The following is a 143,465-nucleotide window of genomic DNA, read 5'->3' as shown; positions in this document are numbered from 1 at the left end:
GGTGTCATGACGAGTAAACTGGTGAAGAAATCGTTCAGCCCCCATAGTTTTCTGTAGGATGCGTACCAGACTGATTGTGAGAGCAGAACTGCGGCATCGCCCACGTGATAGCGTCGGCAGCGGGTGATCCAAATATTATTTGCGAGAAAAGTTAGAAACGCTACTTGTCATCACCATTTCTTCCGGACTGATTTTATTGGTATATGAGATTTTTGTATTTTTGTAAACTGTGTACTTGCATTTCTTGTTTTCTTTTTTTCCCTTAGTTTTCTTTTAGCTGCTTATGGTACTTGCATAGCATGTTCAAATTTTGGTACAAACTGAATCTTCCCATCTGGTTAACCTCCCTGCCTTCCCCCTTTATTCTCTCTCTCTTTCTCTATATCTCAACTTTTGGTAAGGATGAGTTCAGAAACTTTGTATTGCGATGTTTTGAAAAGTATTACTTCTCAAGTGACTAATGATATGCCTTTAAATATTTTCCGCCAATGGAACCTAGGCTTTATTAATTTAAGTTTCTTAATTTTCTTGCACGGGCGAAGGTGTTGCTAAGCAATAGAAAGCATGCAAATGCTTCCCTTGTGGATGCACGGTCGAAATCATGGAATAATTTGAAATTATATGCCAAGTTGCATGGCTATATAACTTGTCAAAACGCCCTTCAATTTTCTTTCTGCACTCGCGCTCCTAATATATGCAAACTTTAAATCTTAGTCTGTGAGCTGTGTACTTGTATTTCTACTTCCCTTTTGTCTTTTTTGTTGTTGTTTTAGTTAATAATGCAATTGTATAGCATGTTTAAATTTTTATGACAATGAGTTCAGAAACCTTCCGTTGAACTGCTTCAAAATGAGTATTATTTTTCATCTGATTAATGAGATGGCGGTATATTTATCGCCAGCGCATATTTATATCCAGTTCAGTGCGATTCAGGAATGATGTTGCGAGGAATGCAATCCGCAAGGCTGAATGGGCTTTTTTTATTTCATAGCACACTACTGAAACATGATCGGAGAGTGTTGTATTGCCGGTGTTATTGCAAACATGAAAGCATGTAAACGTATTTTTCGTGGCTTTTGTAGAAAGGATGCAATGGTCTTTTTTAACAGAGGCTTCCGCAAGTATTACAAAATCTGAGGAAGCTTTATTTTATGAGTCAGCATATCCATGTGACAGCGTCTTGCCTTATACTTAATGTGAATTTCTGCATGTGTATCTTTAATGTTTCTTTTTATATTTTAAAAATTATTGTATGTTGATTGGTTAGCCTAAGTTAGTAGACCTGGTGAAAGCAAACTGCCGAAATAGGACACTGCCACGGTTCAGACGCTTGAAAGGCTTTTACAACGTTATTTCATTGCGTTTTATCGCGAATATATCGGCGCGAATAGGCGATCGGCATTTCATGAAATCAAGAGTTCGACGAAAACTCTTCTGGTCGGGATTGCTCATAGTCGAGGGTAAAACGGGCGCCGACCAAAAACATTAAATGAAAAGAATCCAAGACGTTTCGGCTCCCATACGGGGGCCTTGTTCACAATGAAAGTAAACGAAAGGGGGGATATGATTATGTGGGTGTGAATAGATGGCGCAAACAGCGGGCATAAACGGAAGGGAGGGTGCCGCCATTGCGGTTCAGCGTGGTATCAGTAGTTTGGGTTAGTAATGACTCGAGATGCAAACGTGAGGTTAGATTACTTTCAGCGGCTAACACATGCGCCCTACCTTAGTCAATATTACGTCCATCTGTTCTCTATGACCTCCCCAAGACACACAAGCCTGCTGTACCAATGCGGTCCATCGTGGATTACAGACGGTCTCCTCTTCACGCCCTTTCCAAGTACTTGCACAGCGTCCTATCCGCACTTGTGGGCGGCTGCGGCTCTACACATGTGCGTAGTTCGAGCGACTTCATCCAAAAAGCACGCGATCTTAGTCTTGACGACGACGACACTATGGTGTCGTTCGGCGTGACCTCCCTGTTTGCTTGTGTGCCGATCGACCTCGCTGTTCACGTGCGTTCTGCTGCCCTCCAAGATTTTCGCTGTCCAAGAGGACACCGTTCGTGGTTACGGTCCTGCGCAAGCTTTTGCGGTTCTGTCTTGAAAATACTTATTTCGTTTTCCAAAGCTGCTTCTACAAACAACTTTAAGGAACGCCGATGGGTGCCTCCCTGTCGGTTAATGCTGCGAACCTAACGATGGAAGCAGTAGGACGCCGAGCTCTAGCGACGTTCGTGCCGCGGCCAAGAATATTTCTTAGATATGTGGACGACTGCTTCCGTGTGATAAAGAAGGATGCCCTGGATGCTTTTTCGTTGCACTTAAAGTCGATAAAACGCGCCATAAATTTTACCGTTGAATTGGAGGAGGATCATCGCTTGCCCTTTCTGGATGTCATGGTGCAACGTGAAGGAACAGAACTTCGTTTTAATGTGTTCCGAAAACCTACGTGCACGGGACGCTGCTTGAACTTTATGTCAATTCATCCTGCTTGCCACAAACGTTCTCTCGCCGCATCGCTCATACAACGTTCGCAACAAACCTGCAGTTATCCTAAAGACCTAAAAAAATATTTGGAAACTATTCATCTTGAGCTTTCACGGAACAGCTACCCTAATTAATTTGGATGGATGGATGGATGGATGGATGGATGGATGGATGGATGGATGGATGGATGGATGGATGGATGGATGTTATGAGCGTCCCGTTTGGAACGGGGCGGTGGGTTGCGCCACCAAGCTCTTGCATTTGTGGCTCCAGATCAGCGCCACCTATCCCGCCCGCCTAGTGCAACCGCCGCCACGTTCGCTCCTCGTAAACGTGCTGCGATACCTTATGCTCCCGGTACTAGCGAGGCCTTAGCCCGTATACTTCGGTCTTTTGACGTGCGTAAGATAATTCTGCGGCCTCACGGAGGACTTTGCCTCGATAAGTGGACGCACCCAGAACTCGCCAGTGCTCTATGGAGTGCAGCCGGCTTGACCACCGACGATCGTCAGGACATCATATTCCGACTGCGACCTCAGCAGAACTTGGCAAATCATCAGCACACCCCAGTCACACGTAACCGACGCATTGTACAAGGTGAGCGAGCTGAACCTTGGTCAGCGGGTCTATCCCCTCACAACATATTTTGCGGCCCGAGACAACTCATGCATGGGAATTTTTCCTGGTCTTTTGCCCGGGACACCATCTTCCAAGCTAGTGGATGAGCTTTTGGTTCCTGGAACTCAAATACTTCTAGCACGAATGATGGGACAAACCAACGTTGCGTTGGTAACATTTGAAGGACTTAAAGTGCCTCGCTACGTGCGTTTCTATGGTGCAGAACTCCGCTGCTACCCCATCGACCCCGCCAACTGGTCTGCAAGATATGTCACAAGCTCGGCCATTGGGCTGATTACTGTCCTACGCCGCACGTGGTCATTTGCGCGACGTGCGGGGCTGACAACCCCACCCCGTCACATCCGTGCACCCCACACTGTAGATCCTGTGACGGGACCCACCCTACAGCGGATCCAAACTGCCCGCGGCGTGCTAGGCAGACACTGAACAAAGCTTGGGTGCGGAAAGCTCTCGAGAAAGAGCAGCGTGAACTCCAACCCTCCAGCGACCCGACCACTATCACAGATACGGCGGAGACCCGAACGTCGCGCGCCCCAACGAAGGAGACCAGACAAGTCCGGTCGGAGACCCGTTCGAGATCCCGTCGCAAGTTCCGGAAACGCCCCAAGTCTCGGTCCCGATCCCGCGAGGCATCGGTGCGCCTCCCAGAGAGGCGCCCTCCTTCCCCATCTTCCTAACAACCCTACAAGAAGGCCCTGCAGACCAACGCCCCAGCCAAGGTGACCCTGGTCCCTTCAGGGGTGCAGCGGGCCCCGGAGAAGAAAATAGCAATGGAGGCGCCTCGGGAGGTAGGTCGGGCGGAGGGTCCCCCACAGCTCGCTCTGCCCCATAAATCTCTCCCTACCCCTTCCCCTGTTACCAATTCGTTATAAAATTCCGATCCTCTAATAGAAATAGCCCGCCTACGTCGTGACATGGACGCGCTCTGTGAGCGCCTGCAAAAACAAATGGACGCGCTGGTGGAAGACATGAGCACTAGTATGCAGGCGGCTCTGGACAGGATAGAACGCCAAATGGAAGCCCTTCAAATAGGGATTACGGAGCAAGTGAAATCATGTATAGAGTGCACTTTCGCACGCATGCAAGTTCCTGAGCTTAGCGGTAACAACGAGAGCGCGCATTCCGACCAAGGCTCTCGGCCGCAACCTTCAAATGTGGGCACCCGGCGCCCGCATCCCTATGCACAACCGCCTGCTTCCTCTCGCGATGATGATGGCGCCGCGTAACGCGGAGCAACTAGTGGTGTGGCAGTGGAATTGTAGGGGATTCCGCCGAAAACGAGGTTCCCTACAGCAGTATATCGCCACATCCACGAACCCTCCCGGTGTCATCCTCTTACAAGAAGTCAATTGCACCCCTTCTTTATCCGGCTACAGCACGCTCTCGGATGTCTCTCCTCTTGTGGGAGCCTTAGTTTCGAAACATGTTACATGTTTCATGCATACCACTAACATTGACATTCCTCACCAAATATTGGAAATAATTACGCAAGGTAAACAGCGAGAGTCTGTTTATACTCAATGCATACAGTTCCCCCCGTTCGCGAACGCACTGTTTTCAGCACCTACTAACAGCATTTGGTAGGTTTGGACGGGTTTGTGTGGTGGCCGGCGACCTTAACGCTCCGCATACTGCATGGGGTTACGTTAAATCGCAGGCTAAAGGGACCCGCTTATGGAATGCCATCTGTAACATGAGATACACACTGCTTACCGACCCAGAGCACCCCACTCGGATAGGCAACAGCGTATCTCGCGATACCTGCCCTGACCTTACCTTCGTGCGCAATACTGGCCCAGTCGTTGCGCACGGGCCTTTAGAGGAGCACCTTGGTAGTGACCACTACATTGTGGCGACCACCATGGGGTGCGCGCAGGCCCGAGCGAAATCTGCGTATAACGGATTGGGCGAAATTCAGGGAACGTCGCCAGGACCCACCTGAGCGCCAAGGGTACGAACGTTGGCTTGACTCTCTCGAACAAGATCTAGAGACCACCACAAGCACACTGCGCACCACAACCGAGACACCGGACATAGACCCGCATTTACTTCATCTTTGGAACGCCCGCAGAGGGTTAATAATAATATTTGGGGTTTTACGTGCCAAAACCACTTTCTGATTATGAGGCACGCCGTAGTGGAGGACTCCGGAAATTTTGACCACCTGGGGTTCTTTAACGTGCACCTAAATCTAAGCACACGGGTGTTTTCGCATTTCGCCCCCATCGAAATGCGGCCGCCGTGGCCGGGATTCGATCCCGCGACCTCGTGCTCAGCAGCCCAACACCATAGCCACTGAGCAACCACGGCGGGTCGCAGAGGGTTGACACGACGATGGAAACGACAACGCCTCAACCGCAAACTTAGGAAACGTATGGATCAAATTACACGGGAATCCCAGGAGTATGCAGAGATCCTTACGAGGAATAACAGGCGAGGATTTTGCGATCGCCTCTCAGGCACATTGAGCACAGCAAAAACGTGGTCGATTCTTCGCTCCCTAACAGATCCCACCACAACAAAGGGAAAAACATTTTAACAGCTGCACATCCTAATGCACGAGTACAGGGACGATGTCTCGACACTCCTCAGAGAGCTAGAGAAGCATTTCATACCCACAGGCCCGCCGCCGCAGTACCCTGACTATCCTTATGTAGGCGAGGCGAACGAATTGCTCGATGCAGACATCACATCTAACGAGGTGCGGGTGGTCCTACAAGACCTACACCGCAACACGGCACCGGGAGTCGACCACATCCGATTCGCCACCCTTCTTAACCTCAGTGACGCGGATATTAACCACCTCACCCATATCTTCAATGACTGCTGGCGCAAGGGCATGCTTCCCCAAGCGTGGCGACACGCCGACATCACACTGATCCCCAAACCGGGCAAGCCTGTTTAGGTTGAAAACTTACGACCCATCTCCCTAACATCCTGCATTGGTAAGCTCATGGAGCATGTACTCTTCCGGCGTCTGCAGCCCTTCCTCGAAGAAAAATCATTCTTTTCTAACTCTCAATTCGGATATCATGCTCATCTGTCTGCCAAAGATGTGCTTTTACAATTGCGGGAGGAAGTCATAGGACCTCCGTCGTCCGCTTAAACGAGAGCACTCATCGCCTTAGACCTAAAAGGGGCATTCGATAATGTTGAACATGACCTCATCCTTCGCAATGTTGCTCATTCACACTGTGGAATTCGTATGTACAACTATATCCGCGCATTTCTTCGAGATCGCACAGCCACCGTAGGAATGGGACCGCATCGATCCGGTACGATTCGCCTCGTAGGACGTGGGACACCCCAGGGCTCAGTTATTTCCCCTACTCTATTCAATATCGCGCTCGCAGGGCTCCTCCGGCTACTCGACCAGATCCCTGATGTCGCCCACGCTATTTATGCGGACGACATTACTATCTGGTCGACACGGGGTTCCGACGGAGCCATCCAGGACCGACTGCAGCAAGCAGTCGATACAGTTTCCGAGTACGCGAGAAAATGCGGCTTAAGATGTGCTCCGGAAAAGTCGGAGCTCATAATCATTCGCCCCCGCAGCCGTTCCTCTACTCCTCCTACCACTGTGCACGTGGATGGCACACCGATACCACAGGTTAATCGTGCTCGTATCCTCGGCCTACACATCCAAGCGGATGGCAGGTCAAACTACACTATTTCCCTTCTATCCAGACAGATTGAGCAAATTCTGGCCATGATCCGGAGGGTCTCCAACAGGCGCTCGGGCCTTCGAGAAGAGGACCCGCTGCGCTTGGTGGAGGCATGCGTGATCAGCCGCCTTACATACCATCTCCCATTTCAGCGGTTGGCCCAAGTGCAACAACTTCGCATAGACGCAATGATTCGCAAAGCGACGAAGCTGGCCCATGGCCTCCCGAATTATACTTCCACACGCCGTCTCCTTAACTTAGGGACACATAACACACTAGGCGAGCTGCTAGAGGCACATTGGGTCAGCCATCGCCAGCGCCTCCTACTCACTCCTACTGGCCGCCATCTTCTCACACGGCTAGGATACTCTGTCCCACCCCTTGAGTCTGAAACCCGTCCAACGATCTTGTCGTCAGCGATACGCCAAGCACTAAGTATTCATCCATTGCCACGGAATATGCACCCCGAGCATGACAAAGGGCGGCGCAAAGCCCGTGTACGATACATTGGCCGCATGCATGCAAACCTCCCGGAAACACATACTTTGTACACGGACACATCACGCACTCAAGAGGGCTATACCTCTGTAGTCTTGGATGGCACCGAATCCCTGAGAGACTCTGCTGCAATGCGCGGAACAAATGCCGCTTACGGAGAAATTCTCGGTGTTGCTCTTGCAATTCGATACGCCATCCGTGTTCCTGAGGAAGTGTATATATTGACGGACTCGCAACAGGCATGCCGGGCGTTCCTATCAGGACATGGCATCCCGAGAGCGGCGCACCAAATTCTCAAACAGATCCCGCAAAATACATCAACCACACCTCCCCGCATCCACTTACTCTGGACCCCTGGTCATACCTCGCTGCTGGGTAACGAACGCGCACATGCGGTTGCCCGAGAAATTTCCCTCCGGGCGACTCGGCGTGGTGAGGCGACTAGTTCAGAGTGGCGGAATCCCTTGCTCCGTTACAAAGACATACTCCGTCATTACACACGCATTCGTCGCACCCACGCCGCATCACCACCGTCCTTCTCGCGGGAGGAAACAGTGGCATTACGCCAGTTACAAACCGCAACTTTTCCAAATCTTGTCTCTCTCAATAAATTCTACCCATGCTGTTATGCAGATCGTTGCCCTGGCTGTGGCAGCTCGCCCACAAACTTCCACGTCACGATTGAGTGCACTGCAAACCTCTTTCCTCCCTTGCCAACTCTCCTTTACCCCCTACGCAACAAAGAGCTGTGGGACGATGCCCTCCGCGACGCACCTCCCGAGGTACTCCGAGCTGTGATACAACGGGCTCGAAACATCGCCGAAATCATCTTACGGACCCTGGACTGAGGGTTCCTCCCACACTGCTCTCGCCATTCAAATATTATTAATAAAGATGTTTTACTCTCTCTCTCTCTCTCTCTCTCGCTGATCCCGCCAGCTGCTGAGTCGGTCCTCGCACCGCGTCAGACGCCGAACACTCCCGTTCTTCTGCCGAACTCCGTAGCTTACACCGCCATCGTAAATGCTGTCGTTAGCGCTTCCCCAGTTGCGGAAGCCAGCGAGCTAACGAGCACTCCACTCCCGGATTCGGACGACGATAACGACGCGATGGACACCTCGTCCTTGTGCAAGCGCTCGCGCCCGAGCAAGTCCTGCAGCGATGACGAGGCCCCGCGAAAGCTAGCGGCGATAGGTTCTGATGAATCAATGCCCCCCTCCAGTGCCAGCCGTGTATACGAAAATGCCGTGAGTAGGCGGCTGACTCTGTAGAACATTTCGACGACGGTACGGCCAATACAATGCAGAACCAGAGCAGCCCACCTGCCACGGAGCTCCACGATGAAGAGATCTTCACAAATGTGATCTCACGCAAGCAGAAACGCCGCCTGCTCGCATCAACACGAGAAGGGATGGCCGCTGGTGCGGCCCCTGCTGCACACCAGTTGTCACCGGTTGCTGCGCCAATGCTTGCTACCGGGCTGCCTGCTGCCGACTCTGGTTCCCGCCTACCAGCTGTTTCTGCTACTGCTGGGACCACAGGGGCTGGCGCGCCTGCATCCTGTGTCGCTGGCACGGTCCTCTTCAAGCCGGCATCCGCGGCAGCTTCGTTTCATCGGACCTTGCCTCGCCATCCCGCAAGCGCTCTCCGCGCTGCCTGGAGTCGAGGAGGTGCGAGTGAATACGCAAAAGAACATTGCGGCGGCTAACGCCGCAACACCCGTGCAGCTACAGTTCCTGCTGGCTACGACCGAGCTGGCCGGGATGCTCTCCTCCCTGCAGACCGGAACTCGCCACCAGGTGGCCGAGCTGAACGGACGTGCGCCTTTTCGTCTCCTGCAGTCACTGCCTTGCATCTGTTACTTTGGGCCTTAGGACCTAAAAGTCGCATCGACCGTGACCATGGATGACCCAGAGGCAGCTTTCAACGTTCCATTCATTACCCGAGGACATGGAGTTACAGCAGTTTGAAGACGCCCTCACGCCAGAGGACGCGCCAATCCTAACAAGCACCTCGAGCGACGGCATGGTAGACACCACCGCTTCGAGGAAGTCGCCGCTGCGTTCACACGTGAATCCATTCGCTGCACTTGCTGACCCTGAGCCACCAAGGGGAAGCAAAGGCAAGTGCGATGATTTACTCGTCTCAAGCCTACTCATTGTACCCACCGCCAAGCATGGGCAGAAACGCACACGCGGAACAGTGTCCGCGATAGCTGCAGCTGCAGCAGCTAAACCCAAATCTGCGTTTCGTCATGGCGTCTCTCGCTACAACGGCAACCCGCCGCCAGACTTTAACGCGTATGACTCGGACTCGGCTGCTGCTCACGAAGATGACAGCGAACAAGGAGCATGGAAGACCGTCACATATAAACGCCGCGATCCTGGGAAGAAACAACCGAACGCGCGCGTTCAAGGCCATTCATACGCTCAGTGTGATCCTAAAACCTCAAGAGCCACGCAGAGTCATGGATGAAAATTTCATTGTTATTGACGAGGCAATCTGGAATCACATTCACAGCGCTCCCTCAACGCATGAAATGGAAGCTGACCCGATCGTTCAGATCAAATACTTGGACAGGAGTAATCAAACAACAGTTGACACCGATGACCGCGACACGCGAGATGCCCTTCTGGCTTTAATACAGCTTCCAATAAATGGCAAGCCAACTGCATTTCAGGCATACGAGGCCATACAAAAGGATCAAGTCCGGGGCATTATCCGCAACGCAGGAGGAATGACTGCCGAGCAGCTTATGTCTAGAGGTCTGGACAGGAGAGGTCCTGGACAGGACGGCCATCAGAAATTACCTGGGGCTTCCAAGGCACTCCAAGATCGCCGCAATACTGGCCGAGGCTGGCGAATGACCATTGTCACTGCTCATGTTGCAGCCGGGGCTGGGGCATATTGACAGGCTGCACCGCACACCAGACGGCCATGCTCTACTAGTCCGGCTCCGGAGCCTGCCGGCTTCACGCATGGGCAGCCTGTGCCGCCTCTATGAGGAGACAGTTCTCTACCTACGTGTGGCGGCGGCTCTTCCTCCTCCGCAACGCAGGAGGAATGACTGCCGAGCAGCTTATGTGGGGGGGGGGGGGGATGAACCTGCACTGCCGAAAATGCGACATTATCAGCGCTCGCCCCGTTGGGGAGAAAGGCACAGCTGTAGTCACTTTCAAAGGGACTAGCCTTCCATACAAAATCGGGCTCAAGTATTTCACAATACGAGCCTACCCGTTCAAGTCGCATGTCTGCGCTTGTGAGACGTTCCACAAATTAAGACACGGAAAACAGCATTGTCCGAATTTTCACAGCCCGCGTTGTGCCACGTGTGGCTGAAAGCAGCATGGTAGTGACGAGGTCTGTCCCAACCAGGGGCTGAAATGCCACAATTGCGGGGGTAAACATCTTGCAACGGCTCGAGTCTGCCCCAGCTCATAAAGATCAACAAACAGCTGCGCGTGAAGTCAAAACACTCTCAGAAGCAAAGCCAGCACTCCATGGGGTCACAACCGCAAGTTCACGAGCGCCCCCAAAAGACGGTGACCATGAGACACAACTTTTACACTGGGCATCCCCGCGCTACATCAACATCAACTCCAGCGATGCCACCGGAAAATAAACCGCTTTTCGACCACAGCAAACGTACCTTTGGTAATGTCGTCAAGATGGCTAACAGCGAAGCGTTAGAACACGCGAAAGCGAGTCACGCCAAAATTACAGGTCAGTCTGTCCCCGCCTCACTTTCAGAAAATGAAGGTGCACGTGTTCACCGACAAGTCCACGAAACCACCTCTCGAGCCCTCATTGTCGGGGTACTAAAGCAGAGCCAGAATAAGCTGCTAGAAACGCAGCAAAAACCACAAATTCACTCTGATTACGAGGCCATCTTCTCTGCACGCCTGGCACAAATGGAACACAACATCACATAAAGGGTACAAACGATGACAGAACGAGGTATCGAAACATGCGTTCGCACCGTCATGGAGCGCCTAATGCTCAACGGAACGCTCTCCTTCGGGGGTTATTACCCGAGCCGTATCAGTTAATAGGGCTCCTTTGCTGTCTGTGCAGAGAGCTCCGACGCAGATGGCCTGCACACAACATGGCTCAGCTAATCCCTCAAGTTAATGTTTGCGGTAACGGTCGGGATGTGGGAGCAGCCATCCCGACCGTGATTCAGTGAAACTGCCGCTACCTCAAGAAGAAAAAAGCGGACATGATTTTACGCTGGGGCCTGCCGCATAACAGTCTCAGACCTGCCGTCCTGGCATTGCAGGAGGTGAAGTGCTTCATGCCCCGCTCACCATGCTACGAGGGCTATGGCTTCCCTGAAGACACCGACACACTTGCGTGCACAGCTGTGTATGTGGATCGAAGACTCGCCCACACAAAGCTCGACACTGAGCCCTGGTGTTCGAATATTGCTAATGTTAATGGACGCCGGATTCAACTCGCACCCGAAAGAATAATAATTGTTTTTTCCATGTACAAACGTCCAGAAAACGCACGAAGGAAGACTAAGCGCGCCTCGGTAGACTTCAGCTACATACACCATTTTCGGAAGATCTATCTCAATTATACAATTCTAATCTGTGGAGACTTCAATGCTCAACACGTAGCCTGGAACTATAACAAGTGCAGCCCACGCGGTCGTCGTATCATGGAAGAGTTTGACCATTATGGGCTATCGCTCCTTAATCTGCCGCAATCCCATACGAGGCTCGGACAGGACACAAGGCAAGCAGACACGACGTCAGACCTAACATGGTCCTCGAGACTCAGAACCTGCCAATGGAAACTTCTAGAGGACTCTCTTGGCAGTGACCATCTTCCAATTGCCATAACAGTGAGAACAAATGGTTCCTCGTGCCACCCGTCCTCTTACAAACGGGATTGTGCGATTACGCACTGGGACAAATATCGGATGCTGCTGGAAGAAAACAGCCCAATTAATAATCTTGACTCCTTAACGCAAGCTATGACGCGTGCCAAGGGCACAGCAATTCTAAGACGCTGCGGGTTTCTCCGGACCAACCAGATTCGGATAGGCACCTCCTGCATCTATGGAACCGCAGGCTCAGACTTCTGTCTTCTTATCGAGCGAAGGGGCGCCCCCGTACACTACGAACTAAACTACGTTCTTTACAAGAGGAAATCGAGAAATATGCGGGAGAGTTAGCTTCAGAGCATTGGATGCAGGTGTGCAAGCAAATCAATGGATCGACTAATTCAAGCAGGGCGTGGGCTATATTGAGATCTCTTCTTGGGCACCGTAAAACCGCAGACGCCGAAGCTCGCGTTGCCTTGAAAGAACGCATCACCAATGCCGAACTCGCAGAAAAAGCGGCAGATATCTTTTTTCCCCAGTCAAATAGTACCATAAGTATAACCTATGCGCGGGACGATGACCAAGACGGAGACGATGATCTAAACCAGCCCTTCACGGCCAGCGAGCTCGAAGACGCCATACACAGAATGAACACCCGTGGCGCGGGTTGATGGAATCACGGCAGCGCACATAAAAACCTTACCAAAAGATGCAAAATTGCTCTTCTGGCGGAGTTTAACCGTATATGGAAAGAAGGAACTCTCCCACAAGAATGGCGCCACTCCATTGTCAAGCCTATTCCGAAACCGAACAAGTCACCGAACTGCCTGGGAAACTTAAGACCAGTTTCGCTCACGTCATGTCAGTGCAAACTTTTGTAGAGCATGGTGAACGCAAGGTTAATATGGTGGTTGGAGGTAAATTGTCTTCTGCCTCACACTCAGTACGGATTCTGGCCTGGTCTTTCTACTCAGGATATTATGCTCCGCCTAAAAAAGAACGTGCTCGCTGCATCGTCATCGTGTCCTGCGTACGTAGTTGTTGGGGTGAACATTAGGAAAGCTGTCGATAGCCTTTCCCACGCCTCTACCATGCAGGAGATACAAGAAATGGGTATCAAAGGCAACATGCACAGCTTTATTGCTGCGTTCCTGCAGGATAGAACGTTTCAAGTTCAAGTAGGCAGCGACCTCAGCTCCTATCATCATAACGGGGTTGGAGTGCCACAGGGAGCCGTAATCTTTCCAACATTATTTAACATCGTCTTAGCAGCTCTTCCTGCAAAACTACAGACAATCACAAGCATTGAGCACGCTATCTACGCAGATGGTGTGACGCTGTGGGCTACGCGATGTTCCTTGGGAGAACAAGAGGAGGCCCTGCAGACGGCGTTGAATAACATCGAGAGCTTCACGAGGGAGATAGGGCTTACGCTAGCATTGGAGAAGACCCAGTTTGTCGTTATCCATAGTGAGAAAAGGTCAAAGTCGAAGGACGAGGAGAAAGCCAGCGTCCATGTCTCGATCGGACAGACACCCATTCTCAGGAAGCGTGTCATCCGCATACTCGGAATTTTTTTAGAGTGTGTATACATAACGTGGTACAATTAAACAGTAAAGGCCACCAAGCAGGCCGGCCACGTAAATCATCCGCATGATTTCCAAGCGTACAAGTAGCGTTAAAGAAAAAGAAACGAGACACTTTGTGCAGGCTTTCCTACATTCTCGCATCCTGTATGGCACCCCTTTTCACCCCATCACTCGAACACTGCTACATACTCTGGAACGCCTCAACGAGGCAAGGAGAGTAATGACAGGATTACCAAAGTACACGCCACTCCCTGCACTTAAGAGCCGCAGCGCTTTGGGTGACATCGCTGATCTTATTTCAACGCACGAGCATACTCACGTGACACGCCTCAAGTCCACAAACGCAGGAAGGGCCACATTGGTTAAAATTGGGCATGACATCTTTAACCTTCCGGCGCTTCCACGGATATCTCCCCCTTGGAAGCACGTACCAATTGTGGATCCCAAGCCACTGCCGAAGAACATGGGACAAGACCAATCGGCAAGAAGGCAGGCCCACGCCAAACGCAATAAGAAATATACGCACCAACTACGTGAGGGAAACGACCATTCTGGCAGGTGCCATATAGTCTATGTGGATGCTTCTATCGGAGGACCAGAGGACGAGCCAATGTTCCCTACGGCGTGGACAAATATGGCAGCAACGGAACGGTGCTGTAAACTCCACCTCACTAGACATGTCGTTCGCAGCTCTACGCAGAACTGTATGTATGCCATCCTAGAATTTGCCAAGCATGCTGAACACCACTGACAACAAATTTCCAAGAGATGCTAAGCACCACTACAGAGTGTTTACGGACTCTCAATATGCCTTGAGAGCTTGTAAGGATATTCGTACAACCACTGCTGTGGTCCAACAACTCCGCCTACAAGTGCGTCGTCTGCGTGACCAAGGTCATGATTTTCGGTTACACTGGATCCCGGGGCACACGGGTATACCAGGAAATGAACAGGCCCATCGACTAGCGCGCGCCACGCTACCATCCGCGCAGTCGAAGCCGCCCGAACAATTACTGAACAACATACCTGAAGACACGGAAATACAGTCAGTGGTACGATCCCAAGGAAACAATAGTCAAAGCCAAGCGCCACCGGCGCAGCTATCTCGTCACTACGTCCAAAGCCCATGAATATTCCTCCCTTTCCCACCCAGGCTGCTACTCATCGGCAGCAGGTTCTACTCCGGCAGGTGCAGACTAGAACCCACCTTACTCCCTTCCTCGTGCAGAGTTTTCGCAGAAAGGAAAACCCTCGTGGCCTGGAATATTCGCATGCGGGTACCTGCAGCCCCTGCAACACCAGGGCGGACCTCGAACACTTAATCTGGGATTGCCCGCTGTATTCTGGCCCCAGGAAAAGGGCCCTCGCTTCGCTCCCAACGGAATGGCGACCAACCTCCCTACAGACCTGGGCGCTACCGCGACACTGCAGTGCTGCGACCGCCAACGAGCTCTGGCGGTCACTGTACGAATTCCTGGATGATCCTGAGGCTCCAGCCACTGGGACCAGGCTGCACCACGAGCGTACCAGCGAAAGCATCAGACCCCATGATGTAGATAATTGTCCCCCACTGTTTCCCTTACCCTCTCACTCCCGCCACTTCTCAAGCCAATTCACCGCAGCCCTTTAAGGGTAAAAATGTGAATAAAGACGTGTAAACAACTGCAGACCGTTCCCAGAGCACGGGCACGGTACATGGCATCGACGGTGACTTCTCCGACGAGGCCCGCCTGTTAGCGGCAGTCGGTCGTGCCAGTGATGGCAGTCAAGCGGAGCGGTCGCACCCTGACCCTGCGCTTCGCCGCCACTAGCTCCCTTGCCCGCATCCTCCTTTTGCGGTTGCCTTTTGATGTGCGACCGTCGCGGCCCCCGCCCTAGCAGTGCCGGCGGTGCGGGCGCTATGGCCACGCAACTATGGTCCCTAATATTCTACGGAACACAACGCGACGGCGGCGTGCAAATGGCCGGGGCGGTGTCTGCGCTGTGGCAGTCAGCATGCGAGGGATCACCAGTGCACAGCCAAGCCGGAGTGAGTGTGGAAGTACAAACGCTGAACGTCCTATACTTGTAAGCTGTGGCAGGCCGAGAGGCGCATGACCACTATAAAGGCTAGAGCGCCGACCCGCATGCCTCACCAGCAAGCTCGAGCAGCTACGTACATGTGCCTCCACCAAGGCACAAGCCTCTTCCATCAGTAAGAGGGTCCATGCACTGGAGACGGTGGCGCGCCCCAGATATGCAGCTGTGGCCACCGGCTCCGCCAAAAGCACCTGTTAAAATGCTAGCGACGGAGCATTCCAGGAGCCAATAGAATCACGTTCCAGATGCTTCGGAACCTGCAAGATGCAGAGCAAGATTGTCTCCTGGAGCACTTCCAATATCATCTGGAGCACTAGGGCTCTTCTGGACAGCTGGCTCACCGCGGTGGTGACGCTAATCCTTAAGCCACGGAAACCTGCAGCGGCACCTTCCTCGTACAGGCCAGTGTCTCTCGCCTCTGCCGCCTGTAAGGTGATGGAGAGGATTGTCCTGGCAGCATGGAGTGGATCGCCGCGCAGGTGCACTACTTCCCGGAGCAGCAGACCGGCTTCCGGCGCCACCGCTGCACTGCCGACTCCATCGCGGACGTCGTGGCCACACTGGAGGATGCAAAGAACAGCGGTGACGTGGCCCTTCTCGTGCTGCTTGACGTGCCTGCCCCACGTGGTCATCGAGGCCTCCTTAGATATCCTCGGCATCACTGGCAGCCTCAGGCGCTTTGTCTCTGCCTTCCTGGCGGGAAGAACGTTGCGAGTACGAGTGGGCCAGGCACTCAGCGCCCCTCAAGTCATCGCCACCGGCGTGCCGCAGGGATCGACGCTGAGCCCGTTCCTGTTCAACGCAGCCCCGGTAGGTCTGCCAGCCGCACTACCGGCAAACTCCCGGTACCACACAGTGCTCCATCTACGCTGATGATGTGGCACTCTGGGTACGGGGACCAAGGCGGTGCCTTCCAGCTGTCCGGAGATCACTGCAGGGGGCCTGGACGCGGGGACAATATCCCTCGGGAGCATCAGCCTAACAGCCTCTCCTGCAAAGACGGAGGCCCTACTGATACACCCAAGGGCCGCCTCCCGCCTTAGCGTCCACCATTCGAGAATCGGCATCGACCCCCTTCCGTGCAGCCGTGGGCTGATTCCTGCAACGAGAACGAGGTTGCTCCACCAAGTGGGCCCTGCACCTGAACAAGGCTGCAGCAACATCGTCCTTGTTGTATGCCCTGCCGCTGGTTTCCCTGATGCATGCCAGGTAACTGCAGCTAGAGGTCCTGGACAGGACGGCCATCAGAAATTACCTGGGGCTTCCAAGGCACTCCAAGATCGCCGCAATACTGGCCGAGGCTGGCGAATGACCATTGTCACTGCTCATGTTGCAGCCGGGGCTGGGGCATATTGACAGGCTGCACCGCACACCAGACGGCCATGCTCTACTAGTCCGGCTCCGGAGCCTGCCGGCTTCACGCATGGGCAGCCTGTGCCGCCTCTATGAGGAGACAGTTCTCTACCTACGTGTGGCGGCGGCTCTTCCTCCTCCCCATCACCGACCTTCGGACGTGCACCTCTCCCTCAAGGGGATAGCCAAGCGGAGTGCACCAGCCGCAGCCCTGCAAGCTCCAGGAGGAGCTGCAAGGACATCTGCTGGTGTTCACGGACGGTTCAGTCCTTCCCAGCGTGTCGGCAGCAGCGGAGTGCACAGTTCCAGCTCTCGCCTGTCACAGGCAGTGCCGGCTCCCCTTTACAGCGAGTTCTACTGCAGCTGAGCTTGCGGGGCTGCACCTGGCTGCCGACTTCCTTGCTGAGCATCATCCCCAGCAATCGGTGGCGGTGGTGTGTCTCTAAGCCAGCGCTCCAGGCCCTCATCAACCCACGGCGAACAGGGGTTGCAGGGGTGCTGCTGCTTGCCAAGTTAACGGCTCTAGCCACTGCCGGAATCTCAATATCTTTCCACTGGTTGCCCTCACACGTCGGAGTAGCCGGTAACGAGGAGGCGGATACCTACGCCAAAGCTGCCCACCATGATGTAGTCCTGGTTACCAGAGCGGTAGTGGCTTCGGACAGCACGAGATATCGGCTACAGTGCCTGCTCATCTCCATTCAACCGGACGCCCGCGTTGCTAGTGGCAGGGCCCCCAAAACCGCTTCCAGAGAACGGCCTCTCCAGAAGAGACCGTTCTACGCTCCTGCACTTGCAAACTGGCTGCACCTGAACTGTGGCCCGCCTGTACGCAAGGGTCGTGCCACGTCACCAGCAGGTGCGGGGACCCCGAGACTCTGGAGCATCTTCTCTGTGCCTGCCCATCCTTGGCGCTGGAACACTACATAGTGATCAGCACTTACAGACGTCACAGTCTTCCAGCAGCCACAGAGATTGACCTGCTGTTCCCGGTGTGCCCCGGCTCCCTGCGCTGCAAGGCGTGCCGGAGTTTATAAATTCCACTGGAATCGTCACCCTGTGAGCGCCCGCTACAACGCTGGCCATTTTACTGAGGACTGCCACCAGTTGCACATAGTGGAGTCTGTTTAGGCCACATCCTTCCTCTTTCTCTTCCGACTCCCTCTCTGCTGACGACGCTTCGCCGTGCTCCCTCACGGGTTGCAGAATCAAGCGTCCTTCCTGTCTTTAGATCACTATCATCATCATCATCATCATCAGTCAGTGCGGTTATGTTGGTCTGAAATTCCTTGTCTCAACATGGAGATCGGGAATAGGTTGTCCTCCGCAAAATTGTGGAGGCGGTTAAGTATGACGTGCTCCATGAGTTTTCCTACACACGAGGTCAGAGAGATCGGGCGTAAGTTCTAGAGCTGTAGTCGCTTACCATGTTTAGGTATGAATATTATTTGTGCATGCTTCCAATGTGAGAAGATAGAACCTGTTCCCCAACAGCAGTTGAAGTACTCTGTTAGGGCAGTGATAGATGCGTTGTCTAGATTTCGGAGGGTCTTATTTGTTATGCCATCGGGGCGTGGTGCAGATTTAGTTTGGAGTTTCAGCAAGACGGCTCGTCGTACTTCAGCATCTAGAATGGGTGCGTCTAGGTTAAGATTCTCCGGACCAGCGTATGGCTTCTGGGGGATTTGTGCATTTGTACCTATGTAGTGGGTTCTGACTTCTGTCAGGAGCTCGTCGTTTGTGCCGTGGTATTGGTGAGTGATCTTATTGAGTTCTTTGTTCGGATTTACTCTTATCCGGGTTCATAAGATATCAGAGGAGATTCCACGTTTCGGCTAGACCGAGTTGTCCCTGCATGCTGTCGCATACCTTCTCCCATTGGTGTTTGGTTAATTCGTTAGCGTATTCTTCGATTTCCATGTTGATTTGCGCGATGCGCAAGCGGAGTGTACGGTTTAGTTTCTTTTTCCAGCGGGTTTGCATGCTCTTTTTGACTTCCCACAAGTGTAGGAGGCGGCTATCCACCTTGACCAGACCATCGTCATCAGGGATTTCCTTCGTGGTGCGTTTCACGCAATCTCCGAGATGCCCGATCCAGGCCTCGAGATCATTTATATGCTCGGTGGCGGTTGTCTCCCGAATCTGACGGAAGTGGTCCCCTTCCGTGAGCGAGACTCGGTTGCCCTTCTTAAGGGGTGGACCCTCCTGAATGTGAATTTATATATAATGATCGTATACCGAGGCTTTCCGCGCTGTTAGTCCAATCATAGTTGTCTATGTTTTTGAAGAAAGTTAGGTCGGGAGAGGTGTCAACACTGACACTATTCCAGATACGGATGGGTATCTGGGGGTCTGTGATGAGAGTCAGCCTCTGTTGTTGTGCTACTAGCCAAAGATTACGACCTTTGACTACCTCTGTGCGGTATCCCCATGCAGTGTGGGGAGCGTTAAAGTCACCTAATAATAATATGGCCTTTTGTTGGGAGATTCTGAGAGCCTTCCTGAATAGAGTTCCGAACTTGTGGCGTCGGCACTTTGGGCTACTATAGACATTAAAGGGATATGAAACAGTAAATCAGTTTACACTAAATAAGCATTGTTTGAGAACCCCGCAGGCAGTCATTTCAAAATAATAGTTTCGTTATTAGATGAGAAAATGAAGGTCGAATTATCAGTATTTGAACTTTGCGCCGAAACTCCAATGCCGGTACGTCAGTGTGACGTCAGGGACTCCAAAGTATGTTTTCGCATTCCGGCCGCGTTGGCTGAGTAAAGGTTCCCGAAACTTGCCATGTTTAATATTTGGTTCCTTTAGAACACAGTGTAGTGAATCTGTACTACTGTATAAGCCCTGGACGATGCCATCAAAATCCATGACGTCACAGCGACCAGGTGCGGGAACTTCAGGGAGGCGTCGCCACCCATCTTTCGTTCTTGCACTTTTTCTGGCTTACCAAGCCTCTTACTGTGGTGAGAATGGTGTTTTTAGTGTCATAGAAAGGTAATTTACTGTTGAGAAGAAATCATTTTTCTCTTTAGTGTCCCTTTAAGGATGAATATGCTTCCATCCTCCTTACGTTTAGGGATGAGTTCAATAAAGACGTGGTTTATGTCGACTTCTTCAATATCATGTTTAATGGCTGTTAGATTTCTGTGAACTAGAATAGCGGTGGTGGAATTCGACCCAGAAGCATTATAGGATTTGTACCATGCTAATTTTGCATGGCCTCCCGTCTCCTGAAGGGCAGTGATATCCGGGGCCACCTTGCCCTGAACGAACTGCTGAAGGTTTCCCCATTTGCGGCGAAATCCACAGCAGTTGCACTGCCAGATCTTGTAGTTAGGAGTGTGAGCCATTTTGAGGTGGCGGGGGTTCAGCGATCGGCTTGGAGATTTCGGATAGAGATGGCCGATCAAAGGGTTTGGATGGCATGCCCTTAAGGGAGCTGGAGACCATGGATGTGAATCTCAACTTCCAACAAAGGACTTTGGCTTCGGTCACAGCTACCCGAGACTCTAGGACAGTGGTTCTGGTTTCCAGAGCGTCTAGACGTGCTAAAATTGGCTTTCGTCCTAAACTTCCCACGCAAGACGTCATGCTTCAGCTTAAACATCAAGTTCTGGACCACATATCCAAGAATGGTGCCCGGGCTGTCCTGGGCCTTTATCTTAACAAAGGCCTTTGACAATGTAGTGCACCATGCTATACTGGAGAATCTGCAGTACCTAGGTGTAGGCCAGAGGACCTACAACTACATCAAAGATTTCGTCAACCACTGCACAGTGTAACTAAGGATAGGAGAACTACAATCGGACAAGATCCCTCTTGGAAGTCAAGGCACACCGCAGGAATCAGTCTTGTCCCCCTTCCTCTTTAATTTAGCAATGATCCGATTACCGGAACTTAATCAGATTCCAGATCTACACCACAGTCTGTATGCCTACATCACCCTGTGGGTGGTTAAAGGTAGTGATGGAGATATAGAAACCACGCAACGAGCTGCAGACATGGTTGAAAAGTACGTGACCGACAAAGGCCTCTCCTGCTCCCCGCAAAAATCAGAACTCTTCCTACTCGGAACCCCTACAAACCACAAATGCGACACTGCACCCTCCCCCCCTTCCCCTACAGAAATCACTGTGGTGATTTCGGTGGTGACCACCATCCATGTATTCGGCCTCTTCGTGCAAGCTCACGGGCGCAACGGCAATACAATTCATAAACTAGAAGTGTGCATTCAACAGACGATGCGACTCATCTCAAGAATTGCCAACCGACACTCTGGCATGAAAGAAGCTAACCTCATAAGGTTGGTAAAAGCCTTCGTACTCAGCTGCATCACCTACATCACCCCATACCTCTGCCGCAAAGCGGCTGAGAGAGAGAAAATAGAGGGAATTATCTGGAGGGCCTAGAAACAGGCTCTTGGGCAACCTATAAGAATGACCAACACTAAAATCCTAGCCCTAGGTGTGCACAAAACCCTTGAGGAACTTGTGGAAGCGCACCTTATATCTCAATGCGAAGAGCTAGCTCACAGTGCCGCCGGGTGAAACATCCTCCAGAATCTCGGAATCAACTACGAGTCGATGCAAAGCACTAAAGTAGACATTTTGCACGATCAGAGGCGCCATCTCAAAATTAATCCAATCCCTAAAAATATGCACCCCGAATTCCACAAGGAAAGGAGGGCCGAGCGGTCCAAAGCCCTACATCAGAAATTCGACGCCTTCAAAGACTTAGTCTATGTCGATGCAGCAGAATCCATAGAACGCAACTGTATGTCCCTTGCAGTGGTGGACTCCTCAGGTCAAATACGCACAGGTGGTTCAATCCGCACTAGAAGCTCTGAGATAGCGGAAGAGGTGGCTATTGCTCTGGCAATAGCCTCCACACATTGTCATTACATAATTAGCGATTCCAGAGCAGCAGTATGCAATTTTGCGAAAGGTCGGGTGGGTCTCGGCTCCCGTAAAACGCATACTAGACACCAACCAACAGCCACGACCAATCCAGATCATTTGGGCACCAGCACACTTCTCCTTACCCGGCAACGATGCCGCCCACACCGCCGCTTGAGGACTCGCCAACCAAGCATCCGGGCAGCTCACGCTAGCATCAGAGAGGGATCGTATGGTCACTTACCAGGAAATAACTCAGCACTACAGATTAGCCAGGGCGGTGTACCCGCCAGCACACAAATCGCTTAACAATCGAAAAGAAGCAGCTTGGAGACGACTTCAGATGAACACCTACCCCAACCCTGTAGCCTATCACTACTACTACCTGGACGATTACCCTAATACATGTAACCATTGTAAGAAAAAAGCGGATCTGTTCCACATTATGTGGTCGTGCCAAGCGGAAAATCACACAAATCACTAAGTAAGCAATACTGAGCAGTGGGAGGCTATGTTGCTCAGCTCCGACCCTGACCTGCAGGCCAAGGTCATCATGAGAGCTGAAGAAGCCGCCCGGGTAGGAGCTTGTGGCTGCCCAACAAGGCCATTCGTCAATACCTTGTTTTCAAATAGTCTTTGCCCACTCACTCACTGTCTCAATATATCGTTTGCGCCTTCGTTGTCGTCTTCCATAGCTGGTTCCGATTCCACTCATCATGCCAGTGTTCCCATGCTGCCCCTCCCACAGCGAAGGCACTGACGGCACTGGCTTACTGTCAGTTGGTGCAGTGATTTCGGTCTCAAATTCGTTAGCTCAATCTATTGCAAAATGAAAACGCGTATAAAGCTGCGCTTGACCCGCCGTGGTTGCTCAGTGGCTATGGTGTTGGGCTGCTGAGCACGAGGTCGCGGGATCAAATCCTGGCCGCAGCAACCACATTTTGATGGCGGCGAAATGCGAAAACACCCGTGTACTTAACTTTAGGTGCACATTAAAGAACCCCAGGTGGTCTAAATTTCCAGAGTCTTCCGCTACGGCGTGCCTCGTAATCAGAAAGTGGTTTTGGCACATAAAACCCCATAATTTAATTTACTTAATAAAGTTGCACTCAAATTTCACATTAGGGACTATACTAATCGTCTGACATATTTTTTAAGGAGGTGCTCGGCTCCCTCTCGGCAGGTCAACTGTAGCAGTGCGGCACCAATTCGATAAGCGCTGGAGGTGATTTTATTACCAGCAGTGTCTTGTGCGGGGCAATCCTAACTCAACAATTTCTCGAATAATGATTTAATCACGATTAATTGGTTGATGTGGCATGAACATCAAGAGAAAGCAGGTATATTGACATACTGCTACATGCATTTCCTCGAGGCGCTGCACAAGGCGGTCACCACCCTTGTTTGACTAGATACATGGCACAGCATACAGTTTCATGAGCCACCCGAGCATGAAGCTACCTGCTCGTTAATTAGTGATGGTTCACCGTGGTTTCCTTGGGTTCGTTTAGTTGTGCACTACGAGTGCTGTGTCATACCAAAGACGTATGCATTTTGTACCCTTCTGTATGTAATAAGGTGTGAAACCATACAATATATTGTTGTAGTGCCTGAGCTTGGCAATGAAGCAAGGCAATTAATGTTCTGCGTAGCAGCTACACTTATTTGTTTTGAGTTAACATCTTTAACCTTTTACCTCCCGAGTTATCTATCGAAAAAACATTTCCAAAATGGCAATTTTTTCTTAATTGCTTGATTGAATGGCCATATTAGATAAAAGCCCAAAATACACTCAGAACAATATATTTATTTGAAGAACACCCATAAAAACTGGTATACTTCAGAGAAAGCTCGCATTTCAAACACAACTTCTGTGGCCAGTGAGAGTTGTGATGAAACCGACTGTCACATAGAATTGCATTGTCATGAAGGAAGGCACTAGTACAGCGCACATCAAACCACCTATCACAGTCCTCACAACGTACATGCATTTCCTTCATTTTATACTTTCGTTTGTCCGTAATATCACTATCATTTTCTCGACTCCGACTTTAGTCTTCTTAGAGTCTGAAGAATTCTCATTGCTTGTCCTTTTTTGGCAGTATTTTTTTGGCCGAAAGCTTCCATCCCTTGTTCCGTCCATTCCACGTCTGTGTGTGTATATACATATACTAGTATGTATGAATATATATATATATATATGTATATACACGTATAAATATATATCATAAGAAGCCAACAAACAAGGACACAAAGGACAACATAGCGGAAATTACTTGTATTAATTCAATTAATGATAAATTAGTGGATATGAAAATGGATGAAAAAGCAACAGGCCGCAGGTGGGGAATGATCCCACGTCTTGGCATTACGCATGCGATGCTCTTGCCAAAAGAGCTACTGCGGCACCATTCTCCCCCCCTCTTTCTGGGGAATTTATGTTTTACTACTAGAACTAACCCTGGGAGTGTTAGCCAGCGCCACTAGTCACAAACTTTAGCGGCGGATGTGGAACGTCCTTTGTCCTGCAGGCGTTATGAGTGCATGAACTTTTTTAGGTGAAACCAACTGGTCAATAAAGCCACACATGCTACCTGAAGGCATCATTGTTGCCGGAGTCGAGACCCTTGTTAATTTATCATTTCTTTAATTCAATTAGTAAGTACAAGTAATTTCTCCTATGTTGTGTTTACACACACACACACACACACACACACACACACACACACACACACACACACACGCACACGCACACGCACACACACACACACACACACATATATGAGTGTGCATGTGTACGCTATACTGGTTGCTGCCCTATGAGTGTGCCCCCACCTTCAATGAAGGGAAACCTTAAGCCCTGCCTGCCATACAAAGTGAACAAACTTTGGATAAAATTGAGAGTCTATGAACATGTTCACACCTGTTTTGAGGACCCATATCAGACGTCACAAAGCATTTTGCCGTTAAACAAAGGGGACTGATAAGGACTCCTTTGAGGCTACAACTACTACACATATTGAGGGGTTTCATTATTGTTAACTACAGCGTTCACCATATGACAAAACAGTTTCAGGCAGCAAACAGCATGGAATGCATTTCTGCTAAGGCATAACACAGACAAACAAAAACATCAACACGGGCAGTAATTTAGTTCTGAAGCCCATTTCCGAAATATTTCTGCTGTGTCATGTAAGCAAGTGGTGCTGCATGTGGCCACTATCAATTGCACCAAATTTCAGCAGTACAAAATGAGAGAAAGATATAGAGACCGCCACACCAAAGACACTTTGGAAGTACACATAGACGTGCCGCAGGCGAGCGTCAATATTTTGCCGACGCAAAATGGGTCTCGGAGCTATACTTTGCTTGCGTTTCAATTTCATGCCTCGTAGTCGAGGAGACCAATGAGAAGAGGATGCGTCATTTACGTGGGCAAGCAATATGAGGAACTACCGCTCTCTCTTTCTGTCGGCTCTGCCAAGAAGCAGTGCTATTTGCAGCTGCTTTGATTTAATCGTGAGACTGCGGCTATCACGTGACTATTGTGCCGGACGCTGACCAGTGTAATTCAAGCATTTGTGGTCATCACAATGCTGGCACACTTTTCCGATAATGTGGCTGTGCCTTTGGCTTTCTCCTGCCACACAGCGCTCGAACAATGACGAGAAGGGAGGCAAGAGTTTTTCATCAATTGATTTTATTTCTCCTCTACATGACCAGCGGAACACTATACATAATGTATATAGTGTATGCAAGTGTATTTCTTAAAACAGAAATATCAACGCCGTATGAAAGCGCGAGCCATCTCCCCAGATGTCTTCAATATGGATGGAAGGTCAGGAAAAGCGTAATGTACAAAGAACCGTCAGGTTCGCTCCATGCACTCGCCCTTTGCACCACCGCAAATTCACATATTTATAAGCACACACAAAAGCACACCTCTACACATACAAAAACACACATTCGCCACAAGACATGGTATGACGATCTCCACAACACTCACAGACATTCTTAGAAAGAATTAAAAAAAAAAGCAACCTGCTTATACTTGCAACGTTAATCAATATGCAGGCCACGTGACTCTGATGGGAGCTGTCACAGGTGTGTGTGGTCTTTGTCCAGCTACAGCGCTTCTGGTGCACCAAGAACATGGACAGGACTCCACTGAAATAATATGCCTGCTTAGATGCTGCTACTCCTCCCCCCCCCCTTTTTTTTTGCAGTAAGCTAGGTTGTCTTCGACGGACACAAGCTCTTTCGGCTAGCTTGTGAAATCATTGCAAGGGAGAGTCGTCAATCATTGGAGCTCCAAAGTACCAGACGCACAGCAGCAGCAAGCAGTACTGCCACACAGTCCTGCGACAAGCTTTTGTTAAGGACACGGTAGCCTACCTAGTGTTGAATAAAACTTGCAGGTTCATTCGCACAACACAATTTTTACACTGCAGGTCCCGTCACCAAGGCAACACAAGGTCATTATGCAAAGACTGCAATATGTACAGCCGCTTCCTCCAATTCTCTCACTACACTTCCATTACACATGGCACATTCTTGCAATGTTGATGATGGCTTGCAGTCTAAGCAACACTATAGGGATGCAAGAACATGGTTTCGCACCTGCAGCGAAGTAACAAAGTCTTCACAATGCTTTATGCAACAAAATATTGCTAGGTGAATGAACCAAAGCCACGAAAAGGGACTTCTAGTCAAGTTAAATGGCAAACCCAATGACTGGCTGCAAAAATGCTCATGTCACAGTGAGGGCAAGTTTGACTGCCTCTTGTGATCAACTATGGAATATCAACAGTGAAACAAAAGTGCATAATCTATTGCTAGCTGCACCAAGACTGACACTACAAAGAGAACAGCCTAAACAGCATGGTAACTGATACAGTGCAGACCACTTGTAACCTAAACAGTGGGAAGAGAGTCCTGAATATTAGCACTAAATACTCAGTTCAATGTTTGAAGGCTGCAGTGTGTGCTTTAGCAGATGGTGTTGTAAATGGTGAAAGCTTACTTTTGACTGTCTGGGAATTTTCTTAATCTGTACCTAGCTAAATCTAAGCATTCATATGCTTTAGCACTACTGCCTGCAGTGGGGTGCAACAAGTGCACCCAGGATTCACTTTGGCAATGTTGTACTCAACAGCATGTTGCCATAGTAACGGAGCTACTATGGTGAGTATGGAAATTAACACTGCTAATTGCAAACAGTCTTTCTTCTTATATATGGCCGTGAGCAATCTCAAACTCTTGATACTCGCATGTGCTGCAGTATAAAACAGCGATGGTTAAATATGGTGCTGTACAGTGGTTCTGAATGTGAAGTAAGGGCATAAAAAATTCCCCGTAATTTCACAGGGTTGGCAATTGTGTAGTCTTTAGCCCTTTCAGTCACCGTAATTCCATATGCAGATGCAATTTACTTTTGAATGTTCTGAGATAAGAAAAAAAGAATCTTAATGATAGCAGTGAATGTGAACATAGCCCTCCGCTAACCATTAACAATGTCATATGTAACATCAGCGCACAAAGTAATGCAAAACAATAGTATTTTATGCAGTGTACTACCAGGTGTGGCGAAAAGTGCAATGTGTTGCTCTGTATCACTGCTTTTAACTAGTGTTGTTTCTTGTATCAGATTGGCCTTCTACGCAATGACACCCAGGCCACCTTCTAGTAACGATTTTTGAAGTTCTTTTCATGATTTAACACAAAAATTTTAAGAGTTTAATATATGTAATTAATTTTCGCAATTATGACAACTGACCTGACATGGCTTGAATATTTATGCTACAAGTACATAGCTTTTGCTGGAAAGTTCACCCTGTGTTCCCAGAAAAAAATATGTATAGATTTGAAGGCCTTAAAGAAACCTCAATCATAATTTCTGACTGAAGGAAAAAAACAAAACAAATATAATACTAACATATAAAAAGCCCTTCAACAGATGACATAAACACATAACAGTATTCAGCCCGAGGCAGATATGAAGTTTACCGCAGAGAGCAGTGCACATTCGCTGGATAGGGGAGCAGGCAGTGCTGATGTTGCTCAAAGAAATGTCAAGCAGCAATCAGACTACTGAAAATGTGAACAAATGCATTCCCACCACAATACCATGTTCACACAGTATATCTGCAGCGTCTGATGTGTTGTTACCTCACAGACAATGTACGTAACATAAGAAAGACATTGCAGGTGTGAAATGGGATGCATGCATGCAAAGTGAGCAGATATGTTGAAGCAGGTAGGGGAGTTTTCCAAGTTCTGCATCACTTCCAGCAAGTGACAATGCCAAATTTTTTTCCGTTTTGTTATCATCAATGCTGATATTTTATTCTTGTTCATTTTTTAGGTGTGATGCATTTGCTTATGTATGCTTAACACCCGACCTTATTCTTCTTTCTTCTTTATAGTCTCATCTTTCTGCAGGAAAATGACCCAAATTGACAGAAAAAGAAAGTGATGTCTGTGACCCATCATATAATCAATAGCATTGCTTAGATATGCAAGAGAAAGTGAAAAAAAAAAGAAAATGAGGCTCTGAGTTGCATTTTTTTTTTCACTGATGGCTAGGCTTTGGTAATACTAATAGCACTTGCTTATAATGTTCATTGGATTTGGCACCTTCTCTTTAAGTGGTGTCTAAATATTTTAAATTGAAAAGAAGAAATGCTGGTCATGGGAAAAAATAAAACAATATTCAGTGCTGTGCTCCAGGCAGTCAAGTTACAAGTGGTCTCCACTGTAGACACATAGAGCACAGCAGACTTCTACAAACAGCACTGCTGGCTTAAGCTTAACTATTGGACTTGACAACATAACATATGATCAAGCTAACGAAACACAAGAAAATGTAAACTTAGCACTATCAAAGCATTAGAAAAGTTAAAGTGTAAAGGCAAGGGAGGCAATGTGACAGCACATGTATGTCACATCGTCTACTGGTGGCACTGGTTATTTCCAGCAAGTTGCACAAACTTAATATTATTAGCAGGACGTAAATGAGGTCCACGTTATACGCTACGGAGACATTTAGAAAACGGCCCAGTGGGCAGAGAATTGCACAAGTGAAGGCCGAAACCAAAACCTGAACTGGTACTGCCACATACAAGGATGAAGAAAACAACCTTGAGAGGCTGTTACCAAGATTTTAGGAACAGTAAACCATTAACTGATAACTGATTGTCAGAAAGTGTGCAGGTCATAAAAAGCTCAACAGTAATAATACATCAGTCCCTATGTCACGTCAAGATCTGTTAAATATCCATTATATCCATTATAGGCCTGCAGCAAAACAATGTGGAACGAAGTAACCTCGAAGGAATGTGGACTCAGGTTAACTTAATAGTCACGTGCGACTACCAAAATATAAAGAACATGGGCATTTTTCCGAATGGATTGATGTTACCCATTACGATTGCACATATGAAGACTGTCAACTGCAGGCTCAACCACATGGGTATAACATAAGATTTCACATTCTGTCCAAAGCTTAAAGCCATATAAACAGCTGGCACACTCACAATGCTGGAAGATTGTTTAAATTTGGGCCTACCTGCAGATGTCACTTCTACGCACACACAGATGAATAGTGTTTATGTACATATAGATCCAAGGCCAATGTGAAGCATGGATATATTCTATTGTATCAATCTTTTCTTTTTTCTTTTACACAATATAGCTCATCAAAAGCAAGAAGCGACAAGACTGAACAAAAGAACAAAGGCCAAAGAAACAAGCTGTCGTGCCCGATGTATAGTAACTAGCAACCAAAATAAGAGAAAGAGCATCCCAATAACAACTATAAGGCATTACTTGAAGCCTGCAGAGGAAAGTTTGGCAGAGGAATATTCGAGTTAAAGCTTTTATCACACCTGCCAACTCTCTGGAAATTTTCATAAAGTTTACATATTTTAGCCAATCGTACGATTATACAAATGTTGCATCAAGTTTTACAAAAAAGTAATTTTGTTTGTGAACATGTTTGAATGTCGGTCTCCATATCTTCCATTTCAAATGTTCCGACAGTGAGCCTATGCAAGGGGGATACTTGCGTCAAGCAAGTTTATACAAACAAGTTTTCAAAGTAAGCAAGTGAAATTGGCAACTACATCTCTGAAAATGCCACTGTGATAAAAAAAAAAAAGACACTAGAGTTGTTTTATATGCCAAAACCTGATTATGAGGCACACCGCAGTGGAGGACTCTGGATTAATTTCGACCACCTATGTTTTTTATCGTAAACCCAAAGCACCGTACATGGGTGCTTTTGCATTTCACCATCATCGAAATGCAGCCGCTGTAGCCTGGATTCGATCCCGTGACCTCATACTTAGATGTGCAATGCCGTAGCCACCAAGCCACCAAGGTGGGTGATACAGAAAATGTTTGTTGCTTGTCATTACTTGCTGTCGCAGGGTTCTTGCTGCTCTGTGCGCTGCAATAAATCCTTTTTACATCCTTGTTACTAATCTGCATATGTATCCTTGAAGACGTGCTCAGGAAATTTAAAACAAATGCGCGCTATCTACCCTTCCAAGAAGTTAGGTCCCTGTCCGAAAAAAATGGTTTTCCCAAATTTAAGCTGATCAAGATATAAAAAAAAGCAAAGTGCCATACATTATTACATACATAACATTAATCACAATTTTGTCTTAGGCGGATGTGTACAATACATGGAAAGCACACTCTCATGACCAAAGTTTACATGTTGTCTACATTGATGTAGTGTGATTGCTCTGTTCCTCAGACAATGTGCGGTCCTCAATTCTGCCTACTGCTTTTTAAATGTGTAATTTCTTGAGAAATTCACGAGATTAGCTTAGCAAGGATGCTTTTCTACATGCCAGGCTGTCCAGTTTGCAACACATTCAGGGATGCATGATCAATGGAACAGTGCCGATCAGATTTAAATGGTGCACTTTTTCAGCGAGTCTTTCGACATAATGTCTCAGCTGTACTCCCCAAACAGATTGTCGAAGGCAACTTTGATACATGCTTACTTTAGAATCCTTGAATCACATCTGCAGTTCTAAGCCCACATTTAACTTTTCCCTGCACATTTTGCAAAAGTATTGGCTAAGGTTTAGGTAAATGTGGCATTTTAACACATGCTCTCAGATAGCTCATGTGTTTTTGAGTTTTGTAGCCCTTTAATTAGCATGATATGGAATTCATCATATTAAGTTTGCAGAAACATGATGTCATAAGATGCTGTGGCTTCATTAAATTTTGGCTTATTTGTTGCATGAAACCGCAACTGGTCATGCAAAGAGTGCAACTAGCTACCCCCACCAAAAAAAAAGCTTTACTCAAGTGCAATAAAGAAAATACAGTGACCCTACCTAAACTTGGAGTCTGTTAAATTACCCTAATCTTGAGGTTTGTAAATCACTGTGTTTGACTATTTAATTTTTACTTCACGTGCCTAATCAACCAGAAATCACCAAGTCATGGTACTTGATTTTTTATCCTAAAGGAAGTAACAAACTTCCTCAACATGAAGTATGATATTCAAGTTAGGAAACTGCCTAGATTCGTTAATTATGAGTCAGCAGGTTAGTTTCTGTGCTGAAACACTGCGATATGCTTGTTTTTGCGGTTACAACAATCTTGATGGAGTGCCCCCGTATCTCTCATGCCATATTCATAGTCATCTTCAGAAATGTTAGTCTAACAAGCTACACTATTAGCCCAGTGCTAAGACAACAAGTGACATTGGATAACTCTGTCCATACAAGGTGCATGCAAGAAGTTTTCCCTGGAAAATATTCATGAGGCGGTGCATTTTAATACCGCATCCCATGTCCTTCATAAAAAATGCTGCCCCTTTAGCTTCAGGATGAGTGCGAGTTGTGCCATGAATTCCTGACATACATGGCAAATAAGAGACTAAGTATGTGGAATGAATTGATAGAGAAGAACCTGTGCAATGATAATATAATTTTCGGCAACATGATAAGATGAAGAAAAAAAAAAGTTAGAGGTACAGATGTTAGCTGAAATTGTGAATGTATGACTGCATGCCATGGCCATATTTTTTTTCCTCACTGAGACGGAGTTATGTCTCTGAGGTAAAGTTTCTGAGACTATTGTGTTAAACCAAGACTGACACCCACATGTCCACATGCATGACAGTCGGAAGCCACAAAGCCATCCAAAGCTAACATAAATATAAGTTAAAATTTATATAAGAATTATCTTTTTTGGTAAACATGCAACATAACAGGATACAGGAAAAACAAACACACAGCAAATAAGTAGCTCAGGGGTTGCCCAGAAAATTTGGCATTGCCAGGCACAAAATAACGCTGCAAGCCCAGTATAGGTTGTAACCAAGTTTCACCAATGAGCAAGCATTTATTGACTGGCTCGCGGAAATAAGCTTGCAAGCTGCTTTCATCGGTCACTTGATAAGACATACCAGAGGGGTAGAGTAATTTGTGTCTTCTAGCATTGCCAGAGAATGTGGTAAAGTAGTATTTAGTAAAAGGGGCTTCTGCAACAGAAGAACAAAGTGGAAGAGCGACAATATCATGCACTTATTATTATCTGTAAATAGTATTCAGAGAGGGAAGACCTTTTTCGTCAGGACTTATATCACATTGTTCGGTAAGTGTGGCTAATGTAACAGCTGGAAGATGAGACTTGAAACCATCTGCTAATGACTATGGCCCCAAATTGGCCTCCATGTTGTGGAATTGTGTTGAGCCATGTAAGTTAGCAGGTAAATTACATTTGAATTGTGGTTTCTAGATTTAGATAACTGCAGCAACTGTAAAACCAGGGGAAGTGAGGTTAATAATGATCGTATGAAATAAAAATACAACCACGGCAAGGAAAGCATACAGGAAAGTAACTATTCCTTTAACTGAAATGCAGGATTGATACGGAAAAAGGGAAATTAATGTAGGAGAAAAACCAATGCGACGCCAGTGGAAGCCAAACCGACAAGCTCTGCATGATGCATGTGATGCTCTGTGCTGGCTAATGTAGAGCTAAATAATAGCTCCGCAAATAATAGCTCCACTGGGATAGGTTTCAGTACACACACACAACTACCCGAGAAAGTAGACAGCCACTTGTGGTAGCTCAATCGGGAGCATGTGTCATGTGGAGGTTGCGGGTTCGGCTCCCGCCGGCAGCAAGTTGTCTTTTATTTTGTTTTCCATCTGTTTTTCCTTTTAATTCTACATTTCTATGAAATATCCCACTTGACTTCCCCTATGCTTCCTTTGGGGTCAAATGGTTGGAGTAAGTGAAGAGATATTTCTGCTTTAAAATAATTAATTTTGCTTGCTCCTGCGCCACACGATTAAAGCATAGAAACTAACAAAGTGCCACAGAGAAATGTTAATGCAGAAAATGTAGGCAGTGAACAAGTGTACAACAAAACCAATTCAAGGTGCCTTAAAAGCAGTAGATTTCAGCTGGGCAACTTTAGGTCCATGTGCCTCTTCATGGTTAATTTAAACCTCTCGTCAGGGTTTACAGTCACATGTTATAGGCAAAAGTTTTTGTCAAAACAGCACCTGGTGAAGGAAGAACTCTGCCATGGAAATGGGCACTCGTCAAACAAAAAATAAAAGAGAAAACAAAAATTTTAGGATGTGCATACCTCCCGAGTTTATAACGAAGGCTTTCTCAGTGCTCTTCACCATACTTCTTCCTGTATTCAAGCACATTAAACAGAACCACCCTGTCTATCCAATTTTGAACGGCAAGTGCGGTGCTAAAGTTTTCCTCAATTACTGAATGAATATTTTTTTTAAAGAATGGTTACTGTTGAGCAATTCAGTCAGCTTAAAACTGGAGAAGCATTTATAATGCAGACTTGCATTGCTGTATTCTCTAGATCTAGTGCAGTGATCGCTGTTGTAGTCTATATATACAGTCGAATGTAACAAAATTGCATTGACATGAAAATACCTTAGTCAAATTCTATATTTATCAGCTTACACTTTCTCGCAGGAAAATGGTTACTTTATAGCAGAGAAAATCTGAAGCCCAAAGTTCGGTTGCTTAAATTCTGTACTTAAACTGTGCCTCTAATGACACTGCTACAATGTCACAAATTTTGACAAAGTTACGTATGCTTACTCTGGTCTTTTCTGTGCAATATATAAATTGTAAATTAATATCTGGAGTTTTAGATGCCAAAAACTACGAACTGGTAAGCAATTACACTATAGTGGGGGACTATGGATCAATTTTGACCATCTGGGGCTCTTTAACACACACACACAATGCATGGTACAAGAGCCTTTTTGCATTCTGCCATCGAAATGTGGCCGCCGCAGCCAAGATTGGGTTTTCAATGCAATATAAATGATCAGCTAGCCACCACCAGACAATTCCGAAATTCATCATGGTGTGAGGAGGTGGTGCGGGTTTTTCAGACTGGCATGTTCCCACAAGTATTTTGTTTCTATGGTCCTTTCCACCGTGCCAACCTCCTTCCATGGTACAATTGTACAGTGGTGCGCATTTTCATTCTATCAATTTTGAAACACTTTACAGTTATTTGTGTTTCCTTACATTTTACCGCTAGACTACATTTATTGGCCTGCATTATTCAATAAAGCACCAGATATTTTGCCTCCCCATTTTGTTAAAGAAAGAAAGAAACTGTCTATGCACATCTTCCATCGGAGAAGCAAGCTGCTGTGGAGATGCGTATAACTGCTTAACAGCCTAGCGTCAACTAAATATCGAAACAATCCAGGCAATAAAATGAGTGTTAAGTATTGCATTGCAAGACCGACCGAATAATTCTATATCTTGTTGGAGAACTTGAGCAAGAGCAAAGTAGTGCTAAGCATACTATCTTTTCTTAAAGATGACAAAATAAAAACATGAGTCACTGTGTGTTCCACCCTGACATGTGCCAAGTATTGAAAAAGAACCCGATATGCGTTCATGTTCACTTCTCCATATAGCTGTACATGCTTTTCTCAACAAATGCATGGCTATGAGTCATCATGTGTGCATGTCCTTACTATTGCAGCTTGTCTTTGTTACTGCATTCGTTTATTAAATTTACAAATTTTGACTCATTTGCAATTCCACAAGTGTGGTTTGTCAATACAGCTTACTAGTTTGATAATTACCTTTAGTGCTCATGTATTTTAACAATAAAAGCACCAGGGATGTGAAGCTCTTGAAAATTACTGCAGCAGAAATGTGCAATTTTCAGCCCTCAAGCTGGATATCAATGATTCACCAGGCAGGCAAGATTGAGTATGCACAGGCGAAATGCAGAGATGTCTTAAAAGGCCTTTTGTGGTTCACTAACTCTGCTGTGAAAAGCACACTTGGTCACTGCAGACCATTGGGCATGCATTCTAGAAAATTTTCACATTTTGGCCTGTTTGCAGAGCCGAAATAAGATTCTTTGACGAGTACCACAGTTCCTTTACAACAGCAATTTCATTAAAAGCCTACCAACAGTGGAAGCTCAGAAGCAAATCCATTTTTCCATTGTGCAAAGCAGTTTTCAAAAAGTAGTCGAAGGTATGTTATATCTGTGGGACCAAATGAAAAAAAAAAAAAAGGTTATATTTATTGACACCAACCTTTCACATTTTAAATATCCATTATTCCAAAAGTTGATGACATGCAACATGGACCAATTTCTGGTGCAAGTTTTGTATCCTGTTCAGAAAGAAACAGAACAGCACAGATAAAAGCACTTTCATTGAAAAGATTTCATTAAAACAAGACTTAAAAGCTAAACATTTGATAATACACTCGTGCACCTTACCTAACACAGGAGCTTTGTTAAAACAGTATTTCACTTACTGTAAAAGGCCCCCTTTTATTTTCTTTGCAGCACAACCATATCCTTGCAAAACCCTGCAAGTAGTCTTAATAAAGGCCAACTGCAATGAAATAAGCCGTAAAAAAGACATGATGCAGAACTTAGAGCTTTGAGAAAGAGCCCAGTGTCTGAACATGACCTCCGAGATCACGTGGGGTCTGGTCTCGCTGAATATCTCGGGTGCCATGCTGCAAGATTCGCACCATATCCATTAGCCACCACTCGCCCGCATTGTCTGCTTAGGTGCCATTTAAAGGCTGCTAATAAGAAAATTAGACAATTACAAGCTGTGCAGCTTTGCCAAGCCAAGACTGCTTTAATAATGTATAACACTTGTTTATAACCAATTTAGGCTAAGTGAAAGTTAGTTGCAGTTGGCCTTTCCGAACACCTCTTGGGGCCCCCTTTCTATGTGAAAAGCTTGTGAACAAGGGCATACAACGGTTGTTAGAAAGAGTACTCTGAACCAAGTCACCGCCAAACACATATGGCTAGTCATCTAAAGCACGCACGGTTTCTGCAAAGCACAGTAGACGTGTAGCCAAAAGCTCTTGACCACTCACATACCTTGTAACCTATGCTGTGTGTATGCTAAGAAGGCATGCTGGCCTTCTTGTTTTGGGCAACATGGATTCCTTCACAACAGACAAAACATGGAAACACATACATGGCAAGCCAGAATCTATCGACACTTGCTCTGAGTGACGCTCCCGAATGGCTGGGATGTCGCAACTCCCATATACACTATGTATACAGCCTTATAGTACATTGTGAAACAGTTAAAAAAAAATCTTGAGGAAGTACACACATCTCAGACGATGAATGAAGAGAGGATGAAGATAAGACCACCTTCCCACAGCTGTTCCACCCAATGAGTCCGTGATAACTGTTGGCAAGCAGCATATGTAGAATGACAACTTGATAAGGGAGCTTGGTAGAGATGGCCCTTCTGGCTAAGACCCCAGCATTCTTGAAGGAGTGCTAACACATACTTTTCAAGTTGCAAAAAATCTACAACATGCTTCTCACACACAAAAGGATGACACTTGGCAAGTATAAAAGTTAGGAAGCATAAGATATTTTAATTTGTTACTAATGCTAGTCTCGAAATGTCGGACGTGGTGCCATGGATGTTATGGTGACATCATGACACGGAACGAAATCTGGTGATGTTGTATGGCAATAAGGCTAGCTATAATGATGCCACTCATAAAAAAGAGAGACAGAGAGAAAGCCGTAAATGTTCCATCATAAACCTGAATGAATAGAGGCAGGACGTAGCATGCACCCTCGAAAGATTATCAAAGTCTTCTAAAAAAAAGAAAGGGTAAGTAATGGACACCATGTGCATCGGTCATGTGTTGATTTATAATGTCAGAAAAAAGCTCGTGTATCTGTAAGCATTGTTCACTTACCTAGCCTGTTTGTCTTACGTCAGCGCTTTAGCTACTGTGTTTACCCGATTCTAACGCATGGGGGAACATCAGAGTCAAGTAAATTTATTCAGGTAAATTTATACGTGGTGCCCAATTTTTGCAGGCTTAAAGAAAATAAAAGTGTACCTGAATGTAATACCGGTGTCACACGGCCACTCACGATTGCGATCAAGTCCAATTCTGATCGAAATTCTCAACTACAATTGGCCCCCTCTCGTAGCTTAACCCTTTCAGGGTCAATGACGTAAATATACGGCGCCGCGAACAAGTCCCAAATGGTCGATGCTGTATATTTACGGTGCCATCTGTACGTTTAAAAAGCGCACCAGTATCTTAGCTTTTTTTTCCCTGGCATGTGCTACCACTATGCGGGAATACAGGGAATTCTTTTTTTGCCCCACCCTCTCGGTTTTAGTTGCATGGTTTGTTTGCTCCGGCACGTCTATAAACTACCACTTGTGCATTGGCGCGTATGCCGGCGGGCGGCAGTTAGGTTGGGTTTTGTTCCACGGGCGGTTCCGGCTTCTTGTGCTCGCAAAACTGATGGCTATCTCATTACTAATCACTCAAAGGGTGACCACCTATTACTCACTCGTTTATTGCTTACAGGGGTGTGCATACACAAAGGATGCCGCCGTGCATGCATTTCCTTTTTTTTTTGAGACTCGTGAGAACTAATCGCTATGGTTGGCGATAAGATGAAGATTAGCTGAAGTTTGTCCCATGTTTTGCTTTTTTGACGGGCACACAACCACACACTTTTCTTGAGTGTGCTCACCTATGCAGTTCAATTATGCTATGGACATAGGTATTAGGGTAAGAGCAGGAACATTTGAGACTTGCGAAATATTCTCGTGTGCGCATTTTCTAAGCCTTGAACTATATGCATAACAATGCATGAAATTTTTAATTCTTATAAGTTTATTACCTTTTTTATTGTTATTCTTGAATAAACAGTACATATATACTAACACAAAATATTTTTTTTGCACTTTACGGTCACTCTAGAAAAATTATGGTAAATTTTTTTTTAAATAGGTCCCTCTAAAGAATTTAGATCTGCAACAAAACAAATTGATTCTGGGTGGTTGCATATGGCAAAAAAAGAAAATTGACCCTGAAAGGGTTAAGCAAATGAGCTAATTGTGACCAATCATGATCGAAAGTACGCCGTGTGCCATCTGCATAACGTGCCACCAGTTCATCAAAGAAAAACATAGCATGGACCCCACGTTTGCGATGAGAAAAAAATGAGACATAATGAAAACAGCTTGAAGCTAAATATTTCGACAGAATTGCCCGTCTGGTTGGGAAATTGATTAGGACTTGTGACTTACTCCAACTAAATAACTGAATTTTATTAGCCAGACGTTTCGGAGCCCGTTCGGCTCCTTCAGGGGGTTGTTCTTCGGGGGGTGGCGGTGTGCAGCTTTTAAAGGTTCTCTTGTAAAGAAAGGAAGGGGGAGCACAGGAGGTGGGGAGACACTTCACAGACGGGAAGGTGGGGGGAAACAAAAGGGGTGGGGGGTTGTTGACAGCTGCCGTGGTGCTGGGGAGAGTGCCCGCGTGGGTCCCCTTGATGTGAAGCGGGGGGTGGGGGAGGTTACAGGGTCGCGCCGACTTTTTTGTGTTGGTGAAACAAGCGGTAGTCTACCTGGCTGGGCGTCCTTTTCTTCTTTTCGTCACATGTCGCCAAGGCCATGGACATACACCGAGGGTAGGCTGCCCTTCACGCGGTTTATGTTATTCCCCGTATTCTGAATGTGCTATGACTCCAGTAGTAGTCTCTTCAGCGAGTTCGTCTCTGTTTGAAGGATTTCACTTTCCTGGAAAGCAATTTTGTGGTCAGCGTCTTCAGAGTGTTCAGCGACGGCGCTGCGAATACGGTTGAATGCTCCGACGTCGTTCTCGTGTTGTCTGATCCTTTCTTTTAGATTTTTGGTTTCCTTGATGTACGATGCCAGACAGTCGGCACAGCTGATTTTGTAGACGACGCCTTGAGCTTTTTCTTTAGGTGGACAATCTTTTGGTTTAGGGAGGAGGATATTGAAAGTGTTTATCGGTTTGTGTGCCACTTTGAGGCCTTCTTTGTTTAATATTCGGCTGAGCGCTTAGCTGGTACCTCTGATGTACGGGATGGACACTCGCTTCTGGGGTTGGGGAGAAGTCAACGGCTGAAGGTCCCGCAGTTTGCTTCTTATTTTTTGTTGTCTGGTTGTTTTTCGAATGAAGTCATCTGTGTAGCCATTCCTCTTAAGTTCGTTGAGAACCGTTCTTTTTTCTTTCTTTTGATCCGATTCTGATGAGGAATGAGTTTCCACTCGTTTGAATAAAGAATTTACAACAGACGCCTTGTGGTTTGCCGGATGGTTGGATTCGAAATGAAGGTAGCGGCCTGTGTGGGTTGGTTTTCGGTAGACTGTTTTCGGTATTCTAAAATTTTCAGTCTACCGAAAACCAATCCACACGGGCCCGCTACCTTCATTTCCAATCCGATCATCCGGCAAACCACAAGGCGTCTGTTGTAAATTCTTTATTCAAACGAGTGGAAACTCATTCGTCATCAGAATCGGATCAAAAGAAAGAAAAAAGAACGGTTCTCAACGAACTTAAGAGGAATGGCTACACAGATGACTTCATTCGAAAAACAACCAGACAACAAAAAATAAGAAGCAAACTGCGGGACCTTCAGCCATTGACTTCTCCCCAACCCCAGAAGCGAGTGTCCATCCCGTATGTCAGAGGTACCAGCGAAGCGCTCAGCCGAATATTAAAAAAAGAAGGCCTCAAAGTGGCACACAAACCAATAAACGCTTTCAATATCCTCCTCCCTAAACCAAAAGATCGTCCACCTAAAGAAAAAGCTCAAGGCGTCGTCTACAAAATCAGCTGTGCTGACTGCCCGGCATCGTACATCGGGGAAACCAAAAATCTAAAGGAAAGGATCAGACAACACGAGAACGACGTCAGAACATTCAACCGTATTCGCAGCGCCTTCGCTGAACACTCTGAAGACGCTGACCACAAAATTGCTTTCCAGGAAAGTGAAATCCTTCAAACAGAGACGAACTCGCTGAAGAGACTACTACTGGAGTCATAGCACATTCAGAATACGGGGAATAACATAAACCGCGTGAAGGGCAGCCTACCCTCGGTGTATGTCCATGGCCTTGGCGACATGTGACGAAAAGAAGAAAAGGACGCCCAGCCAGGTAGACTACCGCTTGTTTCACCAACACAAAAAAGTCGGCGCGACCCTGTAACCTCCCCCACCCCCCGCTTCACATCAAGGGGACCCACGCGGGCACTCTCCCCAGCACCGGTCATCCCAGCACCACGGCAGCCGTCAACAACCTCCCACCCTTTTTGTTTCCCCCCCCCCACCTTCCCCTCTGTGAAGCGTCTCCCCACCTCCCATGCTCCCCCTTCCTTTCTTTACAAGAGAACCTTTAAAAGCTGCACCCCCCCCCCCCCCCCCCGAAGAACAACCTTCTGAAGAAGGAGCCGAACAGGCTCTGAAACATCTGGCTAATAAAATTCAGTTATTTGGCTGGAGTCAGTCTCAAGTCCTAATGAAAACAGTGCATGGTCGTTGTCATTCGCGAGTATTTGGCCACAGATATCAAGCACACGGGGGCGGTATTCTCGAGCGATCACTTTAGATACTGCTATCACTTTCACGAGACCCTGCATCAAACTTGTTGAAGTGTGCAGCAGACTGCGTTCCTGGCATTGTGTGCATAGAGTGAACTTGGTACGGTGCCAGAAACACCAGTGGCTGATTATGTCAATGCATTTGGTGCCGAGTTGTGTGAAATTTCACGAAAAAGATAGTAGTGTCTCCGACGGCTGAGAACACTGCTCTGGATGGTAGTCGAGCACAAAATGAACCAACAGCAACCTTTGCAAAGGCATGCTATGTAGCCATTTTGTAATGGCAATGACGCTGCACCCAACAGCTCTGGCAGTAGGCTGTTGTCAATGCTGCAAATGCTGTTTTAGTTTTGTATGTGATTGTAATGTGCAGGCAACTTTTGGGCACGTTTTCTCGGAAAGAAACGTATGCGTTAGATTCAGGTAAATATCGTACTCATGTTTGTTTTTGTTCTTTAATTCACCACATTATTGACCACATGTTCCATTCTCCCTTTTTTGCTTATCGCATGAAGCTACATAACTGTACACTCTTTGAGCCCTCAGTTGAGAGTAGTACATGTGTCCCACTACATGTTTGTTGCCCTTTTTGAGCAAAGAATGTCACGATATTTACTCTCCTCACCGATCTTTGCTAGTTCAGTACAAGGCACAGCTTTGTTCGCCCTAAAATTTCACAAGCAGGTGGCACTTCGTGGCGCATTTTGTTTAAGTGCCATATCTGGGCGAAAGTGTTTTGCTGCTTTTTGTCTAGGATAATGCAGACGTACAAGTACCCTGTGGTGATGCCAGACAAACCAAATGCCAGTTTTCTAGTCAGAGTTTTCTAGTCAGAACAAGCACTGCTCTAATTCATATCCAGGAAGGTGACATTGTTCGGCATTATGTCCTTTGCACAGCGAGCACACTGCCCTTTAAGGAGAGACAGTGTCACCTTGCTATTCTCTGAGAAAATCTGCATTTTTGTCTGGCATTAGTATTGCAGACGATATGTACTTCTCATTTATTGATAACAAAATTGGCAAATACTGCACCAAGCCATGGTGCACTGTGTGAAATTTGATTGCAAATGAGGGGTATAGCCAGAACTGCCCTCTATACCACACTTCCTCATCACTGCTACATTTAGTCGCATTAACACAGCATGGCATGGAGAGGTATAGCACAGCTGGCATGGAATCCGTGCTGCTACGCTATCCATGGCATGGCGAAGGATGGTGAAGATCACTGCTTTGGGCCAACTGCTAGCCCCAGTGATTGACAGGATGCAGGAACGGGAACAGCCACTGTGATAGCTGCGGCCCGCAGTGGAAGAGCTTATGTACATGCAGGCGAACAGTAGCCTTTTGGCTTATCATTCGCTATCCTCGCTGTCAATGATGTCTTTTAACCTTGAGAAGACCTTGCGCGATTCGTCGACCACCTCCTGGGGTTCTTCGGGTGTGGCACTTGGGACTGTGGAGACGGCTGCACTCCGAGTTGTTCGCTTCGTTGCACCATCTGTGATGCAAATGCGAGAGGGGTTGGAGCGTGGCAGAAGGTGGGGCGCCAGGTTTTACTTAAGAAGACAAGGACAGCACTTCAGGCACAGTAAATGAAGTGCTGATTTCGTATGGAAGACTCACTCACATTTATTTTACTTTGATAATGACTTGTCATATGCTCTAGCATACTATAGGTACTCATATTGGCTTCTGTTTAACTTAAGTAATACACCAAGTAATTCATGTGACTTGACAAATCGAAGTCCCTTTCATGATTGATTTGTTAAATGAAGAGTTACTGCACTTTTTTAGGGTTACAATGCAGTACTTTACTTAATGGAAATAGTACCAGGCAGCTTATTACCATGCATCTCACATGACACAAGGTATACCAGCATAGGTATACCATGAACGAATTCTAGGTTTCTAAGTGCCAAAACCACAATTTCATTATGAGGAATGCTGTAGTGGGAGGCTCCGGGTCAATTTTGACCACCAGGGAATCTTTAACGTGCCCTCAATGTGTGAGACACGGGCGTTTTTGTATTTTGCCCTCATTGAAATGCAGCTGCTGCGGCCGGGATTTGATCCCGCAACCTCGTGCTCAGCAGCACAACACCATAGCTGCTAAGCCACCACGGCATGTCACAGAAATATGTAGAAGAAATATGTTTTGTGTCATGAAAAAAATGTGCTTCAGACGCTTTTTTTCAACAATCTGCAGCCAGCCAGAGGTGACAAAAGACAAGGCACTTTCATATCAGTGGCAAACTACATACTACCACCCCAAGCAACTTGCATGTATGAAATATGAATGCCTTGACAAGCCCAGAAATTACCTTGCAATCACACATTTCAGATGTGGCAAGAGTCCAACAATATAACAGTCCAATAAATTTTCCCTTGAGCTCTCGTACTGCAATAAGCAGTAACATTGTAAATTGGAAATCTTAGTTCTAACATATAATTGCCACTTTTAAATTTTTTCTCTCTTGCTACACATTAGCTTTTTTTCGTTACTCTAGACTATTTTCCCCCCTCATTACTCCCATAGCTAACAACACTTACGGTTTTATAACGAAATACCCAATTTTTGGAGCTTGCTTACAAGAGCACAATATTTAGAGCTTGGTTAACGGTTTAATATATTTAATTTGTGCCCAGTTTACGGAGGAGAACTGATTTCAAAAGAATATGCATACAATAACTGACAAATTTTTCAGGGCATTCTTTTGAATCCGCATGATTACTTGCATGTATTCGCAGCATGGCCAACTGCTCCACAGAAGCAACATATGAAGGCAACTGAAGTTTTGGCCCACGATGAATATTTTGTGAACATAACGAATATTTCTGCTTGTATGTGGCGTAGATCATTCTAGCTGCAACTACACTGCAGAGTGCCTGTTCAAAGTGCCCCTTCAGTGCAAAGTCTTAGTAATTAAAAGAGACAACATCTTGTGTAATAAGCCAATTTTTAGTACATCTCATCAAATTTAGGATTTTTTGGCTTCGGCTAGTATTTTTCAAATGTTACGGTTGGCAAGTCTGCACTCTTATTTCAAGGTAGCAGCTACCTCTGCAGCTTTGCCCTGCAGTTCTAGTAAGAACATTCTCTATTTCCTTCCTAGCTTGAAAACAGCTACACCAGCTCTCACGCACCTGAATGTTGAGGCGATGTGGAAGATGCTGAAAAACAGAATGATCACCAAGAACAGCATGAGCGCACAGAAGTTACAGTCGCACGCTACCTGACAAAGCAAAAACTGTTTTTGTTGTGCTATGTTTCAAAGAGAGCTAACCATAGGTAGTTATATGTGTTGAATAAGTAATATCTCCTTAGTGGCTCTCTTCATTCAATGGTGTTCTCTTGGCCTTTCTTACCATTTGTTTTTCTTTATGATGCCTTATTCTTCTCACAGGAAAAAAAAAAAACTTCTGTGCATAAAAGAAGGTTAAAAGCATCCCTAAATTTAAACAATAAACATAATTTTTCTCTGCCTCTTACCTCAGCAGAAAAATATTTGTCACTATCAGAGAAAATTGTAATTGAAAGCCAAACCTCCCTTCCCCAACTCGGGACTTTCCCAAAGTGCGGCACAGGTAAAGTTAACTGTCCAAAGTCACAGATTTCTTAATTGTTTTATCAATGTGAGTTTCTTTTTTTTCCACAAGCCTACAAAGCTTGTCATGTTGAACAGTACTTTTGAATGCAGTGTGGAACTTTGGTTTTAACAATGAACAATTAGCCATGGCAAACCAGTTCTGCAAAAGCCCACCAGGTGGACAAAGATTCCTGAAAGGGAAAATTGTCATATTATTGACTGTAGCAAAAAGCTTAATTCGGCCTCACTCTGCGATCTGCTAGCCTCCTGGTCAGCTCAGATGGTAGAATGACCACCAGGGAAAGGCACTGTTCTGAAGTTCCATCCGCAGACAAGGTCAATTTTTCTTAAAACGTGAAGCTTTCTTTCTGAGAAACCCTCTTGTAGCTTTGTGCTACAGTCACATTGATGACAATTTTCCCTTTTATAAACAATTGCTAGTCAAATCAATTGTTTCACTAACCTCACTAACCTCTCTCAGTAGGTGGAATTACTCATTTCCCCCCTTTTCACTGCTCTTGCCCCCCCCCCCCCCGTGATTTGGTAGAAGTGATATTTAGCTTTACTTAATATCTTCCATCAGTTTCCGACAAAAGGTCTTTTGCCAGGAAAACAGTGCTTGTGAGTTGCAATGTAAAGTCTTTGCATGTAAGAATGTACACAAATTATGAAAAATTTGCAAGTTACTACAGCTGTTGCTATGACATAACACATAGTCTATGAGTAACACAGAGCCTATGAGTATGAGTAAAGAAGCTTTGATACCTTGTGAGTTCTCAACAATGTTGCTTTTGTCGAGACTCCGAATTTCGTTCTCTTCTTCGCGCTTTTGCCTCAGCTCTCTGCAGTTCTTCAATGTTGCGTTGCCTTAAATGAAAGAACAGTAATCATTATTTCAGCATAATGTGTGCAAAGTGTAAAAAGTGAAACTAGCGCCACAAGTGTGTCTACAGCACACACACTTGCAACACTACACTGCCTGCCACTTCTGTCAATGACGGCAACTACACTGTCAATGAAGAAAGCCCATCCTCACTTGAAACACTATTTTACAGCTTTACATGGCAGTACTTTTTCGTGCCTTCAATGGTAATCAGTTCTTCTTGGATACATGTGCTTTTTAACATGCCACATCATTGTGTTCTCAATATTACCTTTTTGATGAAAGTGTTTGAGAAAAAGAGAAAAGAGGAGAAAGTCTCTAGTTCAGCTTACATAATACCCAACTACAGTAGAATGTCATGAAGTTGTACTTCAAGGCACCAGTAATGTTTGTTCCATTTGTCAGGAGTTATGCCTATCCCAAGAATGTGTGATGCACTGGTGTGTTCTCAAAAAGGCAAAATTTGAAAGATTTGCGAACAAAGGGAACATACCTAGTTCAGTAATAGCAAACAGTGATGAAGACATTATGGTCAGTCTCACAAGCTTTTTAGCTTCAACATATGGCTGCTTATAAGGTCATAATGGCTGTTATCAGGTGCTGTTATCCCATGCATAAAGAAAAATAAACTTACCTTGAAGCCCAGCATCCCTAAGAACTTTCATGAGCTTTGCCACTTTCTGCTCTACAGTATCAGTTTCCTCCAGCAACTGCACATAGCGAACCCTTAGACCCGCAGTGCTAATGCAACGCTTGAGTTTTGCTACGGCTGGATTCTCTGTTGATGCTGGCTTTGCTGCAGGCTGTGGCAAATATGAAAAAGCAGAAGAGAGCATAGGTGGTGCTTACAGAGCAAATGTGAAAAGCTTGACATTGATAAATGAGCAGGAGAGAAGGTAATGGTATACTTAATCAGTGCTCGGCTTTTTTACAGCTGTGAGCTACGGACCTACTAAGGGCAAGTGACAAGTTCTCTGCTGCCATAAGGAATAATCTAAATGGTCCCCTTTTTTTTTTGCTTCAACTGTAGTTGCTATGTGAACACAGAGCTAATGCTCAACACTCAGTAAACATAAAAGAAACAGTTACATTAACATTTCTTTTCCAGGCTAAAAAAAAAAAAATGGCTACGTCTATTGCGTTAAAAGTTTGGACACAAGATCACTTGGCAGCAGTGAACATGTGCTCAGCACACTTTCTGTAACAAATTCTAAATAAATCAAATTCACGCTATTACATGTGATTGGTGATGTGAATGACATGTAAAAAAAGTCTCAGTTTCGCCCGAAAGACAAAGCATCAGTTGCAAGAGCAAATTAGTAGGCAGCTACATGAAGTAGGGACAGTAGGTTTATCGGCCGAATGAACTTGTAGACATTCGCTTACTAACTAAATTAACAAGCATGGTGTCACATGAGCACAAGCAAACATGAACACATCTAACTCGATGACCACGCACACCAGATGTCAGAACACCGGAGTGAGAAAGCGCGGCAGTAACGGCGAGTGAATTGACCTTCGCGCTGCCTTTTGTTTCAATGTGAACCAAGCAGCAAGAACACAGTGCACACGGATCTATCAGCACTCGTCGCACTCTGTTCCCACTGCAATTCACTTTCAAGGCCTGCGCTGCCATGCCATATGCTGCCACCGTCGAAGTAGAATGCCACCATCATCGGCTTAACCTCACACACTTTCACTCGCACATAGAGCATATGGCGCACCGTGACAATATTATAGTCTTTTGACTTTATACGGAACATCATGACGATGCCAACAGGTGAACTGCACCTGGAGTGTCCATATAATTTCTATCTGAATAAAACAGCACACCCGCTTACTATACACAAATGTTGACCTTAAAGTTTCTGGTATGGCTCAGAAGGCATGCAAGGAAGTAGTTTGCATGCTTCTGAGTAACATTTCTTGCTAGAACATATTGTTAGCCTCAATTTTAAGGTGAAAATATGATAAAGGTCTCTAGATGAACATCTACAGATGACTTGAGCATGCAGCAGGCCTTTATTAGTTGCAGAGATCAGAGAGGCAGACTGACGAGAGCACGTAAAGCATCTGCGTAACTATGCACTGTTGCATGCAGGGTTTGAACAGGTGAGGTTTTAGGGGTTAGAACCCCTATTTCAAATGATTTGCTTTGCTTACATTTCTGCCTCTAAGAATATTTGCATGGATCCCTGGGAATACATTTTTAAATTTTATACTTAAACAATTATAAGCATAACAGTTATCTTACAGAGTTGTGACTAATCCATGCATAAGTATAAGCTTGATTTTGCAAGATGAACCCCACGGGTTTAACCCTTGTCATGGCCCCCTCCAAAACACACACACAAACACACATCTGAGTACAACCATGACTGCACATGTCTGTCAACTCAAATGTGAGCAATACCCATTCGAGAACAAGCTGGGTGTAGAGTAAACCTAGAGACAAGATCACTATAGATGTGCACTGAGTGACCGCAACAAATTACTAGGCAACACTTCAGTCTCTGAAAGCATTCCGCGGACATACTGGGCGTGGCCCATTCTTCCACGTCTGTTATTCGCATGTGAATTCAGTCGCCTGCCATTTCATCACAGTGTACTATGGTGCAGAGCTTATAAAGCATTTTATCACTAAATGTATGCAAATGGAATCTTTAAGGAATGCATTTACCTGCCTAAACTGATTCAGTGTAGCTCTTTCCTGTCCATTCAAGAAATGCACTGAATGTAACACACATAAGTAGTGTATCGTGTGTGTATGAATGTGATTTGCTTAAAAGATGATGTGATGCACTACTGTCCCATAAATGCTGCTTTAGATACTATACAATGATGCTGCCAGAGGCTGGCCATTTCAACACCTTTTTGCAAACGAGATTGTATTTCCTCCATTGCTACCTGCTGCTCCCTACACGCCTCCTTACTAATGGAACTGAATTTTTCGGTCTACATATGAAATTTGATAAATATGAAAGATGAAAAGCTTATATTATCCACGGCTTCAAATTTCGGCACTCTCCTGTGATGACAGTGTGACATGAAGACAGACTCTGAGTCATTACCTTTTTAGAACAGCCTGTTGGCTCCCGTCTTGTGCGCTGTGTGTATATAGACAGAAGGCACCAAAATTGCATAAACTCAAATGACATTACATACATTCAAGATCAAATTTAAGTGCACCAATAAATTTATCCTACCTTATCACCTACCTGAGTTTGAATTTAGGTTAAGTTCTAACTTCCTAAAGTTGGGAGGGAAATTTTGCTACATTTTTAAATGTTATTCAGCAACAGTGACTAAACTTAAGAAGCTGATCGTTACAGCAGCAAAAAATTAGGTTACTTTTAACCCAGATGATCTATATATGCTTGCTATAGATATCTACCTATGGTTATCTTTTCTCATCTTTATTCAGTGGAAGGAGTGATGACATATATTGCTCACATGCTGGTCACTCGGTGCATACAAATGCATCTCTTAAACTTCCTAAACAGAATCGAACATTTTGAGTTAATTAGAATAGCACTTAGCACATTGCTTCAATTATGCTCTGCATGCATGGACGCTTTCTTAGTGCAACCATTGTTGCATGTACTGCCCTTAGATTGTGGACCACATGTTTAAATCGGGACCATTACTGCATGTTTTTGCAGGCATATGTACTGTTCCTTAAGGTTAAGAGGATGTGGGGACACTCAACTCTCTCATGTCACTTGACCTGTCTTTTTTGTACAGCTCTTATATCACCTGGCTTTCAGCTTCCCCACATGCGGCAGTGTCGTAGCTACACAGCTGCGACAAGGTGGCGTGAGTGTTTCTGTCCTAGGGTTACCCGATGGTATGGATAGCTCAGGTGCAAGAGGAAGTTGCTTCCTCCTTTTTCTGGCTTTGGGACATTAGTGCACCCGTAGTTGTGGTTCAGTGGCTATGGCAATCTGCTGCTGAGCCAGAGATTGTGGGCTCTAATCCTCGTTCTGGCGGCCACGTTCCAAAGAGGGAGAATGCAAAAAAACGCTCATGTACTTAGATTTAGAAGCATGTTAACCAAACCCAGGTTGTCGATATTAATCAAGAACCTTTCACTACAGTATTTATCACAGCCCATGAGTTGCTTTGAGGCAAGTGTGAAATCTCATTTTACTTGGGTTTGATTTGGCAGGATGGCATGCAAGGTCTGACTATGCTCTTCTTGGTGTGCTTTGTCCCTATCCCACAATATGCTTTGTGTTCAGCTTCGACGTGCTGCATCAGCTTGCGCAAACAATAGCTCGGTATATGTGCGGTGTGAGCCAAGCATCCACTACTATTTTTGTGCTTTCAATGAGGAACTATACCTCGTATGTGCATCAGCTAGCTGGCATTATTATATACAAAGAGCAATAAATGCGCCATCTGCATGTTTGCCTACTAACTGTGTTGTTGCTTTCTTTGTTGCCAAGGGCTTTCAGCCCTGCAATGATATGCACTGCAAAGCAAACAAGGCAGTCATGTGCTGTGAGATTTTGTTGTTTTAAAAGCTTCTAAGACCACTATTACTTCTTTTGCTGAAAGCCTTGTGGGAATGTTCGCTGAAGAGCACCTTACAAGTATACTAAATTGTAACAAGTTCTTCATTACTAAGCTGTGATTCAGGTTTCCCTTCACATGGAGCTGTGTCTCACATCCTCACCTTACGCTTTTTGCTTGGAGGTGGAAAGCCGTCAGCTGGTTTCTTCCGTCGCTTGTGTACCCGCGTAAGTTTCTGCTCCAAGTCCGAGATGCTGGGATTTTCCACAGTAGCCAGCTGCACAGGGGCTGGCTTCTTTTTTGGTTGCTTGTTGCGCAGTTCTGACAGTGGCTCATCATCACTTGAGTCAAAGATACCACGGGCAATTTCTGGGATCTTTCCCTTGGTTTTTCGTGGTGCTGGGACACGTTTTCGACGCACTACGTTAGGCTTTTGCGGGGACGTCTCATCTCCAGCATCTGACTCTTCACTCTTGGGCTTAACCATGATCCAGCCACCTGTCTTGGTTTTCGTCAGCTTCAGAGTAAACAAAGGCATGTCGTCCATGCTTTTGTGTTCCTTGCCATTGCTCTCTTGAGTTGGGGTCTTAGATCCTGAGAATACAAAGAATAAGACTTAACAGAATGTGTATTTTTTTCTTTTAAATTTGCAAAATGAGCAGCAACTTAAACAGTAGCAGGCACTCTTCAAAGCGACATACTCAACAGTCATATTAAGTTTCCTTGCTTAATTTAAGCTCAATTGATATGAAAACTATACAAATGAACAAAAATGGAGGAACAGAGCAATCAAACAATTTATTATGGTATTCTGAAGAATAGGTCTGAAGAATGTGTTGGTGTGATAATCTTGCTAAAGAGTCAGTGCTAGTGACTAGTATGATCACAACAATACTGTTGCCGCTTTGCTCTTAAACAGTAGCTAACCATAGACATGGGCAGATTTATAGTGCTGGCATTATTACTGCTCACCATCACTACCTCGTTTTGCCATGAATTTACATGTTTGAATTTTCACAGAGCACATTATAATGTTGAAACTCTCACCAGACTTTTCCCATGTGCCACAGTTATTGTCCTTTGTATAAGTTTTCTCATTTACAAGCCCTCACCTAAAACTGAATGTAGGTGTATCACTTTGTAGTGTGGTACACTGCACAAAGGCTTCCTCAAAACAATTTTTCTGTGCATAAAACATTTCCCCATACAGCAAAACTTGAGGCACAGCTGACCAGAAACAACAAAAGCCATACATCCAGCAATTCTTGGCAATGACAATACACTTCCTATAATTGTTCAGGTTGTAAAACGAACAGCCAGAATGCCAGCATAAAGACAAATGTTACCACATTGCATCTAAAACAAAGGTAATCAAAAGTTACTTTCGGTATGCTTTGTTGCACTACCACAAAGGCATGCCAGCATTAGTAATTTTCCTTCTTTGGTCAACTTGCTGAAAAGAAGTGCTGTAAATGGACGAGTTCCCTTGAAAAATAGCGCATCGCGAGGACGCCTTAAATGGAATGCATAAGCTTGCACTCAAAACAATACAGTGCCACTAAACATAGACTTCCTTACAAAAACTACTAAAGGGAATTCTGGCGCTAGCATCTATGGGAGCTACCATTATGGTGCTTCGGCCAGCATGGAAATGCTGGTTAGTACATTTATAGGCCTAAATTTTGTCCTTATGGCTTTTAACAACCATGCAACTGCTCAAAGTATTGCATTATAAATGCCACAATTTCCAGTGCTAGTGGATTTGCACATAATCACCTGACACAGTCGCTTAGTGGCTTTGGAGTTGCACTACTAAGTACGAGGTGACGGCATCAAATCCCGGCTGCAGCAGCTGCATTTCGATGTGGGTGAAATGCAAAAATGCCCAAGTGCCATGCATTCAGTGCGCATTAAATAACCCTAGGTGGTCAAAATTAACCATGAGTCACCCACTACACGGTGCCTCATAATCAGATTGCTGTTTTGGTGCACAAAACCCCAGAATTTAATCTAATTTGCTTCGAATCTCATTGCCTTCCGTGTTTATAAAAATAGGATTTCTTTGAAATTTAAGTCAATAAAGGCAAATAAGGCACAGTACACAAAGCCACCAGAACACCTGAAGCCACAAGCATGAAGATGGGACAAATTTGTGCACTACCCCTCGTCTCTAGTTTCATAATAAGGCAATCAACAGTGGGCAAACAAGGAGAGCTTCAAGCTAAAGCCAAAGCTTTAACGAGACCTGTCTTTGACAGGGCTGAAGACAAATCTACTAAATGAAACAGTAGCTAAGTGGGCAAACAAGGGAGGCATTTAAAGCTAATTAAGAAGTTTCAATAAAAGTGTTTAAGAATGAAAGAAAAGGAATGAAAAGAAGAAGAGCAGAACAAGGAGAGAAAAACTGTTTGTTCTCCCACTCTCTCTGTTGCTCTGTTTAAATTTGATCACCTCTGCTTCTATGCCACCAAGCAGCACAGTATCTACGTTCCATAACTGCAAGGACTGATGTTTTTGTGCACATTATCTAGTGATGTGCTCTAAAAATTAGTCTTCTTCTAACCAAGCAGTCCCTGCATACAACACGAAAGACATCAGAAGTCTGAAAATCAAAAGTCTCATTGTTTGTATATTATAAGGATGCTACACTGACAGTCACTGACTATGGATCATGAAAGCTCTGTCACTTCACAATAAGCCACTCAAGAAAATGCTTCTTGCCCAACAGAGCAACGAAAAGCGCGCTGGCATCTCTCAAAGAGAAAGTTGAGGCAGGGTCAGGGCACGAAAGCATGTACACGGGCGGGGATTGTGCACTTTGCTTCCATTTTGATGGAATAAACAGATGTCTCTTGCCCACGTCTGGGGCACCCGTCCTTTCGTTGTAAATTTTATGAACAAGACATCTAACTTAAAGCTTTGGAGTTGCTGAGGTTCAACATTGACATTACCAAAGTACTTGCGGAAGGTGAAAAACATTGTAGAGAGCCTCTCCAAGGAAAACCCTGAGTGCCATTCAAAACAGTGATGACTGGCCCAATGATGATGATGGCACGATTGCTCTCTTGTCACGTACCCACGAATGGGGATTTAGCTGCTGGTGGCTTAGGCCATGATATAAATGATGATGGTTTTCCTGGCTTGTAAAATGGTGGAATCATTGAAAAACAAAAGAAAATTTAACAACTATCACCACAAAGCTGCTTCTCCAAAGCTTGCGGAATTGCAGCGACACATTCCTACTTTGAAGTACCGCCTTAGTGAACACCTTAAATCTACAAACGGTCCACTGGATGTTCTCCCCTGAGCAAAGGTATACAGACCAGGGATTCCACAACGAAGCCGATTTTCTTCTCTGCCTAAGAATGCAACTTGAAATTGAGGACCGCAGTTCATGCTTGGCATTGTAAACTTACCAGCACACTTATCAATTTCAGTTTGTGCATCAGAATTATGAATAAATTGTTTTTTTCTGGAGAGCCTGTGATCTGTATACTTTTGCTTATGGGCGTACACAAGGCACCTAAACTAAGCCTAACTTATTGCAACAGGTACCAAATTCTTTGCAAATGCACTGTTCAGTGTAGTGCGACATCAGACTGCATGTATGCATGTCTTAAAGGAACCCAAATTAAGGCCAGACAGCAGAAAAGATTCTTGCCAACAAAGGACAGATGTATATTCAAGAAGACTCGTACACTCCTTGCAATTAGTGCCATTGAGCAATTAACCATTGAGAAATACTACGCGGTGCCACCTGCCGCGATCACAAAATTCGTATACCGCGGATAATTCAAGCATGTTTTCAGGCATTTGAGCTATACTAAATGGACTTAAACTGACTCTACCGACATGCTTCATGCCGACTTTCTAATGAGAGCGCTCCCCCTCCCCCCCCCCCCCCCAAAAAAATTGCAGCGCTAGAGGAAGAGAAAAAGTGACGACAAGGTTTGCAGTAACACACAAACAGTAAGAAATAAATAACATAACATCAACAGTTGCAAAGTTCACATATAGATTGTCATCAAGGAAAAAAAGAAGTCTTAGTTTACGTCCACTTATTTCTTCTACATTTGCACTTATATTTGTTTTCGCGGGTTTCGTTTGTACTCCTGTAGATCATGAGCAAGTATTCGCGACTGTGAAAGGTTGTCTGTACGCCTGGGTTTGCCTAGCCGAGTCCACGGTTGTCTGCGCACCTGAAATTCCGGAACTACAAGGCCAGAACCGTTTAGAAATTGTTCAATATTGAGTTACCCATCGCGATCGGCAAAACGCATATATCGCGGATAAATCAAATAAGTTTTAGGCACCTAGGGCCCTCTGGGCTGTACTTGTTGGCGATAAGGTAGCCTCGCCGCCTACGAGATTATCTGACTGAGCCATGTTGAATGCTTAGTTGCCATAGTCGGAAGTTCGAATCCTTCTATAAGTTTTTTTTTTTTAAGTTTGACGACAGCGAGCTTTAAATTCACCTCCTCCAGTGCATTACAGCTGCAGACTTGGAGCAACGCCTGACACCGGCAGAAGATGCTAAGAGCAAGTGGGGCTATACTAATTCAGGTACAACCAAATTAGGAAGGTCCATTATACTTCAACAAGACACTCCCTCCCAAATGGCTCACTCAATTACCCAATGGCCCCGAGTCCCCAGCAGCTGCGGAGCACCTGACCAACGTGGTGGTTAGACCTGTAACGCAGCAGAGGGTGCTAAGAATCTCTGGGTCCGGACAGGCCACCAATGGAAACTGACCCTTCTAATATTTAACACCCGAAGCCTCTTGACTCAGGCTAGCTTAACAGGACTCTTTGAGGAGCTATCAGACATTGTTCCGGATATCATTGGCTTTAGTGAGATTAGAAGAACTGGTAAGGCTTATACATTGCTGAATAACGGACATGTCCTCTGCTATAGAGGTCCCCTAGATAAGAAGCAATACAGGGTAAGATTCCTAATCCATAAGGACATAGTGGGCAACATTGCCGAACTCCACAGCATTAATGAGAGGGTAGCTGTAGTCGTAATCAAACTTAATAAGAGGTATAGATTAAGGGTAGTGCAAGCCTACGCTCAAACATCCAGTCATGATGATGAAGTAGAATAGTTTTATGAAGATGTTGAATTAGCAATGAGAAAAGTGCAAACTAAGTATAGAGTAGTAATGGGTGACTTCAATGCAAAAGTGGGGAAAAAGCAGGCTGGTGAACAAGCAATTGGCAACTACGGCGTTGATCCTAGGAACACTAGAGGAGAGATGCTGGTAGAATTCGAAGGAATAAGCTTCGAATAATGAAAACTTTTTTCAGGAAGCGTAGCAACAGAAAGTAGACCTGGAAAAGCCCTAATGGTGAAACAAGAAATGAAATTGACTTCATACTTTTTGCTGATCCCAGCATAGTGCAGGATGTAGAAGTGATAGGTAAGGTAAAGTGCAGTGATCATAGGTTAGTGAGGGCTAGGATTCCCCTCAATTTGAAGAGAGAAAGAGCAAAATTAGTCAAGAAGAAACAGGTCAACCTAGAGGCAGTAAGAGTAAAAGCAGACAAATTCAGGCTGGTACTTGCAAATATGCAGCCTTAGAACAGAGAGATGATGATGACATAGAGCTAATGAGTGAAACCGCAACTAGGCTGGCTTCAGAGGCTGCAATTGAAGTGGGAGGCAAGGCACCAAGGCAACCAGTAGGCAAGCTCTCCCAAGTAACAAAGGACCTAATAAAGAAACAACAAAGAATGAAAGTATACAACTCCAGAGATAAGATAGAATTCGTGGAACTGTCAAAACTAATCAACAAGGCGAAAATAAGCGATATTCGAAACTATAACGTGAGAAAGACTGAAGAAGGCATAAAAAATGGACGCAGCCTGAAATCAGTGAGAAAGAAACTTGGCATAGGACAAACCAAGATGTATGCACTAAAAGATAAGCAGGGTAATATCATCAGCAATCTCGAAGATATAGCAAAAGCAGCAGAAGAATTCTATACTGACCTCTACAGTACCCAGAGGAGTCAGGATACCTCTATTGGAAACAGTAATGAACAGGATACAGAAGCTCCTCCTTTAACTAGCGATGAGGTCAGAAGGATATTGCAAGAAATGAAATGAGGAAGAGCGACAGGAGAAGATGGAATAACAGTCGATTTAATCAAAGATAGAGGAGACGTAATGCTTGGAAAACTGGCGGCTCTTTATACGAAGTGTGTATCGACTATAAGGGTCCCAGAAAACTGGAAGAATGCAAACATTACACTAATCCACAAAAACGGAGACATTAAAAAATTCAAAAATTACAGACCCATTAGCTTACTCCCAGTATTATATAAAACATTTACCAAAATAATCTCCAATAAAATAAGGGCAAAACTGTACTTCAGTCAACCAAGGGAACAATCTGGCTTCAGGAAGGGATATCTGCGATGGATCACATCCATGTCATTAATCATATTATCGAGAAATCCGTAGAGTACAATAAGCCTCTCTACATGGCTTTCATATATTCAAAAAGGCATTTGATTCAGTAGAGATACCAGCAGTCATAGAGGCATTATGTAATCAAGGAGTACAGACCGCTTACGTAAATACCTTGGAAAATATCTACAGAGGTTCCACAGCTACCTTAGTTCTACACAATAAAAGCAGGAAGATACCTATAAAGAAAGGGGTCAGACAGGGAGACACAATCTCTCCAATGCTATTCACTGCATGCTTGGAAGAAGTATTCGAGCTATTAAACTGGGAAGGCTTAGGAGTACGGATCAACGGCGAATGTCTCGGAAACCTTTGGTTTGCCGATGACATTGTTCTATTCAGCAACAATGCAGACAAATATGACAAATGATTGGGGACCTTAGAGAGAGTGTAAGAGTGGGGTTGAAGATTACTATGAATAAGACAAAGATAATGATGAATAGCCGGGCAAACGAACAAGAGTTCAGGATCACTAGTCTGCCTCTAGAGTCTGTGAAGGAGTATGTTTACCTTGGTCAAATAATCACAGGGAACCATGATCATGAGAAGGAAATTCATAGAAGAATAAAAATGGGTTGGATCGCATGCGGCAGACATTGTCAGCTCCCAACTGGAAGCTTACCATTATCATTGAAAAGGAAGGTGTTCAATCAGTGCATTTTACTGGTGCTGACATATGGGGCAGAAACTTAGAGACTGACAAAGAAGCTTGAGAACAAGTTAAGGACCGTGCAAAGAGCAATGGAACGAAGATTGCTAGGCATAACATTAAGAGATAGAAAGAGAGCGGTTTGGATCAGATAGCAAACGGGTGTAGACAACATTCTATTTGACATCAAGATAAAAAATATGCGCTGGGCAGGTCACGTAATGTGCCAGTTAGATAACCGTTGGGCTATTAGGGTTACAGTATGGGTACCAAGAGAAGGGAAATGCAGTCGAGGACGGCAGAAGACTAGATGGAGCGATGAAATGAGGAAATATGTGGGCGCTAGTTGGAATCGGTTGGCGCAGGACAGGGGTAATTGGAGACTGCAGGGACAGGCCTTCATCGTGCTTAATTTCTGTTATAGTTTAATCATTTGTTTGGAGTCAAAAGATGACATACAAGCAAAAAAAAAAAAAGTCAGAACCAAAGGTTGACATTGCCTTTCTCAGTTTATAGTGACATACATGAAGGCAACATGTACACAAGATGGAACAAGTCCTTGAAGAGATAGTGGCACCCGTTGGGACAGCCGTCTGCATTTAACTTCAGCAATGGTCCTGATGCGACTCTGTCACAAAATGAAAACCTAAGCACAGCAGAGGTGATGACTATAAAAGATTTTCCTGGTCTAGTAGCCGTATACGGCAGAGTGAATTCAATAACATCCTTCAGTCACATCAATCTGCAACATCGTGACGAGCTGATCAGGTCACCTGAAAGTATGCCATCAAAGTATGAACCTCTGCACTCACTAAAAGCAAGCAATCAGCTATTTCTAATTGGGGATCTGCCATAGCTGGTGCCAGTGGAGTTTATATGGTTACCTTACGACCTCAATGGTTATTTGTTCCCAATTAGGCAAACAAGAAAACTAGCATTTATGCAAGTGCAATTTTTTACGCATGCCTGGCCACCTACCAAAAATGAATAAAACTCTGGGGTTTTACGCGCCAAAGCCAGGATGTGATTATAAGGTAGGCTGTAGCGGGGGACTCTCAATTATTTCGAGAACCAAGGGTTCTTTGACATGCACCTAAATCTAAGTACACAAACATTTCTCCATTTGCCCCCATTGAAGTGCAGCAGCTGCTGCCAGGATCGAACCTATGGCCTTGAGCTCAGCAGCATGACGCCATAACCATTAAGCTTCTGCAGCAGGCTGGTTGACTACCAAGGATACAAGCAATAAGTTAATGACGAACGCTTCTGCCAGACACATATATCTGCACTTATAGAAAAATACAATAAATGCCAGTCATAGAATATGATTAGATACAAGGCGTGAAGTAAAGCAAAGCTTCCCTACACAGAAGCGGTGTTTCACAGATAAAAAATAAAGGGGGGATAAAAATGCCAACTTACCTAAAAGAACTTTAAAACAGTACTTGAAATGTTTGACAATATAAATTCCATATGTAGCAAGCAATGCATCATATCAGACTCATTTAGGCAAATGGGCAAACATAAACAAGAGCAACACCAGCATGTTACCAAGCTCTCTTTCATCAGGAATATTAGCAGCCATAATTTCTAATTACAAAATGTACTCAAAGTTCATGAACACAGAGCTCTTGGCTATTCAGCATGGGGCAAATTACTTCAATAAAATATTAAGTGTGTGCCTCTCATTATTTGCAAGGCTTTCTAATTGTTCGATCCTTTCACAAGCCACTGACATAAAAGCCACATAGATGAACACACTGCCCGAATGGTTGCCTTGGTGAATATTTTGCAAAGCGCATTATTCGCAGCCTTGTGAAATCAATGCAAAAGGAAACATGCTGCTTACACTTCGGGAGAAAAAGGCGATTTCTGCAATTTAGCCCAACACTAGCTTGCACAACTCATGCCTTAGTGCGTCTACATTTCTAATCTACCAAGTCTTAATCTGCGCCTTAATTCTGTTGCCTACCAACATGTTCCTTCTTGTTATAGTAAAAAAAGAGATCACTTTATCAGGAAACATTGCTTGTGCTACAGACACCACTCCCCAATGAGTATTATTTGCATAGACAATATTTCAATTGGTTTCCCTTAATATGACCTCGATGGAGCACGCAGCATGTTTAAATTTCTCAGTCATATTAAATAATCACAGGAGGATGGATAACTATGCTAGTTGGAATATATTCATGGTTGATTGGAAGTGCTTCCAATCAACCATGAACTAGATAATGTCAGCAACTTTTATCAAACCATGCCTTCATAAGCCTAAAAATATTTTGCATGGCAGTCTACACTTAAACTTGGGAAAAAGTCAATGCACAAATGGTCTCGCAAATCTGAGCTGCACACTCGTGTATTTTAAACTTATCCCCTAACATGTGAGAAACCATCGTGCAAGGCGGTGATTTGCTTCCATCTGCAAGCAGTGAAGACAATGAATACTCTAAACAGAACTCAAACATTCCACCAAGTGCGCAGAGATAGGGGCAAGACTAAGAAGATCAGAGGACACACTTGTCAATACAACATTCATCTGCTGCTGCTGGTTGATTAAGGAGTTTCCACATGTGGCTGGCATGCTACTTCTTCAATTGAAAGATTTCAAACCACATTTTCTAGTTTGAGCTATTGGTGTAGCCAGGGTCCTCATATGCCACACAAGCACTTCTTTGCTGTTCAAACCACTTTTTTTTTTCCAGGAATCTTTCTTGGACAAACATGCACAAGCTGTGTTAAATAGGTAACCATGTGTAGTACATTCAGTCATGAATTAAGACTGGCTTCAAATTTACATATATTTCTGAAAAATCTATGCCAACTTTTCAGAAGATATTTTGTACGTGTAGCATGAATATTTAAGTTACACCAAGCCAGTCATAATAATTACAAAATTTTTTTTTTATTATGGAAATTGACCTCTTATAGCTGATGCAGTATATGTCATAAAAATAACTGTGAGTATTTGTGACAAGTAGATGCACTGGTTATTGTGTTGAGGGCCTTCTGATGAAAGAAATAACACAATTAACATTTCAGGATCACCAGTCAGCCTTTAGAGTCTGTGAAGGCGTACGTTTACCCAGGTCAATTACTCACAGGGGACCCTGATCATGAAAAGGAAATTTACAGAAGGGTAAATATGGGTTGGTGTGCATATGGCAGACATCGCCAGATCCTGACAGGAAGCTTACCACTATCATTGAAAAGAAAGGTGTACAATCAATGCATTCTACCAGTGCTAACCTATGGGGCAGAAATTTGGAGGTAGACAAAGAAGCTCAAGAACAAGTTAAGGACAGTGCAAGGAGCGATGGAAAGAAGAATATTAGGCATAATGATAAGAGACAGGAAGGGAGCGGTGTGAATCAAAGAGCAAATGGGAATAACCGATATTTTAAATGACACTAAGTGAAAAAAACAGAGCTGTGCAGGTCATGTAATGCGTAATGCGTAGGATAGATAATCGGTGGACCATTAGAGTTACAGAACGGGTGCCATGAGAAGGGAAGCACAGTCAAGGACAGCAAAAAACTAGGTGGGGTGATGAAATTAGGAAATTCACAGGTGCAAGTTGGAACCGGTTAGCGCAGGACTGAGATAATTGGGGATCGCAGGGAGAGGCCTTCATGCTGGTAGTGGACATAAAATAGGCTGATGATGATGAACAGCAGTGATACAGAGCAACATATTGAACTTCTAGTCAAACCTGGTAGTGTACCTTTTAAAATACAATTGTTTTCCATTACTTCCATACTAAAGTGACTTATGACACTTTTTATGTTAGCAGAAGGTTATGTGCACAGTCTAATACTTTTTTAAAGTGCTTGCGGCCTCTGAAATCATTCGTCATACAGGTCACTTCGTTGTAAAGGTCGTGCATTGCACAGCCTACAATAGAACTGGGACAGAATTATTTTGTTATACAAGCCATTTCATTGTAGAGGCGGGCAAGTGTACATGCAGTGCTATGTTCAATATTTCAGTCTTGCAGTCACAAGTCAGAACATTCAAAATTAAGTTGAGTCTCCATATGAAGATATTGTGACTGAAAGGAATAAAGTAACAGTGAATCAACATCAAACTGCCACTTTTTCAGTGCAGTAGCAACAAGCTTAGTGCAGGCCTCCTCATAAACAAAAAAATATTATTTTCTCAAAATATACTATGGACAGGCTGCTGGCATGTAGAAAGTTACCTAATACACTCTACTTAAGGCTTCCCCATGGGCAACTATTTCTTCGCTGCTAAGGGCCAGTTCTTGATGGCTATCTTGGAAGAAATGTAGCCATGGTGAGGCTATGAAGTCCAGCAATGCTCAACTGTCTAGGGGAAAAAAAAAAAAAAGGTACAAACCTTCACTTGGACTGCTGGCGGCATTTTTCACTTTCTTACTTTCAGACAGGGGAGGCCTTCTGGGTTCTACTCCATGTTCTCCAACCCTGGCACTACCTTCGCCATCTGATGAAGGTCTCCGCGGAGACTCGGCAGACATGGGGGACTCGGCAATCATCAGCTTTCCTTCAGAGTCCGAGGAGTCTGATGCATCCCCTCCACAAGGCGCTTCAGCCTTGTCGGCTGAAGCCACAGGGAACACCACAGTCGGAATGGCACAACACACTGCACTGGTCGCAGCATTGGAGGAAGCGTTAATGGATTCATCACAAGGTGCATCCTTAAGCGGGATCTCAGATATTACACTCGATGCAGGGTTGGAAGACAAACTTGACGAAACACCCGGAGAAACACTTGGAGAAGGAACCTTTGGAGAAATGTGTGATGAATCAGTTGAAATAGCTGTTGATGCATTGGCACCTACGGTCGATATGCTGTTGAGAGCACTGATGGGAGCAACACTAAGCACGGGAGCCGGTTTCGACTCAGTTCGTCGATGTGTCCGCACACCTAATGTTTCCTTCACGGCCCGAATCACATCATCATCATCAGAGTCACTGCTTGTGTCAACCACTCGCTGAACATTCCTGGCATTGGGGCATTTGATGGGTGATTCAGCATCCGAGTAGCAGTTACCGTTTTGGGACAGTATTGTGCGCAATGGACTGGTGGCCCCTAGATCTGCTGGGGTGTCGTCGCAACTTGACTTGACGTCCTGAACAAAGGCAGAGTATGCAGCAAAATAAAGTAAGCTAAAGTTATTCAAGTTATCTATGCAAAGGCTCTACTGAATCTTATGGCGAAATAAATTTTTATACTTTGTCAGATGCTTAACGTACTAAAAAGTGGGTCACAGATCATGTCAAGCTGGCATCATGATAAATCAAGACACTGTTGAACATATCAAATTGATGACAGCAGCTTTAAGCCGAGCAATAAAGGCAAGTTAAAAACAAAACAAAAAACGAGTAGGCTCGCCTAGTGGCTGATCTACCGTAGGAATTGCAGTACTGTTTGATGCTTTCATGCAGCAAAGTTTTCTTTAAAAAATAGTGCATGCAGATTTAGTGTTACACGGATGACAGTGGCAAAGATTGTTACTCACCTGCGATGACTTGTCTCTGGAGTCCGCCAAGTCTACAAACTCCTTAAACACAGTTGTGACTATTGATGCAAAGACTTCTCGGTTTTCTGATGACAGATGTTTCACTTTGAGCTCGTCAGTGTATAGCGTACGCAGCTGCCTGATGGTGAGCATGCTGAGCAAATGAAACGACACGAACAGGGCTTAGCACATTCAAGACAGAAGTGAATACATTCACTGACAAGACTTCGCAGCGGACAGATGCGAAAATTGCGTTCTCCATACAGGACAACATTTATAACTGCAAGATATATATAACTGCAAGCGGAATAATGTACAACACGAATCTTCAAAGCACACTCTTCTCAAGTCTGAAGACACAACTTTAATACGAACTTAACGAGTACCGAAAGTATCGTACCGGGTTATACGCACAAACGCAACAGGCGCATTCAAGTGGCAAAGGTTTGGGAGTACCTTCCTCATGGCACGTACGGGGCACATGAAGTGGGCTCGCTTCACGAGCATCAACACAATGCACGCCGTTTTGTTTTTTTTCTCCTGCCGCTTCATTACGCAGACTTTCCAGCATACGTGGCTCGCTTTCACGTTACACGAAAGGATTTGTTACTTACAGTGAAGTACAACGTAACTAATGTTGAGAGCATATTGAAGCACATGACAGAAATAAACGGCTCAGCGAGAAAGATTCGCCAAGACCGATTTTGCTCGCCTACGTAGTGCGGAAAGCTAGTTTCCCTTGAAAGTAGAGCACGAATGGTTTGACGACGACGCAGTGGCTTTGATTAAAATAAGACCTGCTGCAGCTCTCAAATCAGGAAATGGCTGGAAGAAATGAAAAAGATGTGTTTATATGTCAGCAGAAAGCTGTCGAAATTAATAGCGATAGCGGCGCAAATTTGTCAAAAGTTGGCCCCCCGATGAGCACAACAGAGCAGCAAGGAGCAACAATATCGCGAAGTTCGCAATCGAAATCTAGACGCCAGGCGAGTTAAACTGAAAATATTGTTTGCAGGACACATCGGGCCATATCTAAATCTACATTATAGATGTTGTTCGTACCCATGGTCTTGACGTTCGCGGAAAATACGGCGAACAAACTCTAACATACTACTGGCACTGACGGCCGCCATTGCTAGTTCGCGCCAGCTATAATTCGTCATCTGCAGATTGATTAGCCTTTAACAACCGCTTGAAAACAATTGCAAATGCATGCCTATAAAACTAAACTTGCAGAATTAAATATTTCATATGTTTGGATATTTGTTGAAAGCATGAAACATGATTATAATTTAACTCCCAAGACAAACGAGATGGCAGCACCGTCTCGCAACAGTTGCAAACCACACGAACTTGCGTGAACGGGTGTCTGCTAGCAGCGATTGTTATGCAGATACCTTCTAGCTGGTTTTCTCGTTCAGGATTTTAGGCGCGCTATTTAGTGATTGACAGTTATAACGATGGTTTTCCTGAGGGCTCAACACATTAAGTTTTTCCAGAGATGTCTCACTGTTCTCCCCTGCGCTATGTCATCTTTGGACGAAATGAGGTACGTGCTGTGAAATTGATCAAACAGGCTAGCAAAGTGATATATTGTTGAATGTTACGTCGGTGAACTCATCGTGAGTTTTAAGAGTTTCACCTGTTGCTTCAAAACGGCCGATCACGTTTATTGTGGTCACGTCAGGCCACTTTCCATGGCGCGGAAACGTCTTGAGAACAGCTTGCAGTGAATCATTATTACTTTGTGCGTAATAACGACAGGCCAATTTAATCTTTTTTTCATATGTTTCCCTTGTTTCAGAATGACTGTAGCATATTTCGCAGTTTCTGGACTGGATCTGCTCAACGCTCTCGATACAATAGGTAACAAAAAACTCATCGTCGAATGGATATACTCACTCCAGGTCTTGCCAAATAAGGATCGTAAGTTTCTGCATCTTTTGTGTAATATTGTTCTTTTATGGTCGCGTGTTCCAGTGGATGATTACTTGAAAAGCTGATGTTGCAATACTTGGCGTGGCACAATGAACGTTTCATTGATGCTGCTTGCACTGTATGTCTAGTCATAACGACAGCATGATAGCTAGACCACATGCTTCCAAGCTTGTAAATCATATTGAAAAGTGAAATTATTGCTAGAGTGAATTCAACTACAACAAAAGTTTTATTCGCATGTAATTAATCGTCTTATATTCATTGTCTTTCTATGGGGATGCTTGAACTACTTTGTAAGTGAAATGCATAAAACCGTGAAAACTTAATTGAACATGGAAGCTTGGTTTAGCAGAAGTTACCTAAACCGCGGTAGGTTTAGGTAATTGAATTAAAATACTCGCACGTTCACTTACATTTAACTGGATTTATTATGTAGTGTTTGGCTGCTTCTGCTGTACAGGTTAGGGCACTGGTACAAGATACATATACATGGTATTGCTCAAATCTTTAAATTCACTATATTGCTTGGGAAAGGAAAATATTGTGATCCACTCGAGAGCAGCAGGGAGCTACATAGCAAACTTAAACAGGTTTCTCAGAAAGAAAGCTTCACTGTTGAAAGGAAAATTTGTCCTAGTACCAGGGATTGAGACTGTGACCAACATCTCTCCAGGGCAGTTGATCTACCGTCCAAGCAAACCAGGAGACAACAACTAGCAGGGTGGTGAGGGCAAATTAACTGATAATTCAAAGTGCAAGGATAGTGAATATGGTGAATAATTTCTGTGAAAACCCGCAATATGTAGCAAGTTTTATGAAAGGGAAAAACTTCTTTTCCTAATTTTTCCTTCTCATGGAACTTCCTCCACCTTGCGAATTTCTGCAGAATTGTTTTGCAGTGATGCTGGGGAAGTATCGTTGCTGTCATCAACAAGAGCTTGTACAGTGTCTTAAGAAAGTTCTGTAATGTGTGTTTTCCTCATCTTGCATGACTGTGAGTGTCACTGTCAGCACTAACAGGGTGACCATGAAGTCTTCTTGAACTAGCACAACTCAGAACGAGCAAAGGAATAAAGACAAATAGGAAGAAACAAGAGCAAATGAAACAAGACAAACACGAAGAGACAGGTGGGGTGGGGGGTGGGGGGGGGGCATTTCTTGTTTGTCTTGTTTCTTTTACTCATTCCAAGTTGCACCAATTCAAGAAAACATCATGGAATATCAACTTGCCCACACTACCACTCTTGGGTGTCATTTGGACTGCCAAATGCTGACACAAATCGCACCACTTACTGGAACATTAAATTCAAACTTCCTGTCTGCTCTGATGACTGTGACTGTAACCACATGGTGCTGAGTGCAAGGTCACGGGCTTGATTCCCAGCTCCAGTGGTTGCATTCTTGTTGAAGCAGTATGTACTTAGCTGTAGCACCACATTAATGAACACCATGTGGTCCAAGTCAGTCCAAAGCCTTCTAGTGTGGCATTCCTTTTGGCCTGCTGTGCAGGTCTAGGATGTGAAACATCATCAGTCAATCGCTCCAAGTATCATGTTTGACTGAGAAACGGGAGCACTGCTACATGCTGTTTGTCAACGAGCTTTGCGATAATTCTCCATGCTGTCCTGTGAAATTCCTTGCTAACTGTTAGTATTCATTAAATTTGTGCTTTTTCTACCACCTCTCCTGTTGATGCATTCAACAACTATGTGATGAAACAAGCCACTGACACGGACTAGCTACTTATCAATATTGAGAGACTTGGGAACAGTGCTAACATGAAGAGCAAACTCTGTCAGCCCCCAATAAACATACGAGGGTCCACTTGGAGCACTCAAAAATAATGATGCTAGTTTATTGAAGTAAAGGTTTGTATATCTGGGGCTTTGGTTGTTTGATGACATGATCTTGTATTATAATATTATCGCTGTTGTCAAATTTGCTTAATGCAGGGACTAATCTTGACCGGTGTGGTTTCAAGGGATCGCATGCTACTGGCTTCAAAGGGAACGATTTGGTGAGCTGAATGACCCTTTTATTTTTTTGCACTGTGTAGCTGTTTTCTTGATTTCAGCACCACTTTTCAAATGCAAGAGAAAATGTGATTAAAACTTGTCTTTGTCCCCCTTTCTTGTGTCTGTGGTTTTTATTGCACTAAGTTACTTGTTCAGTTATGGAAAACTAACAAAATTGGTAGCATCTGTAAAAAACGGCCTTGGCATGCTCAAGTGCATTAGTAGAAGTGTGTAAGCATTCTCACCAACATCTCGGCTACCAAGGATATTGTGCTACTGACTTGTTGGGCACACTAAAATACTTTGATGTTTGTGTACTTGGTAAACAAAAATACTCATAGAGGTAAGTGCAAAAAGCAGAGGCTTAGAGGGCAGAGAAGTTGTTGTCTAGTCACCTAATTTGTAAGGTTCTGTTTCCTGTATTTGAGAAGAAGTGGTTGGCTTTCAATAGCCATTATACAAGAATGTTGTTTAATTGCCTGACATATTGCATCACAGGAAGTTATTCTTCGATATTTCTGATACTTGCTATTTATGGTTTAATTCCAGCTTCTAAGTGGAAGGCATTAAAGGGACACTAAATAAAAATATAAGTGGAACTAGATTGAGACATTATGCTTCTGTAATAATGAATTTGTGATTTGTAGCGAGAACAGAGCTTTTGTAAGCAAGAAAATGATGAAAATGGATAATCAGAGTAGCGCCACCTGTTGCGCACTATGACACCTCTCCTGTGACTTCAGCACTGACTGATTCACAGAGAGCACCGTAAGGGGAGGTCACGTAGAGATTATGTTAACTCGTCCGTTTTAACGCAGGCAGTACAAATCAGAGCAGCAACAGCGGACTTCGGTGAACATTTTCAGTCCAACAAAGTGACATATAAATTGAATCAAATTTATTATACAACAAAGATGTGACTATGACCAGGCGACAAAGGTGGAGGTTGCAGCATGAGGATAATCTGGCCACCTCATACACAGGCCAGTCTCGTAGTGGTTGACCGAAAGCATGCATTTTACATAATGCTGTTTGAACACAACACATACTGAAAGACACGAAAACAGCAATCAGATTACATAAACAAATGATTGTAGAAAGATTTCATACAGCTTTTTGAAACAGGTATAATAGAGATGAAGCGAAAGAGAACACGAACTTGTCACAGCAGCAGAACTGATCGTACAAATATTTCGTGTAGTTTCTCTAAAGGCAGAACAGATACATTGTGACCATATTAGTACACAGAAGAGGATCATAGACTTCTAGACTAATCATCTATCAATCTAGCTGGACTTAACCTTTTGAAGAACACAATAATGTTTTTATGCTATTTTCTATTTATGCACCTTTTTGAAATTTATCTTATTTGTTATGCATGCTTGTTGGTTGCTTGAGGCTGTTTGGCTTAGATGCGGAAGATTTTAATACCTGTTATAAAGCCAAAGTAAACAAAGAATGATTTTCTGGTTGTATGGTATGGTAGGACTGATGTCAACTCAGTTTTTACATGAAGGTCTCGTTAAATGTTTTTACCAATGTAGGGCTACCTAACACATCACATAAAGTATTTTTTTTTTTTCATATGAAGTGGATATGTTTGTGAAAAATGAAATTGTAATCCAGCCAGCTGTAGCATGAAGCTACAAAGGAAACTTGCACAAGATTATCAGAAAGAAAGCTTTGCACTTTAAAAAAAAAAATTGTCCTGATCTGGGGATTGAACCCGGGACACATGCCTTTCTACGGTGGTTGCTCTACCATTTTAGCTAACCAGGAGGCTAGCAGGTGTCAGTGTAAGGCCAAATTAGTTGACAACTCGAAATACAGAGACAGTGAACTGCTTTCTGAGACACTTGCATGAGTTTCCTCTGTAGTTTTGTGCTACAGTTTGGCGGATTACAATTTTCCCTTTCATGGATGTTCCTCCACTTTGCAAGCTTCCACAGAACTGATGTGTCTCATTTTTGATACATTCGTGTACCGTACTGAATTTTGGCAGTTTCATGTGGCAGACAAGCTATTTTCATTGGAAAGGTCAAGTGCCAATGCGCTCATGTCTACATTACAGGATGATAATGCCAGCAGTTTGAACTGTGGCCACATTGCCATGACCTACACTGCCTTGGCCACCCTCATTATACTCGGTGATGACTTGAGCAGAGTGGACAGGTTTGCCATCATGCAAGGTCTCAAAGCACTCCAGCAAGAGTCTGGAAGGTAGGTTTGAGATACTATGTTACCATGTTTACTCCAGTTTTGATGCATATTGATGACTACTTGGTGAATTTTTATCTGTGATATCCTACAAGAAGGTTTTCTTGGTGCTGGGCAGTGACACATGGCACATGATGTTATGTCATTGCCATGTGCGAGTGTTTATAGACAAGTACTACTATTATGCCTTCTCTTGGTCTCACATTGTTAAAGATTTCGTATGTAAGGTATGAACTTTGCATAAAACTGATACGGTGCATAGAATATGTCATGCTGTTGTTCGACAGCTGAAGTGTAGGAAAACTGCACTTTCGTCTGCACCTATCTTGAGGCAATGTTTCTGCAGAATACCTGTACATGCCTGTAGTCACATATGTAAAGATACATAAGCAAAGCCACATAAGTAAAGACACAGGCTGAAGAACATAACTGTGTGTGGTATGATGGTCAATAAATTCAGTTGTGCCACTGCCATTACATTTAACGTGATGGTGCACAAGATGAGTGAAAACTGTTGTTTGTCATTTACGAACAGTTGACCGGATGTACACTTGTGCATGGCATTACATATACATGTATAAAATGATGTAATAAGCCTATCTTGCAGAACATTTTCCACTAGCACATTATATTTCATTTTGTTTGGAAATTAGAAAATAGTATTTGGTATTAGATTCAATATTTGAAGGTTGTGTTTCTTGAATATTTTGATTCAATTTCATTTGGAAATTTCGCTTTTCTAACACCCTTACAAGAAAGTGTCATTATAGATGCCTGAGTAACTTGGAATAGTTTGCAGCTGGAACTTTACCCACTGTTATATTTATTTTCTGTGACCATACAGGCTTCCTGGCAGCCAACAGCTTTTTATTAAAGTGAAGATTTCTTTGGGTGTTCCTGCCACATTTCGTGGATGCCTGTTTTGCGAGCGCCTCCTCTATATTTTTTTATGCCAGCCAGATGCGCCTAATCCAACCGTTCACCACCCTCTCCTATCGTCCTTTCCTACTCTCCCCTGTCGGCTAGCGTTCACGTCTGCTTTACGGTTGTGGGGGAGAGTACCATCTGGGTCGCACCTCACAGTGGAAGTCGGAGGAAGACTGACAGATGCGTAATAACCTGACATCTGAGAGACGCAGGGATGGAGCATTTACCACCTCTCATCACAAATGGCAGCGGCGCGCGCTCAGATGCCTGCGTTATGCAAGCAGGCATAGCTAAATTAGTAGTACCATCTGGGTAGCGTTGCGTTGCGGCAAGTCACTGAACTAAGGCACACCAACAGCTCCCATAGGGGAGCGAGTGATTGTACTGGCACTGAAAAAATAGAGGAGGCGTTGGTCTTGCCAACTAAACAGAGCTTATCCTAGAAAAAGTGTAATCAAAGACGGTGACTTCGTGGGCCAGTCTTGATGCCTGCGCATGATGTGTACCCCTGCACGGGTTTTAATGTGTTTTGTCTCACAGGCTAATCCCCGAGGCAGTGTACCATCATAGCATGCACATGCCTCATAGCATTAACCAATAGAGCTAACCAATAAGTGCCCTCAAAAACATATCACAGCAAGCCTACTGGGCAGCTACACTTGACTGACAATCATTCTTCTCTGTTGGTTTCTACCCTACTTTAAAGCAAGCGACTAGCTTTCCTTGGCTCTTCCACTTGTTTTCATGGTCGATGGTTGGTGGTGGTTCAAATTTTCGCTGTTTATACAGATGCCGATGCAAAGGGCACATGCTCTTGTGCAGCCGAATTACGGTGCACATTTGTCGTTGAACACCAACAGTAAATATATTCGATTAAAAAACCTTCGGTGTGACTGTAGTTCTCTCAAACTTAAAGGTTCTAGACATGGCATTTGCAATGGTAAAATATTTCATTAAACAGCCAGGGCTATTGCAGAGGTTGTGAGAATAAGCAATGGGTGATAATGTGAAGGCAGAACCCTGCTCTATTGCAGACATGCCTTCGTGTTAAGCATAACAGTTGAGATAACACTACCAGGGGACATTAAACAGACTGAGCCTATGCAAATACTAGGCATCAAATTTTGTACAAGTGGTGTTTCACCTCGCACGTGGCAAGACATTGTCAGCTCCATTAAAGAACAGTCGGAAGCAGTGACTGCATCGCCACGACCGCTGGCAGAAAGGGCTTTCTTTATTAAGAACATATTGTGCAGTAAACTGTGGTTTGCTGCAAGGGTAGCTCTCCCGCCGTCACCAACAGTACACGTAGTAAACTCACTTATTTTCTCATGGTTCTGGCTAAACAAGTCACAATACGTAGCGCATCAATTTTTGCGTCTGCCAAAATCCAGCGGAGGATGGAGCTTGCCGTACATAGTTACATTTGGTAGGCTGTTGTGCACTAAGAGTACATGTGACCTACTTGATGATGATGAGTTCCTAGGCAGGCCACTGCTCCTTTATTGGCTGGGCCATTACCGTTGAACGCTTATGCCGCAGAGTACAGGCAACTTGCTTCTGACAGCGGTATCGCCAGCACCGCTGTATGCTGTGGCTGCACGTTTGCAAAGCCAGCTTGTACAACTAAGAATTACAAAGTGGCATGCGACACCAGTTTCCAGGCTTTGTGAAATGTTGTGTGAGACAGCTGTACTTCCACGCACAGCTACTACACAAACATGGACAGCCGTGCTTTCACCTGATTTGCCCTCTCAAGTGAAGGATTTTCATTGGCAATATCAGTGGGGCATTCTACCTACAAGAGAATGATAAATGCATGCATTGCGCACAAACAGAGACGAACGCGCATGTAGTAAAGGAGTGCGTTGTAGCACACACCTTCTGGAAGCTAGTTGCAAGAATGTTTGGAATATCCATCGTGCGGCCACCACAGCGGCGAGATCGGCTTGCAAGTCTCGTCTACTACAGCGCTAGCTACGTTCTGTGGTGCATCCGCAAGATTGCAGAATGATCACGGCAGTCAAATAGAGCAATGTACCCCAGAATGCGAAAAGTATGAGTGATAGTATGGGGTCATCTTGAAGAACAGTTGTTCTTCAAGATGACCCCATACTATCACTCATAATGCTGGTCTACGCGGCGCCTAACTGTCTCCCGAGACAAAGTCTTTCTGCAGCCAGAATAATGCTCAATTCTGTTTGCCTGAGTTGAGAGTTTGTATTTGTATGTGCCCTGAGTGTCTTTCATAAAGTCGAGGCTGACAATAATGCTTTTTGCATGGACGCCGTAATTATGTTTTGTTGTTATGAGTGGCAAAGCCAGTGTCAAGCAGACACCATGTATTATTTCATTTGCTAATCACTTTTGTTTGCATAAAGTATGATGTATTATGTATGCTATACCTTATATTGTGCTTTACGCTCATACCACAGTTATAAGCATGCCTACGGGTGAATAAGTTTCCTTGGCAACAGAGTTGTGTGTGTAATCAAATAACTGGGCCTGCCAGCACGTGCTGTTGCACAAGAGCTTTGCAGCATCTGAAAGTTCGGATGCTGTGGTGGAGCACTCAGAAAGGACAGCTCTCTTCTCCAACTGTCCCCTCTACCTGTGGCAGCTGCAGGAAAGGGCTCTAGCAGAGCTACAGATGTACTGGCCAACAGATTTGTTCTCTACGAAATTATGCAATGAAAGTACAAGTGCTACCTAAACGTCCTTGCTGCAACGAATATATGCCTTCAAGTACATCATTCCTTTGACAAAGCAAATAGCTTTCTAGAAGCATTTGTCTTTTCCCCACACATTGAATATCATCGATGATGGTTCCTGAAATCTTTTTTTTTTTACAATTTGTCCTTTTTTTTAAACATTTTGTTTTTCAGCTTTACAGCTCTCATCCATGGGAGTGAGGACGACATGCGATTTGTCTACTGTGCTGCAGCAATATGCTGTTTGCTGCATGACTGGTCTGGATTTGACAAAGAAAAGGCTGTGAGCTTCATTCAGAGCTGTTATGTGAGTGGGTCCTACAGCTAACTTTCCACCTTTTTTTCCTCCTGGGATACCAATAGCAGAGTTTTTATATGCAGATAGCCACACATAATTTATGTCTTCAGTTAAGTGCTCATTTAGTGTTTAACGTGGATAAAACTGCTGCGCATCGCATTTACCCTTCGAAGCCCGTTGGTGTAACCACACATTGTTTATTTACTTATACTGTTTGTTATTGTACTCTTTCAGTATGTACTATAGCCATGTCCATTGGGTTTTCACTGTGCAGTGCTCAGAACATCCACTTTGTCTGCTACAGTATTGCCTACTCTGGCCTCTGAAATACACGCACAGATGCCAGCACTCTCAGGGTCTGTGTGGCACACAGATACCCACAAAAATTACCAAGTGCAGGTGTCACATGGTAGCTCATTGGTCATTTTGTCCAGCTTCCCAGTGTACACTGCCTAGAGTAAGAGTTTTATTCACAGTGGCGTCAGTTGTGGGCAGTGTTTAGGTTTTGCCCACCACTAAGTGGAGATGGTGAAGCTGAAGATGAGGAAATGGCCTGACATCGACACAATGATGACAATGTAACAAAAAGGTGGCTCAACAGAAACGTAGACACAGCAAACCCAGTTTCAAGCTCCTAGCTGCTGTCCCAGTAAAACTTCCCTGGTGGAATGTACGTTGCTTAAAGATTCAACCCTCAAAGGGTTCAGGCAACATGTCACCATTTATGCACGGAGTGCATTGAGCCTGTAGTGGCACATGCATGAAACACAGGTTTGCGCAGTCTCTTAAAGAAAAACCCTTCGCTGTCCGATTTTCCAGACCTTTTGCCATGACCGCCGTTCAGCAATGGCGGTGACTCTGCCTTTGTAAGCGTCGCCAATGGCTTTGAAGCTCGGAAAACACAACACATTGCATGATGTCGGTTCCAGAAAATCAGGTTCGCCTTAATTATGCACGCATATACCCACCCTATTCTGTTACATTATTTGTAACAATACGCCTAATAATTCTACTGGCAGGCCTTCAGAGCTATTTCGGACATGCCTGTGGCGATTTGAGCTCTTGGGGGCAGTGAAAGGTAGTGTTTCGAAAGGTCAGTCGGGTAATGGTGAAATTATGCGTTTACGACGAACCAACTCGTAGCTATTCGCAGAGGCCACATTACACATGGGAAACCGACAAACCACCTTGCAACGAAGACGAGTATACAATATGGTACAAACATTGTTCTCCACCCCCATCACTATCTTTGCGACACGCTGTACAGAGGCATCTCATCTTGGCGCTGTTCATAGACGCATAGTGTCTTGTCGAGCTTCTAGCATTGTTATTAGGCGTAATACACATTTTGTCTAGTGCGGTCAAGCATATGAAGCACATCTGTCATTTGGAATGCACATAAGACATTTGCCATCACTTTTTGTATTTACCTGAGGGCAGAAGAATAAGAATGGGCTGGGGTGCGTTTGGCAGGCATTCTCAGATCATGAACAGCAGGTTGCCATTATCCTTCAAGAGAAAAGTATATAATAGCTGTGTCTTACCAGTACTCACCTACGGGGCAGAAACCTGGAGGCTTACGAAAAGGGTTCTACTCAAATTGAGGACGACGCAATGAACTATGGAAAGAAGAATGATAGGTGTAACGTTAAGGGATAAGAAAAGAGCAGATTGGGTGAGGGAACAAACGCGAGTTAATGACATCTTAGTTGAAATCAAGAAAAAGAAATGGGCATGGGCAGGACATGTAATCAGGAGGGAAGATAACCGATGGTCATTAAGGGTTACGGACTGGATCCCAAGGGAAAGGAAGCGTAGCAGGGGGCAACAGAAAGTTAGGTGGGCGGATGAGATTAAGAAGTTTGCAGGCACGGCATGGCCACAATTAGTACATGACCGGGGTTGTTGGAGAAGTATGGGAGAGGCCTTTGCCCTGCAGTGGGCGTAACCAGGCTGATGATGATGATGACAAATTGTTCTAGCTTATTTGTAATTTTATGTCTGTCTTGCACCTAGGTGCATATCTTTGTTCTTGCTAGCCTACAAAATTTTATTTAATTGTTCACAAAATTAAGTTCCTTGCCTATCAGAATAAAAATGTTAGCAACATACTGTACATAGTGTAGCGTCTGTGGGAAGGCAAGCTTAATTGGTCGCTGTAGGCTTTGTGTCTTGATTCACTGTTGAGCAGCACTTACTGATTGCACAGTAATAACAAACTTTGCCAAATAGTTACAGATTACTGCTGTACTACTCCAAGTGTTCCAAAAAGACCAATGTTTATGCTCCGAAACTGCTCCAAAACAACATTTTTCTTGCTCCAAAAATTGCTCCAAATTCTAAATTGGCTGGACCACAATTGTGGTCATGCCATGACTTCCACTTCCATCTTGATGCGTTGCACATGTGAATGACATTAATTTGAGGAACACAACTTCTCCATCTCAACCTTACCCCTTGTTGGCATGTCAATGTAATGCCTTTTCTTAAACCTTATTTTTGTTTTCATATTCAGGAAAACGCTGGTCTTCTTTTTTTGTGTTCTGCACATTATGGTAGTTGGGAGTCATTAATTAGGCCATATGCTTTTCACTCGCATTCCACTTTATGATGCTATTTATTGTTTTTTCTTTCCTTCAATGCAGAATTTCAGTTGCAGTGAATGTTTCTGTTGGCTCTCATCCTATGGCCATTGTTCCATTCATTTAAGCTCCATAAAAACGATGTGCTCTGTCTGTCTACAGTTGTCTTAACATGTTTGCTTTTGATAGGGCTATGATGGAGGAATATCGCCATATCCAGGAACAGAATCACATGGTGAGTGGTTAATGTGTCCCTCCTTTTATGATTATTTAAATGTTTGATTCCAGCTGTTGCAACGAACTCTATATTTACTGAGGCTGTGACCAAAAAAAAATATGTCGCAGTGTCGCCCAAAAGGGGAGACATTGATTGTGATAACAAATTATTAGACACCGCACGAGGTTAAGTTTGTAGTTGTATCACCTGCATAAACTGCTGTAAACATTTGCGTACTAGCTAAATTAACAAGCATGTTGCCATGAATGCGCAGGCAAACACAAACACATCTCACTCGATGACCATGGATACTTGCTGTCAAAATGCTGGCGTGATGATGAGCTGCAGTAGTAGCGAGTGAATTTCCCTCTGTGTTACTTATCGCTTCTATGCAAACTAGGCATGCAAGTAGGCATGCATGCTAATCAGTTTGTCCACTTGCAGTCTTAAAGTTGTGTTTAGAATGCTGTTTGCCTTCAGGCTTGGTTGTCTTTTATCTTTGGTTGACTCTGTATATTGTGTACTATGCAGCTACATTTACATGCAAGTGCAGTGCAAGTTAAAGTACTGCTCATTGATAATTAATATAGTGTGCTGTGGTTAGCTAATGTGGAAGCATTATGCTGTTTCATATTATTGCATGACAATGACTGCAGCTCAGGTGTTGTACGGGGCTATGTATGTTTCACTTAATATCTTCGCTTACTGCTGCACTGTTTTTGCTCGAGGTTCGCAGGAAGGTCACATTTTGGAGTCTACGTGTAGCGGCGTGACTATCGTCTCTAGAGCCGGTGAAAAAGAAGACGGTTCACGTGCACGTAACACAAGAACAGAATATGCAAGCGCACTTGATACCGTGGCTGCTCCTGAGATCCTGCGGCACCATGGCTGGTTAGCCTAAATAAATTGTGGCCATGGCAGCTACCTCTTCGCGCCGCCCCCTACAAATTGGTGACCTGGATGACTGGGTCCAGCCATGCCAGTGTCAGCGCACCGACTCTCCCAAGGCAAGAGTGAGGTGGCCTCACACGGTCCAGCGGACATCCCGTGGTTGCTGGTTGTCTGCATTCTACATCGACATACCAAACATCTGGTTCATCCAACTGGACAGCCACTTCCTTTTCAACAAGGCTTCCAGCTCTGGCTGTGTTCCAGGCTCCCGCTGCCACCTCCCGGCCCCGAGTTCTACTAGGAATTGCGGGCAGCTGTCCTTGCTCACTACACCACCTCTAGCACTCAGTCGCAGCAGCTCTCGCCTTTTGAACTGTCTCGTCATTCCGCCTCTGGTCGTCCTACATCGCCTGTGTCCACTCGTGCCGATCGTCAGCACGTGCCGGCCCAAGCATCCAACTTCTACTCAGTCCGTGAGCCTCCTCCCCATCTCAAAGACAGCTGCGCGATGACTTTCTCGGAGAAATTCACTGGGCCCACTGCTATTCTTTCTTGGACAGTCCCGCAAGTGAACCGCTTTCTGTTTGGGGGCACCTCACTCATCGCCGATTCAGAGGCTGTCCCACCAGCTCCACTAAACACAAATTTCACTCTCGCAGGCACGGCAACGCCACAAGCACAACCTTGTCGAAGCCTTCAGGGACCACCCCAACTATGTTACTATCGGCATTCGAGATATGGGCGTCAGCAGCAGCAGGCGGCCCTTCTGATGTTCTGTGCTCACACTTTCCACGGATGCGTGGCCTACCGAAGTTTTGCAGGAGCAGCTCTGCCATCTGGTTTTTTCATCTCAAATGTCACTTCTACGTCAACATCATGAGTGACCAACACTTGTGCTATTTCCATGCAAGTTACGGGTTGTCAGACGGTATTCTTTCGGAGCTCCGACTTCTACCAGGTCCGGGCATCTATGAGAACCTGCGGCAGGTCGTTATTTTGCACTATGGTGTCACTGTGGCTGCGCCTCGCTCACAATTATTACACTTCAACTCTGCTTGCTGAGTTGCACTGCACTGGGCATGGAGACGTCTACAAGGCAAGGCAGCATCCTCAACGCTCAAGACAATGTGCCCTTTGTCCAGACTTGGTGTTCCTACGGCACCATCTGCAAACAGGCGCGCAGCTCACGTGCACCTGCGTGCACTCTTTATGCTCCCACTGCAGGCATCCCGATGCAGTCCTAGGTTGTACAGCACTATACATCTAACCTGTGACAGAAGTGGCTGTCTCCCCGACCACCAGAGAGCTATATTTGTGACCATCACCGCAACATGGACTTTACTTGGTCTTCTTAACGGATGATAAAAATTGCCGCTCATGTACATGTATGTATGTTTGCAGTCTCTCTTCTTTCTGTACGCGCACCTTTTGCACATATATATGAATTGTGCTTCACACTAGGAGGGGGGCCGTGTAGCGGCACGACTATCGTCTCCAAGGCCAACGAAGAAGAAGATGGCTCAAGTGCATGTAGCTAGAGAACAGAACACTCTAGTGCGCTCGACCTGAGCGGACGCGGGATCAGCCACTCCCACGATCCCACAGCAGCATGGCTGGCTGGCCTAAATAAACCATGGCCACAGTGGCTACCTCTTCACGCCACCTCCCACATACATTATTTAATGTGACACTTGACTCAATTACTTGCCTGGTGTTTAAGAAAAAAATTCAATTGTGTCTGTTTATGGGGATGCAAGGTGCAGCTGAGATGGTGCTAGAATAAACTTGTGTTGCTGCCTTTCTGCAGCTGCCAAAAGGCAGCGACACAAGTTTATGCTAGCGCCGTCTTGGCTGCAGCTTCCATCTTCACAAACGAAGGCAAGTTTGCATTTTTTCTTAAAAACAAGGCAAGTAACTGTGCCAACTGTTACACTGAACCATATAGGCTCTAAAATGTGACCGTTCTGCGAAATTTGAGCAAGAACAGTGCAGTTGTAAGTGTGAAATTTTTTTGAGAAAATTTTAACTGAAATACACACGTCCCTGTAGTACCAGAGGCAATGTATGTGTGTGTGTATGCATGGGCGGCTCTATGTTGGTGCAGGGGGCTCGACATACTGTGCGGTGGCCTCACTCGTCCTCATGGGGCAGCTGCACTCAGCGCTGAGTGAACAACAGTTACGCAGCCTGCAGCGATGGTGTCTGAACCGGCAGTTGACGGGATTCCAGGGTCGTCCGAACAAACCCATCGACACTTGTTACTCTTTTTGGGTAGGCGCAGCCCTCAAGGTGTGTGTGCTGTTTCTATACAATGGGCTTTAATATGCATCTGTGTGACAAAGGTGTTCTGACAAGGCACCCCACAAAGCCTTTCAGCACAGTGAGGGATGAAGGGAAGGAGTTTCGACACATGCAGAGTAGGTGGACAGAATTGGCACCCAGTGTCGCACTGGGCTCTGTCTGTGCGGCTCGCTTAATATGCCATGCAGCATATCTAAACTTTTTCTTCAAAATTCTGTGTTGGCTTTGCTTTCTGCAAGCAAGGTGCCCAACACGATGTCACTTCCTCAGAACTGGAGACACATGAATGTTCAGATGAGCTTGGTGTTGATTACATAGTTGCAAAATATGAAGTCTTTTTATGTGTTTCCCATCTTTGAATCATCGATGTACCACAGTGGTCAATCCTGGGTGCCTCATTATTACCGTGTGCCCATCTAGTGGCATCAAGCTGCGGTCAGTCACATTAGATTCAACTAGTTGAGAACTTGTTGTGGCGACTTGACAACTTTGGTGTTTTTCTGCCCAGCGCAAGGCAATGGGTTTGATTGTGGCTGCATTTCATTGAGGTTATGTACAAAGGCACACTTGGCTTTAGGTGAATGTTTGTAGGAACTGAATTGTCACCTTTATGGGTGTGCTATTACGAAGAGAATGGACATGAGATTCCACATGCAAATAAACCACTAAAACTTATCTTGCAGATCAATAATCAAAATACAGGCAAGAAATATGACAAAAAATAAAACATTTCATACCAAACAAGACACATAATATCTAATGTTACAGAACAAGACAGAGTATATAAAGAATGTCCATCATCCTACGTGGGGCAGTGATGTCAGTTCGTCATTAGAGTTTGGTGCTGCGGCTCCTGTGGGTGTAGAGGCTTGGTTGATCACAACTCTCATCGGCAGTGTCAGCGACTGGTGGAGTTGGCGATGACGGTGCCTGGCCTTCCGCAAAGCTGCGGGCTGGCTTCGCTCCTGCAGGCTTCTTAGCGCCTGTCTGATCCGAAGTTGAATGCGTCTCTCCTTCAGCTGCTGTCCTCAGACCCGTGATCATCCAACACCTGGCCGTAGTGCGACGTTTCCTTCCTTCACACATTTCCCCGCCAGATGCCCGGTGCTGAAGTTGCTTTGGCCTGTTTTTGGAGGTTTGGCTTCCTGGGGACGGTTGTCAGAATTCCGTCAGGTTGCCCGATGCCGCTGTCTGGCTGCTGCTTGGCAGTATAATATTTGGTGTCTTGCGTGAAAGTACCACAGTCACTACAATGTTAAAGCAACATAGATGTTGAAAGTCAGTCTGGAGCCCCCCATCGATCTTGCACCAGCTAAGCCAACTCACACACACCAACACAGACACAGGTCTCTATAGAACTGCAACTGTGTTCTTTCCCATTTCTCTCCTTGCTGCCGTGCGCAGCTTCTAGGTGCCTTCCAGTTTGTGAACCAGGAGGAGAACCTAGAATTTCTCTATTCGACTCAGGATGCAATCACAGGTGGCTTCAGCAAGTGGCCCGACAGTGACCCTGGTACGTGACCGTGGTTAGCACTACTGCAGTACCACGTTTAGTTTTATTTCTTGTAACTGTTATTTGCACGTCAGTGAGCTGTTCAAAAAATAATAAAGGGAGAAATTTTAGTTGCGCTGTTTTGCATTGACCACGTAAGTGTTGGAACAGCTCAATTTTTCTGGTAAGCCCAAATGGGGAGTAAGTAATATCAGTGATGACGGAGAAAACACACACTACTACTACTACTACTACTACTACTACTACTACTACTACTACTACTACTACTACTACTACTACTACTACTACTACTACTACTTGTAACTGATGTTTACTTACAATAAAAATTTCATATTTCTCTTTTCCTTATCAGTAACCATGAATGATTAAATTTCTCCAATTGAATCTGTGAATCTCATAGGCTAGTGTGTTGTTTACCATAATAACTTGCATATAATATGAACCTGAATGTAAACAAGAGGCAGTTCTGAGGCAGTGAAAGGGTAAGAGAAACTTATTTGTATACAATATATTTTCAATATCGTTCAGTATATCTTTATTTTTCCTTTACATCAACGGTTTTGACCATGTAAAAGAAAAGAATACAAAATAAAAAACATTTATTCTCCTAAAAGAATTTGGTACATGAACATACTTTAAGTAAACTTGGCCTGGCCAAAAACACAGCAGAAAGCAGTACTCTACAGGGTACAGGGTATTTTGTGATATATTGTAAGGTACCCAGTTGGGACGCTTATTCCATGCCCAGGAAAAGGAAAAAAGAAAGGCTGGGAGCAACTGACCTGAAAGGAACTTGTTGGGCAAGTTGACTGATACTTGACGAAGTCATCGTAGCACAAATCACGTGGAAACAAAGAAAGGAGAAGAAGATGGGCATGCGTGGTATCAGTGTAGCTCTTAGACTGCCCTGTTTCTTCTGTTACTTTTTTACTGCCTTATTCCTGCTATAATAATGACGACTTCCCCAAGTAAGTCATACGACTTTATGTATAGTGTGACAACACCGTCTTGTGCAGATCCCATGCATGCCTACATGGGCATTGCGAGTTTGTCCCTCATGGGTGCGGAGAAGGTGGCACCGCTGGAACCAGGACTCAACATCAGCCAGCGAGCAGCAGAGCATCTGAAGAGCGTCCACGTATCTTGGACGGTGCTCGAGCTCGAGCAGAGGCTCAAGAGTTGCTCGAGCAAAGCAAATGGCATGGGTGGAGGTGGAGACAGATGATAGTGTGCCATAATGCCTAGTTCCTTCATAGTTGTTGCTACTTTGCGGGCCAGGACATATGTAGTTGTTGCACTTTTTTGGGCTGACATATCGTATCTTGTGAACTTGACGTACTGTCTTGTATTTTTTTTTCTTAGCTGCGGTGCGGTGCCTGTTGGTAATGACAGCAATCGACAATGAGATGACTGCAGAAGATTGTTTTTTGCTTTCGTTATATTTCTTCTATCACACCCATGCTCATGATGCTTAAGATATCTTTCAACTCCAGTTCATACATGTGGTGTAGTTATCTGCAGTATGTGTGCATTGTACTGCATATGGTGTCCTTCCTTGAAGGCAACCAACCATTAGATGCTTGCAATGACATTCTAAGTTTGAACAGCACATAAGCAGATATGTGCCATATACTTTGTGCACTACAGATTGTGAGCGCATTTCGTTATGACTTTGTAGTGTGTAATGTTTTTTGTAAACACTTCTGCTGATCTCGTGCACCATGCACGATACATCATATTGTTATTGTTCTTGCAGAATTAATTCATGCATGCATAACTGTCCTGGAAGATAATTTTTTATCTTATTTCTGAGCTTTTGTACATTACACTAATCTGTTTAGGAATGTAAACTCACACAATTCCTGTGAGCTTACATTCATGCTTTCTATTTTGCAGTGTTGAAAACTGAATGAGTGTGATATTATGCTGTTGCTGCTGTGATTCAATGATTAGGAGTGTAGGCATTATTCCGTGCTGCTTAAAACTGGTTCATGGAAATCTGTACTGCCAAGATATGCACAGTTCATGCGAATACTTCTCTGGTCATTTCACTTTTGTAGCTTATTCGTTGCTATCGTGATTAGAGTCATAACTGCTTTAAATATTTGAAAGCATAAATATTGCTAGTTTTTTCTGAAATGCATGGCTCGATACCCACGTGTTTCGGCTTCTAGCCACTATGCATTATTTTATCCAAAGACACTTTTACTATCTGTGAGATTTTAGTTTCGTTTGTGCCTGGCAAGGAGTTAATGACTGCTTACTCCCATTTTTTTTATTCAACTGTCTTTATGCAGTAGCTCTCGTAAAAATGGAGTGGGGTTCTTGTTATAAAATACTAGTATTTTATGATGACGAAGCCAATGTAGACTGGAAGATGCATTGAATTAACATACATAGAAATTATGATTATTTTTGTATGCTGTGTAATCTGATACATATCAATCTTTTCCATGTGAGGCAAAATCTTCTGATGCTAGGTATGGATATGGATTAAAACATTTTCAAAACCCAGATAATTCGAAGTCTTTGCTCAACTTATTTATTACTTAATTGGTTGCCATGTTTTACATGTGCAACATCCAAAAACAAACAAAGATTTGGATGTTTTTATCTGGAGATCATCAACACTGCTGCTTTAAAATGGTCACAGTGCTGAAGGTGGCATTTATAAAGTGTCTGTCTCATTTCTATCAATTTAGAATTTCAGTTTTTATCCTTATTTTCTTAACCTGCTGGAAAAAAACAAGGGTTCTGATTGTTAAGGCCTGAAATATGCCACTGTGATATAAAGAGGTGGCACGGAATGCAAAAACTAACATCAGACAAGCGCATGCAAAATTTTCAAAAGGTGTGTCGCTTGTTGCTTCTCTGATGTGACGTCAACCAATTGATCATTTAAAGGGGCCCTGAATCACATTTCTTGGAAGCTTCGAAAATGCCTTTGAATGACTATAGCGAGTGATAGCAGCATATGCTATCAGCAGCATATGGTAACTCCCAAGGATATATTACTGAAGTAATTCTTCATATAGACCTAGTACGAACGCAGATAGTTTAAGCGCAATATTTATTTTCCCCTTTCACCCTCGATGTCCTCCGCTCCGAAATAGCGAGGGGGTCAACGGTAGCAATAGAGTGCGTACAGTATAATGGCGAGTGGGCTCATCGCGACACCCCGCGGCAGCCACAGTATTTACACTACTCAGCAGTTGCAGCTAGGCATGGCTACGTGCAACTTTTAAGTGCACAGCAAGGCAGGAGTGCGTGCTCACGTGTTCCAAACTGGCCATGCTATGTAGTGTGGGCCAGCTTTTTCCTTCATGCATAGTAGGCAAATCCAGATTTCATGCTTTGTAGCGCTCAATACGAAATACGTCTAGCCAGGATCGGTCACTGCCGGGAGTGAGTATGCACTGTTGCACGTCTCTGGTAGATGCTAACTACTATTCATCAGGAGGCACGGCAGGCATAGTGTCCGTGTAGTCTGGGCTTAAGTTTTGTGTGGTTGGAGGCTAGTCGAGTGTTCCAGACTAATTGAAATTAGCAATAACACCCTGATAAGCAGTGTGGTCAAAGTTTCATCCATATGTGGGCGGGCGCAACCAAAGGCGAGCGTACGATAGTTGGCTCATGCCTCTTGATTGATGCCAGCTATTGGCCAATAGCAGCCGGGTATGGGAATCTGCTTTGTGGCGGAAGAGGGCAGCCCCAAAAAGGATTAGGAGAAGGCTTCCGTTGAGAAGAGAGTGTTTTAGAGAAAGGTGAATTTGCACTCCACTTGTGAGCTTCATGCACTGGGCACAATCACATATTTTGGCTGAGATGTTTGCAACAGCATATGCTATCTGCAGAATGTGCTTATTCCCGTAGCCCTAGGAGTGGGTTAGGACCCCTTCAAAATATAATTTTAAGTAATCTGATAATGAAAAAAATTTTGTGAATTGCTCAGCCTTTGTCAATACGTACACAATGCACTTACGTGAAAGGGAACGCTTGATTTGTGTTCCAGGCTGTGAACACCCTTGCTATATGCAGTGAAATGATAGACACTTTCTTGAGCACGTGATCTACTTAGCAGGCATCAGGAAGTGATGTCCTAACTTGTGCTTCTAAAGGAATTATTGTTCAAATATCAATTAGGTGACCCCTTTCATAGCACCCTGTACTTATCAATAAAATAGGCACTGCACGACTTCGACTGAACACTTGCATTTTATTGCTTTGTGTAACATTAAGCCACTCTGGTGTTATTTAGTGTAATGAATAACTGTTAAGGCTTCTTGAGCACATATTTGTTAGCCGTAGGGCAGGAATCCTCACACAGTTTAGGAAGTTCATTTAATGCAACTTGCACTGGAAAAAGCGCACTGCTAGTTTTTGCTGTTCAGCCTGGAGCTACCATTGCCAGCCACCCAGGATTTGACAAACATGAAGCGGTATTCTGAATGGCAAAAAATGCTTATCCATGTTTCTAGCATGCATTCTTCTTCACCTAAAGCATAAAAAATGCTGAGGACATGAAATGTGGCTTGAAATAATTTTAGTAAAGAAAGAATTCGGGCCTGCATACTGCTATCATGACACAAAGGGAAACATAGTGAAGGCCTCGTCCTCCTCGGACAGATCTGAAGAAAACCCAGTTGCATGTTTTCAGCTCAATCCTTGTTAACAACTGGTATATATTACAAACCTGAAAAACCTTTTCAGAGATTCCAGGGTTAGGTGCAAAAGCAGGATTTCTATGCACATGGACTAAGTGACCATTTCCATTAGCTCACCTAGCTAAAAACTGCTTTTGCTTGACTTGAACACTAAATGAAGGTACATCACTGTGTGCGTTATGGTTGTGCTGGATCTTGCATTCGCAACGTCGTCTTGGAGCATATGAAAAGTACTTCATCAGCGTTTTTCATTGTGCTGAAACAATGGCCCTGCACAAATTTGTGTCAATTTGCGTAATGACCGTTTACACTAAATTAATATGTGCCTCTGGCTTCAAGCCAAAGCAAAGTTTTTTTAGTGGTCAGGCTTAATTAAAGATAAAATAAAAATAATAAATGAATAAAAGCTACTCGTCACAAGGGTGTACAAGTGAGCCAGAGGGGCTTGTGGAAGTTACAATGTACAAGTTGCACTATGTGGTGCCTTCACTTTGTTAAAGGGGCCTTGAAAGTTTTGTAAGTAATTGTAGAATGGCCTCACTATTAAAGGACGTTGTCTCTTGGATCTCATACTGCAAAACTTTTTTGAATTCTTCTAGTATAAGCGGAGTTATTGCGCTGATACCCGGCGTCTTCTCTCCTTTTGTATCCGCTAGTGCGCTGGAAGCCACACAGTGGGGATGCCAAGAGAGCAAAGCCCCGGCCAAAAGTTGTGTCGCAGCGGCAAAACGGCTTTTCACGGTAAACTGCAAACCATGTACCGCTGACGTAGCTACAAGCTACGCGCAGTGTAAAGATGACATAATTTTTCTGTATTTTTGAGATTGTAGACATACATATATTTTTCACCTATTTAACTCAAAATTAGGGATTATGTATTACTGAGAATGCTCTCGCGATCATGAAATCAGCCAACAGCATTGGTGGGCCAGCTACTTTCGATGCTGCTGCATGGCAGCATTGTGGAAGCAAGAGCAAGCGATTTTTTTTTTCCATTTTTGGCACGAGATTGTAAATTTCCTGCTGCCTGTAGTACAGTATTATTGAGCTCAGTGTTTACAGCAGCCTATATGACAGATTGGCAATGGTTTCTTATTATGTTCAAGAAGAGTTTCATGGCCTCTTTAAGTAAATCATCAAAGACACACATGTTGTAAGGGGGCATGTGAGTAGTGTGTGAGTACAGATTGTAAACACGTTTTATATGTGGAATACTGCAGATATATGGATGGTGAATGTGTGCAGCTGGTGTGTGTGTGTCTCATGTTTGTTGTGCTGAGACATGCATATGATCCTGAGAGCTGTGGGCTAGAACACCACCCTCGGCTTGTCTGATGGAGCAGGATTCTTTTTACAAAGAGCATCTAGATACATAAAAAGCCTTGGCATTGGTGCCAAAAAAGCACCCTATTTTCCCTGAGGCTCCTTATGCTAATTGTTAGCATACCAGGCTATATCTGAAAAAGCTTTCAAGGTATTTTTGTGGACTGGGGATAGTTACTGCCCTGTCGCTTTGTGATCTTGGCTGTGCTTTGAAAATGTTATCCCTTTATTTTAAGATGCCTGGTTGAGAAAAAGCCTAAAGTTACAGGAACACAGTCTGGACATTTCAAGGAGGAGACTTACTTAGGCAGTTAAGACCTTTGCCAGTGAGTCATTACATGCCACAATGCAGCGGGCACAATTTTCACATTCAAGGTCCAAATTATTTGTTAGTTGACAAGGGATGTTAGAATTGTCTTGCCTTCTCGTCATGACATTGAGACACATATTCCCACATATGCTCTACACTAATGACAAACACTGTGCTGATGAGCAGAGCCTTAACACTGTGCTACTGACTTCTCTGCTAAATCACTCATAACCTCAGCTAGGCAAACAGTTTTTTTTGTGTGTGACAGTATTCACAAAACTGCAGCCTGCCTTTTAATTTGTATAAGAGGCAGCAGTTTTATTTTAATATTAAACATTTTACGTATCAAAAACTTAATGAGAGAGGATCCTAAAAATATGACATTTACTTCAAAACAGAAATCTGCACTGAATATCCTATGCATCTTTGTGGAATTACAGTGCGATCATGTATGGGCACATAAATGAAGTGAGAACTGCAATACACGTCTCTCCTATTGTGATATTGAAAATATTTTGTTGCAAAATTTGATGGCCCAAGTTAATATTTGTTTCTACAGTAGGTATATAAATCTCTTTTTAAATGCAACAAACATAATCATATTCGGTGCAGTGGATGTTGAGCAAATCGATTTTTCTATCTCCATGTATACAGTATACGAGAGCTGTCCCAGAAGGTTGTGCAGTGCATTTTAAAAAATTCATTTTGCAAACCTCCAGATACACCAATGTGGTCACCTTCAATATACTACTCCCCATTAGACAAAATACGCTAGTTCCACCTCTTCTATTGCTGGAAGCACCTCTTTTGTTAACCACTTCATCAGCGATGTTTCCTTTTGAATAGTTGTCACATTCCCGAAATGCCACCCCTGGAGCACAAGTTTGCATTTGGGGAACAAAAAAAGTCGCAGTGTGCTAAGCCTGACAAGTAGAGAGGGTCTTCCAGCACAGAGATAGAATTGCGTGGCAAAAAGTCGTGCACTATAAGTGCAGAGTGTGCAGGGACTTTATCATGGTGCAGAATCTAGCGCTCCTTTTTTGACAAATTTGGTCACAAGCAGTGCACACAGCCTGATGCTTCAGAACATTTATGTAGAAATCTGCATTGACAACTTGACCATCAGGTACAAATTAGTGGTGTACAATTCCAAGGCAGTCAAAAAAGCATGATCAAAATGACTGATCTTTGCTGTAATCTCCTGCACTTATGTTGGGGGGGGGGGGGAGGGTCCTTGGCTTATCTTTCTTTTTCCACTCCTTGCTCTGCATCTCCAGCTCGATGTCATATTCATAAATCCAAGTTTTGTCACTGGTGATGACCCATTGCAATTTATCGCTGTTGTCTGACATTTTCCAATCAATGTAACATTCTTTTGGTCACAGCTTTTGCTCAGGAGTTGCCAGTTTCAGCACCATCTTGGCACAAACTTTTTTCCTTCCCAAATTTCCAGTCAGAATTCGGTGAACGGACAGCCTTCCCAAACTAAGTGCTTCTGATATCATTCTAACAGTCATTCAGTGGCCACTGAGCACAAGAGAACGCACAAAATATATGTTTTCATCTGCACACAAGGTGGACGGGAGTCCTAATCTTTCATCGTCCTTATGGTCTTTATGGCCTTCCCGAAAACGCTGGATTTGAATGCAATTCTAGTCTAGTCCAGTTCAGTTCATTCAAGTCTAGTTCCATAGGCCTTCTGCAACATTTCATGAATATCTGCACAGTGCTTGCCCAATTTCACAAGAAATTTCATATTAATCCTTTTTTCTTTCGACCTCCATTTCAACAAAGACTAAAGATGGGTTGTACAAAAAGTGCACGCATTATATTCTGCCTTGTCATACGGCAGTCCGGCTCATACTAAAGGTCAACCAGGTCCTTTTGAGTAGAAAGAGCAGGACAGCTGCAACACTCTCTCCCACATTTATGATGACCCACTGCATGAACTTTTGCGACAGACATAGTAGATAGGAGCTCTTGAGGTAAATCTGTCTTCTTTATTCCTTGAACCAAGTGAGTAAGGTTGAAAAGCTTCCAAAACCAGTTGTTTCCTCATTAACACAAGATACCAAGGCTATACAGAGACACCCAGTAATGTGGGCCGAGGTATAAAAAAAAAAATGGCTACGAGATACAAGGATAGGACCAACAATGTTTTGCTAACAGTTACCTTGCGCAAAGTGGGGAACTTTTATCGGTATCCTTCATTAGCTAATTACTAGAAATTAAAGTACTTGTACAACTGCATAATCTCAAATGTCAAATTGTGGATTGTATTAAAAAATATATTTACCAGTTTCCCATTCGCTACATTTTTTTCTAGTTCTTTGCATTCCAAAGTTATGCCATAAAACAGAAACGAGAATATGAAGTGAGTGTGCATTTCACATGTGCGACAGCAATGTTCTTGACAGGGGTCCCTGCTACGCAAATTGTGTAAATGGCTGTTACTTCGTTAGTGTTTGGATTTAACTCTGTAAATAAAAGTGTATTCTAAGTGTTTAGTTAGTGAAAATTTCTTCATTCGCTAACATTAGCAATTTGTCTTGAAAGTAGTGTCCACTCCTCCAGCTAGCATAGCTGATGCGACAGAACTGTGATATCTACTACAGGAGGTGTTCAACAAGTCTGTTTCCATTAAAACAAATCTGTTACTATAATATCAATAAGTGACGAAACGCAAAGCATGACATGTTGAGCATGACATGACTTCTAAGTTTTTGCCTTATGGTACTATGTTTTAATGAAAAGGCCTTGCCAACTATAACCCTGCTTTCTTTTTAAAATTGTAGTATCATGCCTGTTCATGCAAGTGGGAAAACCCTAGTTGCTGGCTCTCCATGTGAGAGCCCAACTGTACAAGCAGTCAAACGTGGCTGGACACTCTCCTACTTGGTGGCTTGAGACACTAGACTAAGTTATGTTATCAACAATGAAGGAATGTTGCACACCACGCATCACAACAGATTCACTGGTACGATTATGTGAAGTTGCCCTATTATGTTTGGTCAAGCAAATGAGCTGCGGTTGATCAGTAACCATTGTTATGTAAAACAGGAACAGAAGTTTCATTGGTAGACAGTGGTCAACAAGGGTCAAGCAGTATGTAAAACGCTAGGAGAATCACGGCGATATGGAAGGTGCAATATAAGTCGCACAGCACCTTGCTAGAGGAAATAGACTCAGCATGGCAAGGCAGTTTGTAACGTATATTCGATCAGCAAGAAAGTGTCTTGATGTTTACTCCATGTTTTTCTGGCTTGCACAATTCTGCAGGACTTTATTTATAGAAAACTGGACGACGCCTCAAGAAAGGCGGTTTATCTTCCTTAGGAAAAAATTGTAAAAATTGTAAAATTGTAAATTGTAAAAAAAGTATTGTTTGTTAGCTTTTAGATTCCAGGTTCCAAGTAAAGTTCCTGTGCAATCACCTGTTTACTGACCTCTGCTGGTTGTTTTAAGGACCCAACCTAAGTTACAAAGTAAATGATCTGACCTAGCACCAAGATCACAACCCTCCACTGTGGATCACAGTGGAAGTTCTTCATGCTGGCTGGGGCGACAAGATGCAATCTAGTACTTCTGGCTGAATCCATGCACTGACAGCAAAGCAAGAGAAAGCGATATATGGTGGAGCTAGCTGATCGAAAACTACTAGAGGAAAATGTGGCGCTGCTCCGTACGGGCGGGTAAAAAACATATACTGTCACAGAGCACAGAAATTTGCTTCAGATTGTCCAGTAGAATTCACCATTAATGTTGTGGTGCACGCTGTTGCACTTTTGTTGTACAAGGTGCCACTTGAATCTTATGCACACCAGAGTCGATCACTGTATTGCGATTCTGGAGGCCAAGGCATGTTTTTAATCAGCTGCACACTTGCTGTGATTATAGTCCACGTTTGGTGATCTGCACCAGAAACAGTTCAATTGTTTGCACAAATGTGATGTTTGCACATATGTGAATAAAAGTGCACAGAGTTGTGTGACAGATTACTGGCTCCTTCTATGACATGCATGCATATGCATACGCGCACTCATATTATGTGCGTGTGCACACACGCACACACTGGGTGCTTTGCTTTAGTCTTCATAGCAAATTAGCAAAGTTCCACCTAGTTGAGTAATTTAGCACACATGTTACAGTTGCAGAATTGAAGTCCGTTAGGCTTGAAGGCATGTCCACTTAGCACGAATCCCAGGGCAAGTATCAGAACTCAGATAACGGTCTTTGAAACGCCCCCTAAATACTTTGGCATTACACAGTCTTGTCCCAATGTGCAAGGACGGCTGTTCAGGACATGCTGCTGGAATTATGGCAATCGACACGGTGAAACATGGGTTCCTACTAGTATGTATGAGCACAACTCAAGCAGCGACCGACTTTGATTCAGCATTAGCAACATATGTTTACGGAAACTAATGCAAAGATTAAATAGTGGAATTTTCTTAATTTGCTAATTTAACACTGATTTTTTGCATGGGTGTAACACTCTTTGCTCTGAGTAATCCAGCTAAAGTGGCAGCTCTGCATTGCCCATCAAGGAAACTTTTAGAAGCATATCTTTTAGCCCTCCCACAAACACCTCGGCGACGTTGAAGATTCTATAAAAGATATCTACAAAGCTTTAAAGGGACACTAAAGGCAAATACTAAGTCAAGCTAAAGTGATAGTTTAGCGCTCAAGAATCTCTAAGGCGTCAATATTATTGTGAACAGAGCCTTAATAATCAAGAAATTGAGGTAAATGCAGGACATGATAAGAGACTCCCTCGGGACATTCAAGCACTTGCCCGATGACAAAAGCACTCCCGAGTTAAATTCTGTCACTAGTGCTACTCAACTACTCGTTGCGAAAAACATCCTCATATCATAAGATTAAATAAAATGCTACTTGTCCAGTTCCACTTCATGTTTAGAAAAAAGAACTCATTGAAATTTTCGTTGACGATGATGCGGATGGTCAAAAGGTTTCGTTTTTGCTCGACTCTGCGCCACCCACGCTTTGGCGCTGCAATACTTTCCTGATCGTGTAGTGCTGCGCCAGTTTCGTTGGCTTGCGAAACTTGCACGAACTGTAAGTAGCAGAGAATTCAACTTCTATGTGATGTCGCGGGTTGCCCGAACAGTCTATGCCACTTGACCAAAAAGTAGCTGCAGCGGCGAATCCGCCGCTCTGTCGGGCACCGTTTTACTCACCAACGGCAGCAAAGGGCGGTGATGGCGTATGCAATGTCACCACTCCCTCGGTTGGGTGACGGGAGATTTGAATGTTGAAAACAGGTATTTGAACCCTTCAGCTACAATTCTCTCATAAACTAAGTTTTTTCTTGGTACGAAACAAGCGTTGCAAGGTTTCTCGAATGGTACTTAAATAGTCCACATCGACATAGTATTTGCCTTTAGTGTCCCTTTAAACACACACAGCGCACCATGTTCTGTGTAACATGGGGAAGAAAAATTTATTATAGAGGCTCGGGGACCATTGTGGAATGACATCGGTGTTGCTCTTAAGGCGCATATTGCCTTGCCAACCGGTCAAATTCTTGCTCTTTGCTCTGGTACTCCTTCACGAATGGGTGACTGTTGTTTGTATCACGAAGCTGGCTTAAGAGACGGCTTGTTACCTGTACATCGGTAAAAAGAAAAAATTGGGAAAACATGGTAAACACTGTGACTTGTGCCTGTAGCTGCAGGTGAGAGTGCTACTATTGTTATCATCTACAATGTACAGAGCCGTCCACAGTTAGGGGAAATACTGAAGCAAAATAATGGGAAGAACTCTGGAGACATTATGCAGTGTTGCTGAAAGCGACACCAATCCTATTACCATCTACAATGTGTAGGGTTGTCCGCTGTTAAGGGAAATAACCCACTACTATTCAAGCACTCATAGCAGCCTAAATTCGGCACGAAATCTAGCAGACTAGTGTTTCAATAATAGATGTCTGCATTAGGTGTCGTATCAGGCACATTTTTCCAATAAAATAGATGAAGAAATACTAAGGAGGTGTTTTCCCTAAGAGTGGACGATTCTGTACAGCGGTTCAGAGTGGTACAACGGAGTCTCCTCTAAATGTTGGGTGGGCCACATTGCTCACAGGCTGACCAAGCAATGGCCAACATTTCATAGCTAGCATTGCTAGTGAAAATCCTTAACATTATCCTGAATTTAACTACTGTCATGCATGAACTGGTCACAGACTAGAGAAAAGCTGTTTGCTTACTTACAATTTTATTTATTGGATTATACAAAAGTAAGCTTTCTTTTATTCTGTAACAATCACTCAGTGTATTGAAGTTTTATCAAGACACTAGTTAATTAAAAAAGGACTCATTTTATCACCACTCAAGTATCAAATCTGCAAAACATAGGTGTGAGATTCATTTTCTTTTTGCTTGCAGCTGATACAGTTTTCCACATGCAGTCAAACATTGATCTCAGTTTAAAACGAATGTGAAATTATATATCGAAGTTTTCTTGCGCTAAGAGGTCTCACATGCAAAGAAAATAGGAGTGAAACTTTGTACACTCTAGCCAGAGAGGAAATAATTAGATTCTGGCGTTTCACATTCAAATCCACAATATTATCCTGTGTGGCACCACAATGAGGCATGCCATAGAGGGGGACTTCGATTTTTTATTTTTTTTGATGACCTGAGGTTCTCTAACATGCATCTATATCTAAGTACATGAAGGTTTTTGCATATTGCCGAAACTTAAATGCAGCCGCTGCAGCCGAGATTGAACCCAGGACCTTGAGCCAAGGAGGAAACAACTTCTAGAAATACAAAGGCATGCCACATAAAAGCAGTCTCTCTTTTTTTTTAGTGGTACGCTTGTGCAAAAATGTGATAACACAAATTTACAAGGGAATCATGCAGTTCACAATTTGTGCACTCCTTGGCTTATCTAAAACTTTGCTACAACTCTGTTAAGGAAGTTCTACTTTCATATTCGAAAGGCTGTGCTCTTGAATAAACTGTTTATCGAGGCTGCTCATTGCACACAACCCTTCTTGTAATTTGTATGCCTCAATCGACCTCATGGAGAACTCCTCTGCCTTTAGTAGGACAGTGGGAATTCGATCGACTTGACCGTTGTGTATGTTTGAATCTTTCACCAGCATCAGCTGCTGAAAGTGGCAAATCTACAAATGCTATGCAGTGACGTGATGAAAGCTACAGTTAGGTGCACCATAGGCATACTACTATACTAAAGCAGCCAGCTAACCCCACAAGTCGCTGTAAACAATGTCTCATGCCTTGCTAAGCGAAGCGGTTATGTTCATTGAGATAAAATACACATTAACAGCTGCTTGGCTTGAACTGATCTGAATGCTGTAGATTAATAAATCTTCCTTGAGCAAAACGACAGTGCTCTTTATTTTGTTGTGCAATAGAGTGCCTTAGTTGCATGCAATAGATAGAAGGTGTGAACCATGTTGAGCATTTAGGCTTTTCAGTGTAATTTTCTCCTTATGGTGGCAAAAAAAAGGTAATGTTTAGATTATAACTTCGTTGTTCTGAGAAATCACCCCAATTGAAGAATGGATGTGTGGTAGAAAGAAAGAGAAAAGGAAAAAAAAAAAGCAGTAGCACAGGTGTTGCAAAGTAACATACACACTAAATGCATGGTGTTCATTTAAGCATTCTGAACTTTGAATACAGTAGACTTCCATTAATTCGACCTTGAAGGAACCGACGAAAAGAATTGAGTTACCCAGTGGGTCGAATGAAACAAGATGCAGAAGAAACGCCAAGATACTGCCGATTCATTTGGCAGTATTTGCATGATTTTACCAAACTCCCGAATCAAACATGTGCTCACTTTATCCAAAGTAGAAAATTAAAGTAGAAATGATAATAAAGCTCCTAAATAAAGTAGATATCTAATGCGCACCCAGCTTTTTTAGTTCATAAGAACAAAAGTAATTGCGCAATGGCAACCGGGTCCTTAAGATCAGCTTCGCCGCAATACATCGTTGCAAAGCATACAAACGTTGTGAAGGCGGTTTTGGTTTCGTGACACTGCACTGTGCAGGCAGTTTTCGGTCCGATTTTCTTCTAAAGAAGTGGAGGGGGGGGGGAGGGTTAGAATCGGGTAAATATTGTAATGAAACATTGTCCGCTACGGTTATTGCTTGAAAATGTTCCTAGGGCAAGCCGAATATAGGCGTTTTCGAAAAGATACATGTGCTCAACACATTCACTTTCCCTTAAGCCCTACCAAGACAAATGTTGCCACTTAAGGGGTTGCTATTGGGGTCAACATAGGGGTCAGGCATGTGTATGCTGACCAGTCAAGTTCGAATTATCCAGCGAAGAGCAATTTTAGCATTGAAATAAGGAAAGTTTAGGCCCATAGGAATGCATGGGCACCAACCGGTACCATTGGCCAGGATCGAATCAACCGAAAAGCCAAATTAGCAGGAGCTGAATTAACGTGAGTTTGCTGTATTGCATTCTGTATATAAGGATGGTTAGGCACAGTGACAGAAGGGGACGAGCGGGTGGACACACAGAATTGCTAAACATTCCTGTGTGTCTTACCGAACAAGGCCGAACCTCAATGCTCGTAAACTATGTTCTGTAGGTGCTATGTTCTGTAGGTTTCTGCATTCTGAATGTGCAAATACATTCTGTATTCGAAACCACATACCTCTGGAGACTTCCCCAAATGCTGAGACAGCACCACCAAGTTGATGAGTGTTTCCACATGGTTGCTATCCTGTGAACATTTAAAATGTGTCCGGTTAAACATCAACAAGCTATATCATACATGGCTGTAGAAATTAGAATGTTGGGCCCACAGAGACAACAGCCAAGGGTTGTTCGGCGGTCATATATATATATATATATATATATATATATATATATATATATATATATATAAATAGAGAGAGAGAGAGAGAGAGAGAGAGAGAGAGAGAGAGAGAGAGAGAAATGAAATAGACTGTCATACATTTTCCAGCTGGGCATATTAAGGTTATCACGGAGATAGGTGGTGGTTTAAATTGGCTTGGGTGAGCTTAACATACAGATAAGTGTCTCAGGTGAGATTTCAAATGACAGGGATTAAAAAAAAAAGCACAAAAGAGACTAAGTGACATTTTTTCAGCGATGTGTTATTCACAGTGGTGGATATCAGGATCTATGTTGTGATCAGTAAATTATAGCTAACCAAGTTCAATAATTAACTTTTCTTAAGGGTGCCTTGAAATGTTCAATACTATGCTTCATTAAGCCCTTGCTAAGAATATAAAGCTAAGCAGTGAGTCGTAACACTGAAAAGTTCACAGAACATTGCAAACCATGTCTGGATTGGCTGTAGCCTGTGCACATGCTTGTCAATTAGCGAAGGCAATGGTGGGCCGACTTCTCAGTGAAAAAATTGCATTAGCCAAGCATTGCAGCAATGAGAAGGAACTATGGTTAATGCATGCTCAAAAAACTAAAGAAATAGCACCTTTAAAACAGGACATAAAGTCAGTCCGCTGACTTTATGCAGGACATTGCAGGACTTTGCAGGACATAAAGAACAGTCCGCTTTATCTGCTGTTGTAAGTGCTATTTCTTTTGTTTCCTTGGAATGCACAGTGCAAGCTTTCATCACCATGCCAGCAAACAAACAGGTTTCTCGCTACAACTAGAAGCACAACACTTCACAACACATTTAACATAAATGACTAAATGAAATGCACTCTAGCACTCACTGTCATTTATGCTACCATGAAAACTTCTGGAGTCCTCCAAGACCCTATGTTAAGACGTACCTTTTCAATTGCCTCTTGCAGTAGAGCCTCTGCTTCCTCATATTTGCCCTGAGCAATGTAGGCGGTTGCCTGTCCATTCAGCAGCAGCGGAGTCGCCGTGTTTTTCTCAGCCAGCTCCTGATAGATGTAGAAGGCCTCCTGCAGCTTTTCTCCGCCCTGCATGTTCGAGGGCATTCTTTACACGCCAGTTTCCATGCACCAGTGTAACAGCAACAGCTTCAGAACTTGATAAACATACCTACTGTAGTATCCCGAGACATCGCCCACTCTTGTAAATGCACCGTGGACCACACAGAGACATGACTTTTCTGCACTCACTAGGATTTTATCTGGGCATTGCCATTTTGTTGTTTACTCATTGATGTCCTTTGTGAAAGCATACATTGGCCAGTGACATGCAAGCAAATGCTCCTAGCAAGTGTTTAATGCAGCGTATCAGTTATGGGTGCATGTTTCAGTACATTTTCAAACTCGGCTTATGAGCTTTTTTGCTATTGCAATGAGGCATTACCCAACTCATTAATGCAGACAAATCGTGTCTGTTTGTGTGGTGACTCAGGATATTAAAGCACTTTAACACACCTTATTTGAAATATTTGTAATACATTACCATTTGTCATGAAACTCCAGAAAACCCATTGATTTTGTCATGAACTGAAAAAATTATGTGACATGTATGTGACACAGTGTACTGTATAACTGGATTTTCGTTTTAGAACTGCCATTTTTATGTACTTCAGCATGTTGCTTGAGTTTCTTTTTTTATTTCTTTGTTTTTTTCTCTCCTATTCTATGTTAGTTTTATCTAGTTTCACAATATTACTTACTGCCAATACATTGTTGTCTATTAATATCTTCATTTACTTATATCTGTATTTCATTATTTATCATTTCTGTAATTGTACTGATTCAGCTGCTGTTTCTTGCCATTGCAACTTTTATGTTAACCATGAACAGAAGGTCCCAATTCAGTTTTTACTATGGGACCTCCTTCTGTAACCTCTATCTGTAAAGTATTCTTGCAAAATATAATAAAAACTGATTGATTGATTAAGCTGCGGTGGCACACTCTTGCTTAATTTAAAAGCACGCAGAAAATTATCAAGTTTTACTGAAGCAACAGTAACAAAGTATCACAAACAATACATTGCACAATGCTAGAAATGAAGTACACAGGGGAAATGAGAGCCTTCAGGCCTTCCATGCCCAGGATGTTGTGCAGCTTACAAAGCTGAACTCTGCACTGAAGCTTTTATACTACAGTCTACCATTCAACAAATTTTCCCAGCCACCACTGTCAATTGTAAAGGAACCAAAAAACAAGGGTTTCAAACTCATTTTTTGATGGAACCTTTCCCAAGCTGCCACTGTGAGAAACAATAAAGCTGGCAATATAGTGTACAATGCAGTCTTGTAACCCAAAAAGAACCAAGAATGATCAGCCATAGGAAAAAGGTCACTGCAGCCATTTTTAGTAACTCTGTGCTTGCTCTTTGACATGAACACTGTATGAAAAAATGTTTTTAACAAGAAGCATCACCACTATGTATATAGGATTAGAACTTGTCCTACATACTCTTTTCCATGGTGGTTTAGGATCAAGTGCCCCATCTCTGGTGATGAGCAAGGAGAAGGAAGGATTTACCTGGCCATGCCTACGCTACCATTCTGAAAGCAGAACATCATGGGGATTCACGGAGAAGAGACCTACGTGCACGTCTGTAGCATGTTGCTTTGCTGGAAGGGCTCGCAATGGCTTCGAAGTGTAGTGCTGTCACTTCCCTTTTTTTTGTGACACTGGATTATTTGGCATGCAGCTACAGGCCCCTAAGTGGGATGCTCATAGCTTGCGACACAGAGGAAGGTTGTGAAACGAAGGAGACAACGTGTTCCTATGCTTTATTCACAACTTTTTCCCCCGTCTTTTTTTTTTGCACTGTCCCCAGTTTTTAATGAACATTTGTCAACTTTTCTAACCCTCTCTTCTCCTGAATACACGGAGTGCAAAGGCAAAGCAATCACCTGCCCAAATTTCCAGGCTGAACAGGGAACACATTTGCAGCTATTGTTGCCACTACTGCTTCCACGGCTAGTTATCCAATCTGAACGATATTACAGAACAGATTCTTTATGGCTAGCAGAGACCTTTCAAATGTTTCTGTACTGAAAACAAAGACATGTAACACTTTGCCGAAGCATACCATGTTGCTAATTTTACAGTTAGAATATATTATTTGACACCTAGCCACAATGCCTCCGGCACATAGAAACAAGAGACTGAACATAAAGATTTGTTTCAGTTCTACATTCATTGACAGCAGAAATTGGTACAAACCAGGTAAAGATTGACCCAGGCTTGTGCAAGTTGCGTAAGGGTTGCATCGTCATCCTTCTCTTGCATTCTTTTCAGTTCTTTTCTGAAACACAACAAGAAAAAAATACCCTTCATTGCATTTGACATTGCACGTAACTGATAGATACACCTCGGAACTTAACAATCAATATCTAAGTTGTTTACTCATGCCAACAGCTTGCCAACATTTTTATGCAACATTGTCCGATAGCACATCAGATATGCATAGATCAACCAGCTTTATCCTAAACCAAGACACATGCCTTTGATTGTTGAATGTATGGCATGCACCACCATTATGATGCAAAGCAGCTAACAAGATAATTTCTCTTGTGGTCAGGTAAATGGAAGGACTGCTAACACAAGCACCACCATTGCATGCTATTTTAGCTGCTCTGGTAATCTGGATTCAGGGAGATTATCGGCAAAGGTTTGTGAAATGTTCACCTTAAAGGGCCCCTCACCACGGCAGGTATTCTGTGACAGTCCACCTAGTGGACATGTCCATTTTGTCTACTGTTGAAATTCTGGTTGGCTGGGCTGTGTTGCACACCTGCAGCACATGGCACCACAGCCAATCAGCACTTCAGCAGCAGACGAAATGGACATGTCCACTTGCTCCTACACAATGCCTCCCCAGGTCTGGCCATATTGAGCTGATAAGCACAGTGCATACAATGCACGCTAATGATTGTGTTTGCTAAGTATTACACCCCTGCACACCGCAGAAAGAGCTTAAATTTCAAACCGAATGCCGTTTGCCCTTCTCCTCGCAGGTGCCACGCTCCCAGTCGGAGAGTCAATGTATATCACACAAGTGCACTTACATACATGGCAGTGCTGCGATGTCACTCATAGTAGCATATGACTTTGCTTTCATAGGACAATTAAAGATGAGAAAACTAGTAAAACCTACCTACAAACCGAATGTCTGCATGTATTTGTTTACTTTGTACCACAGCAAGAGAGATGCACTTCTGTTTTGTCTGCTTGTTCCCATGTCATGCAGACGCGTGGGCGGAGAGCGAAAGTATGTCATTTTCTACTGTGTTACAGCATGCGATAATGCTTATTGATCCGCTTGCCTCAGTGTTCATGAAGCACTGACTTAGTATACTGCTAGTCAGAGGTTCTTGTGCATAGTGCGCAAAATCCGTGTGCTGCGCGAAATGAGACAAATGCAACAGGTCGTGTGAGAGCCCATCGGTGGAAGTGTGCTGTGCAGCAAAAAAAGCGAGCGGGCAAAAAGAGAAAGGCGGGGCTCGTGACGTATGCTTCACGCAATCGTCCGGCTCCTGTATAGAAGAACGCAGGGAAGGAATTTCACTTGCAGAGAATAGATGGGGGCAAGTGGAAAGAGCGCTATGTTGGCGGTGACGATCGTCTCCTGAAATCATGGGTTCACGGCACTGAAGTATTTATATCTTGGCTATTAATGAGCCAACTTGAAAAATTATTGTAGAAGAACGCTCCCTAGAGGGCACGTAACAACTTCCAGCACATGACCAAAATTTGCCATGTGACCTGGCGATGGGCCCTTTAACAGAGGCTTTCGTAAAGGAAACCTGGTGTGGCCGACACCAAAAAGGAGTCGAAAGATATGCACAAATTATTTAGCTTACTCACCTAGCTAAGTCAAGCCTGTCCAGTTTAAGATAGCACTGCAAAGTCAAGGCAGAACTGGAAAAGAAGTGCAAACAGAACAATAAGTGACAGCAGCATAAGTACGCTGAAACAAGTAGAAGAATATAGACTCACCAGTAATAATGGGAATTTAAATAAAGGGAAAACTAGACGTCCACCCGTTTGTAGCAATTGCTACAAAGGAAACCCAAATGGGTTCCTCGAAAGAAAAGCCTCATAGTTGAAGTTTTTTTTTTTTTATCTATGAGGCTTTTTTTTTTTGGGAATCCGTATGGGCTTTCTTTGTAGCAATTGCTACAACGGGTGGATGTCTGGTTTTTCCTTTATTCATTACTTCTCTCCACCTTGCGGGTTTCCGCAGAACTACTACATCAATCATAATGGGAATCTATATTAAAAGGCAGTGTACACTACATCATTAAATAGTGATGTAGATCACTCCAGATATTTAAAGGGGCCCTGAACAAGCCCTCGGGGCTTGTTCAGGGCCCCTTGGCTTGGCTGAACTTGGCTGAACATCTTGGCTGAACATCTTGGAACATCTTGGCAAAACTTGGCTGAACATCTCAGCCAAGTTTTGCTGTCGTACGTGGTGTGTGGAGCTCGTAAGCATATTGCATGTTGCCTTTCTCTCAAATGCATTTTTTTCAACAGAAGGCCCTGTCCTCACTTTCTTCTAGATGCACTATTTCGTCATCCCCTTAGACGACTGCTATTGGCCAACAGCTGACACAACTGCGGTCGGCTAAATGGCATAGATATCGCGGCCGCCACGGGGTGCTGCTACAAGTCCACTGGCTGAGCGCACTGCGGCTCCTGGAGGACAACTGCGTTTGGCTTATGTTTAGCGCGTCGTAGGCACCAAAGGCGGAAGTGGTGGCGTCTACGTTAACATCCAAAATTAAATTTGAACAGTGCGCGACGGTGACGTTTAGAAGGCAGAACATTGTGAGCATGCCCCATTGCACCATAGCCTTCGCAGTGCAAGGCCTTGAAGAAGGAGCGGGAGCACATCAGAATCAGAATTCCAGAAGTCTGTGTTTGATTGCCAATAACTCCGCTTCTGCTCAACGCATTGAAGTACTTTTTGCAGAAAAGTATTTCTGAAATAGCAAATTTCACTTCAGATGCCTTTCTCCACTTCGATAGAAAGTGGTTCAGGGCCCCTTTAATTCTCCAATGTGTGACAACGTCAACATCATGGCAAATGCTGCTGGAAACTGCTGGTTTATGTGAAAACAATGCTGTCTAGAATATCTCAGAGCACGGTTTCTTAAGTAGGGTGGATTCCCAACTGCCTTCTTTGTTTTACGCATTAGATATGATAAAATGATATTGATCTAATGACACTGGGTACTTTAGCCTAGATATGAGGTAAGTGTTACTTTGACTGTTGCCCCAGCATAAGCAATGCACACATGAGCATGGTGAGCCAAGTTGATTCCTCACTGGTACCAAACATTGTATTGGAGCACATCTGGCAGGCACTTTCAAATACAGTCGAACCTCACTATTGTGAACATGGATATGCCAAAGTAAAACTAAAATTTTCTAGTCGGTACCAGTATAATGAATATATACTTACAACAAATAATTAGTATAATGAAGATATTTTCGTGACAAATGCTACTTTGTTATAACAAGATTTGACTGTATAAACTGCCGTTTGAAAATAAATGTGAAAATAAAACTAATATATTATCAGTGCATTTGCCACTACTAAAGTAGGGATCCTAACATGAAGCATCAGAAGGAAACCAAAAGGGAGCTAAGGACTGTATGATGAGTGATAGAATTAAAAATGGTAGCCATAATGTATCGGCAGTATAGATTAGAACACATATATGGGTGGCGGATATTCTAGTTGAAGACAAGATGAAAAAGTGAATTGGGCAGTTCATGTAATGCATAAAACAGATAAGATGTAGTCAATTAGAGCAGCAGAATGGGTGCCATGGGAAGGAGAATGAAGGTGAGGGTGGTAGAGGATTAGATGAAGCGATATGAGATTAAGTTTGCAGGCTTAGGAACAACCAGTGCAGAACGAGGGTAGCGAGGATTGCTGGGAGAGGGCTTGAAGAGCCCTTCACCAGGTTAGGGCATTGCTAACAGACAAGTGTGGAGCATAGGTCATGTGCTGACAATCATGTATGCAAGGTATTGCACCAATGCACACCGCAAAGCAGCTGAAAATTCAAATGAAAGCCTGTGTGCCCTTACTTTTGCGGGAGCCTCGCTTCCTGGCAGAGAAGCAATGCCAAACTGAATGCGCATTCGTCACACCAAATTCCTCAAGCGCAATCAATTACGGCACGTGGCTTTGGCAATTACCCAATGTTAAATGCACGAAACTGCTACTGGAAGCAGTTTTGTGCACTTTTGTGCAGGGAAGGAATGTTGCTTGAGGATGCTAGTCAAGGTGGAGGGAAAGTGGCTATGTTGGCAGTAAAGCTTGCCTCTTGGTAGCTTGGCATCACAACTTTTCTATTTCTCCTATCTCCTCTAATGAACCAATTTGAACATTTATTCAGTGAAATGCTCCCCTGACAGTGTATTACAATTTCCAGTGTATAAACAAAATTTATAATGGGGCCAGGTAGGGGGCCTTTTAACATAAGGCAGATGATGGTGATTATGCCCAAATATTGCACCAGGTCAAACTGGCCCAGAACTTGCATGTAATACTTTCCAGGGAGTGCTTCACAATGTGAACACTTACCACTCCAAGGAGTCGGTCTGGTGGAGGACTCGCAGGGCAGCTTCATAGTTCTATTTTTCATGGGCAGAAAACAAAGGAAAATTAAAACCACCCCCTTGGCTGGTTGCAAAAACTGAGGCTCTCATGAGACATTGGTCCACGTCACGAGATTAGCCTAAACAAAGCTATTCTAGCAATGATGTATATGCATGCAGCGATGAACACACAACCACATGAAGGCAAAATACAAATACCTAATTTGCTAGCACTGTAATTAATTTGGTATTACAAAACAATTCATGCTGATTACGTGATGATAAGAAAGCTCTCTGTTCAAGTAGAGAGGGTTCCTCACAATTTTTGTGTCATGTTTGTAAGCTTGATGTGTCACATATGATTGATCGACTGACAGGTAGAGTTTAATGATGCAAAGGTCATGTATGTCCAAAGAGTGCCAAACAATACTAAAAAGACAATATGAAATGCTTTCGTAAGCTTAAATTCTTTAAAAGGGCAACAGTGGCATGGTATGGTGGTGGGTGATGATGGATGTGTCATATATGACAACAAAACTTGGCAAAATGTTCACAGTTCTGTAGCCTACCCACAAAATGTGCTTATTCACCAAGTTGTAGGTTAAGGGCTTGTGTAAAAGCATATTTCTTGCATTGATATACTACGGTTAAATGCAATGAATGAAATTACCTGTCAATTTTTCAGACATTCTAATTGTCATATGCATCCCACGCTTAGAAAGGGAGCCAGAAATTAAATGAAATTGCAACGGAATGAGGTCAAGTAAATAATTGCATATTACAAAATGATTTTGCAATGAACCACCAACAAAAACACTTAAACTGCAAAAGCTTTGGTCAATGCAGTTTGTAGAGCAAGCTGAACAATGCCAATAAGTTCATTCACAACCCACACACTAGAGACAGCGTGACCAAGTGCATCAGTTTTGATCATATTTAATCTCTGGCAGGCAGAAAACCTTAGAGAGTGAATGGTTACACCCCAATTAGTTACTGAGCTATTTATATCTAATTTTATTGCAAGCACATAAAACTTTGTACTTTATGATTGTGACTTGAATATAATGCAGAGCAACTGACTGCATTTTTATGAAAACGTTGGCATCAACTGCCAGTATCTTTCAGTACTGCATAGCATACGTAACACACCTGTTCATGGTAGTAGATGGTAGCAGCCACAACTGGAAGAATCACATTGTTGATGTCCAGGCTCTTGGATAATTTCTGGTCAAGCTGCTTCACAACTTGGTCCCTTTACAAGTTTCAAAACACTTGCATAAGGCAATAGACAATGGCATCAAAAAGCCACACAATACTGAGACGTGTACTTATTTATCTTTCTCCGGTGAATGCTTTTCACCAGCTAGCAAATGTTAAAATGTAATTGCCCGGCACGTGTATGTGTCGGAAGTTTCTCGAATGTTAAAAATACTTCTATCCGTTGTCTGTTGTCACTGAACCTTGTGTAATCTGATTGTATGCACCACGCGAATTTTGCAGCCCTTTCTGGTAGGCACACAGGCACCAGCAATTACACTGGAACCTTTGAAGGGTTATGTATAAAAGCCGGCGCGCTTTACTCACTGATCAGATTTTGCCGGTGGCCGACTGTGCTTGCTGCTATCATTGTGCTTTAAGGGTTACTTGCTTTTGTGGGCACAGGTTCATCGAATAAAGAGTTTGTTTTGTGATTCACACTTTTTGCTACTGTGTTCTTAACCATCACTACAATGTGACAATACCACATTCCAAGTAGTACAAGAGACTGATGTGCATGTTACCAGACTATCTGCATTTTCTTTTTTTTTTTTGTAAAGCTGGGTGGCATCTTTTAGATTTGGCTTCAATGTTTACTTATCTCAAAAGAAATAGATAAAGGCAAGGCAAAAGCCACACAGTGTATGAGTGTGTAAGGATATGGCATTCACCTAGCCTCCATCCATGAAATTAACCAGATATCATGGACAAATGCTTCAACAAATGTTTGTGCATCTCACCTACTCTTACATGTAGAGTAAATCTAAATGACACTAATGTTACAGCAACCATATACAGCCTACAATGTTCCAGAAGTGTGCTGCAAAACCACAAATTTAAAGACACATAAGGAGAGACATTCACCCAGTTTAGAGCAGAAAACTTAGGAGGAACCGAGAGGCTCGATTTCTTGTTATCTGTGTTGGACTGATAAAGTTTAGACATGAGAAGAGAAGTTTAACTTTCTTACAACTATTTTTCTATCATTACTGATAAGAAATTAGTTAGGCCCTAGCAGATGCATTCAAACTTCACAACGTCATGGTGAGCTGGTGTGGGAACATCAAGGCAGCGGTGCCACCTGTCTTTTGCTTTTGTGTCTCTTCTGGCTTTTCTCACAATAGGTCCCTTTTTTTTTTGGAATTGTACAACGATAATTTAGAAATAAAGCTCACATATTTTTTTTTTCCTTAAGGGTCCCTTTAATATCAGTTTGGTATATGTCACAAGGTTTCTTGTTTTACAAGCTCAGCAGCAACTATTTGTGGTTGCTGCTTTGCTTTAGAGAATTGAGAAGCACTGCAAATTGCTATCGGAAGCAGGCCTATGCTTGCAAGTAATATTCACAAAGCTAGATAACAGCACTCATCAATGTTTTACAGCAAATAACAGTAATGAGCTAGGAAATAGACCAACTGTGTTCATTTGTTGAGCTTTGGCTCTAACATGGCACAAGATAATATAAAAGCAAGTATCTAAGCTGGTACATTTGGGATCACACCAATGATCTTGTGTTTTCAAGACTGATGTTCTAACTGCTACGCCACAGTCACTTGGTGCAACCAAACAGATAAAACTTGCATTGAGCACTGGCAAATGTCAACAGTTTTTCGTTGGGCTCATCTTGTGGGACAAATCACAGCATTGATCGAGGTGTGATGTCTGCAACCTTGATGCACACACACTGTGGTGCACTGTGGTGCCTTTGCTCTACTGGCATTCACACTGCTCGGCATGTACTGTCTGCAATATTCATGGTTTCTCAAGCAAATGAAATAAAATTCAAAGCCAGCATGTGTATGCTGCTACATGTAAGCCGCATGTATCTTGCATGCATCTTGCATATATGTTCCGTACAGGGAGAGCCTCTTAGTGTAGTCCAAGAGTTTTGAGGAATTCTTCAAGTGGCACTGGAGTTTTAAGTTCTTCAGGAGGATATGATGTGGTTCTCGAAGCCATGTGGCTCAAAACATAAGCTTTTTGGTGATTAAAATTGCTGTTCGCAGTCACTGAACTAAAGACATGAAAGAGTCAAAGGAGTCTGGACTTTTTTAGGTAAGCGCATGGCTGTTTGTCATCCAGGAGTAGACAGCCATATGGATTCTATTTCATAATAAAAATAAAACCTAGTGACAATGACAACGAAAAGGAGCAACAGGAAAAAGAATGGATCCTGTTACATTTGCCAATTGCAGAAATTGAGCAGTTGTGAGTAATCAGCCTGGCTTTTACTCTACTTGGGTGTATTTTGATACTGCGGCGAGTCGAAAGCCAGTGCTTGGCATAAGCAAATAATCTCGCCTTGGAAAAAAAAAAATCATAATTAGGAAGCTACATTTTCAGCCTAAAAACACCTAAAAAAATTCCGGTCAATGCACACGACTGTGTCTCAGCCGAACAGCGCAAATCTGAGAAGTTTGTTATAGAAGTCAGGTTTTCAGAACACTACTCACTTTCGAGCCATGTCCCCCGAGAGGTAATCGGCGAGCATACGGATGCACTGCAATTCGTCAGGAGCCATTGAACGAATTTCATCCAAGACGACGCCGTACTTCCGTTGCACTATGTAAGCTCTGTAGAGGAATACGTCTTTCTCCAGCTTGTGCTCAGGACTGACATTCTGCAAAGCGTTCGGAAAGTCGCATGCTCAAGGATAGGCACGCAGCTTTTCAGAATAGAAATAATAAGTGTCAGTGTATGATATACTCAGCGATATGAACGTGGCATTAACTCTCACCATATAAAGACGCAAGGTCCTTATTAGAACTGTATGATGGCAAATTGAAGCATGATGCAGCATAGAAGCCAAGTTAGTCCACCAGCAGCACCAGATCTATTATAGTGAATGCTTTAAGCTGCAGTGTACGACACTACCACCTATTGCACGTCAGAAGAATAAGCATGTACAGGTCACAAGAAACTGTATGAGTTCCATAACACAATATGTGTTTTTGCTTTCCGTTTCTGTTAGGCGGCTCCGGCCTCTTCGAAGCAGCCGGCTCACCTTTCCCTTCTGAGCTTCGGTGATGCAGTACTGGTAGTTTCCGATGTAGAAGGCATTCCGGATATCAAAAAGCGGATCAGGTTGATTCTGTGCTGACATTGTTACAAGTTCAGAACCTCCTTGATGGCTCAGCACCGGTAAACAAACCTAGGACAGAAGCAGGGCAGCAGGCCGACACGAACGACACGAACTCACGAGCACATCGAAAATGGATTTCACCGCTGTTTCTGCGCACGCGCGAGGAGCAGTAGCTGCGAGAGAGAAATGTGGGGACTTTTGGTGCTCAAGATTTCTCATCGTTTAGGTACTACGGGGAAGAAAACCGTTTGCTCCGTTTGTCCCTAGCCGAGCTTGCAGCACAGAATCGACAGGATACGTGGCAGGCAAGACGGAAAAAGCCGCGTCCGAGGCGAGTTTGTTTCTATTTTGTTGCGACGGTAGCATATTAAATTTTATAGTCGCAAGGGGATACGTTTGGAAGTGAGGTGTCTTCTCGGATGACTTTAGTGGCAAAGCATTACGTCGTGCCGATGCATTGTTCATTAGTGTCGTTGATCAAGGTCAGCATACCACACACTTCAGGGGAATCGCGGGAACGGAAACAGTTTATGAATTAACTGCCGTGCCGATGCATTAGTTCTTAATGTAACTGAGAATACAGCACACTTGGAGGTTCGTGGGAATGGAAATCTTGTACTCTGTATGTGTAAGTATAAAACTTGCGTCGTCATGCAATCTGAGCCGTAGATCGTTGCGAGAGCTGTATAGCCACACTGGCAAAACACTACGCCCTGCGGATGAATACGGAAGAAATGTATGCAAAAGAAAAGTGGTCGTCATGCAATTTCATAGCAGTAGACCTTTGTGAAAGCTGTGCAGTAACACTGATATTGGCTAGTTAATAATCCCGGCTGTTACAATGTCTAGCTCATATACGGGGCGCTCTATGTGGGCGAAACAAGGGCTCAGATCACTACAACTGCATGCGAAATAGCTCTGAATGCCTGCCAGTACACTTGTTCGGCGTCTCTGTGGTCAGCCAATGACAAACGCATTGCACGAAACAGTGAGACTTTGTTTAATCCGCAATGATTGTGTGGCGAACAGGAGAGCAAAAGGTGAAAACAATGTTTTCATACAAGGCAAGTTATCCATGTAGTGGAATTGCATTTATCGTTAGTGTAGTGTTGATGCACTTTCTGAAGTCCAACCTTTAATGCAACTTAGTTTTCATTGGTGCAAGTGCTTCTACTGGAAACATCCAAAATATGATTTAACAAATGAGGTTGCTGTCTTGTAGTTTTAGAAATTTTCCTCTGGTCTTAAGTCCTTTCTGAATCTGGAAAAGCTGGCTGATTGCACATTTCATCTCGAGATAGCTCGCACACTTTGTTGAGTGCAGATGAGCACACTTTGTTGAGTGCAGATGAGCACACTTTGTTGAGTGCAGATGAGCACTGCAAATTCAATCATTTTGATGAGGCACCGATCTAATGCCACTCACTCTTGCCACAGCACTTTTTCAACTTGTACTGTACTTGTTTCTTCCACCTTCCATTTGCAGCACCAGGGCTAAGGCACAACAGCAATAACATTTCTAGCAGAAAATTCTTGCTCCTTGGCATCTGAGCTCCCCATTCATTTGCTACTTTCTTCAAATTTTTCTTTTCATGTGATGCTCTTGCCTTCACACACTGTCAGGCTTCTCCTTCATGCGTTTCTTTAATACTCCTTCTGTCTGCTTCTTGCTCGACATACCGTGCATGCCTTCAGTCATGTCCAATTGATCGATGCAGTCTTGTCCTTTTCTCTCCCTCCTCCAGAATTTGCAACTTTCGACAACCTAGCATTATTTTGCTTCTTTTTGTGATAGTGCCTGGCTATCTGTTGCTGATGCCACACATTCACTTTGCAATGGTTTATTAGACCACATACATAAATTAATAGCTGTATAAAACCTTGACCCTCCAGCACTTCCACAAAATTCATGCAGAAGTGGAAACAAAGATTACACTTAATTCTTCACCACACATTACTATGTCTGCATCAAAGCTTGATATTACCAACATGTGTGCAGTGTCGTTGCCCGTGCTTCCTGGACAGGAAAGCCAGTTGCTCCAGTTCACAAGGCTAGAACAACTGCGAAGTGATTGAGTTATCTGCTTGTGCTGCATTTTGTTGCCACAAGCTGTACAAGGTCTTGGCATGTGCTGCAGATAACCGCATCTTTTTGCTTGCTGCATTCCTCTGTGATGCATTGAACGTGTCTGCTTCCATTTACCCTGCTATTTTTAAAGCGAAGCTGTATATGGCTAGGTTCTGACCACGACCAATAGTGCATACATCGACAGGGTGTGTAGAAAAAAGTTGCGTCGACAAAATTGAATCCACAGTAGCCTGCTGTGCGCCAGCAGTGCTCAGTGGCTCTGGAGTGGATGGCAGAATAATAAAACGTCATTGTGTACCCACCAATGTCTGTGCCTCGTTTTCTTGTGAAGTCGACATCGCTCTAGCGACGTTATCAGCAGTTTTACTTTGGTCCTGCTATGGCCAGGAAGCGTCTAGTCCATACTGAAGAAGAACGATGTGCATGTTAAGAGCACCGGTGTGAGCAACAGCGTGAAGGCAACGGGCAGCTGCTATAGCCAGACCCGTCTTGTCTGCAGATCCGTAATGTCGGATAGCTGCTCTGTGACTGATGAAAAACAGCGTGCCCGTGAGGATCACCTTTGCAAACAGAAGCGGGAGTGGGCACGAAAGCATCGGCGACCTATTGCAGTATATCACAGTGACCACAAAGCAATGGTTACCATGGTGACAAAGTAAATAGAATATCAAAGATAACGAAGTTGTGTGTATGTTTCTTTATTTAATCAATATAGCAATTAACCATATATAACTCAATATACTTGTCAACAAGTACAGCTTCAGCTGGTCTTCCATCTTCACATAGTGGAAGGGCTCTGAATTGTATTTTTTTTATCATCATCATCGTCATCAAACTTGTGCATTTTCTTTTTGTAATGCTACAGCCTGTTTCGTGCCATCACTGTTTTCTCTGCTTTCGCCTATTCTGCAGCAGTTGCTGCGATTGTCTCTTGCCTAGGTGTTGGTCCGCATGACATGCCAGAGATGCCATAGACAGTTTAATCACAGGGTGTTCAATGTAAGAGAAGGTCAAAATTACTGGTGTTTTTCATTTTTTAAGCTGGCTTTTTTGAACTTTTGTGTGATAAAACTCGCTTTGTTGATAAACAAGTGATTATCTTTGACAAGTTGTTTCCACTGACAACATTTTTTTATGCGTCGAAAGTTCACACATTTGCCAACAAGGTGCACACACGACTCAAAGAACTTTGAAACTTTATAGGTCTTGCTTCATGCTTTGTCACTTGGTTTGACATTTTATTCCCATTTTTGATCTCATTAACCTGGCTGCTGTGCGGGAATACCGAACTTGCTACTTAGTACTCAGCACGAAACAATGCTTTAAGACCACTGTGTTGTCCACTTGCCTCACCATGCCACTGTGTGGTTTTGATCAGAATTTTCCATCATAAGTACACTGTTACAAAATTGCACATGACAAGTATGTTACCCTATATGCAAGCAATGCACTGTTTAAAGCCGAGCTAAATACTTCACCAAAAGAACTGGTTTCACCTCCAGTCCACTCTCTTTAGTCTGTTGTCTAAACATCCTGCCAAATACTGTCATTGCTGTTGTGTCCTGCCACAAATGTTCATTGTCAGTAAACCTTAATTGTTCTGTATGCTAGTGCAAGTAATATGCCTGAAAATGTACTATGGTGGTGTCCTGTCCTCTTAAAGATGATGACCAATTTTCCTGGAAACCATAGTAGCCAGAAGAATGGCATTTAAAATGTGCATCACCAAGGTCCTGCAGAAGAGCAGAGCTCAGTGTTCGAGCCTTGACATCACTCCATAGAATACCTGCATATCATTTGTGCTCAATTAACCTTGCTGCAAGACTTTTTCCATGGGCAAGGCCTAGAATGTTGGTCAATTTTTGATGCTCTGACCTAGTTTGATGCGATTTTCTGTGACATTTTTCTCTATTCCTTTCTTGATTATTTTGGATAGTGGCCTTCTTAGGAGCTATAGCTTCATTAGATGTTTCCTAGGAAGGAAAATCTTGGATGCCTTTATACCACACTAGTGCGCATCATCTGTATGGAAACAAAGTGCTGCATGAGCAGGTCTGTCTGCGGCAGCTGCTGTGAATTGCGCCCACGCATCACCCATGTGCTGCTCTCGTGGTCTTCCAATTAGCAACGCAGTCGCGCCACACTTCGCTTTGTTTGTGAAGTGCCACACGAGACAGATTGTCCATGCTAGCCAATATATTGCAAAATGGAAACATGTATAGAGCTGCACTCAAATTTCGCATTAGGCAGTTGGCGAAATATATTGTAAAAATAACAATTATATAAATACCATGCAATGAAACCAATCAATATGTACTGAACCAAACTTGTCACCTAATCGCACTGCAGGGAACCCCTGATCATTCTAAGTTACACCAAAGGCTTGTCATATTTAAATAGTCTCTTGTGCACGCAGTGCATGAATGGGATATCATTGAAAAATATGTGAATGCCCTAAGGGAGTGTAATTAGGACTGGCACTTTTTTCACTTTAACTGTCAGTTCCCTATATGTTGCTTCGCTATAGGGAGGTTATGCTCTAATAGAAACAGTTGGAAGACGGTTCTGTGCACCATTGTCACTTCCATCTATATTTTGTTTTGCACTGTGCATTCGTTTCAGACCCATCAACTAGCCCAAATTAATTTACATATCTCATAAAAGCAAGTGCACTGCAGTTGGAGCTTTGGAAATAGGCCTGTGTTTAAAACAGATTCGAGTGGTCGGCACATGAAGTGGGCTCATTCATGTGAGTACCCATGTCAGTGCTGTATTGTCTTTTTTTGAAGAGGATTGATCGATTGTTCCTGCTTTAGATAAAAGTCTAGTGATCTAGAGAGCATAGTTTAAAAGGCTGATGAAAAAGGGAACACTTTTGGATTTTGCATGCTAACTACTATCTTGTCAGCTGCTACAGTTTTTGTAAATATTCAGTAAATATATTTGGTGCATCTCTTTTCCTCTGTAACACTTTCATGGAGGTTGCGGACGCTTCCAGACGCAAGACTGATTTATGCAGCAGGCACTCAAGGCGAGAATGCTTTGGCTACATTGCCATCTGCGTCCACAGTTATCCTGGCACAACCGCCATGGTATGTTGGCCACAGAAACGTCACGTGGGTTGACAATATGTGTAGGCTGCTGTGAACACAGTTGGCAGGTGGGCTTTGCTTGCCTTGTGTGGTTTAGATTCCAGCTTATGATCTTGAAAATCTCGCCTTGTGCTTCTACTGAAGCATTACAAGCAATGGTGTCTGTCCTTTGGCATCATTATCTAAAACTTTTCACCTGTGTTGCCATCTGTTTACAGCAATGTTTCTCTAACTTATCTTATGTTCAAGTGCCATTGTACGTTCATTCTGGTTCACACATTTGACCCATCCTGTCATGTCTCGGCACAAAATGTTACGGAACCTGTATCTGTGAAAATATAGGGTTTTCACACCATTTTCTCCTCTAACACAGGATACTGATGATGTTTAGAGCATCAGCAAATGTCGATAGCGTCTTGTTTCTGCGGAGAAATCGGCAAGGAAATGCTCTGTCCTGACAGACGCGTGTACCGTGATGGGGCCGATAACACCTGTGTGAATCAGGCCTTCGTGAGGAACATAGTTGTCACTTTACCTTTAGACCACTCTGGCTATGTCAAGAATTGCTGGATAAAACACACTTCTCTCTTTCAGAAAGAGATAATTGAAATGTTTTGGAGGTTGTCCTAATTTCCTGCCTCTGGCTTAAGCATGTGTGCAAGATGCAAGCATTAGGTCCGTAGAATTGACTGCACCATTTGAAGGTGCACCACTGTAAATGTTTGGTTTGCCTGCAAGACTGAAACATGCTTTGTTAAGAGTCTTATGGCTTTGGTAAATATTACGTCTCAATGTCCAGAAATACATCTCAAGATGTTGAACTTTAAAGGGGTACTTACATGATATTGTCGCAGGAAGAAAGCAGGCCCACGAGTGTAATCTATATTTACAACTGATGTTAATGGCGTTCAGGCAAGTGCCAGACTTCGTCTTCATCTAGTCTAATCCAACTTCTTCCTTCCCTTCACCGTAACGTCACCCTCCCAGCGGGGTAGCTCCGTCCCAGTGCAAGTTATAGAGCATCACTTAATGGGGGGACATAGGGCTTCAGCCTGGCGACGTGAACAACATCGCTGGTGACGTTGGAAGGCACTGAAGGCTGGCCGACTGGGGCGATCTCGTATGTCACGTTGGAAAGTTGGCGTAAGATCTGGTACGGACCAGAATAACGGCAAAGTAGTTTTTCCGACAAGCCGACGCGACGTGAAGGCGTCCAGAGAAGGACAAGGGAACCAGGTGAAAAATGAGTCTCGGTGCCGAAGGTCGTAGCGTCGCTTTTGAGAAGCTTGCGAGACAGTGAGGCGATATTGGGCTACTTCTCGGGCCTGGGCGGCTAAGTCAGTAGCATTGCGAGCGTAACCAGTGCTGGGTGATTGTACTGCGGAAGGTAGCAATATATCAAAGGGCAAGGTGGGGTCGCGGCCATACAACAGGTACAATGGTGAAAATCCGGCAGTGTCGTGATGGGACGAGTTGTATGCAAAAGTGATGTATGGTAAAGCGACGTCCCAGTCGCAGTGATCGTCGGAAACGTACATGGCCAGCATTTCAGTTAGCTTGCGGTTGAGTCGCTTGGTGAGGCCGTTCGTTTGAGGGTGGTATGCGGTAGCACTCTGATGTTCTGTAGAACAGGAGCGGAGCAGATCGTTGACGACCTTCAATAGAAAGTAGCAGCCGCGATCCGTCAGCAACTGGTGAGGGGCGCCGTGGTGCAGGATGACGTCGTTTAGTAAGAAGTCGGCGACATCTGTAGCGCAGCTGGTTGGTAGCACTCGTGCGATGGCATATCTCGTGGCATAATCGTTGCTACAGCAATCCATTTGTTTCCTTTGATGGAAATTGGAAAGGGGCCAAGGAGGTCTAGGCCCACCCAGTAGAAGGGCTCTGTAGGGATATCAATTGGTTGCAGCAAACCAGCGGGAGGCATAGCAGGCGTCTTTCGGTGCTGACACAGGTCGCAAGAAGCGACATAACGGCGCACAGAGCAATAAATGCCGGGCCAGAAGGAGCGTCGTGAAGTTGCTGGAGCAAGGCGAGTCGAAGGTGCTTGGGAACGACTAGGAGGAGCTCCGGGCCGTCTGGACGAACGCTGCGACGGTATAAAGTTCCATCGCGCAAGGTGAACATACGGAGGGACGGCTCATTGGGCGAGGAGCTTAGGCGTTCCATAAGTGTTCGAAGAACAGGATCTTTCCGCTGCTCGTTGCCAATATGGAGGAAGCCGGAGAGGGATAGTACACTGATGTCAGAGTCTGCATCAGTATCGTCCGGTTGATTTGCCATTGTGGCGGCTGGTAGATGACGTCCGCTGCGAAGTTCCGTGATTGTACCCAGCACCTCCACCAAAATGTTGCAGGAAGAAAGCAGGCCCACAAGTGTAAAATAATGTATGTTTACAACTGATGTTAATGGCATTCAGGCAACTGCCAGACTTCGTCTTCGTCTAGTCTAATCCAACTTCTTCCTTCCCTTCACCGTAACAATATTTTTGACTATTCATTTCTTGCGTTAAATCAAGGTCCTAGACTTCTAAACTCTAGAAAAAATTGTGACAAGCTTCAGAGCGCAGTTAGTAATTTACTAACTTTTCTACAGCCAATTTCAGTGTCGTTTCTTTTTATAAAGTGGAACCTCGATACGATTCTGCTTAATACATTTTTCGAAATGTTGTTTTTTTTCTTTTCCCGAAAATCCGATTTGGTTGGATAATATGTTGGATGATATGATTTTCCTATGAGACACTTTATTTTCCAGTTCCTGTGAAGATCGTATCAACGAGGTTCTACTGTATTTCAGTTTTTAATTTATTTCTCATTAACCCTTTATTGACATTTGTTGCCTACAGGCAACATACCAGAAGTATGTTTGTCTTGCCTAGTTTCATTGTTCAGTACCAAGATTCTGGCTAGGTGTCTTTGACCAACACTGAATGAGAGGCAGCAACTGTCATTTGTTAGTTTAGAGCAGGAATACTCGACGAGGAAGAAGTTTGGCATGTGACTCACTGTCTTCTAAAAGTAAGGTCAGAGGATACAGGCCGATGCAAGATGTCCAACTGCGGTGGTGTCACACATCTGAAGTAAAGCAAAAGAAATGTACACCTATGCTTCATATGTGATGAGAGCTGTCTATACAAATTGAAAACAAAGCCTCAGGTGGCTTGGGGTGAAGCCCACTTCCAGATTCCTGCCTGGGGCTATTGTATTAAATAATTACCCCTTCATATCAGTAAAATCATAAAACTTCCCACATATTTATTCATGAGGTGGAAATGTGCACATCAGCTGCTGTGAAATATAACCTCACCGAGCATTCGACCTCACTCAACCTCAAATTTGTCCATGAGGTTGCCATTGCCATAGCTAAAAAATTTTAACAGCCAACCAATGTTGCATCACTTTGGGAGGTTGAGATCAGCTTAGGTTGACTTCATTATGTCAGCCGTGTGAACCTTGTGAGGTTGGCCATGTTTGCATGGAAGTCTAATTCTATGGCCGCCTGTAGAATCCTGGGGTGCTATAACATAAAATGATTCGAAACTTTTCTATTCCAATTCTGCAATCAGCCCACCACGATTGGTCAAAACTTTTTCAGGCCACTCCAAACTTCACCCGTCTGTCACGCGACGTCACGAAAACCGTGATGGCTCTCCATCTGATATACATGTACACACTGATAATGAATGATTAAACCACACAAAAGAAAAATAATTATTCCTGATTCAACGCCTTTTCACCATTAGCCCTCTGCTATTGGTTCAATGTTATTTGGCAACACCCACCTCGCCTGTCTGTCACGCGACCTCACAAAACAGCAAAAATTCACTGCATCAAAGTGACGTGTCCGCGAAAAAAAAATGCATTAATATGCCGAACAAAACTGAAAATTTTTCTGAATAGCCAGAGACTGCCCCGTTCTGAAAGGAATAGAATATGGCTGCCCGCCGATCACTCAGGCCCTCGCTACTCGCACCTGCCGGTCAGCATGTATTTATTTGCACATGATAAACCTTTTTGCATGAGTAAAACGTTATCGAGCCCTTGCGGCATGTATACAGCATCACTCTGCCAACTCTTCCTTGCTGAGGATCCGTTTTAGCGGCATACTTATCCTTCTGTTGCAAGCCGCCGCAATTTTCGACCAGCCACCGCAAGCTAAGTAAGGTGAAGCGGAGCAATCGGAGAAGCCAGCACCACCCTCTTCATGCGGTTATCTATTTTCACTGTGCTGGCTCAGCCCCATCGAAACCCTCTCCACTAGACCGTACTCCTCGCCTCTTGTCAGCCAATTAGATAAGAAAAACCGCTGAGTGTAGGCAATGTTATTGGTTTTGAAAGTGAACAAAGGTGACCTCCTATAAACGAGGAGAGTGTTTGATTGGGTTGTTCAGACCACGCTGCAGGTCACCGCCCAATGCTTGCACCGGTGGTTACGTAAATTTGATGTCAGGAGATTGGAATCAAAACAGTTTGAAATCATTTTATGTTATAGCGCCCCTGAATGTGCTTTACTTTAGGTGCGTTCGATTCGCCTGCACCGCCTGAACGAGTTCACGACGTGTTGCACCCAGCCATTTGTTCCAGTGGCGCCCGCTGAACCACTCCGTTCGTTTCAAAAGGTGCAGGGCTGGTTCATGATTTTGCTGCACCTACTCCGCTGTCGGTGCCGACTTGGTACAGGCATACAGGTGCGACGCAGCAGTGCAGCAGAAAATCCAGCACATGGGCGCAAGCGCCATTAAAAGCCCGCTTACGCACGTCTGATGTGGGTCATTCCACGCCAAATCAACCAGCGTTTTTTCGACCATCACAGATATAGCTGAAAAAATTTCCACATGTTTGTTAGAGTTCAAAACTCATCCTCCATGTTTATTTTTCCTTGCAAAAATTGTGTAGAGTTTTGACGACACTTTGTTTTTCCTGCCAAGCTGAGCTAGACGGCATCAATCAACATTTTTTCTCAAAGACACACTGTGTGATCCACTCCTTCAAATTGCGTTTGTGGCAACCCAAAGATGCGATGTGACTGCAAAAATTGCAAATGTTATAAATATTCGAATACTTCGATTGGTTCTGGCCCTAGCAAAAGCGTGTAAAATTGCACAGTTTGAGTTTTTTTCTCGGAACGTAGAAAAACCTGGAAGCCAAACATAGAATATATGCCGGTAGCCCAGTTAACATAGTACAGCTAAAAAATATTTAAAGTATTGAAGCTTTAGCCGTTCGCATGAGAAAAAATATTAAAGTTTCATTTTTTTGCAAGAAGCTCCATATTCAAGGTAAAAAAAGGGGCCTTGGTGGTCGGTCTAAAAATATATGCATTACATCATTAGATAGCCCTCCGTGTCTACTATGCATATGGGAAGTTATAAAAAGGTATTATTTTTTAAACGCAAGAAATTATTTTTTTTAATTATCAGTATGTGGATCACCTAAACAGCGTACATATATGAAGCGTAGCCGTCCTGCAAAGACATATTGGCAACAAAGTGAGCCCAAGGAACTATTCAGGAAGGGGCTTGTGGCTTTTTTATTGTATGCAAACCAAGACAGGCGATTTCCAACGCCGTATCCCTGACTTTTTTTTTGCATGGCTACGAAAATTTTATGTCAACCGCGTTTGAATACATTAGCCTGAACATAGCCCGTATCACTTTTATGGCCGAGCAGGTGCCGGCTGTCGAACAGCTTTAACAGTTCTTGTCTTCGACGCAGACGTGAATGCAACTTTTAGTTGAGAAAGTGACGTCGGCTGAAAATAATGTAAAGACCTGGTTCCGTTAATGCGCATAGCATTCGCAAACCTGGACGACAGTTCGACCTCCCGCTTAGATATTGCACTCTCCGGCACCCAAATTGGTTTTATATGTAAAAGGCTTTCACGTGCCCACTTGTACAGCTCAAACGGTGTCAAAATCTGCCTTGAGAAAGGCCTTTGTAGGCTTGCCTTGGCAGCCAACCGTTTCAGGGTGCCACCCACCCCATCACAGGCACTTTTTCCGTGTGATGTAGCAAAAGAATGCCATGTAGCATCCAAACTAAAATCTTCCTTGTGGTAGCACAGGTTTGGAAAATTCTTTCTGTTCTTATACTGGGAAGCAGCCCCATCCGAAAAGTAGTGCACATGTTCTACCAGCGGCATGTCTACTTTAAGTTGTTCCATCAGCACCTGCTGAAATGTCGAAACAGCGGCAGTCGTATGGTGGAGGCAGTCGGATATCACTACGTACGATTGCACATGTGGTTCATCAGAAGAGTCCGTCGAGCGAGAGTAGACTACAATCGGGTGCACTGTTGCTTGAGAGTTGTCCCAGTATATTGACTGTGGGGCGCTCTGAATGAGAAAGCTGTAGTTTTCAGAGAAATCCATTATAACTATGGCTTCTGCAGGCGTGAGAGCGGTCTTCAAATTGCGTAGGTGCCGAGCTTTGTGCTTGCTGACAAAGTGATGCGATTTTAAGTCGCTTATCATCTCAAGGAGACGGTCTACGAAGTCATTATGGGTAAACAACATTGTTTCCAATCGGCACCGCACTCCACTAGCCCACTGACGGACAGAAATACTTGCTGCCAAATCCCGGTTCAGTGCAGGAGAGCTCAATATCAGCGATTTGAGCGACGAATCTCCTGGGCAATTGCTGCATATACCGGTCATACAGCATTCATTCGTTATCTCACACACAGTCATCTGAAGGAGCGAATCGATTGTTTGTAAAATGCCCAAGGACTGCAGCATCAATTTTACATTTTGGTGGTAAATGCAAACACAAACGGAGTGCGTTCCCGGAGCACCGGCAAGTAAACAGTGGCGTGGCCTCAGGTAGGCGAACTTAGAAAAGCCGCACTTCAGCTCTGTGTGACTTTTCTTCCATTCCTCGTGCGCTTCCTTAAGATTCATTAGCAGCAATCTTTTTTGCTTGCCTTGGACGACGTCTTTCTTGCCTGGAAGACAGACGGATGAATGTTCATCCTCATAGAACTTTATTATGCTCCTTAGTGTTCTGTCGTCTAGCGGTCAACTTAACTTTGATGTAGGAGAGCCCAAAATTCCTCCCTGTTGCCTAATTTTCATAGCAATGCGAACTTGACTTTCGGATGCACCAAAGTACTCAGCAACTTTTTTTCGGGACCATGAACGAGGCGCCAATGCCAGAAGAGAAATTTTTTTCGACCGTTTTTTTTTCTCGTACGAATCGATCTCTCACGTCTTCAAGAAGCTTTTTATAGTCTTCCGCAAGTGCGGTGGTTGGTGCCATTTCATAGGCTACGCTTTGCACTTGAGCATCTTTACTGTCATCATTGGGCAAGGAGCCGCCTGCAACATCCGCTTCTTCCTCATGGCGCTTCCGTTTTCTGCTCGAGGTCCTTCCAGTGCCATCTCGTGATGCAGCACAGCTTGTTGAGGTGGATGCATTCCCTTCAAATGTAGACTCGCATATTGTTTCACAATCTGCCAAGCACTTATTGGCTGCGTCTAACATCGCCCGCATTTGGAAACACCTGACTTTACATTGCGGACAGAGTCTTTCACCAGGAACCAGCCCCAAGAGAGACACTGCTGTAGCGAGGCCCAGAGATATGACCCACGTACCCCGACGGTTTGACCCATGGTCGGAGAAAGGGTCCGAGCACATCTTTGACGCACATAGTGTCGTGAACTTCTTAATATAGACGGAATAATGGTGTGCACATACTGTTTCTAAACTGTCCTTGTCGCTTTTCGCACGCAATACCAGAAGACTAAGTTCACGTTCATCTAGGCTGTCAGTTCTAATGAGGCAGGTCTTTTTCACTTGTGTCGTCTTATGACAGTCTTTGGGTCCCAGTGAGCAGGGCAAAAGGTGTTCATCTGAAAATAGAAAATACATTCACCGATTTGAGGGCTAGATTTTATTTATAATGTGTTGCGTGAATGATGCGAGTGCTCTTTCTGCGTTTAACTTATACTTATTTGTAAATTTCAATTTATGAATGTATGAAACATACCTTGCAAATTTGCAGGATTCTCTGGGGAAATTAAGCGGTCGTGAAGTTCCATGTGCAATTGGAGGATGCTTTACCTGGCACACACCAAGCACAAGCCGCATTGCACTGAAGCGTGCGTCTCTTCGCAATGAAATGCAGATGATCACACCGTCTGCCTTTCAGACGATGCTAGCTTTGTCGTCTGGATCCCAGGCCAGCAAGCCTGGGCCGCGGAGCACCGGAACCAGTGCTCTATCTATATTGACTCTCGCGTCGGAAAAAAGCCGTTGCTGACACGAAAATTCAAAAAATCATTTCTTGCGTTTAAAAAATAATACCTTTTTATAACTTCCCACATGCATAGTAGACACGTAGGGCTATCTAATGATGTAATGCATATATTTTTAGACCGACCACCAAGGCCCCTTTTTTTACCTTGAATATGGAGCTTCTTGCAAAAAAATGAAACTTTAAAATTTTTTCTCATGCGAACGGCTAAAGCTTCGATACTTTAAATATTTTTTACCTGTACTATGTTAACTGAGCTACTGGCATATATTCTATGTTTGACTTCCAGGTTTTTCTACGTTCCGAGAAAAAAACTCAAACTGTGCAATTTTATACGCTTTTGCTAGGGCCAGAACCAATCGAAGTATTCGAATATTTATAACATTTGCAATTTTTGCAGTCGCATCGCATCTTTGGGTTGCCACAAACGCAATTTGAAGGAGTGGATCACACAGTGTGTCTTTGAGAAAAAATGTTGATTGATGCAGTCTAGCTCAGCTTGGCCGGAAAAACAAAGTGTCGTCAAAATTCTACACAATTTTTGCAAGGAAAAATAAACATGGAGGATGTGTTTTGAACTCTAACGAACATGTGGAAATTTTTCCAGCTATATCTGTGATGGTCGAAAAAACGCTGGTTGATTTGGCGTGGAATGACCCATGTGTCTACAAGTGTGGTTTGTAGTTAGGCCCACAAGCTGATACTTGTAGTTCACGATCTTTCAAATGTACGCACTCTGTGCACATTAATCGGGCATAACATAACACCTGCACCGCATCTGCACCTTGCCATTCGTTTCGAGTGTTGCGCTGTGCCTGCACCGCAGAAACAAGCTGCACAATTTCTGAACTTCTTGTGAACCTCCGTTAACTGGTTCACAGTTGTGCAGATGAATTGAACAGACCTTTTAAGTGCTTCCACATGAAGTTCTTATTTGCCCTTACGTTGCTTGGTGGCCTGATGGCTGCTTTGATTCAATTGATTCAAATGTTAGATTGAACATTGAAAAAAATTCAAGGATATGAATGCTCATGAAGGCCAAAATTCAGTGACATACAAATGCATTAATTCTGCACATAAACAAAATATTGTCAAATTTCCTTCTTCCTAGCTGCATTCAGTTAAGCATGCTACTAAGTTGGAATTGCTGGAAAAGTGTAAAAAAAAAGGCAATTCTCTTTTATAGTGTAGACTGATAACTGGCCTTACGGCCAGAATTGACGTGCTTACCTTGAGGAGGATGCTTTAGTTCAGTGCCAACTCTAATCTCTTTATTCAAATACATGTAAAATGCAGAAATGCTTTTGAGACAACTACTCGAATAATTTCAATGAAATTTGTTGCATTTGAGAGAAAAAGTTAAATTTTAGTCATTCTAGGCTGCATAATCTTGATTTAGGACCTTCAATATTTAGGAAAAATTGCTTCGAGTCAGTAAGCTTAAAAGATATAAGCACAAAGTTTACAATGTCATAGCTTTTGTATCAAGTTGGAAACTTCATATGGAAGTCCTTTTAATTTCACAATTTTCAAAATTTCCTGCCACAAAACATTGCCCCCTAAAACAGTGGCTACATTTCAGCGTTTTTTTTTTTAAACAGAACCAACCTCATCGAATTCTGTTGCTGGCTTCAGAGAAAAACTATTTCTCTTTTCCCATGTATTCAGATAGGAGCTCCCGAGATAAAACTGCCTCCAAGTCAGGTAAACCATTGTATTCAAGGACATAAGGAGGAGGAGGAGAAGAAAAAACATTTATTACAGAAAAGAAAGGAAAAGCAGGTGTCTTTCTGCTTGTGTGGGAGGCGCCCTTAGTCCAGGACTCCTGCGGCTCTTGCTGTCTCCCGGGCTCGCCACACCTGGTGTAACAAGAATTGTGTTCTCATCTGAATTACTGGAGTATACTTTTTCCTTTGTCATAGGTGGAAAAGTAATCAGCAACGTTCTCACACCTATACTGTCCTTATTGGTATGTAGTGTGACTAAATTCTGCTTCTGCATTAGTTGTGTTGATAGCATGCTTGTTCCAAATTCTTATTTGTTCCTTTTGCTAATTTTCATTTTGTTCACAGAACTTTCCAAAAGGGGAACGTATCCAATAAAATAAAGCACTAATTTACTTTCATGCTGAAGATTCACAACTCTTACAAATTGATGTGGTTTCTACCTGGTGATCTTCACTGCACTAAAGAGTTATGAGCTAGGTACTAGGGTATCCCAGCAACATCATGAGCAAGCAACACCATCTTCTCTCATCTCTTAGAGAAAAAGAAAATTCCTTATAACTTTACTTCACTCTGCAAAATGCTTAAATCATAAAAATATCACTCGTTTTTTTTATTTTTACATATTATATTACACAAGCGCATATTAAACAATGAACAGTACTCCTCATTGTCTTCTCCCATCCAGTCATCCCTGGCCCAAGACTATGCAACTGCCAGGTCAGCAAGCCAAATTAAAGAAAGTGTACCACACATGAAATAGGACGCTGAAAAACTTAGATAAATTGTGTTGTAGTTTAACGTAACCCCCCTCCTCCTCCTACATGACAAAAACTTGTTTGCATGTCAAGGTAGCATCAGAAAATACTAAATTTCTTTTCTGATTGAAATTAAAGCTGGAAAGTATTCTATCAAGTGCAGAGGGCACAAGAGCATTAGCAAATAGCGTAGCTTTCAAGATTTTTCACACAGTGCCTATAGGTTGCCTTGATGCTGCCTCCAATCTCCCTTGTACTGAAGCATGCATACACATTATACCTCCATTGATACCGAAGTCCCACTCAAAAGTCTCTGGCCATCGCAAATCATCCCGCACGTACCGCTGACAAGGTGTACATCTTTGGAGAATTTATTTCTGATTCAAACATCTGATGGGCCACAAAACTATAAATTTCGATATGTCACCAATAACCAAAACACAAATTAATATTCCTGCTTGCAGGGACACAAACTGATTGCTGTTACTGAACAGCGCTCCGTGGCATTCAAGTGAAGAATGATCTTGATCGTCACTTATATGAATAATCATTCGGTTGTATGGCTGGGATTCCTAGGTCATGTGAATTGCAGTGGAGCTGCTTAGTGTAGTGACTGACTTGGGGCTGCTCAATATGTTTTTTTTTTTTTGATGCCACTCTAATGTCCGCCAAATAAAAGAAAATGTTTCTTTCTACATTGTGTCTTATCATTGCTTTGCAATTTGCAAGCACAGTACAGCAAAAAGGGGCCTTGCCTTACAATGGTTGTATTTGAAATAGGCAATAGCTATTTATTTCGGCATACATGCTGCAGTTTGTGCTCTGCAGGTCTCCAAGCATGAGTGCCTGCTTCCGAGAAGACGACAGCTGTAAGAAACAAATGACTCTGCGTCACACAACTACAAAAACATGAAATTGCCTGCTTTATGATAAATACAAAAAAATGACAACTCGGGCAGACTGGCAGAGCAGTCATCAATAATAAAACAAGACATTGCACAGTTTATTTGCCTGAGAAATGAGGTCTGCACATCAAGCTTAGCAGTTCTCTGCAGCTTGCTCGCCTTATACAATCAGTCCACATTGTTAGTTTGATGGATTTCACAGTTCTCTTTAACAATCTGCCTGTCCCTTACTTCACCAAATCTGTTGTTGCTGTGAACACCACTGAAATTACAGTGGAATCTCATTGATAAGTGTCCAGGCAATCGTAGCTGCCATTCGTTTTAACATCTAATTCAACAAACCAGTTGGGCAAGGGCCTAAAAACCAGCAATTTGGAACCATCAAGTTGCAGTGCACAGGGCTGGGCAAACACTTTGAAATTGGGTTCTAACAGCACAGAAGGTTAGCACTACCCGCCATGGTTGCTCAGTGGCTATGGTGTTAAGCTGCTGAGCACGAGGTAGTGGGATCGAATCCCGGCCACGGCAGCCGCATTTCGATGGGGCCGAAATGCGAAAACACCCGTGTACTTAGATTTAGGTGCACGTTAAAGAACCCCAAGTTTCCAAAGTCCTCCACAACGGCATGCCTCATAATCAGACAGTGGTTTTGGCACGTAATACCCTACAATTTAATTTAATTTTAAGGTTTGCACTACCTTTCCAAATGCAGGCAGATTTAGGTGAACAATCACATTTAAGGTGGAGCTTATGTGCTGCTGATCTATGGTGTAAAAACACACATTTTGCTTTAAGTTGGCCTTGTTAATCAAAGAAATATATGTGCCATAGAATCTTGACTGTGGGTAATATTAGTGATAGCCAGATTAGACAACTGCACCCGTCCTACTGGAGAGCTTCTTTGCATTCTCATGGGAGGAACTTTTGAAGTTCAACCATGTTATAGTTCTGTACAGCGAGGGCAATTTCATCTCAAGGCCAATGAACCAGGAACGCAAAACATTTCTCTATGGAGTGAACAGCGTACCCTACTTTTTTAAACTTACTAAGCTGATTGAGCATATTTTTTCTGTCCATATCGCCAACAGCAATCTGCCAGTATCCAGAACGAAGATCAATAGAAGAGAAATAGCTGGAATTGTGGAGGCAGTGAAGGGCATCGTCTATATTTGGGAGCGGGTAGACGTCCTTCTTAGTAATTTTGTTCAGATGACGGTAGTCCACACAGAAGCGCCACGTGCCGTACTTCTTAACCAAAACCACAGGTGACGCCCAGGGACTCAAAGAAAGCTTAATGATGTTTTTATCTAGCATTTTGTTCACTTCACTTAGAATTACTCGGCGTTCCGATGCAAAAACTTCATATGGTCATCGGTGAATAGGCGTAGCATCGCCAGTAGAAATCCAATGCTGGACCGCGAGCGTCTGGCCTAAAGGGCGATCGTTTGAAGTAAAAGATATCTCGGTAGGACGATAATACTTTGCAAAGGCTGTCAGCCTGCGCAGAGAACAGGTCCACCGCAACCATTTTCTTTATGTTGGTATCGGTGCCCGAGGCTGGTGCGAGGGGCATGCTAAGCTCAGAAGAACCATCGCTTGATAAAGCTGCTACGTGATGGTCGCCGAGACAATCAACGTTGACGAGGCAAATACCTTGCAGTAGGATTTGCTTTCCCAATCCAAAGTTAAAGATAGGCATGCGAGTATGGTTAGCAGTAACAGTCAGAATGCTGTGAGGCACGGTGACGTCATACTGTAGTGGAATGTTGGGCAGGCGAGTGACGAGGTACTCGCCATCAGGAACAGGTGGACAACACAACAGTTCAGTATAGGCTGTTGACTTCGGTGGCAGGCGAATAAAGCAGGAGGGGCGTAAGCGGCACTGGGGTGCGTTAGAAGGTTCTATGAGAATCGGCACCTCAAGGCAAAGGGTACTACTGGCAGAGCAGTCAATAAGAGCAGAATGCGCAGAGAGAAAATCGAGTCCGAGAATTAGGTCATGGGGCAATGAGCAATCACGGTGAAGAGGACAGGAGTGTGGTGGCCGGCAACGCTGACACATGCCGTACATATGCTGATGATAGGCACAGTACCGCCATCCGCAACGCGACCAATGCGTGCTGACGCTGGGGTGAAGTGCTTTTTCAGTCGTCTTCGGAAGGCAGCACTTATAATATAATAGAAAGATGTGCTCCTGCATCGATGAGTGCAGTGACAGATGTAATGGTTGGAGTCGGGCATGAAATAGATGGTAGCTGGCCCATGCGGTCATCGAACTTATCCACGCTGAGGACGTTGTTGAAGGGAGAGACTTGTTCTCATCAAGAACGAGGAATCTGGGATTTATTTACAGTATCTGCATGAGAATGTTACACTTCATCAGTCTAACATGACTGAAAAAGGAATGCACCCTGAAGAGCCGCCAACAGCTCCTTAAATACACTGTCCTCCGGAAATCCCTAGGTGACGGAACACAGCAGTTCACCGCCGACCAATTCGGAGCGTCCAAAGTCATCATAACCAACCCGCCTTTGAGGGGGAGGGTTTACGCACTCACTTCTGCACAGGTTGCACTGACCACACCGAGGTGAAAGGGTTTTCGCAGACACTGTGCTTGACCCGAGCAGGCGCCTCTTTATCCCAGAGTTGACCCTGCAGTCAGTGGCCGCCGCATCTGTCTGTTGACTGACGCGCGAGACGGGTTCTAAGCTGCATGAGACGGCACCACAAAATATCTTCCAGGAGCTCCCCTGCTCCAAGCAGACCTTCAAGGTGTACACGCTAACAATACTTGCTCCGCCCACTGTGTCTAGCCATCTCGGCGCCCTTCCGTTGGGGACGAGGCGCATTGTCCTCCTTACAAAACCAGTCGCCGCCACAGCCATGGTAGCGCCGATGGGCTGGGGACTGATGTCTGGTCGTCCTTTCAAAGCTAGTCGTCACAGCAGACCTGGTGGCGCCTTTCCGTCAGTCCCTTCCTCAAAGATCGCCAGCCCCCGCTGGTCGAACGTAACACAGAATACCTGTCAATGCCAAGAAAGTTTTGGTTCGTAGGTAACATGAGCAGAGAATTTGAGGGCAGGGTCGACAACACAGCTTCAGCTCCAGAAGCTGTAGTGCCTAGTTTTTTGGCTGCATCCAGGAGGCGATAGGCGGCGAGGAGAAGTGACGGGCCTGGGGCGAACGAGACTGATGGCGTTGAGGTGAGGGCGAGTGGCTGTAGCGAAGGTTCGGAGGTGGAGCATCAGTGGCAGTGGGTTCTAGACGGGTGGCATAGGGAACAGTAGGTCCAAAGGTGCAGGAATAAGCGCAGGTGTATGTCCGAGGAGGTGTATGTCCATTGGTTGCGGCAGTGACGAGCGATGTGGTCGATGCGACAGCAGTGGAAGCAGATCAGCTTGTCATCAGGGGTACGCCATTTGGATGGGTTGCGATATGTGGCAGAAAAGGAGTGCCGGGGACGAGGAGGGCCGCTAGAGAACGGGGGAACGCTGGGTTGAGTCGTTAAACACACAGAGTTCAGACCCATGTTCTCAAATTCCTGTCTGACGACGGCCTGAATCCTGGCAATTGTGGTTGCTGGCGGGTCGAGAGGTGTCGCGGAGAAGGCTGGCCAACAGGTGGCCTCGAGCTGGCGGCGAACAATACGGGTTAGGTCATCACAGGTGGTCGTCTGATGTGGTCGACCCTCACATGTCGACTTAGCAGCAGTGTTGGGTAGCTGCGTGATGTGGTGTGTGATACGGCGGCTCTTAGCTTATTCAAGGCGACGGCATTCATTTATCATGGCGCCGATAGGAAAGACGTTGCCGAAAACAAAAAATTGAAAGCATCGTCGGCGATGCCTTTTAGCCACCTTTTCTGCTTCAGGCATAGTATCGTGGGCTTTGTGGCAAGAGCCAAGACGTCTAGGATGTATCAAACGTATGGCTCTGTAGATGTCTGGACACAAGGCGCAAGAGCCTTTCTCGCGACAACCTTGCGCCTGAAGGGGTCACTGAACAGTTCTCGTAGCTTTACTTTGAAACTGTCCCAGCTAATTATCTCGTCATGTGTTTGGAGTCACACGCGTGGGGTGCCACCGAGATAAACGATTACATTAGCAAGCATAATTGTTGGATTCCACCTGTTATTAGCACTGGCGCATTCATAGAGCTTGAGCCATTCATCAACGTCCTGTCCCTCCAGGCCACAGAAGAGACCAGGGTCACGATGTTGGGCAACCATGACAATAAGAGCAGTTGGACAAGCTGAAGCCGTTGCAGATGCGGTCTCGTCACCGGGAGGTATGGTGACAAGCTCGATATGCCGACCACTTCGGAGTGCCGTGACGAGGACGGGGATCGCTAACCTCCACCAGAATGTTGCACAGACACAGACGAAATACAGAGATGAAAGAGGCTATTTACATGCTATTTACACTGGAGCCAGACAGGCAGGCCAACACTCGCTCATGCCATGAGCCCAGACACACTTGATCTCTTCCTCGCAGCGGCTCGTCTCTTGAGCATCTCTCGATGAGATCGTAATAATATGAATGTCTGTACTACATAGTGTGGTGTGTAGTGCATGACATGGTACGGTAGATGGAGAGAGACAAGAAGCAGACGAGAACGAATGTGCACGCAGAAGCGAATTCTGTACTGGATGGAAGACAACGTTGAAGAGCGTCCGGCACGTGAGCATGCAGCACTAGAAGAAAAAAAAGGAAAAGGCATCCAATCAGAAGAAAACACGGAGCTTCCACGGGCCAATCAGGAAAGGACAAATCGACCAGAGCGGCAGAAAAGCGAGGTGCGCTGGCAGAAGAAGGGAGAGTTCCGGGAAGCGACGCCAAGAGAACGTCGGCCACCGGACCGGGAGTTCGACCGGCCGGCAGGTTCCGGACCCGAGCCACCAGGACTTCACCCAACCGGGACCTCCTGCCAACCCGTTCCTGGGCTTCGCCACTCTACCCGATCATGAACTGCTGCTCGAAACCAGCGAGTTTCTGCGCCCATGGGCAGAACGAGAGCAGTCGGGCTATGGGCCTGAGTTCTACGCCCAGCTGCCTGGCCAGAACGCCACCACCATCTGCCGCCGCCTGCCTTTCCTCTTCAAACTGGAGCCACTACACTCTGGTCGCCTATTCATCTATCGATCCCATCGACATTGCGGTGACACATTACATTTTTTTCTGTTTTCCAAATCCCCTTCACTAATGAGAAACTTCGCAGCATCCCCCCTTCAAGTATTTATTGAAGAAAACTTTCAATCAAGAATTCATTCATGCTGATGTAATTATGCAATGAATTACAGAACTTCATTCAACTTGCTTGAACAATGAATAAAGAAATTAAATGGAAACCATTAGTCGGTTGGACTACACCTTAACGTGCAACATAATTGGTGAATGTATATCCATAATTTATTTCCTTCCATGTCCAGTTAATGTACAGTCCCAGTTAATTTCATTGCTCTCAGAAATTGTCTAATTTTTTTTTGTGCTTTCATTACTATGACCACAGCTAAAGTAATGCAAGGCGGCAAATTATTCACTGCTGCCAAAAACCTAAATTTTTTTTTTTGCCACTTGTCGGCAGCAACGCAAGTGGAAAACTGCTTAGCAAGATATGTATCTAGCAAATACATATGCAGTTGGCATTTTCATAACAACAGAGAGGTGGATCATGCTACACTGAGGCTCAACGGCTAACTGGACAAACCTAGCTGAGCTAGACAAGGGTGGACCAGTGCATGGCACTGGCTCGGGTCAGGCCAGGGAAAAGTGTCCATGCAGTGCTCCACTTTTATGCACTGTTTTCAAGTACTGAAATTTTATCCTTAAAAATTTCTTGGTCATGCTAGCATACTATGCTCTTCTATGTCCATCACAGTTGCCTCTCATTTTCACAACTACCTAAGCTTTATAGCTCAAAATAGCTGTAAAAATAAGGTATACTGAAGCATACACTAATGTTTTGTTTACGTGTTCCTGTCGTATGTTGAAAGGCAACGTTTTGGTTGCAAGGCGACTTTCAGTTGTTTTTTTCCTCGGTACCATGACAATGACGTATTGTCAAAAATGCATTCAACAAGAGAGATAGCAGTTGATGCCACAACGTCACGCTTACCTTTTAAGTAGCCGGAACACATTTTTACACAAAATTAATTCGCCCAAGGCGCACGATCACCAGGTCACTACAGATGTTGGTAATTAAAGCACTATTTATTTCACACAACTGTGGCACCTTCCTTGCAACTGTTGCATCTTCCTTTCCTTAAATTCTTTTCTTTTTCACACGGAAGGGGTGGTTTGCATAAAATTAAAATATCCGGATACACAAAAATACGGAGCAGTAAAGAAAGGTAAAAAAGCGGCAGATGAGCAATATTCTCGCTCCAACGTAGTGACAAATGAGCTGCTGCAAATGCTTCTTAACAGTCATGCTTTAACGGTGCGAGTGGTGCCTGCATTATGTTTAGAAAAAATTTACGATGCACTAGCGATGTTTTGCTTCGTTTAACATGCGAAAGGTAAACAGCGCGACTCCGCTGTTATACTCTGCGTTGTCGCAAACTAGTGAAAGGCGTCAAAACGCATATACAGCGCGTAAATGGATAAAGTAAGGCTATCAAAAGCTCACTTTAAATGCAAATCGGAGCGTCGAACCTATGCGTCTTGTTGGAAAGACGAAGCGAGTGCTCTTCAAAACGCAATAAACAATGGCCACATATCGATTTATCAATAAAGACCGTTATAAAACGCTTCTGTGTACTGGCGGTGCAAAAAATAGAAACTGTTTGAAGAATTTAAACCATTAAAACTGGGACTGAATCCTTCAATGACACGGACGTCCTGCAACAAACCAATGGAATAACTTCCGAGCACGGAAAACAAGATTAACGCTTACAAAAAAAAGATGGCTTTCCTAGTTTCTGTTTCGGTTTCTGATGCATGAAGCGCCACCTGCTTCCTGCAAAAAGTGCCATGGCAGCTTCCTGTTTACTTTTCGAAGTTAGCGTAACTAACGCAGCTGAGTCTCGAAGCTTTCGTGTGCAGTTAAGCATAACGCAATGTCATTAAATAGATGCTGTGTGTATTTGTGGAGCCTCTAGAAAGTCCTGCACCGATACGTGTGTGTCTTTGTATACGCGCCATCTCTGGAGGTAAGCAAACCCTCTCAGCCAGCTTGCGCCGACCTTCGTTGCAAGGGCAATATTTGTAATTTAACTACATGCTTTATCGGTATACAGCTGCATCTGACTGCCACTTTCTTATTGGCCTGATGAAAAGTGGTATTGAAACCACTACATGGGTAATACCGTAACCGTAATCTCTACCGTAATCTCTACCGTAATCTTCACCTGCGTTTTCGTTTCCTTCAGTTCTAGTTCGATTTCAAAACAAGATCCCATTTGTTGGTACTCATCGTTCATTATATGCTTAGCATGTTGGCCTCGCCCGATTTGTCCAGAATAATATATATATCATCGCCTTATAACAGACACGTCGGTATCGGAGAAGCTCGCAGGTGGGTGCGCCGTTTTCACTGCCTAAAGTGCGTATGAACGACGTAGATAATGACATCTAGTGATTCATAAATAACTTGGAGTAAAGAAATGCTGTGTTGCTGCGAAATTTTAGTAAAAACAAAGCAAAGATACGCCTGAAATGTTTTTCAGTGAAATATTTGTGCACATACTTGGGGACGTCTTCTGAAACGTTCCACTTCGGCGATAGTTTGCCTAGGCAACAATTTCGCCTTCAGGCGCGCGCCGAGATGATAAGATTGCATAACAAAATACAAATTGCATAGCAAAATACAGCGGCGACTACCAGCTGATGCTTTTTGCGGGAATTACAATATATGTAGCAATCAAAATGCAAGAAAAAGTAGCAACAGAAAAAAACAAATTAAACACCTGTGAGTTTACTCAACCATGCACTTGTGCATATATATGCGCTCACAGGTAGTTCTAGCTTTCTTTTATTATGTCCGTGTTTTGCTGCACTACCCAGATACCATTCCATGATGACCGACCAACAAGCCCATATTGCCACCCTTGTCGATTTCATTTCTAGTACAACAGGCTTTTTTTCAATATGTTCCTCGGGATTCCGGGCATACTGTTGCCCTCATTGCCATGGCTGCCAGCAGCATGTGTGTCCTAAGGTTCTGTATTCATAACAAGCAGCTTCCACAGGATATAAAATCGGTGTTTACTGGTTGCGCACTATTCGGATGTCGGTCACGGAAAAAGAATTTTGAAGATTGTACGTGCTAAACAACTTCAGCAGGCGTGTCTCCACAGAGATTACCTCAGCGTGCAGATGTTTGATCAGTATGAGCCGTGCGTCGCAAGGAATCTTCTGTGGAGGCACCTGCACTTAGCTGATCAGGTCACCAAGTTCCTTTGACAACCTCAAATAAGACTACTATAAGCTCATGTGAACAAGGATTGACAGAAAGCAACAAGTGATGTCTACGTTTCTGAAGGTTTCATCCTACCCAACAGTGTGTGCAAAGTTCTTGGCCTCGGTCCAAAATTTGCCCAAGCTACCAGCTGGACTAAACCGGAACTTCCCTGTCCGTCATAAGTAAAGTGTCCAGAAGAGCCCCGCAAGAAGATGGTGTGAGGATGAACTCGGAAGGTTTAGATGCCCTGTTGTGATGCAAGCCCCAACCTTCCAAGTTACCTGTAAAATGTGGTCTTACCTGAAGAGCAATTCATTGTGTGTCATACCAGCTGACAAAGAGGGTGGTTTTGCAGTTTTTTCCTTTAAATGTTTCTTGGAGAAAGCCAGTCAAGCAATTTCTGCAGTGTTCAATGAGCGTAAGGATGTATCACTTATGAAAGTAGCAGCGAAACCAAGTGAAATTTACAGAAAGTTGAATCTCGATAAACTAAGGAAAAGTTCAAAGATGTAATTTTTAGTAAGTGCACAAAGAGGATGTTCCTTTTCGGGTCATAATTTCCGAAAGGGGTACCTGGCAGAAACAAGCTGCCCCGTACCTGGTTTCAAAGCTGAACGTTAAAGAGATTGATGACCAGTTTCTTGTAAAAGGTTCTGACGAATCCTTGATTTTGTTAGGTTTCACGGCAAAAAGGGCTTCAAGGCCTTCTCAGCTAAGGTCAAAGAATTATATTATTCTATCCTGCTCAATGACCTTATTCAATGTGTCGAGGATTGTATTGACAAATATGGCGCCGTAAGGTTTTCACAGGAAGCAGGTTGTTTCAGTAGAAGGGTATTTAGAATTATGGTGTTTTTACATGTCGCCAACCTTTGCGCAGTGGAACAATAGGCTGCATCTGCAGAAGAAAGGCATTTGCATAGGGTTGTGTCTGGCTCCCGTCTTTAGCAACCTATATTTAGCACAATTAGATAGGCACATATATGACCACCTCACGGGACTAACAGTTTTTCAGCGAGCTTTTAGATTGGTCAACAATTTTTTCGTGTTTCTGGATTTCCCTAGTAATAGTTTTCTAGAAAAATGTCCCGATGTCTAAGATTTTTTGCGAGTGTTTGAGACCTCTTGAAGTGACTTTTGAAGTGCAATACGTTTCAGTTTCTTGACTTTCAGTTCATCTCTACTGATAGTAGGACTTGCTGGGCTTACAGTCCATGAGCTAAGAAACCCAATTTCATTCAGCCCATTTGAATTTGGTGAAGAGGGGCATAACTAATAGGGATGTCTTTCTGCCCACTGCTGCGCATGTGGATGTAGGCCGAAATTCAAAAAATGTTTTATTGTTGCAAAACACGGGGACCATGTTACACGTGAGATAATCAAAGCGGGAGAAATTCTACGTTTAAAGGATAGTTGCATAAGCACCCCTCTATCGCTCTCACTGACAAGGAGATCAGTTACCTCGGGCTATCACCACGTTGAATTTTGTGTGGCTTTGTCGTGGCGTTCTAAGCATGGCTGGTGGGCTATTGTGTGACTGTATAAATAGCGATGCTTTCTGAAAAGAAAAGAAACAGTTGGAAGTTCAGCGCTCCGTTCTCTCTTCTATTCCTTCTGGTGGCTTTGTGCTGTTAACCTGACTTTGAAGCATAATTTATCAACAAGCCCAATCTTACACCCTTCATAACATGTGTTTCAAGAACGTCCTAATGAAAACCACTTTCCAGCAATCGGCTGCAAGTCTTAAGGAGGCTGGTTACCCTAACCACGTGTTGGTGTCGGTGGCAGAAAGGCTGCTCAAACAGGAACTTTCGAGACGATGCCTCCATGCAAATGCAAGAGCTAGCAGCCGTGACCAGGTGAAAACCGCTGTGATTCCGTATATACACCAAATATCACATAGCCTGAAAAAGATAGGACGCCAAGGTAATGTGCGGGTGTTTTTTCAGCTCCAAGTAAGCTAAGCACCTTGTGTAAAACCACTAACCCAATAAGGACAAATAAGCCGGTTTGTGGTAGCATTGCAAAGATGAGTTCGTCGGATGCGCTGTAGGAGTGTTCTATCATATTCCACTGTCATGCGGTAGATGCTACATAGGCCAAACCGGAAGATGCATTAATGAACACTTAAGAGAGCACAGAAATATAGTGTATCAGGTGACGATTTTCTTGCTTTGCATTGCAATACATGTCCATGTCGCCCTCTTCTAAATGACACCGCTATTATATACAGGGATAAGTGCAAGTGTGTAAGATTAATAGTAGAAACTGGGCAAATCCTATTGGCCGCTGACCAATGTATCAGCAAACTATCACTATCATTGTCCGTGAGAAGTTAGATTATTTGCGCATGCCATGAAAGTTGACTGCATTTGCAATGGGTCATTTAGGTTTCTTGGTGTTTTCTTGTTGTACCGGTTTTAGACAGTGTGGCTCTACTCAGCCATATATACAGTCGACTTCCATTAATTTGATCATCTTTCTGGGATTTTACTTGCCAAAACCAGTTCTGATTATGAGGCATGCCCGTTAATTTGATCCTGACGGGACCATTGAGACTGGTCGAATTAAACAAAAGGCATAAAAAAACATTGAAACATGCCATTGCTTCACTTTGCAGTATTTGCCTTTAAAATTAACTTTGGCCGCGTTTCAGTTTAGCGCTACACCTGCAACCATCAACAGCTACCAACTCGCCCAGTTTACTATTTTTCTTAATGTTAGCTTCACTGCAATACAGCCATGTTATGCATAGAACCATACCAAGCAGGGAAAGGTACCATTGTTGCAAGACAGCACGTGTTCCCTAATTTACATACATGCACATGTGCAGTCTCCAGCCACAGTATGAGCACCAAGATGCCTAATAGGTGTATGGGCAGGCCTTCAGAGTTTGATATATTCACGCTCTTTTGTTCGCTTTTAACATCTCCTCGGCTTAACGCAGTTTTTTCAACTTACTGCCTTCCTTTTTGCTAGCTTTCCCAAAACACATGATTGTTTTCCACTTCTCTGTGCACGGCACATTTAGTTAAAGAAGACGTACTAGGCCTCATTAACGGTCTCATATAGGAGACATGTATGGAAGGTGAAAAAAGGACTCAAATCACCACTGAAACGTAAGAAACAGCTCTGAATGGCTGCCACTATGCTTATTAGGTGGCTAGGTTCTCCTACTGTGACAGGAAACTGCACGCCTGTATAATCAAGGAACATGTGCGATGTCCTGTGACAGTGGCCCTTTTCCATTCTCGGTATGCTTCACCACAGTAAGTTGCATATGTTTCAGCGCATAACACGGCTGTATTTGGGCGAATCTGACCAGTGAGGTTCGAATTATCCGACGAAGGCCAATTTTGAGATTGAAATAACAGAAATGTATTTCATTAAATAAAAAACAATCATCAGCAAACAACTTTATTTAAAAGGGGTGACTGTCTACTTCTATATCATTAATACATATTAAAAATGACAAGAGGCCAAGCATGCTGCTTTGAGGAACACTGGAAGTAACTGGCACTTCATGGGAAGGGCAATCGCTTATGCTGACAAATTGTTTGTGCTTAGTTAAGTATGCAGAGATTCAGCCAATTAAGTATGGCAGAAGATTTGCGATTTAGAGCTTCTCAATTAGAGTGTCAAACAAGCTCAAATGCTTTTCTGTCTGCAATACAGGAATATAACATCAATCTGGCCAGGTTTATCAAGAATGCTAGCAAATGCTTGCATGTATAAACCCGTGATCCAACTTCCAATAAATCGTTGAAAGTACCACTTGTGTGTGTCTCTTCTCTCGTCTGTCTTGTCTATGGTTTCTGTGCTAAGCACTAAAAAAATGTTGTACCAACAATGTTAAAAGTCCACCCTTGCAATGTAAAGTTCTTTTTTTCAAGAATACTCCACACTTCTCTGAAATGCGAACATATTTGTTATTCAATATTCAATAGGTCAGTTTCGTCAAATATCCATATTTAAATCTATCCAGAAATATCAGAATATGAAAACACCTACTACATATAGGCCTTGAATGGAGCAGTATGGCCTTAAATTCGTGTAACCAATGCTACTTACAGGGAACAAGAGGTGAGTCTGGGGTTTTATGTGCAAAAACCACGACATGATTATGAGACGCACCATAGTGGGGGACTCCAGATCAATTTTGACCACCTGGAATTCTTCAATGTGCACTCAATGCATAGTAAACAGGTGTTCTTGCATTTCTTCCCCGTGGAAATGCAGCTGCTGCAGTCGGAATTTGATTCTGCGCCCTTGGGATTAGCAGCACACAATGCCAAAGGCATTATGGGGGTTTTGAAACTCAAGAGGTGGAAAAGAAACCGCGGCAAGCTTTAGAAGAGATGTTTTTTAGATTGTTTGACACATGTAATGCCAGTCACAACCAGGCCTCTGGTCAACTGATAAGTTTGTAAATGAGAGTGACTGAAAGGTGATAGTGTCTGCCGCACCAAGATGACATCAGGAACATGTTCACATTGTCCAAATGATAATTTTTACAGCCTCAATTGAGAAAAATCCGTTGGCTGCCTAAAGGCGAGGCATCCTTACTGCGCGACTAGAAATTACTAAGCAAAGCAAAAAAGTACCTGCTGTATATGTCCGCTCAGGAACTGCAGTTCCCTTTGAGAATGGTCACCACATGCACCTGACTTTCTCCCTAAAGATTCCAGTATGTGTAATTATTGACAGAAAGGAAGATTTGATAACTTTTAATTGCGTGTTCTCCAATTGAATACAAGTCAAATGGTCAACAGCTATTTGATTTACATTTGACATTTTGAACATTCGCACAGCACAAATATGTACTCCAGCCATACTCGAGAAGAATACCATCAGTGAAACACCTGACGAGTAGGGAAAAAAAGCTTCGTTTTCAGGGCTCTGAAATTATTTTGCGTTTTGTGCAAGTGCACCGTCAGTAGCGTACCTACTGGTGATCAAGGGTTCAGCATTTAATATATCTGCTCTTACCAACACTAACAATACGAGATATTCCTCTAACAATTCTTTCCTTCCTCAAATAAACACTAAATTAAACCACCCCATATTAAAGCCTGCCGCACAACATTAACATTCAAGAGAGATAAGAAGAAATATTTACTATCGACAGTACTGGCTACAGACTCATTACTATGAACATATATTATATACAAATTTATTTTACCACTTTCAGTGCTTCTGTATTTGCCTAATGTATTGCTTTTATTCTCTATATCCCATTGTCTTTATTCTTTCCTTCCTTATATTTAGAAATTTTAAGCTTTTTGTCACACAGTATATATTTCACTTGTACTTTGCATATTGTAAGCACATTTTTGTTTCTAATTATATCGTACATTAACCTTGTGTTCTTTGATATGTGTCATCCCTATGTTTCCATAACGTGCCAATTACTACATTTTTATTTATTCATACACAGCATCTATTTCATTTGCTTGTATTTGTAAGCACCTTCCTTGTATTTGATTACTCGCTTCATTAACTTCATGTATTCTGATGTGATCACTGCTATGTTGCCATAATGTATTAATTACTATATTGTTAAACTACTAATAGGTCCCACTGACAGTTTTTGTAACTCCGGGACCTCCTTCGGTACTAATGATGAATGATGAAATAAAATTTAGGTATTCTGCATCAATTGTGTAATTATTAGGTATTAAACATCACCATTGCTAGATGTCATAGCGGCACCACTCCCCAGGTTTTGAGCCACCTCTAGTAGAACGAACAAGTGATCTTTTTTCATGAAGTGGATTGGCTTCCCACATGACATCATTAAGAATACACAAAGCAAGCCTCCTCATTTAGCTTATTTTTAGTAGGATATGAAGGCATAGTAACTGATGTACCTGTAAAAGTAAACACACTAATGTAAGACATGTAGATGTTTCTTGAGTCCAATGGTAGACTTGCCTGAGATAGCAGATTGTCTGCCACTGTTATCTACACACATACTATCGACTAAAAAAGTTTACGGACCACGGGATCTCAGAAAACGCTAAATATCCGAGCAGCCTTTAAAAGTAGCCAGTAAAACCGTACATCACAATGTTCGCATATACTAGTAGAGGCTGGAAATGGGAATACCAGGCTTCGTTTTGAGGCTGCGGAGATATTCAGCTTTTTGTGAGATCCCTTTATTCGTTAACTTTTTGGGTCGACAGTACATTTGTATGTGTGTGGTAGGGAAGGTATGAATTAGAGAGTTTCTCCAAAAAAGCAGGGCTTTGCTATAGATGTGACAGGCTGTAGATGTGCAGGCAAAGAGTGAAAAAGAATGCAATGTTTAATAATAGCACAGTGACGACAGCAAGCAAAGCAAAGTAGCAGAGGGGTACATGTGGTGGCAGAAACTTGCACTGTACCTATTGCACTTATATTCTTGTACTGCAGGTGAGTGCAGAGAGTAAGTTACCGCGACTGCACACTGTACAAAACATAAGCGCTCTATGTAAACTTCGTTTTGAGGCCATCATCACCACAATAACAAAAAAAAAAAGCTGCATCTCTAAGTCATACGGGAACACACTAGGTTCAAGTAAACTGCAAGTAGCCAACACTACTGTCACTGTACAATGTCGTGTCCAATGAGGCAGGACATAGCCAAGGCCACATAGAATAAAAGTGACATTGGAGAGGAAAGGCTTTAGAGGAGGGTAATTTTTAACCACTTGCAGCTCTTTATATAGCATGGTGACATGAAGCTTTTTTTTGAGTAACCATTCGAGGAGAGATACTGTGTACGTGTAGGTAACACACCAATAAAATAGTTTCAGGGACCCTTTGGGTGATGAGGTTAACATTTAGTCTTTTTTTCTTTATGCACCCACAAGGTTCTGTTACATATGTACAGTTTTTCCGTGAACATTTTTTTTTCCTTATCAATTTGTGTTGTACCTGTTTTTTCACCAACAAGCTTCCAGTTGTGAATAGGTGCTTGTGTGTGTTCCTTACTTTCCTTGTATGATTTTGTTCTGTTTTCTTTAACTTCAGTCTTTCCTCAGCGGCAATGCTGATGTCATTGTTATTGATTTCTAGTGCTTTAAGCTAATATGGCCAGTCCTACACAATAGACAAAGAGTGAAAGAAATGCGCAACATATGCATGCTGGGATGTGAAGTGATTGCTTACGATGGGGCAGGGTGGACATCTTAGGGAATGATGGCTGGAACAATGTAATAATTGTTTTCTTTTTCACACTTTCTCATTGGTCTCAGCAGCATTCTGCTTACGTTATCATCAGCAGGTCTACCAGTAAATGATAAACAAATTCTGACATTATACCAGCTAATAACTGCCTTGCTCAGGATGGACAACTGAGCTATTTCATGATAGGAGTGTTTGAAAACTTGCATCAATACTGACTGAACGAAATGCTATTTTGCTTCAGCTACCTAGAAAGAACTAGCATTAGTGGGGTTGATCTCTTGATATGTCTTATGGTAAATGAATGGAGGCGCATTTGCCCATTTAGAATGAGAATAGTGGAAATTAATGGGACATTGAAAGACACTTCAACATTCCGACGGTTGTTACAATTATGAAGGGCATGACAGTTCCCGTAGCATTACTGTTCTGCTTACCATTTAAAGGTTACCAGCTTACTGCTGTGGTTTGGACATTAAACTCTACATTCGACCTCACATTTGGCATTCTTGTTGCACCTGCCTTGAACCCCACCCTTTCCATGCATATGAGGTGTGTTGAAAAAGAAACCGAACTTTTGCTATAACAGCTTTGCTGCTTATGGTACAACATCTTAAGTGCTGTCCCCTTCAAAATAGTCCCCTCTACTGGCAATGCACTCTTCCCATCTTTTCTTCCATTTTTGGAAAGCCCCCTGGAATGCAATTTCTGGAATGGCATGCAGGTCTCTTCTCGCATTGTCCTGAATCTCCTCTAAGATTTGGAAAGGGTCTAGGTCCGGAGAATATGGTGGGTGGGGCACAAAAGAAGTGTGGTGTTTCGCTAAGTAGCTGCGGACAAGGAGCGACATGTGAGCCAGGGCATTGTCATGATGCAACATTCAAGCCTGATTTTCCCACAATTCAGGCCTCTTACTGCACACAGAATCTCTCAAATATGCTAGGGTTCCCTGGCAAACTTTGTTTACCATCTAACCATGTGGCACAAATTCCTGATGGGCAATGCCTTTGCAGTAAAAAAACACAACCAACATCACCTTCATTTTTGACCGACTCATGCATGCTTTTTTTGGACGAGGAGAACCTTTGGCCACCCACTGCGACGACTGCACTTTCGTTTCAACATTGTAGGCATAAACCCATGTCTCATCGGCTGTTATGATGTTCTTAAGAAAGTTTTCATCGTCAGTGGCAGTGGCAAGCATTTCCTCGCTGATTTCAACACGGGTCTGCTTCTGTGCACCAGACAACAAATGTGGCACAAATTTTGCACTGACACGACGCATCCCTAGTTTGTCACTCAAAATTTCATGACATGATCCTACGCTGATACCCACTTCATCAGCGACTTCTCGAACAGTCAAACAACGATTTCCACAAATCACAGTTCGAACTCTCTCAATGTGGTCATCATCTGTGGATGTGGAAGGTTGTCCAGGCTTGGGATCGTCACCGACCAACATTCTTCCCTCTTCAAAACGCTTGAACCAACCATAGCACTGCGTGCGACTCGCATAGTCCTCCCCGTATGCTTGGCTAAGCAATTGAAAAGTCTCTGTGAAAGTTTTCCCAAGTTTGTAGCAGAACTTCACACACACACACTGTTCTTCCAATTTCTTCATTGTCACTTTGGCACCAATCCGAAGAGCAGCTTGTTCATGTGCTCACTTCAGCGGCTGTAGCTCGCCAACTACGGTCAGAGCGAAACACGGCAATGGCAGTTTGTTGTCTAAACTTGCCACTACATGCGCTCAGTAGCCGCAGCGCGCTCCCTCTGCTGATTGGCACACTATTTCAAAAGTTCGGTTTCTTTTTGAACCCACCTCGTATATATTACTGCACACACAAACACACACACACAAAAAAAAACATTGAGTCATAAGTGAGCACTGTGTCTGTCCCCTTTCCTTTTCCAATCAGTTGACACTGTTTTCGTTCTAAATACCTTCTAGGAACTAGGCCCTCAAGAAACTGTCTTGCAAATGCCCTATATTATCTGTGTTGTACAATTCAGTTTGTCAGTCCACCTAAATTTAGCATTGTTTATAAATTCTGCTTAAGTGCTTCAAGATTTTATGATTCTGTACACTTCTACAGGTCAACATCACCACATATTTCATGTAGGTAAAAGTTACTATGCAGAAAATGCTCGTTTTATTTGAAGACCAAGCAGCTTAAGTGATAATGCATGTCCTGACTAGGTAAAGTTAATGAAAAGTGACCAAACATATTTTTCAAAGAAAGGCTATGTATATGTACTACAGGCAATACAAACCTCTATTTGCATGCCGCTGCTATAGGTCCCATGACCAGTGTGACTTGCTTTCTGTAAGCAGTACAGGCTGTACAGAGCTGTCAAGTCAGCTAGTCTTTAGCCTATCCAGCTTGCTTTCCTGGTGCTTTCATGCATACAAACCAGAAGGCCGCCTTCTACAGTATTATGCTGAAGATTATAAACGGTTGCCTGACACTGTGCCTTGCAATGTTCACAGGCATTCGGCTTACCAGGAGACATCATTTGTGTTGGCAACAGTAGGTGAGAGGTAAATAAAAAATAAAGTACACATTAATTTAAAAGCCTTCATCTTCACTACATTGTGCAACATGAGGATGCCTTTCCAAAGGAATGTAGCCAATGCCATCTGCAAGCACATTGCTCACCAGCTGGAGTGGCTTCATTTCGACACTGGTGACACGCAAAGACATCGTTGTGCTTGAAGTGAGGTGCATGTAAAGCACCACAATCCAATAAAACTGCTCATATTTTATACATGTACTGCGTTTTTGCTCCCACTTTGATGTTGACATGATGAGCCTGAATGCCATCAGCCATCCCATACAAAAACTGTCCCAACTTTCATTCAAATGACTCAACCTAACTGTGATAGGCAGGCAATTTTCTTGTTTGGATATGCTGTTCAGTTTGTGCATGTTATAGTGCAGGCATACCACCAATTGAGTTAAGCATTGTGAAAATCAAGTACACTACATTGCCTACTTAAGCACATGAACATTTCAGCAACAAAATCTTTTTCTGCTCATGCAGTGACCTACAGCTACAAAGGAAGACACAAAGACAGTGCACACGTGTAGGTAATATCAAGCTTTGATGCAGACATAGTAAGCTGTGCTGAGGAATGAAGTGTAATCTGTGTTTCCACTTCTGCATGAATTTTGCGGAAGTGCTAGAGAGTCAAGGTTTTGTACAGCTACTAATTTATGTATGTGGTCTAATAAACCATTGCAAAGTGAATGTGTGGCATCAGCAACAGATAGCCAGGCACTATCACAAAAAGAAGCAAAATAATGCTAGGTTGTCGAAAGTTGCAGGTTCTGGAGGAGAGAGACAAAAGGACAAGACTGCATCGATCAATTGGACATGACTGAAGGCATGCACGGTATGTCGAGCAAGAAGCAGACAGAAGGAGTATTAAAGAAACGCATGAAGGAGAAGCCTGACAGTGTGTGAAGGCAAGAGCATCACATGAAAAGAAAAATTTGAAGAAAGTAGCAAATGAATGGGGAGCTCAGATGCCAAGGAGCAAGAATTTTCTGCTAGAAATGTTATTGCTGTTGTGCCTTAGCCCTGGTGCTGCAAATGGAAGGTGGAAGAAACAAGTACAGTACAAGTTGAAAAAGTGCTGTGGCAAGAGTGAGTGGCATTAGATCGGTGCCTCATCAAAATGATTGAATTTGCAGTGCTCATCTGCACTCTCAACAAAGTGTGCTAACCTGTGCTGCTGGAAG

General features: G+C 43.9%; 4 protein-coding genes and 1 long non-coding RNA gene across 25 annotated transcripts; 2 read left to right on the top strand and 3 right to left on the bottom strand.

The window, feature by feature from the left end:
- Positions 1-26,253: 26,253 nt before the first annotated feature.
- LOC142571942 (uncharacterized) lies at positions 26,254-63,716 on the bottom strand. 6 transcript variants are annotated; one of them, XM_075680681.1, is made up of 11 exons: positions 63,642-63,716; positions 62,580-62,733; positions 61,436-62,189; positions 50,120-50,550; positions 48,513-48,548; positions 46,076-46,244; positions 45,324-45,425; positions 44,116-44,142; positions 42,361-42,469; positions 35,635-35,713; positions 26,254-32,558 (listed from the first exon to the last, which is right to left on the bottom strand). In XM_075680681.1, the coding sequence occupies exons 1-10, from the start codon at positions 63,710-63,712 to the stop codon at positions 35,656-35,658; spliced, it is 1,911 nt and encodes a 636-aa protein (XP_075536796.1). In that variant the 5' UTR covers positions 63,713-63,716; the 3' UTR covers positions 26,254-32,558; positions 35,635-35,655. The 6 variants fall into 6 exon arrangements, with proteins under 6 accessions (XP_075536796.1, XP_075536795.1, XP_075536798.1 ...); XM_075680680.1 differs by having other exon boundaries at positions 26,254-35,713; XM_075680683.1 differs by lacking the exon at positions 44,116-44,142 and having other exon boundaries at positions 26,254-35,713.
- A 197-nt stretch (positions 63,717-63,913) lies between these two features.
- betaggt-I (geranylgeranyl transferase type-1 subunit beta) lies at positions 63,914-100,405 on the top strand. 5 transcript variants are annotated; one of them, XM_075680672.1, is made up of 11 exons: positions 63,914-64,128; positions 64,384-64,505; positions 66,470-66,534; positions 68,604-68,752; positions 72,562-72,694; positions 75,457-75,502; positions 78,480-78,664; positions 80,081-80,189; positions 85,510-85,594; positions 97,861-97,981; positions 99,394-100,405. In XM_075680672.1, the coding sequence occupies exons 1-10, from the start codon at positions 64,040-64,042 to the stop codon at positions 97,934-97,936; spliced, it is 1,059 nt and encodes a 352-aa protein (XP_075536787.1). In that variant the 5' UTR covers positions 63,914-64,039; the 3' UTR covers positions 97,937-97,981; positions 99,394-100,405. The 5 variants fall into 5 exon arrangements, with proteins under 5 accessions (XP_075536787.1, XP_075536785.1, XP_075536786.1 ...); XM_075680670.1 differs by lacking the exon at positions 99,394-100,405 and adding an exon at positions 86,413-86,502 and having other exon boundaries at positions 97,861-98,605; XM_075680671.1 differs by lacking the exon at positions 99,394-100,405 and having other exon boundaries at positions 97,861-98,605.
- On the bottom strand, positions 91,925-107,442 carry epsilonCOP (coatomer subunit epsilon). Its single transcript, XM_075680673.1, has 9 exons — positions 107,256-107,442; positions 106,705-106,871; positions 104,144-104,246; positions 102,981-103,030; positions 100,244-100,297; positions 98,600-98,681; positions 96,265-96,420; positions 95,151-95,219; positions 91,925-92,115 (listed from the first exon to the last, which is right to left on the bottom strand). Exons 1-9 carry the CDS (start codon positions 107,352-107,354, stop codon positions 91,999-92,001), a joined length of 897 nt encoding a protein of 298 aa, XP_075536788.1. The 5' UTR covers positions 107,355-107,442; the 3' UTR covers positions 91,925-91,998.
- Positions 107,443-107,456: 14 nt separating this feature from the next.
- Positions 107,457-122,891, top strand: LOC142571941 (uncharacterized). Its single transcript, XR_012825981.1, has 3 exons — positions 107,457-107,961; positions 112,045-112,171; positions 122,435-122,891. It is a non-coding gene; the product is annotated as an uncharacterized LOC142571941 (long non-coding RNA).
- LOC142571939 (uncharacterized) lies at positions 122,250-140,020 on the bottom strand. 12 transcript variants are annotated; one of them, XR_012825974.1, is made up of 5 exons: positions 139,705-140,010; positions 134,014-134,110; positions 132,853-132,952; positions 124,004-124,115; positions 122,498-122,625 (listed from the first exon to the last, which is right to left on the bottom strand). XR_012825974.1 is itself a non-coding variant. In XM_075680676.1 (5 exons), the coding sequence occupies exons 1-5, from the start codon at positions 139,721-139,723 to the stop codon at positions 122,578-122,580; spliced, it is 297 nt and encodes a 98-aa protein (XP_075536791.1). In that variant the 5' UTR covers positions 139,724-140,020; the 3' UTR covers positions 122,498-122,577. The 12 variants fall into 12 exon arrangements, 5 of the variants coding, with proteins under 5 accessions (XP_075536789.1, XP_075536790.1, XP_075536791.1 ...); XM_075680676.1 differs by lacking the exon at positions 132,853-132,952 and adding an exon at positions 137,157-137,227 and having other exon boundaries at positions 124,054-124,115; positions 139,705-140,020; XM_075680678.1 differs by lacking the exon at positions 132,853-132,952 and adding an exon at positions 137,157-137,227 and having other exon boundaries at positions 139,705-140,006.
- Between the last annotated feature and the right edge of the window lie 3,445 nt (positions 140,021-143,465).

Source organism: Dermacentor variabilis, chromosome 2 (assembly GCF_050947875.1).
Source record: "Dermacentor variabilis isolate Ectoservices chromosome 2, ASM5094787v1, whole genome shotgun sequence".
Lineage (NCBI taxonomy): Eukaryota > Metazoa > Arthropoda > Arachnida > Ixodida > Ixodidae > Dermacentor > Dermacentor variabilis.
Note: the sequence above shows the minus strand (reverse complement) of the source record. Positions and strands in the feature narration are given on the sequence as shown.

What these genes read in the sequence shown, in the direction of transcription:
- LOC142571942 (XM_075680680.1), bottom strand. Translation starts at nt 63,712, where the DNA reads ATGGCGGCCGTCAGTGCCAGTAGTATGTTAGAGTTTGTTCGCCGTATT. An exon ending in CCAGAGACAAGTCATCGCAG is followed by an intron (nt 62,190 to 62,579) that starts GTGAGTAACAAT and finishes GCCTTTGTTCAG; the next exon opens with GACGTCAAGTCAAGTTGCGA. An exon ending in CATTGTTGAGAACTCACAAG is followed by an intron (nt 44,143 to 45,323) that starts GTATCAAAGCTT and finishes TCTGTTTTTCAG; the next exon opens with CATCTTCCACATCGCCTCAA.
- betaggt-I (XM_075680668.1), top strand. Translation starts at nt 64,040, where the DNA reads ATGGTTTTCCTGAGGGCTCAACACATTAAGTTTTTCCAGAGATGTCTC. An exon ending in TCATCTTTGGACGAAATGAG is followed by an intron (nt 64,129 to 64,383) that starts GTACGTGCTGTG and finishes CCCTTGTTTCAG; the next exon opens with AATGACTGTAGCATATTTCG. An exon ending in GTGGCCCGACAGTGACCCTG is followed by an intron (nt 80,190 to 81,205) that starts GTACGTGACCGT and finishes CGTCTTGTGCAG; the next exon opens with ATCCCATGCATGCCTACATG.
- epsilonCOP (XM_075680673.1), bottom strand. Translation starts at nt 107,354, where the DNA reads ATGTCAGCACAGAATCAACCTGATCCGCTTTTTGATATCCGGAATGCC. An exon ending in CCTGGGTCAATCTTTACCTG is followed by an intron (nt 96,421 to 98,599) that starts GTTTGTACCAAT and finishes TCGAACATGCAG; the next exon opens with GGCGGAGAAAAGCTGCAGGA. An exon ending in ATTTGGGGAAGTCTCCAGAG is followed by an intron (nt 92,116 to 95,150) that starts GTATGTGGTTTC and finishes ACCGATGTACAG; the next exon opens with GTAACAAGCCGTCTCTTAAG.
- LOC142571939 (XM_075680674.1), bottom strand. An exon ending in TGAGCGGACATATACAGCAG is followed by an intron (nt 124,116 to 137,156) that starts GTACTTTTTTGC and finishes TGTTTCTTACAG; the next exon opens with CTGTCGTCTTCTCGGAAGCA. An exon ending in CAGAGCACAAACTGCAGCAT is followed by an intron (nt 122,626 to 124,053) that starts GTATGCCGAAAT and finishes TTGTTACACCAG; the next exon opens with GTGTGGCGAGCCCGGGAGAC.